Source organism: Castor canadensis, chromosome 4, assembly GCF_047511655.1.
Source record: "Castor canadensis chromosome 4, mCasCan1.hap1v2, whole genome shotgun sequence".
NCBI classification, from domain to species: Eukaryota; Metazoa; Chordata; class Mammalia; order Rodentia; family Castoridae; genus Castor; species Castor canadensis.
The window spans coordinates 151,049,751-151,192,999 of record NC_133389.1 but is presented as its reverse complement, the minus strand read 5'-3'; the positions used below and the strand labels follow the sequence as shown (position 1 = coordinate 151,192,999).

The window sequence follows — 143,249 nt, the reverse complement described above, 5'->3', positions numbered from 1 at the left end:
AGAAAGGACTGGCAGAGTGGCTCAAGTGGTAGAGCACCTGCCTAGCAAGAATGAAGCCCTGAGTTCAAACCCCAATATCTGCCCTCCAAAATAATAAATAAATCAAATAAGCCAGAGAATGTAGGTTATATAATGTAGTATTGTAGATATATGTATATACATATATATATATATATATATATATATATATATGCCATATAGTATATAAGAGACTTGAGCAGCCATGGATGTTGATACCTGCAGGGGGCTCTGGAACCAATCCCCATGGAACAAGGGAAAAAACTGAAGATATAAATTGAAAATTCACTTACTATCGCTAATCTATTGAACATCATTGTATGCAACACAGCACTACAGAGTACCAGCTGTTTACTCTGTTAGCCTCATTGCTACTGCTCAGCATCCCGCAGAATATCATACTACCAGTTACTAGGCCAGGCAAAGGAAAAATTCAAAACTCAGTACAATTTCTACCGAATATGCATCATTTCCACGCTGTCATAAAGTGGAAAAGTCAGAAGCCAAACCACAGTAGGTCTGAAGTACTAACAAGCCTAGCAGTGTAGAAGAAAGACAAATGCTGAAAGTTGTTCCGTGTATTATTTTAAATGCCCAGCTTCCAACAAAACAACAAAATAGTTTCTTTACTACGCATGTAAAGAAACAGGAGAGTATTATCCCTACACAGGGTGAGGGGTGTACAAATAAACAGGCAACAGAAACTACCTGTGAGGCCGGGCGCCGACAGTGGTTCACACCTATAATCCTAGCCATTCGGAAGGCAGAGAGCGGGATTACAGTTTGAAGCCAGCCTGGCAAATACTTTGGGAAGACCCTACCTCAAAAAACCCCATCACAAAAAAATGGAGTGGTGAAGTGGCTCAAGATGTAGGCCCTGAGTTCAAACCCTATGAGAATGACCAGATGTTGCATCTATTCTTTAAAAAAAGAATTAAACATAGCCACCATAAATATGTTCATAGAACTAAAAAAAAAAAGTATGATTATATAACAAGGACTTAAAAGCTGCTTTTGTTAAAAAACTGACTTCAGTTGCTTCTTCTTATGGTAGCTAAAAGCAGGACACAGCTTGGCATCTCTGACTTCATTTTGTATCTGCCCCCTTTACTCTGGGTCAGATTCCTGCTCAGCTCTGCACTTAGGCATGTTAATCACTTAAAGTGAGTCTGTCTAAAAACATGATACAAGACTGAGTAGCCCTAAATTTACTCAACCTATTTCATCCCCTCTCAAGATTAAATGCACAAAGTAATAGTAACTAAGGTATTTTATTTCCATCTTTTATTATGTTCTGTTCCAGACCCCCAAAAAGGCACCTGAAAGTCTCTAGTCAATGTCCTAAGCCTACAGTCAACTTGGATTCCAAAAACAGTGGAGTCTTGCACATAGATCACCTCATGATGACATCACTCTCCCAAAGTGGTAGCAATTACTCATGATGGAAACTGAGGTTTTCCCCCACCCCCCAAGCAGGAGTAATCATCTCATGGGAGTCAGATTGTCCCCACAAGTAGTAAGGACTTTCCAGAGCTACCTTGCAGAACCAGAACTGAGTTGATCAGTTTGACCACCATTTGACCAAGACTGCTTAATTATGCATACCTCTCACCTCTGTCCCAGTTATTCCTTTAGTTAACCTAAAGCTCATAGCAGTACCCCCAGAAGACAGGCTGAGATATTCAGTCACCTTCATCTTCCCAACATGGCCATGTTGACTGAATTCCTTTCCTGCCTTTCCACCATTACTTCTCTGTTTCATTTACTGGAATGAGTGGCCCAGACCTAATGTGTTGGGCCTCTGGCCTAGAACTCTGGTAACAATTAAAGAAGTAAAGGAAGGTATAGTGACATCCATTTGCTGTCATACCAAATAGAGACTATCAATAAAGAGATAAATAATATAAAATATGAGCCAGTCTGAAAGCACGACTCAGGTGGTAGAGTACCTACCTAGAAAGCTCGGAGACCTGAGTTCCAAACCCCAGTATACCCCAAAAGTGAAAAATGGACCAAATAGATATTTTGTAGAGTATAATCCTGGAAATTCTGAAAATACCAAAAAGTACACTAACTTAATGACTTCATTAAGGGCTCACCAGATCTGAACTGGCAGAAGAAAAAAATAAACTAATTCAGAGATACCTGTGTTGAGATTATATAAGCCAAAGAACCTAGTGAAGAAAGAACAAATAAAAATGAAGATAGCCTCAAAGTGGGACACCAAAGAACACACCAACATGTGCCTAATGGAAATATTAGGAAGAGAAGAGACTGACAGAGGAACAGAACAAATATGGAAAGATATAATGACTCAACATTTCCCAAATTTTTTGATAAACAATAACCTATGCATCTAAGAAACTTACTGAAAAAAAAAAAAGAAACTCGCTGACGTCTGAATAAGATAAATGCAAAGAGAGCCACAGACAAACATGTCATAGTGAAAATGATAAAAGTCAAAAACAAAGAAAAATCCCTTTTCTTTCCTTTTTGCCCCCCATAGTGAAACAAAGGTCTCAGGTCTCACTATGTTGCCTAGGCTGATTTTAAACTCCTGGAATCAAGTGATCATCCTACATCAGCCTCACATGTGCTGAGATTATAGGCACCACACCACCTTACCTGACTTAAAAGTCTTCAAAGAAGTAAGAAGACAATTCATTTTAACAAACAAACATCAGTAAGATTAACAGCTGGCTTCCCAGCAAAAACAATAGAGATCAAAAGGCTTTGAGATAACATAGTCAAAGACTCAAAAAAAAAAAAAACAAAAAAAACTTTCAACAAGAAAATGCTAAATCCAGCAAAGCAATCTCTTGAAAATAAAGGTGAAATAAGGACTTTGCCAAGTAAACAATAAATAGAAAATCTGTGCTACCAAACCTTCTTTATAAGAAATATTTTAAAAAGTTCTATAGACTAAAAACAAATGACTTCAGAGAGTAATTCTTATCTACAAAACAAAACAAAGAGCACCAGAACAGAAATATATAGAATTATAAAAGGCAATAAAGATAAATAATGTTTGACCTGCTCTTAATCAATTAAAAAATCAATTGTATAAGATAATTTGGTCCTGTAATGTATAGAATTGTAATATGTGAAATTGCCAATAGCAGCAGAGACTGTTACACTGGATTTAAAAAAAACTTATGGTCCAACTAGCTCTGTCTATAGAAGGCACACTTCACACTCAAAGATACAAATAGAGCTGGTGGAGTGACACAAGTGGTAGAGTGCCTGCTTAGCAAGCATGAGGCCCTGAGTTCAAACCTGAGTACCACCAAAAAAAAAAAAAAAAGAGATACAAATAAAATGACAGTAAAAGGATGGAAAAAGATATCTTGCAAACTGCTACCATGAAAGCTGGAGTAGCAGCTTCACTGATACCAGACAAAATAAACCTTACAATAAAACATAGCTGGATGTGGTGGCACACACCTGGAACTCCAGCATTCAGAAGGCTGAGGCAACAGGATCATATGTTCAAGGCAAGTCTTGAATGTATAGTGAGATCCTGTCTCAAAAAAAAAAGAAAAGTGCTACTAGAAATAAAAAAGGATATCTTACAAAAATAAAAGTGCTGATACATTAGACTGATACAATCATTATAAACATGTGTGAAACTAGTGAGAACACCAAAATATATGGAACAAAAAGGAGAGAATAGACAATTTGACCATTTAAAAGGCTGATATTAATTGAAATTGGAGATTTTAGTACTCCATGTTCAATAACAGAACAACTAGACAGATGGTCAACAGAGGAAGAAAAGACATGAACAACACTCTAAGCCAACTAGACCTAACTGACATCTATAGAACACTCCAACCAACAACAGAATATATATTCTTCTCCAATGCACATGGAACCTTTTCCAGGATACACTGTCTGCAAGGTCATAAAACAAACCTCAGTAAATTTAAAGGGATAGAAATAATACAAAGTATGTTTTGCAACCACAACAGAATGAAATTAGATAATAATGGAAAACATTTAGGAAACTCACCAAGACATGGAAATTAAACAACACATTGAGTAACCAGTGGGTCAAAGAAGGAATTAAAAAAGAAATCAGAGGCGGGTGCCAGTGGCTCCCATCTGTAATCCCAGCTACTTAGGGTGTAGAGACCAGGAGCCTCAAATCATGATGCCTCCCCAAAGCTGGCCACAGAAACTAGAATTTCTCTTCCCCAAAGCAGGTCATAATCTTTCCCTTATTTTCTATCTTGGAGATGGCCATAAAGAGGGTCTTCCAGCTTCACCTCTGACATGCACTGTGTTGTTACAGTGGCCACTAGTTGCAAAGCCCAAAGGAAATGACATTTTTAACAGAGCACTGCAGAAAGCCACCGTGTGTTATGTTTCAGTCATAAAAGTGCAACACCAAAGATGAAAGACCACATCATCTACCCGGCCACTAGGTCAGCCACTAAAGCAAATGGGAATCCCACATTCTGTGGACATACCAAATGTCCACAGGTGCATTCATTCATCTTGACTTTACTACTCACTTTCCCAAAGTCTCTGATTGATTCAGTGATTTTTTTTTAAAATTGAGATATAATTCATTTAACAATCTATTCCTTTAAAACATTAAAAAAAAAAGAGGCAGAGCATGGCTTCAGCTTTTCTCTGATGACATTCAGCTGTCTGGTAAATTTGTCTTGGTCAAATACGCTTTGGCTGCTGTAGCTGGAAGAGCCCCTTCAGTGGGAATTAAAGATGAAAAAGGTGTGGTAATTGAGAAGAAATAGAAATCCATTCCATCTTCTGTTTAAAATAACTTTTTCAGATTTTAAGGAATTGCATTGAAAGTATAATAAATTTGGGAAAATTTTACATTTTATGTTTCTGAGTTTTCCTGTTCACAAACATGGCATATCTTTCATTTGAGTCTTTTATTTAGTGACTCAATGCTCTTTGTCAGATTCTCTTCAAAGTATTAGACTTTTTTTTTTCCAGTGGAGGTCAAACCCAAGGCCTCATGCATGCTAGGCAGGTGCTCCACCACTGAGTCACTTCCCCAGCCCTGTGCATTTTAAAATATGTACTCTTAGAGACTTAATGTTTTCTTATTGCTGTAATAAACAGTATATTCTTTTTTTTTTTTTTGTGGGGGGTACCAGGGCTTGAACTCAATGCCTACACTCGAGCCACTTCACCAGCCCTTTCTTGTGATGGGTTTTTTCTAAATAGAGTCTCACAAACTGTTTGCCTGAGCTGGCTTTGAACCACAAAACCCTCCTGATCTCTGCCTCCTGAGTAGCTAGGATTACAGGCGTGAGCCACCAGTGCCTGGCATAAATAGTATATTCTTAAAATTATGTTTAATAAGTAGTTATGGTACATTTGATTTCTGTATGTTGATTTTTCAACCATCTAGTTGAACTCTTTTTAATAATTCCAATCATTTCCCGAGTTTTCTATGCCAGTCAGCCCCGAATTTGCAAATAAAGACAATTTTGAGTTCTCCCATTCTCTGCTCTCACTCCCATCCCCAGAAGCCTTTTTTTATCTTGCCAGAATTCTTATGTTGGCTGAGACCACTAATATATTATTGAATAAAAGTAGTGACAGCAAGTAGCCTTTTTTATTCCTAGCCTTAAAGGGAGTATTTCATTGTACCATTAAGTGCAATATGTGTAGGTTTTTGTAGCTTTCTTTTATTAGATTAAGGAAGTCCCTCTCAACTCCAGTTTTTAACAAGGTGCTTTGTTTGGTGGGGGGACTTTCATGATCTTGACACTTGTGAAGATCACACACCATGATTTTGAAGAATACCCCTAAATTTGGACTTATCTGATGCCTTCTCATGATTAGATTGAGGTTACATATCTTTCAAAGAAGTAATTCTTCTTTCTTCTCCTTTCATTCTACCTGGTGGCACATGACTAATGATGTTCATTTTATTGGTCACTTTTTATGGTAAGATTTGATGGGGTTTTCCACAGTGAGGTTACTTTTGTGCCCTTTGTAATTAATAAATATTTTGTGACTAGGTCCTCTGAAATAATATTAAATATCTTGTTCATCAAGTTTTTAATTAATTCATTCACTCATATATGTGACTATTTTTATGTAGTAAGTTTTATTAGCATTTGTATAGTGTGTACAAATAAATACTTGGATAACTCAAATCTAATATGCTATTATATGTATTTTTTCCATAGGAAAGCACAAGGAGCAAACAAAAATATTGTCTCTCAAGAATATTGAGAGATATTCTTGAGAGAACTGTTGAATGAAGTAAAGTTTGGCATGAGAATCTAACTACATGCAACTCCCAAATTCATTTTATAACTCTCATTAAGATTTTAACAGTCCAGATACAGACAGGTCAAGATTTCCATTTGGTATACACTTCCACTCTTTGTGTGAACACTTAGTTCTACAGAACTTTGGCCAAAAAAAGAAAAAAGCAAGAAATCAGCTAAAATTTTAGGGGCTGGTGGAGTGTCTCAAGTCATTTTTCAAGATAAATGTCATAAACTGTGGACAGTCACCAAATGTGATGTTGAAACTGCCTACTAATGAGTAATCCCCTCAAGAATGCTTAAAGGAAAAGTACGCACTGGGAATTATCTCACACTTGATCAGGAATAGTACATAAGTTGATGAGCATAACAAGTTTCTCAATCCCATCGCAAAATAAGATTTTTCCAGAATAGCGTAAATTGGAAAATCAATTTCTAAAATCTCTTTCAAATTTGAAACAGACTGTTTTCTAGATCTTGCAACATGTGTTGATACTCATCTTAATTCTCAAGGGTTTTACCATGTGTTCAGTCAGCTCCAAGAAAGCAGCACTCAGGAAGCACCAGAGGATGCCTTGCGTCTCCCTCTGTATTTATGGAGGCATCATTCCCTAATGCAATTCTGCATGCTGTTGCACTCTGGATAGGGTTTTCCTGCTCAGATATTCGGGTCTCATTGATTTTTTCCATAACATCCCAGGATGCCTTTAGTGATTCAAATGTTGCCAAAAACTGACTATGAAATTAAGATGCTCTGTGGTGTCCAGAAAACAGATCACAGAACAGGGAAATCCACAAAACAATTTGGTATTCTGCAGGGTATTTGGCTTTCAACTGGGAGTGATTAGCTACTCACTACCGGAAGCATCTTCTGTTTTTAACTTGATGGTACTGAAGCAAGTATCTACTTATCCAAGTTTATCCCCACCCACATTTCCTATCTCTTCAATAACAACGGGGGCAGGGTGGGGAGGAAGTAGTGCATATGGCTCTTGCCTGTTCTTTTAGGCAATTTCTCAAACCAGCTTTAACTCTATCATAAGGCTCACTAGACCAGAGGGTGCTGCATTCTCTGTAGACTATTTGATGGTTTCAATTAAATATTGTTCTCAGGGGTCAACTACATAGTAATCTTACATTCTACCATTGTAATTCTTCAGGGAACAGTATTCTAAAATGGAAATCTCCTTCCTGTCCCAAAATGAATCCTTTGGGGGCTATTTTCACTGTCCCTAGAGTCACAGGAAGGCTCTCAGCAGATGGGAGCTAGCATATGTGTACTCTGGCATGTGCCTGTACCCATGTATATTACTGTTGATTTATGAGTTCCCACTTAACAATGAGTTAAAATCTGTGTCAGTCAATATTTGCTTATCCCGCATTTGGCCAAGAAAAGCTTCCTCAACCTGGCTTCTGTATCTTTTTGACATGTCCTTTGGTTTTTTGAGCATTTCCTTGCTTTGTGTCACATGCAAATGTTCTATGTACAGCTTGTCCTTTCCCTTCCCTGGTGCTGGAATCAGCCATTCTTCAAAGAGTGTTGATTCCTTTTAGTATTTAGATAAGAGCTTTGCCACTGAGCTATAGTGTTAGAAGTCAAGCTCTCACTGTCATTGTCAGGTAGCTGCTCCGAAGCTCTTTCAATATGCAGAGCTATGGAATAATCACAACACACATACACATATTTATTTCTATTCATGTCTGTATTTCTAGAAATCCACAGGTCCTCTCAAGCAATTCACATTCAAATATAAATATACAGGGTTTACTAGGCATAACCCATGACTGTAATCCTAGCTAATTGGGAGGTTGAGAGTGGGAGAATCAAGGTTTGAGGCTAGCCTGGGCAAAAAGCCCACAAGACCTCATCTCAAACAACAAAAAACTGGGAATGGTGACACACTCCTGTTATCCCAACTATGTGGGAAGCATAAATAGGAAGATCATAGTCCAGGTTGGCTCAGGCATAAATGCAAGACCCTACTGGAAAAAACTCCCTAAAGCAAAAAGGGCTGGGTGTGGCTCAGGTGGTGTAGCACCTGCTTAGCAAGCACAAGGCCCTGAGTTCAAACCCTAGTTCTGCAAAAATTACTTAATTAAAGGGTTTATTCTGGTTTTATCCCTTTTCACTTTTACAGCTCCCTTCTCTGGTGAGCTATCTACTTATTTGATTAACCCCCCTCATATGTAACCAATTTCCTAATGTTATTCCTGGCCCTCCCCTGCATGGACACCCTCATCAACCTACTCAGGACCTGATACCCTATGCCAGACAACTACTCTGCTTGAATGTCTAGTTGAATGGTTTTAGAGGTGGAGTATTAGGAAGGGAAAAAGGAAAGGGAGGAGGAGGGGAGATAAAAAGTCATGAATAAGGGCTGGAGGTATAGCCCAGTGGTAGAGCACTTGCCTAGCATGAGTAACACTATGGGCTCCATCCCTGGCACTGAAAAAATAAAAAATAATAAGCAAACAAATAAATAAATATCATGAGTGGGAGGGTGAGAGGGATAAGTGGTTGGTTTGGGGGTAGAAAAATACAGTTAAATAAGAAAAAGTTCTGCGGTTCTATAACACAATAAGGTGACTACAGTTAACAATAATTTATTGTCTACTTCAAAATCGAAGAAAGGATTTTTTATGTTTCTTACACAAAGAAATGATTAATGTTTGAGGTGATAGACACCCTAATTTCCCTGGCTTGAGTATTACTTATTACACATTGCATATACTTATGTATTAGATGTATTTATGAGATATGTGTTTTCATAAGTATATACAATTATTATGTATCAATTAAAGTTATTTTAAAAATAATGAATATTGAATTTTTAAAATGCTTTTACTGGATCTGATTATTCCTTCCCCAGAGGCAATCTTTTGCTTCTTTTAGATGATTATTTTAATTATGTTTCTAAATAACCTGATTATACTGCTAATTCTTGATATTTTTTCAGGTTTGGGCTCTCTTCCCATTGACTTCATACTATCCAAGAGAAGATTATAGCTGTTTCTCTACTACTTCAACTCTGTTCACCCCAACCTTTTTATTTGTCCATCTTCTTAAAATGGTAGTATTCTGATTTTGACTAGATTAAACTTCAATGCTATCACTACAGGTTAAATATCCCTTATCCAAAACACTTAGGACCAGAAGTGTTTTAGATTTCATATTGGAGGAGGGGGCTAGAATATTTGCATATACATAGTAAGCTATCTTGGGTTGAGGCCTAATTCTAAGCACAAAATTCATTTGTGTTTCATAGATACCTTATACTCATAGCCTGATAGTAATTTTACACAGTATATTTAGTGTGCATTCATTTTGACTCTCTCTCATCAGAAACCAGGTATGTGGAATTTCCTTCCTTCCTTCCTTCCCTCCCTTTTTCCCTCCTTCTCTCCTTCCTTCCTTTCCTCCAGTGTTGAATTTTGGAGAGCATTTCAGGTTTTTGGTTTAGGATGCTCAACCTGCATTATAATTATGCAAACAATAGTCACAGCCAGTCACATATCAAAGTGTGATTCCTTTTCTTTTCTGCATAGCATTTACTTTCCAACACAGAAACTCCTTGTGAGTTATCTAAATCTCATCTCAATTTATTGACACAAAGGTATATTATTATTTTCAGATTCCCAAAGAAATCACTTCAAGAACCATTGAACGATTCAGACAGAACGGATTTACCTCTTCACAGAATACTCAGCCATCGTCCTATTTCCCTTAACTATTGTCAGTCTGACAATTCATTTCATCTCCTTTTTGCATGGATATTCTGCATCATGGACCCTATGTCTTTCATCCAACAGTAATTTCCTGAGAATAGTTGAGAACTTGCAGTGTACAAATGCCTTTATTTGCTGTTGTTTTGTTTGAGATAGGATCTCTTCATGTTGTCCAGGTTGGCCGTGAATCCCTCAAGGGATTTCCTGGCCTCAGCCTCACTAGAGCTGGGAGTATAGGCATGTAGTACAGCACCCGGTTTGGAAATACTTTAATTACCCTTCGTGTGGGCATACACATTCTAGGTTGGAATTAGTTTTCTTCAGAATGTGGGAAGGAATTTCCACCACTGTCTTAAAAGACAGTGTGATGCTGTCAAATCATCCAAATCACTTTCATTCCTTTTTTTTTTTTCCCTAGGGAAGAAGCATTTCATTTACTTGTGACGCTGGGGATCAAACCCAGGGCCTTACGCAAGCTAGGCAAGCATTCTATCGCTTAGCTACATCCCCAGACCTTGATTCATTTTTATCTTATTTGCATGTGTGTATGTGTGTGTGAGCTTTGCCCGACTCTCCTCTAGGGAAGCATGAAGCACCTTCTCTGACCTTGGTATTCTGAAACTGCAGCATGTCCCTTGCACCCACAATTTACATTCACTGTGCTGAGCTCTCAGGGCCATTAATCTGGAAGCACAACTTTTTTAGTTCTCTTACATGTTCAGTTGGTGATTTGTCCCTTCCATTTTTTCTGTTTTGTGTCTTTTTTTTTTTTGAATATTGTACCTTCTGAACTTGCTCTGTATTTTTCTCCTATTTTCCATTGTTTTGTCTTTTTAATTTAACTTTCTGGGACACTTCCTCTATTTTCCATCTTTTCTACTGAGGCTTATTTTTTTTTTCAGTCTCATCTCTTTATTGAAAAATATTTGCCAGCTACACATCAGACAAAGGACTGATAACCAGAATATACAGGGAACTTAAAAAACTAAATTCTCCCAAAACTAATGAACCAATAAAGAAATGGGCATGTGAACTAAACAGAACTTTCTCAAAAGAAGAAATTCAAATGGCCAGAAAACACATGAAAAAATGCTCACCATCTCTAGCAATAAAGGAAATGCAAATTAAAACCACACTAAGATTCCACCTCACCCCTGTTAGAATAGCCATCATCAGCAACACCACCAACAACAGGTGTTGGCGAGGATGCGGGGAAAAAGGAACCCTTTTACACTGTTGGTGGGAATGTAGACTAGTACAACCACTCTGGAAAAAAATTTGGAGGCTACTTAAAAAGCTGGACATCGATCTACCATTTGATCCAGCAATACCACTCTTGGGGATATACCCAAAAGACTGTTACTCCAGAGGCACCTGCACATCCATGTTTATTGCGGCACTATTCACAATAGCCAAGTTATGGAAACAGCCAAGATGTCCCAGCACTGACGAATGGATTAAGAAAATGTGGTATCTATACACAATGGAATTTTATGCAGCCATGAAGAAGAACGAAATGTTATCATTCGCTGGTAAATGGATGGAATTGGAGAACATCATTCTGAGTGAGGTTAGCCTGGCTCAAAAGACCAAAAATCGTATGTTCTCCCTCATATGTGGACATTAGATCAAGGGCAAACACAACAAGGGGATTGGATTATGAGCACATGATAAAAGCGAGAGCACACAAGGGAGGGGTGAGGATAGGTAAGACACCTAAAAAACTAGCTAGCATTTGTTGCCCTTAACGCAGAGAAACTAAAGCAGATACCTTAAAGCAACTGAGGCCAATAGGAAAAGGGGACCAGGAACTAGAGAAAAGGTTAGATCAAAAAGAATTAACCTAGAAGGTAACACCCACGCACAGGAAATCAATGTGAGTCAATGCCCTGTATAGCTATCCTTATCTCAACCAGCAAAACCCCTTGTTCCTTCCTATTATTGCTTATACTCTCTCTACAACAAAATTAGAGATAAGGGCAAAATAGTTTCTGCTGGGTATTGAGGGGGGGAGTGGGAGGGGGTGGAGTGGGTGGTAAGGGAGGGGGTGGGGGCAGGGGGGAGAAATGAACCAAGCCTTGTATGCACATATGAATAATAAAAGAAAAATGAAAAAAAAAAAAAAAGTTCAACATTTAAAAAAAACTTGTGAAATGTAAGTTACATTCGGAATGATGCATAAGATGTAAATACACACTTTAGCAAAGAATTATAAAGCACAGGGCAGTGGTGCATGTCTGTAAGACTCAATTACTCAGGATCACTTCAACCCAGAGGTTCCAGGCCAGCCTGGGCAACATAGTAAGATCCTGTTTAAATCAAACATCCACGTATCATCACCCAAGACTAGAAATAGAAGCATCTCAAGAGGCCCTAGGTGCCCCTCCCTAGCATAACTACTTCCTCCACCAGGGCCAACCACTACCTAATTTTTGCATAATTATTTTCTTGACTTGATAAATTTTACCACTTATGTATGTGTCTCTAGATGGTATGGCTTATTTTGACTGTTTTTTTTAAGTTTATGTGAATGAAAACCAAGCTATATTCCTTAGTATCTTCCTTTCTATGCTTAGCATTATAATCAGGAGACGCATTGTGTTATGTGTAGGGATCGTTAACTGATTTCATTCTTAGAAAACCTAGGAGAAAATCTTTGCAATCCTAGCGTAGGCAAAGATTACATAGAACACACAAAAAATGCACTGATCAGCCAGGTACCAGTGGCTCATGTATGTATCCACACAAAGACTCATACACAAATGTTTCTGGCAGCTTTAGTCATGTTAACAGCAATCTGGGAATAATTTAATTACCCAAAAATATGCAAATGGTTTATCCCATACAATGGAATACTATTCAGAAGTAACAGGAAGAAAAGCACTGATTTATGCAACAATATGAAGAATTGTGTCTGATATGCATGATGAAATATTTAGTGAGTAGCTAAAATACATCCAAAATAAGATGGATAAAAGCAAGAGTGGCAGAATCTCCTAGTAGATTCTGTTGGTGAGTATATGGGTGCTCACTGTAAAACACTCTCTGCTTTATGACTGAATATTTTTCTACTAAAATGTTTGGAAAGAAAACATTGTGTTCAGTGAAAGAATCCAGACCCAGGAATGTTCATAGTACATAGTTCATTTATACAAAATTGTAGAGCAGACAAAACAAATCCATAGTGACATAAAGTACATCCGTGCCTGTTCATAAGGGAGAAGTGTTGATTTATAGGAGCAGGAGGAAACTTTTGGGGGTGATGGAAATATTCTGTACTTTCATTGGGTGGTAGAAATGCATTTGTCAAAAAATCACTGCACTATATGCTTAAAAAGAGTTTATCTATTTATATAAATTATACATAGAGAAAGCTGATTTTAAAAGAGGCAAATGAAAACAGAATTGATGCTCTGTGCTGCTAAGTGGATCTAATCCATTCTGAGCACTTCAGTGGCTGATCTGGCTAAGCTATCCTTGGAGAACTTCCAATGTCAGTATTTTCAGCTTTCCTTTTAAGTTGGTAAGACTTAGCAGCCATAACTCTTCCAATTCCTGCCTGCAGGGGGAAGGTCTGGTTGCCAGGGCTTCCAATGTGGAGCACGTAAAGCTTGATGAGGCCTCCAAACTCAGCAGGCATTACTTATCTTGGATGGACACTCTTGACCTCTCCTGCTCTACTGAAATCTGTTCTTCCATTGCTTCTATGACCCACTCTCTGCAGATTTATCTCTCACCTCTCTTTCATTCCTGCTCAGTCTCTATTTTGTTTGCCTTTCAGATGTTGGTTTTGCCCTTGACAGTTTTCTTTTCCTTAACCGGAATTTAATTATCCATAACCATTCATCCATTGACTTTATTTCTCTAGTTTCTGCATCCATCCAAGCTCCTCTGCCATGCTCTGTTATGTTCTGTCTGGTGCTTTTCTTTTCTTTCTTTCTTTTTTGGTGGTGGTACTAGAGTTTGAACTCAGGGCCTCACGCTTGTTGCTTTTCTTTATGAAACACAAAACGAATATATTAAGAATAGAATCTGACAGAGAGATAGTGACGGTCAGAGGAGAGAAAAATCATCAGAGTCGAAGACCACCAGCTGGTCCATCAATGTCACAGACTTGGAGGGAGATGCTGACACAGATGGAGGCGAAGCTTAGACCCAGTTGTGGCATCTTTGAGTCATACTGCTGCTCTGTACTTGTGATGACCTACTTCCATTCCGCTGTTCCACAGCAGGATAGCTCTTTCTCAACTCAAAGTCAATGCTCAGGCACTCTGGGTTTCCTTCTTTTATTTTTGAACATTTTTAATAATAAAATGGGAAGAAAATATTGGACTACATGAAAGAAGCTAGACACAAAGGAGTATGTGTTGCTTCAGTACCTAACACTGAAGCTAAAAGTAGTGCTATTTTTAAAAAAAAGAAAGAAAAGGAAAACATAATGCTATTCTCCACAGTTTCAGGTACAGGCTCCACAGGAGAGTCTGTTATGCACACATCCTCTCCTAGGGCTTAAAAGGCTAAGCTCCCCTTTTTAGGGGAGCTTCCAAATGGTAGCATACAGTAAGTGGTAGTTAGGGCATATTAATATGTACCTAATACACAATTATCTCATGTCCTTTCGCAGGGAACATTCTCACCTTGCTAATGGAAAAACTGAAGCTCAAGGAGCTAAATAATCCAGTAACCAGAGTTTAAAGTCATACAGGTAGTAACGGGCAGAGCTGGAGTTCAAAACTCTGGGCAATAGAAGCCTGTTGTATGCTGTTAATCAGAAGGTGACCATGTTGGGAATACAGTTACCTCACCAATGCTTCCTAGAAGAACACCAAGCATTGGCCATACCTGGATAACCAGGCCAACCAGTCCCTGAATTGCTGTGGATCTTAAGGCAGGTCTTTCTAGACTACTGGGGACTACTGGGGTTTGTGGCTGCCAAACTTTGTTTGGGCAAAGTAAGGATTTTAAAAACAAATGTATCTCCAAAATGAATATATTATCTACTATCCCAATCATTTGTAACAGAAAAAATTAAATATATGTACAACAGGAACCAAGTTAAGAACAATCCTTTAAATTAATATCTTGTGTTATATGTAAGATTCACTATATTGTACATACATTTCTCATTTTTTTTCACACACTAAAGAAAAATTTCTTACAGATCAGTACCCATCCTTAATTTGAAAGAACTCCAGATTAGAACCTCCATCACCTTCTCCACCCACCTAGAGTGGAAGTCCTTTATGGTGGTCAGTGGATTTACCTAGGCCTGCCTTGCATAACCCCTGCTTCCTACCACTTCAACACACACAGTTTGACTTCTAGTACAAGTACTTCTTTGCCTGAGGGGTTTTTTTCTGGCTCACATTGGGATCTCATATTGCCTTTCCATTTGACAGACCAGTAAGGCCAGCCATTTAACTCCCTCCCTCTGTGCCATTCCCATCCCTGTCTCCAGCAGCCCCCACACAATGTTTAGGTACATGTCTGGGGACACTCTAGTCTGCAAGTTCACTCTCCATCCACATCCCCCTAGAAACAGCCACTCTTATGCTTAGGTTCAGATTGCAGCACAGTTTGCCCTAGAGTTATGGACTTGGGCAAGAGGCAATAAAGGCTAGGTAGGAGGCTAGGAGATTTCTGATCATAGAACTTCAAGTCTTGGGTACACAGTTCTAGATGGAGAGTCTCTGTGTGGGCATGTCCTCTTGGTCTCACAGACTTCTCCCACCTCTGATTATTGTCTCCACCTGCCATGTAGATCAGGGACCTTCAAAATTGACGCCACAGCTGGGTCCCCACTTCCCTGGGCCCAGGAGCACACTGCTCAAGACTTTCTTTCTCCACACTTAACAAAGAACCAACAAATATTCATGTTTTCATCAAATTTAGTCACTATTAATCTTGACTGCACATTAAAATCTTCCCAAGGAACTTGCAAAACCTCAAAGTTCAGGTACCATCCCAGGCTAATTAAATCAGAATCTCTGCCAGTGAGTCTCAGGGATTAGTAGTTTTTAAAACTTACTGTATGATTTCAATGTACAGCCAAGATTCAGAACAACTGATCTAATCCAAATATTTTTCTCTTTTCCTCCTTTCCCAGCCACAACCTAATTTTCAAATGAAAAGTAAGAGGCTTAAAACTAGTAAACAGATTAAGAAACTCACATCTACCTATTGGCAGAACTGGGACAAGATCTCAAGGCTCCCAATAATTATCCAGTGCATTTCCTTACATCATAGTGACTTGGGAAGTGGAGAATTAATAACCACAAGAAAGACTCCATGTCTTCTCTTTCTAATATGCTAGATTTCCATAAGAGAAGTCAACTGTAAATTTGTACCATCAGACATCACAAGCAAAGCTAGGTGCAGAAATTTGTAATTAAATCATTTCCAAAAATACAACTGGCACTATTGCATAAGGGTTAAGAGTATTGACTCTGAAACCAGTTTGGGGTTTGAATTCTAGCTCTGCCTTTCACTAGCTATGTGATCTGGGGCAAGTTTCCTCTTGATTTCTCAATTTTTCTTCTATAAAAATGTAACAAAAGTAATAGTCCTGACCTCATAGAAATACTGCAAAATCTCAATCTTTAGAATATGCCTGGCATATGGTAGGTGCTAAATAAATTAACTGAACACTATATACTGGCATTGATCTTATCTCTTGAAATATAGTAAGATGAAAGGCAAAAGTCTTAGAACTTAGAATTTGATGAATAATCTTCATTTCATCTCTCCCCAAACTTGTTCCCCCATGGTTAAATGCAAAGAAGTGTCTGGGTGTGGGTGGTACACGCCTATAACACTAGCACTAGGAAGGTTGAGGCAGGAGGATTGAGAGTTCAAGGCCAGTCTTGGCAACCTAGAGACTCTGTCTCAAAATACAATAATAATAATACTAATAAATGCAAAGGGACAAATAAATTTTTAATTTCTATCACTTTAGGAGGCTATACTATAACATCCATTAATTCATCATTCATCGAATGAACATTTTTGAGCTTTTACTATGTTCCAGATTCTGTGTAAAGAAATAGAGTCCCTGGGCTGATAGAGTGGCTCAAGTGGTACAGTGCCTGCCTAGCAAGCATGAGGCCCTGAGTTCAAACTCCAGTGCCGCCAAAAAAAAAAAAAAAAGAAATACAGTCATTGTCTTCAAAGAATTCCTAAGAAGTCACGCGCTGGTGGCTCACACCTGTAATCATAGCTATTCAGGAGACAGAGATCAGGAGGATTATGATTCCAAGCCAGCCCAGGCAAATCGTTTATGAGACCCTATCTTGAAAAAAACCATCACAAAAAAAGGGCTGGTGGAGTGGCTCAAGGTGTAGGCCCTGAATTAAAATTCCAGTACAGCAAAAAAAAAAAAAAAAAAAGAATTTCTAAGGAGAACATGTAGATATAAAACTCTTATTGGATAATGCATTATGCATGCATTTGTGTGTAATTATACATATAATTTTTTGATAATGCATATGATATATATATAAACACCTTATTCATCAGGAAATAATTTTAGTCAACAAACCAGTCAAGAAATAAAAAGTAAGGAAAAAGTGGCATTTGAATGTGCAAAAAAGGTACCATTAAATTAATTCGGTTTATTTATAAGATCCTTGGGGTCTTGTTATTTTTATCACAAATGCTAACAAGTTCCTTGGCTGGTTTCCTAGATTATTAGAAGCTGAGAATTAGAAAAAGGGCTTCCAGAGCTGGATCAGGAGCAAGAAGTGGCAGCTGGCTGTGAATGATGCAAAAGAATGTATGATGGAAATGACAGAAAAAGCATCTGGAGTCATCGAGTGTCTGGGCATCTCTGTGCTGTGGACCAGTGCATTAGCAGATGTTTTCCTCAGAGCCTGAGTCAGACAAAGGATAAAGGATGTTCTGTGCATACTGTTTCAAGAGGAAGAAAAATACTTGGTGCATTTTAGAAAGCTCGTTGTACAAAATGACTCAAATACCAAAAAAAGGCTTAATTTTTTTTCTTTTATTATTCATATGTGCATACAAGGCTTGGTTCATTTCTCCCCCCTGCCCCCACCCCCTAAAAGGCTTAATTTTTATAGAGTTGAGTTATCTGGAGGATTCACTTAAATGATGACATCAAATAACTGGGAAAACATTGTCTTTGATTGTTACTAACAAATAATAACACTAAATCCTACAGTAAGAACAAGTATAATATATAATAAAAATGTTATTTATAGGTTAAAGATGAGAACAAAGGAAGGCTTCAAGCTGGAGGCATTGGGGAGGAGGACTAGAGTCTAATGCTAGGTCTGACAGCTACTTGAGAAAAAGCATGGTTGCAAGATTAAGAGGAGATGGTCTCAATAAGATAACTATTATTGTTGGAGCTGTTAAAAATGCAGCAGAAGAAATCCTAGTTGAATCAACTCCCTACTGTGAAAGTTTACAGCCTTTGCTGGGTTAGAAAATCAGTATGGAAAAAATGCCTTGTGAATTTATGTTGAGACTATGTGTACTGAGTCTAATCCATGAATCTACCCAACAGACATTCATTGAGCACCAAGACTGTGTCTGGCACTATTCTAGGCACTGAGGGTATCTCCAAGAACAAGACTGGCTCTGCTCTCAAAGAGGCTCTAGAGTATGGACTACTGAAAAATAACAGAGAATACACTAACGATTGTGTATTTTTAATCACTGTGTAAGTAATAAGTGCACTTCTCATTTAAAGAAAACAAAAACCTTACTACTCCATTATTCAAAATCATATAGACTTGATACAGTAGATAGTGTATTTTAGCAGAAAGAACAGGGGCTTTGAAGTCACAGATCTGAATTCAAATTTTGATTCTGAATCTTAATGAATATCTGTCTGACCTTAGCTAAGTTGAATCTCTCTGAACCTCCTTTTCCTTATATGAAAATCGAAATGATGAATATTGTCTTGTGTAGGGAGTAAATGTGATGCTATATGTAGTGATAGTGGATCAAGGCGATGGAGAATTGGGCATTCTTTGCTTTAGTGAGGGCACCGATTTAGTTTTGGGAAGGGTCCATAACTATTGATGGTAACAGGAAGCAGAATTCAGAAATAAAATAGGCCAGGTATAGTGGCTCACATCTATAATCCCAGATACTAGGGAGGTAGAGATTGGGAGAATCACAATTGAAGGCCAACCAGAGCCAAAAAGTTAGCAAGACTCCATCTCAATCAATAAGCCAGGCATGGTGACTTTAGACTGCAATACCAAACTACTTGGGAGGCTGTAGGTATAAGGATCACCATACAATGCTGGCCCCAGGCAAAACTGTGAGACCCTATTCAAAAAAATGACTGACATAAAGAAAAAAGGGGGGCTTAGGGTGTGGTTGAAATTGTAGAGCATTTGCCTAGCAACCAGAAGGACCTGAGTTCAAAAACAGTGTTGCCAAAAATGGAAGGAAGGAAGGAAGGAAGGAAAAGGAAGAAAGAGAGAGAGAAAGAGAGAAAAGTTACAGACAAATGGGAATTCTAGTATAGACTGTATATTAAATAACACAGTGTATCCATATTAAATTTAATAAAATAAATCTATGTTGTCTTAACATCTAGGCTGACATAACAGAATACCATAGATTGGTATAAATAACAGAAATTTATTCCTTGGAGTTCTGGAGCTGGGAAGATCAAGGTACTAGCAAAGTTGGGTCTAGTGGGGGCCTGCTTTCTGTTTCATACGTGATCATCTTTTTTCCTGTGGCCTCACATGGCAGATAGGGAGAGGAAATTCTCTGAGGCTCCTTTATGAGGGCACTAATCCCATTCACAAGGACGCCAAACTCATGACCTAATCAGCTCTCTAAAGTCCCCCTCAAATACAATTACACTGGAAATTAGGTTTCAACATAGGAATTGTAGGAGAGCAAAAGCATTCAGTCTGTCACAGGTGTGATAGTGGTATTGTAATCATGTAGGAGATACAGATTGAGGAAATTTGGGGTAAAGTGTTATGATACCAAGTGTGAGAGAGAGAGAGAGAGAGAGAGAGAGAGAGAGAGAGTGTGTGTGTGTGTGTGTGTGTGCGTGCATGGCAGAGAGAGGAACAAATGTGGCTAAATATTAACGCTTGGTGTCCTTAGATTAAGGGCAAATGTATATTCTTTAAACATTTCTGATTTTCAATATTGAAATGTTTTAAAATAAAAAAGTTGGAAAAATACTATGTTTATCAGGTTTCTGCCACTGCCACAAAATACCTGAGAAAATCCACTTACCAGGAAGAAAGGTCTAATTTGGTTCACAGTTTCAGAAGTTTCCATCCATGGTGGTTTGGCCCCATGGTGTTGTGTCTATGGTGGGGTAGAACATCATGGTGGAGAGCTTTGGTGGAGCAAAGCTGCTCACATCCTGACAGCCTGGAAGTAAAAAAGAGTGGAGAAAAGGACCAAATATAGCCTACAAAAGCACACCCCTAAGGAACTAACTTTTCCAGTGAGGCCCCACCTCCTAAAATTTCCATTGTCTTCCCAAAGCACCATCAGGTGAGGACCAAGCCTTCAACATAGGAGCTTTGGAAGGACATTTAAGATTCGAACTATAGCAAATACCATATGTGGTTCTATGTTCTACAGATTATATTTGGAAAGCAAGACATCTGAAGCACATCACCTTGCCCTGAGGCATTTTTGTTTGTGGTGGGGTTTTTCTGTTTATTTGTTTTGTTTTTTAATACTAGAGTTTGAACTCAGGGCTCCCTCCACACTTTCTGGGCTGACTCTCTACCACTTGATCCATACCCCCAGACTTTTTTACTTTGGTTATTTTTCAGATAGGATCTCACTTTCTGCCCCAGCTGGCCCGGACCGTGATCCTCCCACTTACACTTGCCAGGTAGCTGGGATGACAGGTACATGCCACCGCACATAGTTTTCATTGGTTGGATGGGATCTTGAGAACTTCTTGGCCAAGTTGGCTTCCAACGGCCATCCTGCAGCTCTCAGCCTCCCAAATAGCTAGGATTACAGGCTTAAGCCACCAAGTTTGGCTACCTTGAGGTGTTTTTTTTGGGGGGAGGGGGAAGGGAGGGTGTTGATTTGGGGCTTTTTTTTGACAGAAAATAAACATTTACTGTGAAAAATACCCTATTAAGAGAAAAGCATATTTTCTGAAGTTTGATATTAAAACTAAGATATAGGCTACTGGGAAGAAATTAACCAGAGAGGTGCTATGCAAGGTGTGACTGTGTACCTCTTTCTTTTTATCCTTCTTAACTAACCTTTTTTTAAGGGGGTGGGACTGGGGTTTTAACTCAGGGCCTCACACTTGCAAAGCAGGCATTCTACTACTTGAGCCACACCTCCAGTTCACTTTGCTCTAGTAATTTTGGAGATGGGGTCTTGCAGAACTATTTGCTGGGGCTGGCCCCAAATTGTGAAGTTCTCAATCTCAGCCTCCCAAATAGTTAGGATTCCAGAAGTGAGCCACTGACACCTGGCCTTGACTATTCTTTAAGACTCCAAAGGACAGGGACCATGGCACTTATTTCTTATTGTATATCCAGCATCCAGCACAGTGCCTGACATAAGAGCTTCCCTGTATTTGCTGGGTACTTTTGCTGCTTTAACAGAGTAACCCCCAAATTGCAGTAGCATAATGCCATAGAGTTCATTTGTCTTACCTGGCTATTCAATGCAGGTGTTCCTATGAGTTTGGGGACTGAGACTTCATACTTTGACTTCACCATTTCCAGGGTACTTGTTATCCTCAGCACTCAGTCATCAGAAGGGGAAAGAGTGTGAAAAAGGTATAACTTCTCCTCCTCCCCTTCCTCCTCTTCTTCCTCCTTCTCCTCCTCCTTTTTGGCACTACTTGGGGTTGAACTCAGGGCTTCCTGCTTTCTAAGCAGGCACTAAACCACTTGAGCCATGCCCTAGCCCTTTTGCTTCAGTTATTTTTCGAATAGGGTCATGCCTTTTGCCAGGACCTGCCTGGACCCTGATCCTTCTACCTCCTATGTTGCTGAGATTACAGAAGCATACAACATGCCTAGCTTGTCTGTGGACATGGAGTCTTGTTAACTTTGTGCTGAGGTTGATCTCAAACTGTGATCCTCCAGTCTCTGCCTCCTGAGAAACTGGAATTATACGTGTGGGCCACCACACTTGGTTATACTTGTTTCTTGCAAGCCTTGAAATAACACACCTCACTTCCATTCACATTTTATGGGTGAAAATTAGCTATCTGGTCACACTGTGATGCAAGATATAGTGGGGTCTAGAAAAACAGTCTCTGGTTTGGCAATCACTCTCTAAGAACAACTCTGTAATATAGGAAGGCGGCAGATTTTAGTGGACAGCAAGCCATCTCTGCCACAGAGCTTAACTACTTACTGAATGAATGGGATGAACAGGTTTCTGGAACTGCCTTATTCTTTGTAAATGTAATGCTGTGCAAATCTCAGGAGGTGGAGCTTGCTGCAGTCCACACAGGACAGGTGGTTCTATGGACATTATAACTTCTGCTCTGGCAAGACGGAGTAACAGGGACTGGCTACTCTCCTGCTGGAAATAACTAAAAGATCAGATCCACAAAATGTGTGAAATAATAGCTGTCAGATGTTAGATATCAGGCAGTGAAGGACCATGATCCTGGAGAGAGATGGACCCATGATTACCCTAGCTTGGTGTCTGGAAAGTTTCCAAGTCCTGACAAAGGACAAAGAGCTCAGGCAGAGCCTGGCATTATGATCCTTGTTACCCTTAGTAAGGATAACGTAGGGACCTTAAAGGCTTGGAAGGGGGAAAAGAATGATGTAATATATATGAGGCTAGTATGCTAAAAAAACCCAAACCTTCTAGGTAAGTAAAAAGGAGAGGGGACCAATGCACAAATTGGGTGAGATTATCTAGTTTGACCAAGATGGAGATTTCTAAGCCGGACACAGTGGTTCACGTCTGTAATTTCAGACTGGGAGTTTGAAGTTACAGTTTGGGTTACTTAGGAGATCAAACTTTTTTGATTCAAAGTACAATTTCAGATCCTGTATCAAAAACAAAAAACAAAACAACAAAAAAAGATGGATTTCTGACTTGAAAGTGAAGGTTTGTTGTCATGGAATGGAGAAAGACATTACACAAACTGCTGTTGTGCTTTCATGTTCTTAGTCATTCTTTTCTTTCTTTTGCAAAGGATCGACTTTGGATGATCAAGCAAAGGAGGCATTTACAGCCCCTGCAAAAATTTATTTAAAAATCAAAAAAGCAAAATTAAACATTTTCAGTTCAATTCACAATATTTATGAAGGGTTTTGTCTTAACAAAGAACTGTGAAAAATTAGTGCAACTATGTACTAATATTTAAATGGGAATTTATACTCATAAGAATTACGATAATTTATAAGCTGGTAAAGGAGAAAAAGACAAGTATAAAAATATCTGAGCTACAAGACAAGCAAGATATGTTTTTCAGGAAGGCACAAAGTTCTGTGCAATTTATAAGAAGGAATCATTATCAAGAATTAAACCTTGTTGGGCATGGTGACATATACCTGTAATCCTAGCACTTGGGAGGATGAGGCAGGAGTACCAGGAGTTTGAGGCCAGCTGAGGTTACACAGTAAGCTTGAGGCAAGCCTGGTCTATATAGCAAGACTTTGCTTCAAAAAACAAAAACAAAACAGAATCAAACTTCAAAGCCAGGAGTGATGGTTTATGACTATAATCCTAGCACTTGGGAGGCTGAGGCAGTAGGATGGAGAGTTCCAGACCAGCCTGATCCACATAGCAAGACCCTGTCTGGAGGAAGAGAAGGAGGAAAAGAAGAGGATCACACTTCTCTGATTCAAACTTCAATTTCAGATTTGTGTTCCTGGAGAAAAAATTTGTCTGTAAAATACATTATGTGTGAACAAAATGACTCTGGTGCCTGCCAGGTAGTAAGAATCCCCATAATTAGTTGGCATAAGGAAAAGAATAATAATCCTGCACTGGAATATAAGTACCAAGAGAAGAAGAAATTTGTTTTGTTCACTATAATACAGGAGGTGCAAAATAAATATGTGTTAAATGAATGAATGCTAAGGAAAAGTTGCTGAAAGGTCTGCCTCTGTTCTCGTTCAATTTTCAGTGAGCTTCCTTGACTTTAACATTGGAGGAAGGTTAGACAATCATGCCCCATTATTTGCAAGAGGGATTCTTTTTTTTATAATTTTGACAAAACAAAGCAAATCAACAAAAATGACCAATGTGTTCAGGAGAAATATTTATTGCATGCAGTAGCCATGAAGTCATTGGTTGCACTTAGCATGAATTGGTCTTGACCTTTGGCGATTAGTATTTTTATCACTAACTCATTAATGAGTAGGGGAAAGTGTTAGCATGTGTTAGAATGTTTAGGCCTAGCTCAGTTTCAAAGCAAGTCACCAGAACAGGCCCTTTGTGATCTCATTTATAGGTCACTTATTAAGGAATTAACATCTTTTGTGAAATCCCATGGTGTTAGACATGTGAGTTGTGATATGTTTGCCTGGCAAAAGTTATTTAGTATCTACAGATATCAGTTTGGTTTTAATTATGTTTCACTGGAAAGTCTTGTCTGAGTATAACATCTAATTTTAAACCTTTATGTCTGTATTAAACCCTCACTCTGTCCTATTATGTTACTATCACATGGGAGCCTCAGAGCCAGGTGATACCACTGCTTGTAAACCCAATTCTTCCTCAGTAAGACGATTCTATCTGTGATGACAAAGGCACTCTTTATTTTTAGGACAGTTATTGCTATGGTTACTGTGAACCACAGAGTTGGCCTTCAGTACGATGTTCCTGAACAGTTAGTATTTCCCATGGAAATTTTGAAGCAAAATAATAAATGAAATATTTATGCAGCACAAGAAGAACTATAATCACAAAACATTCTTCTAGGTGTATGATTTAAATGTACAATGCAAAGGTTTTTAAAAAATCTGTTTGTTATTTTTATAAGGTAAAATGTCTAACCAGTGTATTTAAATATGAAAGGAAATTTAGAAAGATGTTTGATTAATTTATCAAATAATCAGGAAATATATATTAAATGCTATTATAATTTCCAAATTCAATGGGAACTGAGCAATTAAAACTGAAGTAGGTGGGACTGGAGGTGTGGCTCAAGCAGTAGAGCACCTGCTTTGAAGTGGGAAGCCTTGAGTTCAAACACCAGTTCCACCAAAAAATAAACAAACAACTACAACAAAACCCCCCATAAACCTGAAGTAGGTGAACATTTTCAGGGAGTAACTGATTTTTTTATAATCTGATTTAATTAATAGTTTTGAAGTAGTATAACTGGTAAAAACTTAAAGCAAAATATTTCTTTTTAGCCATAATTTGCTTTGAAGAGAGCTATTGAGTCCATTATCAAGATTATCCTTGAGTTTTCACATATTTTCAAATGGCACAAACCTCTCTCTGATTTAATCTTAACTGTACATAATGTTCTTATTTTGTAATCTGCATTCCCAGAAATGTAACTCTTTGGCAACAACCAAATTATTTCTAGCTATTTTGTAATTTGTGGGATATTTCAAAAGAGTTACTTAATTTTGTTGCATGTGCGATTAAACAGAAAAAGACATAAGATTTGAGACATGGGGATTTTATCTTTTTAAACTGGTAAAGTCACGTTTTATATCTTTATATGTATCAAAGGTAATTTAGTTTAATACAGTATGTAGCCTTAATAATTTAATCTTTGAGTTAGCATTTTAAGTTTATTATACATGTATATAACAATGTAACACTATATAAAATATGTAATGTATGTATATTTTTTTGTGGGACTGGAGTTTGAGCCACTCTGCTAGCCCGTTTTTGTGTTGGGTATTTTAGAGATAGGGTTTCTTGAACTATTTGTCCAGGCTGGCTTTGAACTGCAATCCTCCTGATCTCTGCATCCTGGGTAGTTATGATTACAGGTGTGAGCCAGCACCGCCTGGCTGTAATACATATTTTAGACAATACGTAAGATTAAAATAAAATTCTCTTTGAAGTAGTTCCTTGATGAAGGGCAAGTGAATGTAATTTCTAGTCTCTGAGTTCCTGAGGCTCATTTTCTGGCCCAAAACAAAATGAACAAAAACAAAAACAATGAAGTCCCCCCTTTCTCACCCAAATCCTTATTGAGGTAAACCAGGATTCACCTGAGGAATTCCAGCCTCAGAAACTTGAGTGCTTTGCAACCCTAGAGATTCTGAGGGCTAATGGGGATTATATCAAATTTTGAAGATCTTGTTGCCAGTTGAGTCAGAGGCCAAGATAAAACATTTAATTATTGTTGCTAAACTACTCGTAAGATGTACACTTAGAAAACACTTTCAAATCCAATGAGCTCACTGAATATTGTGAGTAAAAATTATGCTGTCTTAACCTGTGATTTAACATTTTATATATATTATCAAATATGTGCATTAAAATACACAAATGCAGAAACTAAAGGTAAGACCCAGATTAAATGTATTTAAAAATGCCTTGCTAATCATGATGACTCCATGCTATCATTAGTTAACACATCAGATCAATGAAACTCTTAGTGCAAGTTACATCATACTGATAGTGGATCCAAGTCCAGTATTTCAGTCTTGATTTTTTTTTGGGGGGGGGAGCGGTTGGACTTCCCATGACTTCATTATGTCAGCAATGTTGCTGATGGAGTTTGTAACTCTATTTTTGTCTTGTTCACTTGTTCCTGCATTATTAGTATTAGCTTCAGTCAACAATTTCTTTGTAAAAATATTTTAAAACCATTTATTTGTTTCATAATGGTTTAGCTAAAACTGGTAGATTATAAATTCCACAAACAGTACGTACAAAGTAGAGTCTGTAGCAATTTACTGAAAGTCCTTTTTTGTTCTTTCCCTTGGAGGGTAGAATTCTCATTTCCCCATAAGCGTATCTGGCTTCCCTAAATTGTGTGTACCCACTATGCCAGAGAAAACCCCACTGTGGATTTGTACACTAAACATTAACAAAATTTCATTTTCATTAAACCTGAAAATAACTATAAATAGAAGTTTAAATACTTTCTCCTCTCACCCCAATGGATGTTCTTACACATTTATCATGTATGACAGGTAATACAACAGTGGTTTCTATGGTTTCTATGATCTATAAGAGTCAGACCTGGACTCAAAATCTAACTCTGGAAACTTATTAGCTGTGTCATCTGAGCTTTTGTTGCTTTCATTCTGTGGACTTGTCTTACACACAAAATGGGGCTAATAAAACTTTTACCTATTATCATGTACAGTACTTATTTATGAGGCTAGACACATATAATCAGTATTATTTACCATTGTACTTTGGTCATGTTTTAAAAACAAGTATCACATTGAATTGATACTAATCCAAGTAATGGCAAGGGCTAAGATGCAAGGAGTTTGAATGCTTTGTAGTTACTGGGAAATTCAGGTAATGATTCCCAAATTTATGAAACAGAAGGAAAACTTTGCTCTTTGCTTTCAGCAAAAATTCTGACATTAAAAAAAAAATTCTAGGGGCTAGTGAAATGGTTCAAGTATTTGAGTGCCCGCCCAGCAAGCTTGAGGCCCTGAGTTCAAAGCCCAGTGGGTCAAAAATAAATAAATAATAAATTCTTTAATATGGGAGAGCAAAGCTACTGCTATTCTTTACTTTCAAGATACCAAGCACTGCATTTCCCCTCATTTTTCTCTGCCTAACACAGCAAGTGAATTTACAATTAACCATACACTTAAAAACTCAAGATCAACTCCTCGAGCAGGCCTTGACAGTTTTTTCTTTTTCTGGTGGTGCTGGGGATGAAACCTTGGGTCTTGCACTAAGGGAATACTGAGCCACAGCCTCAGCCTGGCAGTTTGTCTTAAGGATACTGTCAACATTTATTGACTTGGAGTTGTCTGTAAAATGCCTTTGTTGTTGTTTTAATATACCCATGATGTATAATGTCTCCTTTCTCACTTCTAATATCACTAGTTTGTGTCTTTTTTCCTTCTCTTTTTGGCAGTACTGGGAATTGAACTCAGGGCTTCACACTTGGTAAGCAGGTAAGTGCTCTACCACTTGAGGCACCTCACCAGCTCGTTTTTTCCTTTTAAAGGCCAATATTAGTTGCAGCTCTCAACTTCTGCTATGTTTTTTACAGCTAAGGTATTTTCTACTTTCCCTAGACTATTTAGGGCAAATGGTATTCACAAATGTGCTATCCAATCTCCAAGTATTTGTAGATTTTTCAAATGTTACTATCCTAATCCCTTCATGGTTTGAGGTTATTATTTTGTGTGATTTCTTTCTGATGCTGGGTGTGTGACTTCAATCACTTTACATCTATTGAGCCTTGTTTTATGGCCAATATATAGTTGGTTATGGTAAATGGTTCACAGGCACTTGAAAAGAATGTGTGCTCTGCTTTTGTTCTGTAGTGTTCTATAAATATTACATCAAGCTGGTTGACAGTGTTGCATCAAACCTGTAGTCTTACTCTCTACATGTTCTATCAATTACTGAGAAAGGCATGCTACAACCTCCAACTATAACTGTGTGTCTAGTTCTCCTTTTTAGTTGTTTTTGCTTCACGTATTTTGAAGCTCTGTGTGCATATATTTAAGATTTATGTCCTCTTTGTTTTTAGAGTTATCAATCTTTAATAACTTACAGGCAAATGCTAAAAAACAGTTAATAATAATATTACAGAGGACACACACCACTTATAAAAAGGGCTGTGGATCTACAAATGTAGGGAAGGGTTCCTGGCACTTTCACACACACACACACACACACACACACACACACACACACACACAGATTATTGTGACTGGTGTCCCTAGAAAAGTAGCTGGGGAGACCCCTCCCCCAGTTGGGGAGTGAGAGGAGAGGACGTTCTCATTCATACCAAATTCATTCTCTAAGCAACTTTGGACCCCACCTCAAAAAACGTCTGAATAAAAAGCTAGAAGGAAAAAAAAGAACCAGGATTGAGGTAGAGTCAGCATTTCCATTTAAGTCTCCAGTCTTGCAGCCCCTACTTCTCTAGGGGTAAGCATGGAGAGATGTGAAGACATCCCCTCTGCCATCCCCTCCCCCAGTGTGTCACCAAAACAGAAATCCATGCTCCTCAGTCCTTCATTGAGGTGGACAAGTCCTGCACCCAGGGCTGAGGTCACAGGCTCTGCCTGACTATCAAAGTGTACAGACCCCCAGTAGATAGGGAGGGGGCAGCCTTGGGTCACCGTCTCTTCTTGCTTGCCCAGGTGGCCTTCTTCCTCGTAAGGATCATCTCATACAGGTGCTCCAGGCCGGGGTGCAAGCCCACCCATCCACAGCATTGCAGCCCTGCACATGGGTGAGCGTGGCAGCTGCCAGGTCATGGACTGCCAGCCTCTTCTCTACCTCAGCTGTACTCAGTGCCCCAGCCTGGTCCTGCTTGTTGGCCAGCACCAGCACTGGCACCCCCTAATTGTCTGAGGCCCGGTTGATTCGGTGTAGCTTCACTTTGGCCTCCTCTAGCAGCTCAGTCTCTGCAGCGCCCACCATGAACACCAACCCATCTGTCCTGTGGGTGTAGGAGGGCCACAGTGGTCGCAGCTTCTCCTGACCTCCAAAATCCCACACTTGGAAGGTGATTCCACGGGAACCCCCCAAGGGCACCACAATCTTCTCAGTGTTGAAGCCTTTGGTGGGAGCACCCTGGACAAACTCCTTGAACTTGAGGTGACAAAGGAGGGAGGTCTTTCCAGCTAAGTCTCGGCTGATGACCACCACATGCAAGGCCTGAAAATGGGGCAAGAAGGAAGCAGTGGGCGTCATCTCAGTCAAGTGGTTCCCCATTGTGAGCTAAGGTGCTGGTCAGAACTAAGGAGCAGGTCTCAGGGTCTCCAGTAGAGGCAAAAGAGAGGTCTTGAAATTGCAGGCTACAAGGGAGCACAAATGGACTATCTTGCGTCAGCAGCACTCTCCCGGTGCCTTCCCAGGCCAGCCACCCTGGCAGCCCGGGGCTTCTGAATCGCACTCAGCACTCAGCCATGTCCTCTTAATGAACTTATCATGCTATTATGAAATGTTCCTCTATCACAGATAACTCTTTATTGTGAAATTTACTTTAATAGTTTGAATGTTCTTTTCATTAGTGTTTGCATAGTACATCCTTTTTCAGTGTTTTACGTTTACCTTTAAGGCAACCTTTTTTTTTTGAGATAGGATCTCCCTATGTTGTCAAGACTGGCATCCAACTTGCTACCCTCTAGACTCAGGTTCTTAAGCAGTTAGAACTATAGGCCTGCACCACTCTGTCTAGCACAACCTGTCTTTTAATCGGAATGTTTTAAAATTTAGACCATTTATATTTATTATAAAGTAGGTTTAAATTTATTATCTTATTATTTCTATTGATTCCCATGCTTTTTGATTCTTTTAAAACTCTACCTTTGCACTGAGTTTTTTTTTTTTAATGATTCCATTTTACCACATTCCACATACAACTACTAGTTTATTAAGAATTCTTCTATCTCATTTATTTAGGATTGTTCAAGTTCGTATTTGTAAATAAAAAAATCACAAAGAAAAAAATCATCCCAAGTTTTAACTAACCTCATTATTCAAGCAAAAATATCCATCCTCAACAAGCCAAAAGTTAAATTTTATCTCTAATTAGATTTAATTAAAATTTAAGTTTTAAAAGTATAAAAGTTAATGATATTGTTAGAAATACACAAGAAAAAATGTCAAGCTTTTTATAACATGAGAATGAGGTCTAAAATGAGAGTAGAAAATAGCATCATTAAAAAAAATGAACATGATGTATGGATATGTTAACCAGAACTGGGCACCAAGTATTTTATAGTATAACCTAGGTCCCTCTAAAGCAGCAAGGCCAACTCCAATTTAAAAATTCTGTTACAATATATCCATTTGTTCAGTCAAATATATGATGGCTACCTGCTTCATGCCGAATGCACTGCATCTGGTACTCAACTCTCTCTCCCCTCCATACACCCTTTGTATTCCAAACAAAATCTTACATAGGTTGAGACACTTTTTACTTTTCCCCCGAGACAAGGTATTTTCTATATATCCCAAACTGACCTCAAATCCATGATCCTCCTGCCTCAGATTGAGTGCTGATTACAGTTGTGCACCACCATACCTGGCACTTGTCCTTTTTTTTTTTTAAGAATTACAAAAACAGACTTGCATATGTTTTTCTTACACTTATATATGCTGTTCTCACTTTATTAAACTGTATTAATATTCTTTAAGGGACAACACACACAGAAGGCAATAATGAAAAAATTTTGCTTTATGGCAGGGTTAAGAAAACCTTTTCAATGAAAACAATAAATCACTTGAAGAGAGAAATTGAAGAAGACATCAGAAGATGGAAAGATCTCCCATGCTTATGGATTGGCAAAAATCAACATCACGAAAATGGCTATACTACTAAAAGCAATCTACATGTTCAATGCAATTCCTATCAAATCCCAATGACATTCTTCACAGAGATAGAAAAATCAATCTTAAAATTCATATGGAAACACAAAAGACCTTGACTAGCCAAAGCAATTCTGAACAAAAAGTTCAATGCTGGAGGTATCACCATTTCTGACTTCAAACTATATTACAGAACCATAACAATAAAAACAGCATAGGACTGGCACAAAAGCAGACATGAAGGCCAATGGATTTAGAATAGAAGACCCAGACAAACCCACGCAGCTACAGCCAACTGACCTTCCACAAAGGAGCCCAAAACACATGATGGAGAAAAGACAGCCTCTTCAACACATGTTGCTGGAAAAAACTGGATATTCACATGTAGAAGACTGAAACTAGATCCTTGTCTCTCACCCTGCACTAATATCAATTCAAAGTGGATCAATGACCTTAATATAAGGTCTAAAACTTTGAAATAACTACAGGAAGTAGTAGGGAATACAATGGAACATAAAAGCATAGGGAACAACTTCCTAAATAGAAATCAAATGGCTCATCATCTAAGAGAAAGAATGAACATATGAGACTGCATCAAACTAAAAAGCTTCCACACAGCAAGAGAAAGTCACTAGACTTAAGAAACTGCCCACAGAAAATCTTGGCCAGCGATTCATCCAATAAGGGACTGATATCCAGAATCTACAAGGAGCTAAGAAATTTAACCCCCAATGGATCAACATCCCAATGAAGAAATGGGCACATGAATAAAATACAGAATTCTCAAAGAAAGAGGTATAAATGGCCAATTAATGCCATTACATCAACTTCCTTGGCTGTAAAAAAGATGCAAATCAAAACTACACTAAGATTTCATCTCACCTAAGTTAGAATGGCCATATTTAAGGGCAAAAACAACAAATGCTGGTGAGGATGGTTGATGGACTTCATATACCTATATGAACTACAACAAAACCTCTTAAAATTGAAGTAAGGTGGGAAGGGGCTGGAGGGGGAGAGAGGGTGGGGACAATCTAACCAATGTACAATGTAAGTCTATTTGGAATAGTCACAATGAATCCTGTACAATGAATATATCTTAATAGAAAAATTTTTTTAAAATTACAAAAACAGAATTGGATATGCTTTTCTTTCTTTATTAAACCATATTAGTAGTCTTTAAGGGACAAACACACATAGTAGGCAAAAATGAAGAAATCTTGTTTTATGACAGAGTTAAGAAGTTATAACATATTTTCAGGCACTATCTTCAGTGGTGCTTCTTATCTTTTTGTTGAGACTCCAAGTAATATTCAGCCCCTGCAGCTACCACAAATGCAGCAAATCCCCATTTGAATCCTTTTAGTAATAAACCAATAAAGGAAAAATTGTTTGTAAAGCCACCCATGTATCTCCAAGCTTCATTGCTAGAAGAAAAAAAAGGAGAAAAATTATAATTACATACAATTCATGTGCATTCACTGAGTAAACTAAATTTAATTTTTATCTTTCTTAAAGACTTAAATGCAACATTATACAAGATACTCTAAGTGGATCACAGTAGGAATCTTCCTGTGGCATAGGATAGTTAATGAATATTTGACCAAAGTTCCTGTATAAAATATTAAGCAAACACTTGATGATTTCACATTTCATACTCCTTCTACTCAGGATTTTACAGAATTCTCAAGTGCCTGGCTCCTTTTGGCCTATCCATTACAGGCAAGGCAAGTCAGGTGGCTCTGCTCATACTAGACATTCCAATACTATGGAAAGATGAACTTAGAGAATTGGCCATAATTTTTGCTTTGCTGCTTACGCTAAATTCATAATCTTTTAGGCTGGGCTGGGCAAGATAAAAACCTTTCTGTCAGGGTCTGCTTCCTCTTCTATTCAATAATTGTCTACCTTATAGTGTCACAAAGATTAAACACACTAATATATATTTTGGCACATGAGGGTGTAACACAACATTATTACCACTATTCAAGAGGATCACAGCCTTTCCCTGTCATAGCAGACTGAACTTCAGAAGAATGATTTCCTACTCTGGCAATCATTCTTCTGAGCATACCGAACACAGAAGTAAACAGAAGTCAGAGAACTTTACGGAATAAAAATGTCTCTCCCACAGATAGTGGTAAGTCAGTGAAAAAAAATCATGTTGTAAAGGGAAAATATAATTTAGCATTAAAAATCTACCTTACTAGAAAATATGAAAGCTAATCAAATTGAATTTAGATGCCAAAACCACATAAAGATGTTAAAAGAAGGTCAGGTGCCAGTGGTTCACACCTGTAAACCTTGCTATTCAGGAGGTAGGGAACAGGAGAATTGCAATGTGAAGCCAGCCTAGGTAAATAGTTCACAAGGCCCTATTTCAACAAAACCCAACACAAAAAAGGGCTGGTGGAGTAGCTCAAGGTGAAGGCCCTGAGTTCAAACCTCAGTACCACACACACACACACACACACACACACACACACACACACACACAAAAGATGTTAAAAGAAAACTACATAATATCCTTCATGAACATAAATGCAAATATTCTGAACAAAATTTCAGAACACTGAATGCAGTAATATATGAAACAGGATAATACATCACGGGAGGTAGGGTTCACACCAGAAGAGCAAGATTGACTTAATATTTGAAAATCAGTAAAAATAATTCACCATATTAACAGAATAAAAAAGAAAAAAACTATGTCAGCATCTTAATAGATATAGAAAAAGCATTCGACAAAATTTAACGATCATTATTAATAACAAGAAACAAGAGCCAAGCATACTGGTGAGTCTCTCTAGTTCCTCTTGGTGGGAGAATGGCTGTCCGAGGCTGGCCCTGGCTAAAAACATGAGATGGTACCTGAAAAATAACTAAAGCAAAGGGCTGGCAGAGTGGCTCAAGTGATACAGCTCTTGCATAGCAAGTGCAAGGCCCTAAGTTCAAACCAGTACCACCAAAATAAGTAAATAAATATCATTATGACTTTTTTTGGGGGTGGTGTTGGCACTGGGGTACCAGCCCAAAATATCATTTATAATAACACAAAACTATAGAATAATTTAGGGTAAATTCAACAAAACACAAGCAAGACCTATATGTAAAGCAAAAAAGTTCTGCTGAAAAACATTGAAAAGGACCTAAATTACCCATGGACTGAAAGACTCAATATTATAAAGACAGAAGACTCAATGTTATAAAAAAATCAATTACACCCAAATTTATGTGATTTCGACTCAATGTAAATGTGAAAAAGATTTATATTGTGAATTTTTGTGAAACAGATTCAATGTGATCCCAATTAAAATCCAAGCAGTTTGCAGAAACTGACAAACACATTCTAAAATTTATAGGTAAACGAAAAAGAAGTAAAATAGCTAACCTGATTAAAAAAAATTGGAAGCAGTGTGTGGTGGTACACACCTGAAATCCAGAACTTGGGAGGTGAAGGCAGAAGGACCACGAGTCTGAGGCCAGCCGTGGCTACATAGCAAGTTCCAAGGTAGTCTAGGCTACCTAGTGAGACCCTGTCTACAAAACAAATACAAAAAAGAAATTTTTAAAATTGTAGATCTTATATGATCTGATTTGACCTAAGTGTGTACATATTTATCACAGTAACAAAACAGAATGCAGAAATAGACAGCATAGATATCAAGGGATTTTTTTTTAACATATCAAGGTAATTTAACTGGAGAAAAATAAGTCTTTTAATAACTAGATGTCCATATGCAAAAAATATTAACCTCCCTCCTTACTTCAAATAACACAAAAATAACTGAAAATGGATCATATACCTCAGTTTAAGAAAACTGTATGCCAGGTGTGGTGGTGCAAGCAAGAAGCAGGAGGATCATGACTTTGATGGCACCCTGGGCTACCAATTGAGACTCTTGTACATAACAACAACAACAACAAAACACCAAAAATAAAACTATAAAAGCTTCCAGAAGAAAGCATAGGAGAAAATCTCAGAATGGATACAAAAGGCATAAACCATAAAAGAAATACAAAGATTGTAGATAAGCGAAAGAGGTCACAATAAAAGATTTATACTCTATGGTTCCAATTGTATAAAATTTTAGCAAAGGCAAAAACTAAAGACAAGCAGATCAATATTCTTCAAGAGCCAGAGACAGGGTAACACTGATTGCAAAGGGAATAATCTTTCAAGGAAGAAAGAAATATTCAGCGTCATGGTTTTGGAGGTAATTCCGTAATTGCGTATTTGTGAAAATTAGCAAAATTGTTATGAATTAATTATAAAATGAGTGAATGTTGCTGCATACAAATGATACTTCAATAAAGCTAATTTTAAAACTTCAATGTAAAAAGCCATTTTTTTGGGGCAATTCTTTCAGGAAAATATACTGAAAAGGAACAAATATACTGAAAAGGAACATACATACTGTTTTTCTAGGATCAATTCCTAGAAAAAACTACTCAATTCATCTTACCGGCCCCATGGATCCTTTAGCCCTCGTAAAGCCAGCTTCTTCTGGACATTTTCTAATGGAGTCCCTTCTATTTTCCACTGTTTATAATCTGGAAGTTCCAATTTACTATGACCATGCTCATGTCCATGTCCATGGGCCATGCCTACAGGAAAAGAATAACATAAGGGAGAACTATTACATAACTAGTAAATTAGGAAATACACATACACAACATATAAAAAGGAAAATAACTGGTAATCCTATCACTCAGAGAAAACCATTTACCATCTCATTCTTTTTCTCATAATAGTAAACATTTACTGAGCCCTGATATGCCAGGCACACTATGCTTTATTACTCTAAAACAACTCTTAGATTTAAATGAAAAATATCCCCATTTTACAGATGATGATAAAGAGACTCCAAGATGTAATTTCCTGAAGGTAACAAAAATAGTAAATGGTACAACTGAGATTTAAACTCTGCAGTTTGGTTTTCACAGCCCCTACTCCTAACTTCTAAGTGATAGTTACTGTTTCCCTCTCTTTAGTCAAAAAAAGTATAATATGCTGTTTTGTTACTCTTCTTTAGCTGATTCTCTTAATACAGTATTGATGCTTTTCTTTTTTTTTTTTTTTTTGAGATCACAAACTTGCTGGAATTATGTTTTTTTGTGTTTGGCAGTACAGGGGTTTCAACTCAGGGCCTACACCTGGAGCCCTTTTTAGTGATGGGACTTTTCAAGACAGGGTCTCACAAGCTATTTGCCAGGGCTGGCTTTGGACTGTAATCCTCCTGATCTCTGCTTCCTGAATAGCTAGGATTACAGGTGTCACTGGTGCCCAGCGTTAATGTTTTTAAATACAAAAGATCATATGAATTTTTGCATATGAACTTTTTTTGTAAAAAGACAGACAAATATTTTAGGCTTTGTGGGCAGAAGAGGCAAACTCAAGGATAAGATGCAGGATAGTAAGACAGGACAAAAAAACAAATTTCCACAAATAGTTCATTGATAAAATCCCAAATATAACAAATAGTAATTGAGTATAATTAGTTTTGTAATACAAGCCTATTAACTGAAAAAAAAAAAGACACCTGATATTCCCTTTTTCAGGGATAGCATTTTGCTTAATTGGAATTCCAAGTTAAACATTTCAGAGTGATTGTGAATGTTCATCTATAAAAACCCATGGGTGCTTAGCTCATGGGCAGTGGGCTGGATTTAGCCCACAGGCAACAGTTTACTAAGCCATGAATTGACCAAGAGTCCTTAGGACTCTTTTTTCATCTAAGTTTGCTTCCTTAAATAAAATGTGTCCTTGATGTTTAAGATTTCAGTTTTACTAGTGTTATTTTTAAAAGATAATATAAAAACAAACTTCATCTTAGTTCCCACTTAAATTGTTATGAATTCCAAGTCCAGTAGCATGAATAAAGAATGCTATAGTTTGATTAAGGTTAATGGTAGCAATTTTATAATCACTGTTCTTCAGATATAAAACCAAACCAAATAATTATTACCATTTTGTCTGCATTTTATAACCATGAATAGGCCCAACTATAAGACAAGATTTCTTATACAGGATTTTAGAAGACAGAAGTAATTATCAAATAGTATATACGAAAGCCATATTATGTGAAATGTTTATTTCCCTAAACAATGATTCTAAGATAGAAAAAATTGAACATAGTAATTCCCACCAATTAATTATACTTAATAATATGTTAAGAAACCACCAAACATTATGATTTTCACACTTCAAAGAGAATGAAAAGCAGTATCTATCAAGTTAAAACTATAACACTCACAACTTTGAATGAATTATTTAATCCACTACTTCACTATTAATCGGTTTAAGTCAATAATATGAAGAAGGGAAGAGTGAGGCACATGCTTGTGTTCCAGCTACTTGGAAGGCTGAGAGAGGAAGACCACTTGAGCCAGGAGCTCACGGCTAACCTGGGCAATCTAGTAAGATCCTGTTTCAAAACAGCAAAATTAAAAAATAATAATAATAAAGCGACTGGTGGTAGAGTGCCTGCCTAGTAAATGCAAGGCTCTGAGTTCAAGACCCAGGACCACCAAAACAAACAAACAAGAAAACAATATGAAGAAAAACTTATGGTTTCAGATGTCAGAATGACTTTTGAGATTCAATACACAATTACAAAAAAAAAGGCTGTTAGCATGTATTTAGAATGGTACTATCTTGGTTTCTTAAAAAATCATTTTAAAAATAATATTTCACTTAAAAAATGTTTATAGGGATTATAAGACAAACCAAGTACAAGACAAAGGGTCAAAATATTGACAAAATTATTTTTGAAAATAAAAGTTGAAACATTTCCATAGTATGTAGGCTACTTTGAAGCTGTAATATTACTATCCCAAAATATTAATTTGGAATATAAATCTTTGAAAGAAAACATGAAATTACACATACCCTTATTTCTCCTATATAAATTTCTTTTAATAAAGTCAGTATCTTTTCTCATCCACCTAACTGCAATATTTTAGAAAGGGTCCTTCTATAGGAATTCCCTAAATATAAAGAATAAAAAGTCGAACAACACTATTTCTAGGGAAACTTTCATTTTCTATTAAAAATTATTTCTATTTCAGCTGGGCACAGTGGCACCTGCCTATAGTCCTAGCTACTTCTGAGGCTGAGGCAGGAGGCCTGCCTGACCCTAATAATTCAAGACAGTCTGGGTAACACAGTGAGACTTGTTTCAAAAACAAAGCATAATAAAATCATTTCTATTTCAGAATAGGCATAAATCAAATAATAACATCCTGATCACTTGAAGGAAGAGTTTGGGATTTTTTTTTTTTTTTGCACCACTAATAGCTATAAAATTCCAGGAAAATCAGTTAATCTCTCTGAACTTTAATTTCTTAATATAATGAGGACAAAATCTGCTTTGCAAGATTGTGAAAACTGGGAAAAACACATTGCGATGTACCTTCCATTTTCACATGCAGGTGTTGAGAATGTGACTCTGAGCACAACTACTCTGAAAAACTGGTATGACCTAGAAAAGCTGAACATTCAAATACCTTTTGCCAGCAACTCCACTAATAGATGCATATACTCTAGATTTCCACTGTCTCATTTGGTGGCTACTAACATTTGAAATATGACGACACAACTGAGGAAAATGAATTTTTTTTTTTTTGGTGGGACTGGGTTTGAACTCAGGGCTTCGTGCTTGCAACGCATGCGCTCTACTGCTTCAGCCACACCTCCAGCTCATTTTGGTCTTGTCATTTTGGAGATGGGGAGTCTTACCAACTATTTGCCTGGGCTGGCCTTGAACCTCAATCATCCGGATCTCAGTTTCCTAATTACCTAGAGTCACTGGAGCTCAGCAGAAAAGGAAAATTTAATTCATTTAAATTTCAAAGTGAATTCTTAAATCACTTATTAGAAAATATTATAGTGTGTTTGGAACTAGTTGGGTATACAAATATACTTTCCCCCTCTTTTTTTGTGGTACTGGGGTTTTGAACTCAGGACCTTATGGTTGATAGGCATGCACTCTTACTACTTGAGCCATGCTCCCAGTCCCTTTTGCTTTTTTGGTTATTTTTCAGATACAGTTTTGTATTTTTTGCTGAGCCAGACTGAAAAGGGATCCTCCCACTAATGCTTCCACATATCTGGGATTATTGGCATGTTGAGTGGAGTCTTGTTAACTTTTAACGGGCTGACCTCAAACTATGATTCTTCTGATCTCTGCCTCCTGAGTAGCTTGGATTATAGGTGTGAGCCACCAAGCACTGGGAGTTTTGTTTTTCTGAGACACAGTCTCACTATACAGCCCAGTCTGACCTCAAACTAAATATCATCTTGCCTTAGCCTCCCAGATACTGGGATCACATGTGTGCGCCACCACACCCAGCTTTGAATCTATTTTTTCAAGTGTAAACCTTATGAAATATAAGTATATATCAAGTGGTAGTATTTGTGAAAACAACATAGACACTCTGTAAATGTAAAGTACATTAATTATGAACACAGTACAGAAATGTAAAATATTTCATTATCAATATTGATTACATCCTGAAATAACATTTTGAGTATGTTGGGTTAGATGAAATATATTATTAAAGTTTACTTTGTTTTCTTACTTTAATAAGAGTACTAGAAAATTTAAGGCTATTATGTGGTTTGTATCATATTTCCACTGGATTGCACTACTCTACAGAGAAACTTTTGCGTAAATTTAACAATAGATACGTTTTATCAGATTATTTTTTTGAGGACCATGTGTGCTTTACCACTGAGCTACACTCCCAGCCACTATTTTATAAGAATCTTTATAGCCATATATTGTTTTTGCTAGGTCTAAACTGTAAGCAATCTAATCCAACAATAGAAAAGTTTGTGGTATAGTCACAGTACAGAATATTATACAAAAGACTACCCCCAGCCTGGTACTGGTGGCTCATACCTTTAATCCTAGCTACTCAGGAGGCAGAGAACAGGAAGATGGCTGCCTGAGGCCAGTCTGGGCAAATAGTTCTTATGACCCTATCTCTAAAATATCAACACAAGAAAGGGCTGTTGGAGTGGCTCAAGTGGTAGAGCATCTGCCTAGCAAGTGTGAGGCCCTGAGTTCAAACCTCAGAAACTGCAAAAAAAAAAAAAAAAAAACTATACCCCAAACCATGAACAATCTCATAAGTAATCAGCAAGGGTGAGTCAGAAAAAAATACATGCACACAGATCCCATTTATGTAAATTAAAAAGTCTAATAATTCACTTTTTGTAATGTACCCTAGATGGAAAAATTAAAGTAAAAAAAGTAAATGCTTGTCACAAATCAGGGCATTGGTTACCTCCTGGTGGAGATCAAAACCACAGAAGCTAACAGAGCTCCTTGAATAGTGTTTGCAGCCAGTTTTAAATTACTGCCCTTCTAAGTTGCCTTTTTAGCCTTTCTTAATCACGTTCCTTCACCTTAGTGAAATTTTGACACCACAGATATACTGTATATCTGTTTCTGTCCTGTATTTGGAGGGACACAAACCACATAACTCCCCTCTTTCCCAACCAATTTCACTCCCTTGAACAGCAGATCACTTCTATTGAGAATGTATGTTCTAAATTAATAGCAATGCTTTATTTCCTAACCTGAGAGATGGTTACGTATTTGCTTAATTATAATTCTTCAAAATGTCCTTTTTACACACTCCTGTTATAAACTCCTATTTATTGTATTCTTGACAATAAAAAGTAAAATTAGAAGTGAGTTATACTGTGCTGAGGACTCAACAGATGACTGTTTCACTTTGAGAGTTGCTCAAATAAGAATAGCAAGGAAAGCACTGCACGCTTCCACAAGACTACATGTAATTTTATAGTGTAGCGGACTTTGAAGTGCATATCTCAAACTCCCCTCATTAAAAGACTTTGATAATTATAAAAATATGAAAAAAATACAAGTCAACTGCTATCACTTTTAGTGTCCGGTCCCCGATTCTAGGTATATGCAATGGATACGATTTTGTATCCTGCTTTTTTTTTTTTCACTTCAATATTGTATCATAAACATTTATACCAGACAACTCTTATTTTAAAATGCACAACTGGTGTGAGGCATACATTGCAATTATTGCTCTTTTATATATTTAAGGTTTGGGGGCTATTCTTCCGCCTTTGACTCAAATATAAACCAAAAGCTCAAGAGGCGAGGAGGCGGTTGCCTGTAGCAGAGGCGGGAAAAAGCACCAGAACTTAACAACCACAGTAATTCATTCTCACAGCATCCTTCTCCAACTACCTCGCCCTACCCTAGGTTCTACACTACAGATCTCTCGCGGTAGTTCCTCGACCTCCCTCCCGCTTGAATTGTCCCTCTTTCGTGATGCTTTCCCATTAAATCTTTCCTGCACTCCCCCAAAGAGTTTAGTTTTTATCCCTAATACAGAGGCCTCCCGCCAACTCCCTAATTTACCTGACACCAACCTGACCTCTCAGGACACTCAAATATTCAACCTTCCAGCTGGAGGCAACCGGAAACGGAAGTAGCACCTCAAGTTCTTTCCGGCATGAAAGCGGAGGAGACGTTTAACGTTCCGGTCCTGGGTCACAGATTCCTGAAACAGGTCGAGATATGGAAGTCGATATTTTTATCACAGATGTGCCTACGAAGACGACTAAGGTAAGAGATTGTAGAGGAGAGGAGAGGAGAGAAGGGGAGAGATGTTTTTCTTGCTCGAAGACGGAATCCTCAGGCAGTGCACAGAGGGGCGGGCCAAGGACGCCTGCAGCCAATAAGAGAGGCTGTTATTTAGAGCATGGACTCACCCAATGGGAAGGCTGGTTGTTGCGCTGCAGTTGGCAGGCTGCTGCGGGAGGCGGTGGCGGTAGGAAGCCGGAGGCAGCGGGGTGACAGGTAGGCGGCGGCGTTGTCTTTGGGGAGCGCAAAGTGCTGGGTGAGGAGGGTTTCTCTTCATCTTCGGCTGCGGGAGCTATAGAGGGGATCTGGCGAGGGTGATCTGGGATGGAGGTAGCTGAACCGTTGGTGGTTCCGGAACCTCGCCAACTAGGTAGCAGCTTGAGAGGGTCGTGAGGAGAAGGCGGCAGATGAGGCGGCGTGGGGGCTGAGTCTTGTGGGGAGACTTAAGGGCCTACGTAGGGCGTGGGGGCTACGGTGTCGCGGGCAGAGGGAGGAGAGTGACCCGAGCAAGTCTCCGGTAATGACAGCTTAAAGGAATTCCTTGTACGAAGCCCCAGGCGACAAAAGGACGCGCGGCATTGCAGACACCTGAGTGGAATCCTAGGAATTGCTTCTTAGGACCATTCCCTGGGGTCGGGAGGGGGTGCGGAGAAGAGAGGTGCTCGCTGATGGCCAGATCCTGGAAACCGCTTATAGCTGCACATTATGTAATCCTTGGCTGTTGAAAGAAGTCTTGCAACCTATTGATATGGCTGGACACTTGTTTTTTCGTTGGCTTGAGTGCTTTCTATTCAGACAGGCTCTGTAGGCGAAGGGTGATAGCGTGAAGGATACACTAAGTCACGAAGTGCTTAGCCCCAATATGGACTTGGGTTGAGAGGTACGGTGTTAGTTGGAGATGAATGTGCTCAGATTCACATTTCGTAGTTCACGAATTTATTTATTTTGAGGGTCAGGGCTGATAACATACGTTTTTATAATCTTCAAAAAAGTGGAGAGCCTTAAAAATCTGTGATAGAAGGTAAGTGCACATTGGAAAATGACTAGAAAATTCGTTGGTAGATCCCCCCCACCCCACGCCACCAGATGTTAGGCACTGTGTGAAAAGGGTGGAGGTCTAACTTGGGGGCGGGGGAAACATTTAAGTAGGTTGTCTGTAAGTCTGAGAAGCAGAGTTATTTATTTCTTAGGCTTAAAAAGTGTGCTCTTTAAGTCTCTCAGACCTAGGAAAATTTGTTTGCAGTTAAAACTAAATAAAGACATAAATTGTCTTTAAAAAGTAATCTTTATAGTTCACTGTTTGCCCAATGAAATGTAGAATTAAAACAAATTCCAGCCAGCATTTGTTGTAGAGGATACTTGATTTTATAGCTCATTGGAAAACGATCTAAAAACACCGGAAAACAATGTTAAAATAAGTATTATAAATTGCTAAAATGTAAGCTGTTTGAAATGTTGCCTTTAGCCTAGAAGATAAGGACAAATGTAGTACTAGCAAATGTATCATTTTACTGAATTTTAGTACTGCATGTCAAAAAATCTTGGAAGGTGTGAATTTTCTGTTAATGATTATGAGTTCATATAAACCCAAATCAAAATTTCATTTTTCCCTCAAAATATTATTTGGGAAGAAGTGGGTCATTAGAATTTTTCCTGAAGTGTTTGTCAATGCTTTTGCTTGAAATTTTAAAATGAAACTTGACCTGTTTCATACTTTGTCTTTTATCTTTTTTACACAAAGAAAAACTTATATTTCTATTTTAGGTGAAATTCTATAGTGTTTTGAGTACCTGTAAACAAATATTTTCCTAAACGTGTGTGTGTGTGTGTGTGTGTGTGTGTGTGTGTGTGTGTATTATGTAACCAGCCCACTAGACCTGTCTTAGAGAACTAATGGGTGATTTTGAATGGCCAGTAGGTGTCATTGTAGAATGTCATAAATTGAACCTTGAGTAGAAAATGGCCAAGTAGTTTAAGAAGCTATAGTCCAAATTAGTATATAATAGTAATTGTGTGATTATTTACAAATCATAGAAATCCTCTTTTTTTGAAACATTTCTGTATTGGAGTTATTATAGGGAACTTGAAACACAATCGCTATTAAGAAGTATAATTGTTTGCTTTATAATGGATTTTGAAAGTTTGTTTTTTAACCCAACTCTTAAGCTATCCTGACATATAGTGTGAATTCAAGTTCATTTTATTGTTTTGGGCTTTTTTTTTTTTTTTTTTTCCTTCTTGGTACTGGAGATTGAATCCAGGGCCTCAAGCTTGTTAGGTAAGCCCTCTACTGCTGGAGTTATGCCACCAGCCATTATGCTTTGTGAAATAGAATATGGTTAACATTTTCTGGGCTGGCCTTCAACTTGGCCTCTCAAGTAGTTGGGACTATAGGCATATACCACCACAAACAGCTCAGTTTTGGCGTCTTAAAGTACTTTATTAAGTTCTGGAATGATTTAAGATTATTCAGATTGACTAAGCTTTATAATAGAAAAACTAGTGCTGTATAATGAAAAACTAAAATGATAAAAAAAAAATGGGCAGAAGTCTCCAAACAGGTTATCACTCACAAAATAGTACTTTGTTATTGCTTTATAAATGTAAAACAGAATTTTTGTCTTCATTTGTCTATGGCTTCTTGATTTGTACTTTGTTTATGGCTAAGAATGTTGAACGTTTCTTAGGTACTTATTAGCCATTTGTATTTCTTCTTCTGAGAACTGTTCAATTTATTTGCCCATTTATTAATTGGATTATTCGTTCTTTTGCTGGTTTTTTTTGAGCTCTTTGTATATTCTGAATATTAATTCTTTATCTGTTGACTAGCTGGTGAAGATTTTCTCTCATTCTGTGGGTTGTCTGTCTGTGGCTTCTTAAGTTTCTTCTCCCCTCTATTTGTTTCCTTTTAGATTTTTGTCTGGTTAGTGGATTATGTCTTTTTCTCAGGATAGAACTGATCATTTGTCAATGCCTAAAATGTAATGTAGTGGATTCTCGGGGCAGGTGGAGTAGAAATCTCTGAGGGTGTCTTAGACAATTGCTATTAATACAGCTGTTTACATCTGTAGCCTGCTGATGAGCTTTTGTCATTTTGTAACTCTGTTTCTTGGGCTTGCTATTGATACAATGTTTCAAAGAGGGGAGGGGGGAACCTAAAATAAGAGAATTCTCCATGAAGGTAGAGAAAGGAAGGAAAGGAGGGTGGGGAGAGAGAGAGAGACCCCCAAATAATTAGGAATTTTAAAAAAGGAACATACAATATCAGTATATTGTCTACTCTTCCCTTTAAAGTCTTGGTGATAAAAAGAATATAAAGGAGATAAATATATTTTGGAAAAAAAAAACACTTCATGATTTGGTTCACTTCTGGCTTTTACTTTAGAACCAATGATCTAATTCAAGGCACTGGCACTTGTAAGAACCAGTAACAGTAGTTTTAGCTTGAGAGAAAGGACTGCCAAATGTACCAACATTTTTATAGCTCAATAAGTTGTCACCATTTAATGTCATAGCTAAGACAGCTTTTCTAGCCAGGATCTGAAGTTGCCAGAAATAAAAATTGTGCTGAATGTTTTGGTTTGGATTAGTTTTTACTTGGCACTTAACTGCTTTATGTAAACCAAGCTACTTTCTTTGACAACTCAGACCTGTGCTAATTAATTTGCACAGATATTTACCATTCTGTTAATGTCTTAGAAAGCTTTCTTGTTCTAGAGTTAAATGATAATTGGAAAATATGAATTGTAAGTTTTCTTGATTTACAGTCTTACAATTCAAGAATTGATTTATCATAGATTTCTTGATTTATAAATGACAAATATATCCATTAATATTTGTGTAAACATTCATTTAATAATATGTATTAAAACTTGGAATTGCAAATGTGTTGGCTCTGACATGGGTCCAGTTTAGAAATTCACGGTTCATCTTCATGAATTCTAGACTTTCTGTATGGTAATCTGACTGCCCTGGAGATAAGTATGGAAAAAAAACAATGAGAATACTTTAATTTTGGAAAAAGGAGTAAAACTCAAGTATGTAATACATTAAGTGGTGTGACTGATTATTTATGAAATAAATAACTTATAACTGTCAAACTAGTAGTTGCAAAATGTGATAAATGCCAACAACTTATTGAATGGCAAAGCTTGGGTTACAGAATAGTCATTTTGTTCTAGTGGATCACTAAACTTCAAAAAGTATTAGAATCAGATTTTTCCATCACCTTTTTCATTACAAATAGTTTATTCTTTTTTGATACAGGGTACCAATATATAGCCCACACTGGCTACAAACACATCCTCTGGCCACTGTCTCCTGAGTTCTGCCTATATTTTCCCTTTTATCATCTTTCTAATGTGCTGAAGCTAGCTTTTATTCATATACCTGTTATCTGAGCAATTGTTAGTTCTTAACTCTTCTGTTGGTTATATTTTTAATCAATGCATAGTTGTACATACTTATTACATATATTGAAGCCATGTACTGTTTCAATACATGTATATATATTGTATAAGATTCAAATCAGGGTAAACATTCTGTCCTGAAACATTTACCATTTTTTGTGTTGAGAACATCCAAAATTTTTTGAAATATATATTATCATAATGTATAGTGTAATAGAACATCAGAATTTATATGGCCTATGTAACTGTAACTTATTTGTTAACTAATCTTTTCCCATACCTCCCTCCTACTCTTCTCAGCCTCTGTTAACCACTATTCTACACTACCGCCCTCTGTTTCTATGAGATCAGTTCTTCCTTTTTTTTTTCTTCCTTTGTATGGGATTTGAACACAGGGCCTTGCTAGGCAGGTGCTCTACCACTTGAGCCACACCACCAGCCCTTTTTGCTTTATTTTTGAATGGGGTCTCGCTTTTATGCCTGGGCCTGCCTAGACCACAAACCTCTCATATTTGTAGCAGGGATGATAGACACACATCACCAGCTTTTAATGTGTGAGATGGGATCTCATGAACTTTTTTGCCCTGGCTAGCATTGAACCATTAGTCTCCCGATCCTTGCCTCCTGAGTAGCTAGGATTACACTGAGCCATGGTGCCTGGCCTAGATCAACTTTCTTAGATTTCACATATGAGTGAAATCATATTGTATTTGTCTTTCTGTGACTAGTTTATTTCACTTATACTGTTCTTCAGGTTCTTTAGGTTGTCACCTTGACAGGATTTCATCCTTTTACTATAACTCAGTATTCAATTGTGTGTATGTGCCATATTTTCTTTGTTCATTCCTTAGTTGATATAGATGCTTCAGTTGATTTTATTTCTTGACTACTGTGACTGATGCTGCAATAAACGTGGAATTCAGATGTCTTTTTGCATTGGTTTAATTGCTGTGTTCCCATTATCCCAACCAATCTTTTATTAAAGATAATAAAACTTTGTAGTCTATAGCATTACACTCTGTAATTTTTAATACAAGGCTGTTGTTTAAGCTACAGAGAAATCAGCTTATTTTCTACTTTCTTTAAGATTGAAAAGCAGTCCAGGGAGTAGGGATATAGTTCAGTGGTAGAGCACTTGCCTAGCATGTACAAGGCTCTGAACTCCATTTCTAACAACATGAAGAAAGAAAAACTGTCCAAAAAATGATAAAATCATTATAAGAATTTGTGAAAAGTTTTGATGAGACTTACCAAATGCAAATTTTAAGGGCTGGCAGAGTGACTCAAGTAGTAGAGTGCCTGCCTAACAAACTTGAGGCCCGGTACCACCCCCACTTTTTTTAAATATGCAATTTTAAAATACAAAAGACATTTTTGTATAATTTTGTCTTTCCAGTCACCATTTTCAAGCCATATTACTTTTCTAGAACATAATTCCCAAACATTGGCAAGAAATTGCAGTATTGTATTATAAAATTTGTCACTGTACTAAACTACTTTATGCCTATTCAGCTAAACTGTATTAGTGGTGTGCCCTCAAGGAGTAGAGGCTTTTCATTCGGTCTTGCTTCCTACTCTTTCCATTTCCTTAGAAATACCTTACACTTTATCTACATTAAATTGAGGCACAGCTGAGATGCTATAGGTGACTCAGACTACAGGTTTGTTGCTGTTACCATTTTCTTGCTTTGTTAGTTAGGAATTGTGTTTGGCTGTTAAAAACATAAGAAATAGCTATTGCTTTAAAAAGATAGTAAATCATTTTTTGCCTTCTAAAAAAATTTAGAGGTATGTGGACTAGGGTCAATATGGCAATTCCATATAGTTGTAAAAAATTCAGGCTCCTTTTGTCTGTTTCCTTTATCATTGTTAGCTTGTCCTTTCACTCTCAAGATCACCTAATGGTAACTGGATCTCAAGCAAGTCACATCCCTATTACTAGACAGAAGAAAGGGGCAAGAAAAGCACATACAAAAGGGGCACACTGTTATTTTTTAAGAAACCTCTTTAGAATTCTCTATGTAGTATTTTTCTGAATGAACAAAATTTATTAGTGATGTAGCTACACTTAGTTGTAATTAAAGTTCAGAAATGTATTTTAGCTGAGTGTAAGACTAGATCAATGAAGGTAGGTGAAGATCTATGTTGAATGGGAACTAGTAATCTTTGCCATACTTGCTCCTTGTCTTCTCTGGTGTATTTTCTGCTGACAGCCCAGCTGTTACTGTTAAGCCCTTCATTCAATAGACATGAGTTAAATGCTGGTCATAAACTAGGTCCTGTTAAGAACTGGAAATGCAAACACAATTGAAATATACTCCCTGGTCTAGAAAAGTTGTGGTTTAGTAATAGGACTAATAGGCCTATATACAGGTTTCTGAGAACAGAGGTAGTAAGTACCAAGGGCTGTTGGGAATCACTATCACTATGACTCTGTACCACATCAGTTTATAAGAGACTTTAGAGGGAGAGGTGGAGATGACCCCCTTTTTTTGGAGGAAAGGGTATTAATGAAAAGAAATCAACTATCCTCTGCTTCCCAAGGTGGAAAAGGAAGGGGTTGTCTCTTCCCTTAACCCAAGAGAAAGAGGTCCTAAAAGAGCCAATCCTGGTGTTTTATATGCCAATAAGAAGAGAGGCTAACATTTGTTCTCTGATTGGGTGTCTGCTTATGCATCAGTCGCACTTATAACCCTGTTCTATTGAAGAACCCACGGCAATAGAATGCCTGGGAGTTCTGTGGTGACCAAATCACAGAAAACTATGGTTTTCTTTGGCTTGTTGTTTTATCTACATCATAATATAGTGAAATTATAAATTTTAATTAGAGACTACTGAAAGAATGGTGTGATTTTGTTTTCATCTAAATTTATGAATTCTATTCACAAATCCTGGGAATCTGTGAATCCTAGTTGGAGAAGTAGTTATGGGAGGGCACTTTGAATTGATATAGATAGGGTTACATCATATGGAAAGACTTTATAGAGGAGATGACTGTTGATCTGAGTGTTGAAAGAAAAGTAGATCAGCAGATAGTTGAAAGGCATTCTAAAGAGGAGAGTAGTTTCAGAAAGTGCCTGTAGATTTACATAGCCTAGTATATATCATGGAATTATCAAATCAACGTTGGTGAGGGGCCATTACAGTGGTGGCCTATAATCCCTCTGGAGGCTGAGGCAGGAGGATTATGATTATTATGGCCTGGACTAAACAGCAAGATCCTGTCTCAAAAAAAAAAAAACAAATAAACAACAGCAAAAACAAAATAAGAAAAAAATATAAATAAATAATATTGGTGGGGAATCTGTGTTGAGTCAGGGTATGATATCTTTTCTTTCGGTGTGTGTGTTTGTGTGTGTGTGTGTGTATGTGTGTGTGTGTGTGTATGTATGTGTATGGTACTGGGGGGTTGAACTTGGGGCCTCACATTTGCTATACAGGCTGTTTATCACTTGAGCTATGCCTCCAGCCTTGAGTCAGGGTATAATTTCTATTCCTGTGAAAAGGAGCATTTTGTTCATGAGCCTATTGAGCAAGTACTGGTTGCAAAGGCCATTTTGCCAGACTACTAATCTGTACTTCTAGTCATCTCTCTTCTTAGATAAAGTGAACAACCAGCTACACTGCTTAAAGTTCTGCCTACTGGGAGTGTTTCCTTTTGTTCCTGTCCTGGAGGACCACTTCTGTGTAGGGGTAATGCCAGCATATTATATGGATAAACCAGGCCTAAGATTTTTTTCTTCTTTCATTTTATCATAGGAAATTCTACAAGGCCACAGGTAAAGGGAGAGTTGACATTTGGTAGAATAAGTCTACTGGGTATCTGATTTTACTTGTTCCTTTGTGGCCTGCAATAATCTCATTATATATTAAACTATTATAATCAGAGTTAGCTGGGTATGTGGTGGTAATAACCAATTTTCAAATAAATTGGCTTAAATTTTTTTTTCAAAAAAGTGCTTTTATTCTCTTGTAAAATCTGCTGCAGTTCTGGGTGATGTCAGGCAGCTCTTCTTCATATGACAGGTCAGTGTTGCAACCCTATATTTATCTCTGCTTCTATTATCATACCAGCAAGGGAAAAGTGGGCTGGGAAATTGCACACTGGAAATTAAATGCTTCTACTGAAATCATTTCTGCTATTTGGTCAAAGGAAGTCATGAAGTCACATCTGACTTAAAGATGATAGAGAAACATAGGTCCTCCCTTGTGCCCTGAAAGGGAGAAAAACTATGTCTGACAGTCATTATCACTTCCACTTAATGACAGAATATTGCCAGATTGGTGTGTCAGAACACTTGTTCCTTTTGTGATCTATGATCAGTTTCTCCCAGGGCTCAAAAGCCAGGCAAGGAGCTGCTGTTTCTCAAAAGGAAAACAATCATCTGCAGAAAGGGGCATAGTCTCCTCCACCCCCCGTTAAATAGAGAATTTATCTAGACTGATCAGAGTTACAACTCAGGAGACATCAATTTCAGGTAGGCTGAAAAATGACATAGTTCTCTTCTAAAACAGTGTTTCTCAACCAGGGGCAGTTTTGCTCTCCAGGGGACACTCGACAATGTTTGCAGATATTTTGTTTGTTTAAGGGAAGTGCTATGACATCTATGGGGAGAGGCCAGAGACACTGTCAAATATCCTGTCATGCACTGGACAGCCTCTCACAATTTTAGAAGTGACCAAAATGGCAGTAGTGCCAAGGTTGAGACATGCTGCTTGATGTGGAGGTGGTTTTTTTTTTTTTTTTTTTTTGCCTAGTAGTCCATGTTGTGATTCTTCTAACAGGACCTACTGGTAGTTTTAAGTTTTATGTAGCTACTTTATCAGCTACCACAGATACTTTGAACACCACTGAGTTTGCTGGATCTTCAGGCCCAAATGGTAGCGTGTCTTGCATGTCTTCTCTTGTACTAGGCCCCATTTCGGCAGTTTTTCGGGTTATTCAGGAAATAGGGCAGAGCAGCACTCAGATATGGTTATTTCCAGACTTTAAAGAGGCCCACTGAGTACCATGCTTCTTTCTAAGTGGTGGTGGCTGACTAAGCTATGGCATATTATCCTTCATTTTGAAGAAGTATTTTGGCATAGTCTAAAACACTGGGCCCTTAAAAACATCACCAAGACTTCTAGGTATGTAACTTTGTCGTGTATGTAACTTTTACTGTAGTATCTTGTTGACAGGTGAAGTAAGCAGGATGTTCTCAGTATAATGAACAAGTGTGGTATCCTATGAGTTAGTGAGATAATCAAAGCTCTCCCAGGGCATGGTGGTGCATAATAGTAATCTTAGCATTCAGGAGCCAGTTTGAGGCCAGCCTATGCTGCAGTGAGACCTTTTTTTTAAAAAAAGAAAGTTCTTGCTGGGTACTGGTGGCTCATGCCTATAATCCTAGCTACTAAGGAGGCAGAGATCAGGAGGATCGTGGTTTGAAGCCAGCCCAGGCAAATAGTTCACAAGACCCTATCAAAAAAAACCCTTCACAAAAATAGGGCTGGTGGAGTGGCTCAAGGTGAAGTCCCTGAGTTCAAGCCCCAGTACTGAAAAAAAAAAAAAAAAAGGTAGCTTGATCCATACTTAGCTTCACCACTTACTAGTTATGTTACCTTGAGCAAATGATTTAATGTCTCAGTGCCTGTTTCTCCATCTATAAGATGGGAATAATAACAGTACCTATTAGATAGAATTTCTATAAATAGGTGAGTTATATAAAATACTTAAAATAGTGCCAATGTATAGTAAATGTTATAAGTGTTCGCTAATAAAAATAAGACCTTTAAGTCAAGTATATTTATAACTTTGGATATGGAAGGAGTTTATTAAAAAAACCATAATACTGTAAAAAATTGACAGATTTGGTTAGCTATTTCATGAATTTGTAAATCTAAATTTTAAAGATAAACTTCCTTATATATATTTAATTGTATTTAAAATTAAAAAGTACTTTAAATTTTTCTAACATTGTTTAAGAAGTCATAATGATGTTGATAAGAAAGGAAAAACTATGTTAGCACTTAGATGCTCCTACTTTCCTGCTTTCTCTCTTTACTGATTATAGTTTTGAATTATAGTTAAAAATTATATCATCCATATATACCTATAAGAATTGAGAGCAGAATCTTGAAGAAATATCTGTATATCTATGTTCATAGCAACATCATCCATGATACCTAAAATAATGGAAGCAACTCAAGTATCTATCCACAGATGAATTGATAAGCAAAATGTAATATATGCTATAATACATCATTATTTATACATTATTATCTACCCTTAAAAAGAAAGGACATGCTTGGCAGTGGTGACTCACACCTGTAACCCTAGCTACTCAGGAAGCAGAGATCAAGAGGATCGTGGTTTGAAGCCAGCCTGGTATAATAGTTTGTGAGCCTATCTTGGAAAAACTTATCACAAAAAAGGGCTGGCATAGTGTCTAAAGTGGTAAGAGCACCTGCCTAGCAAGTGTGAGGCCCTGAGTTCAAACCCCAGTGCTGTTTAAAAAAAAAAAGAGAGAGAAAGAGAAGATATTAATAAAAAAGGGAAGGACATTCTGCAATATTCTGTAACAAGAATGAACCTTGAAGGCATTATGCCGAGTGACATGAGACAGTCGCAAGAAGACAGATACAAAATGCTTCTATCCTGGCCTCAAAGCCAATTCTCAAATAATAAGAGCAGAGTTTTGAGGAAAAGGAAATAAGGTTTATTGAAAAGGAAATATGGCTTATTATTTCTCAAATGAAAAGGAGGACAGGGAGAGTCAACCTCTCAAAGCTCTTCTGTCCTACTTCCTGAGAGAAAATTTTCACATTTTAAATGGGAGTTTAGGGGGTCAGTTTGAGTACTTGGTGAAATGCATGTGCTAGAATGGGTGCTGGCCTTGGTTCTCCATGTCCCTGGCACATCTCTGAAGCTGTATGTCTTGGCTGACAGATTTACTTCTCTGGTGGTCAGAGAGAGATAAAGGGTGGAAGACTGCTTGGTTTATTGAACAGTAAAGATTGTTAACTTTGGTCTCTCTGCCGTGTAGACAAAGAGGTAAAAAATGTCAGTTTGATTAACAGATAGAGTTAATTGGCCAGCATGCAAACTGACTACACCAAAAGTTTTTCCTTTTTTGTAGTCCTTGTTAAAAGCACACCTTGTTCACGGATTTATTACACACAGTTTTGACTAAGTGCAGCCAATAAATAAGTAAATTAAGTCAAGAGAAATAAGTGATAAAGTGAAAAGTTTAGATTTGTAGAAAGGTGGCATATCTTTAGTGGAGATTAGGCAGCATTGTGGGAAAAAACTGAATCAAGTACTGCAGTACAGTACTGAGCATCATGAGCATTGGCTGGTTTTCCTCATTAGCAGTCCTCTTGGAGCTATATATACTGGCTTGGACTGGGGTATGACACAAGTAGTAGAGTGCCACACCCAAGGCCTAAGTTCAGTACCTCTGGAAAACCAAAAAAGACAAATACTATATGAGTCCATTTGTGTGAGGTACTTAGAGTAGTCAGAATCATGGAGACAGATAGTAGAATGGTGGTTACCAAATGAAGGAAAATAGGGAATTATTGTTTAATGGGTATAGAGTTTCAGTTTTTTACAAGATGAAGCGTTATGGAGATGGCACACATAGCATTATGAATGCATTTAATATCACTGATCTGTAAACTTAAAAATGGTTAAGATGATAAATGTTGGTAAATGTATTTTACTACTTGTGGAAAACACGAAAGAGAAAATACCCATTAGCTTAAGAAAAACCTTGTTTTAAACTAGGTAAGGAAGGGAATTCTTTGTGGTTAAAAATGCCACCAAACCCATACACTTCCTTCCTTGATTTATTTCTTTGACTACCAATTGCTTTAACATTTATTTAGTATTTGAAAGGTTCATTCTAAAATTTAACATGTTTTCTTAAAATTTATTTTTACACTTTTGATTAATTCTGTGCCCACATTACCTGAACATGCTATATATACCCAGCATATTCATACAGGTTCTTTTGAGTTGGACTTGTGTGGAAATATTTTTATTTTTTTTACTTGGAATATAAAGATTTGAAATGGATTCCCCTATCACTAAGTTAGAATAAATTGTGTTTAAGACACATCAGTTCTTCAGATTTCAGAATGTGTCTGGAATCTAAATATTATTTCCCATTGAAAGGAACCAGTGTTCCTTGGAGAAATTCTAAGTTTAGGGCAGGAATTGTACATGATGAGCCTAAAACTTTTTTTCCTAGCTAGAAGTTAGAAGGCTATCTTAATTTACTAGGATTATGGCAAAAAGGCTTAAGATCTGTGCTCTGGGTTCCAAAACTGCTCCTGGTTTTCTTATTTTCCAGAATGTATACTCACAGTGATATTTTATTACAGTGAAATGATAAACAAGCAAAATCAGCAACACAAAGCACATGGGGACTGGAGGTGTGACTGAAGGGGTAACTTCCCCCCCACACACACAAATATGGGACAAAGTTTAGAGGAAACTGGCTACAAGTTTGCCTGACTCCTCTCCACAAGGAGTTGGATAAAATGAAGTAATCCCTCCAGTTGTATGCAGAATCTCAAAGATAGCTCTAAGTGAGATTTTAAGGCCTTCTCAGATATTTAGCTCTGGGCATGTGTGCATGCATCTGATTCTAGATTCCTGGAGCTCGCCTGGTAATTTGTGAGAGCTTTCTCTAGCTTTTCTTTTTAATCTTTTGGTTGGCCCATTGTTTACCGCATTTGTTTCCTATTGCTTCAGGTAGCCCTTATGTTAAAACAGTTTGTCTTTTCATCAAATGCCTCCCAGGGAAAGCCTGACTGCCAAGTCAGTATCAAATAAAGATAGTCTTGCTAGCGGGGTCTTCTAGGGTTGGATGATTATATTCTCTGGTAAGGAGGCTTTGAAGGCATTTTAATCCCCTTCTGTCTTCTTCATTGGCTGCCACCTGTGACTTTCACTGTGATTCTGGGTTTTTTGTTTCCAAAGCTATTGTGGATACAGTTCATTGGTAGAGTGCTCTGCCTAGTATGCTCAAGGCCCTGGGTTTGAAAAAGTGCAAAATTACTGTGGAGCTGGAGATATAGAGTGGGAATAGGGCAAAATAAAGCTCTAAAAAGCTCTCAGTTCTTGCCAGGATTCAACTACTTTTCTTGAATAGTCACTTCCCAGTTTGCTTTAAGTCTTTATAATTTCCAAAGTTCTGAAAAACTTCATTCTGACAGTGTTTACCAGTGCCTCATTGGTTTTATGGAGATGTTTTTCTGAGGTCATTACTTTGCCATTTTCACAGATGTCATCCCTGGTACTGAAACAGGTTTTGAGTTTGTCAGGTTCTTGTCCAGGGTCAGTCGAAGAGTGACAAGCCCGAACAACAAGTGACTGGCAAGAGAGAAAGAAGTTTATTGATGTAAAGAAAGACAGAGTGCCTGCTTGGGTGGGACTCAGAAAAATTGTTTCCTGAGAGTTTTGATTTAGTTTTTGGCACATTTTGGGGCATGCTCTGCAAGGCCCTAGAAACTGCTTTCTGATAGGTGGACCTTTGGGTGGATGGGCCCTTTTCCCCTCCTTATTCTGAGCCCACATTCGAATTCTTAGGACTGTTTGTGCTGTATCTGTTTCTTGTTGACTTTAACCGTTCCTTTGTGGCCCCTGTCCCTAATTGCCTAAGATCAAGCTAGCTCCTAGCACTACCATTTTTTTTTTTTTTGTATTTATTTATTTTTTTTTTCATTTTTCTTTTATTATTCATATGTGCATACAAGGCTTGGTTTATTTCTCCCCCCTGCCCCCACCCCCTCCCTTACCACCCACTCCACCCCCTCCCGCTCCCCCCCTCAATACCCAGCAGAAACTATTTTGCCCTTATCTCTAATTTTGTTGTAGAGAGAGTATAAGCAATAATAGGAAGGAACAAGGGGTTTTGCTGGTTGAGATAAGGATAGCTATACAGGGCATTGACTCACATTGATTTCCTGTGCGTGGGTGTTACCTTCTAGGTTAATTCTTTTTAATCTAACCTTTTCTCTAGTTCCTGGTCCCCTTTTCCTATTGGCCTCAGTTGCTTTAAGGTATCTGCTTTAGTTTCTCTGCATTAAGGGCAACAAATGCTAGCTAGTTTTTTAGGTGTCTTACCTATCCTCACCCTTCCCTTGTGTGCTCTCGCTTTTATCATGTAGCACTACCATTTAAGTGAGTAAGAATGCTTCCTTCCTTCCCCATACATCTCATGACTGTACTTTGTGCAGTTACTGAAAGATGGACTGTAGGTATAGTGGTGGATAAGAAGACATCCTCTGTTTGGAGCTCATGTATACTTGTGGGGGGAAACAGGCAGTAAACAAGTTTGTTTTTTGCAGTACTGGGGATTGAGCCCAGGGTTTTGCACATATTAGGCAAGCACTTTACCATTGAGCACATTCCTAGCCTGGTAGGCAGTAAACAAGTAATAATAATGTCATTAAGAACAGTAAACATGATTATGAGAGAGAAAATCGTTGAAATAGTTAATATTCTTTAGACTGAGCCTTTCTTCTCTACTCAGGAACCCAGACCAGAATGAAGTAAGAAGGCAGTGTGAGCAGCTGTGCAGAACTAATGGCAACACAAAGCCTCTGGCAAGAATGAGACTGGCACTGGTGGAATGGCTCAAATGGTAGAATGCCAGCCTAGCAAGTGTGAGGCCCTGAGTTCAAACCCCAATACTGCAAAAAAAAAAGAAAAAAAAGACTGAGACTGGCATGTTCAAGAGAGAGCAAGGAAGTTGTTAATGTGGCTAAAGCAGGTAGATATCTAAAAAGGGAAAAACAATTGGCATCACTAAAATTATACAATTTAAAAGCACTGACATTCAGATCCTGTGGTTGAATAACCATGATTTTTAGTAATAGTTGTTTCTATTACTTTATTCTTTAATAGGTTGACTGCCTGACTCCTCCCCTCCCCCTGTTGTTCCTGTTGTTTGATTGTTGTCTAAAATTTTCTCATACATTTTGATGCACAGAAGACATGCAGGAATTTTCAGGTTTTCAGTGTTCTTGGGTCCACTCTGAGAAAGAAAGCACAGGTGGACTCCCGCAGCAGCGGTCAGAAAGATTTTATTTGTAGAGAAGAGAAAGGCTGCATGTGGGCATGCAGTGGGACCTAGAAACCAGTGGTCCTGTGGGTCAGGTTGAAAATTGGGTTTTTATAGCCTTTTTTGTATTGCCTGAGGGCAGAGATATCTCTCAGGTGCAAACAGAAGTTTCCTGGGAAGAAGTGTCTCCTTGGCCAATTATCACCTTTTAGGACCTCCTGCAGTCTGTCCTTCAATTCTCCCCTCTCAATGATTGCCCTAACTGCTGTTAGGCATAGGGATGAGGAAGAAGACTATTTCTTGCCTCCAGCATGAGCTTGTCCTAGAAACCTTAACTGGGGGCGATGGGAGATGCCAGAAAAGACAACAGACAGAAGACAAAACATGCATAAAGCTGGGACCAGGTAGGCTGAGTGCTCGGATGGAGACACAACCAGCACCCTCCACCTTCAGTGCATTTATTATATACAGGGGCAACACCAGGTACAGAGGAAGATCTTGGGGACGGGGTGTGACATTGTACTGATCAGGAACAGGAGGAACCTGTGACAGCTTCTCTGCACTTAAACATTAAAGGAAAAAACAGCTGTACTGCATCTTGCCCACTTCTGCAGCTGAGGTTGTGCCAATTCAAGCATGCAAATTACTGGGCATAACTATACTTGCTCCTTTCTGCAGTTTGGGGCTGTGCCAAACTCAAACACAGTTTATTTAATACACTTGTTGGCTCCCCACATCTATTCAGTGACTTCTTCCTGCTGATAAGGTGATGAAAGGGCCCACAGCATCGGGGCTGACTGTTAAAGAGGAGTTACAGGGGACCACGTTTTCATCTCCATCAGGGGATTCTAGGCTGGAGGAAACAAACTTAACAAGTAAGTTTAAAATGCAAGGCCCAAACACAAGGAAGAGAATAATGGCAAATATAGGCCCCAAAAGGGTAGGAACCATGTCCTGGAGGGGAGCCAAGATTTTATTTGGTCTCATAACTGTGTAGAAACCTGAGTTTCAAGAGACTGTTCCTGGAGCCACTTAGCCTGTTGGAGAATGTAGTCTGCAAGTTCCTGTACAACACCTGAAGGGTTTATATCTGTGTAATGGGAAGTACATACTCCTGTGTTGTGATGGCACATACTCCTCCTGGTGTAGCCAAAAGAAAATCTAGGGCCAGGCAGTGGTCCATGACCATACAGGCAAGGGGTAACAAAGACCTTTACATGTCTTTAATGGCATGGCTTGCCTAGTCTGAGGTGCCCTCTACTACTTTGGTTAGGTTTTTTGCATGATTGGCAATTACCCCCTAGCTGATTCTAGCTAGGGCTGCAGTCAATGCTGTTATCCCTAAAATTATTAGAGTAATCTTCCTTTTATCTATATGGGAAGTTATTCCTGTTGTAGTTAGCATTCCCCTTTCCTTCCAGATGGCTGCATGAGCATGCAGGATCAGGAAGGTATACTTAGAATCTGTGTAGATGTTGACTCTGTTCTTTTGACAGTTTTAGGGCTTCTGTTACAGCGACTAATTCTGCCAATTAAGCACTTGTATTAGGAGGAAGAGGACCTGATTTGAGGATGCCAAATTCTGTCACAACTGCAAACCCTGCATGTCTGACACTATTCTTGACAAAGGAACTGCCATCAGTGTATAATTCTAGATCTGGGCTCTTTAAGGGCCAATTAGTTAAGTCAGGTTGGGCAGCATAATTCTTCATAAGTACCTCTTCACATGAGTGTTCTAGATTTCCCTCTGCCTCTGTTAGAAAGGGTGCAGGGTTTAGGCTCTGACAGGTCCTTAAAGTTATTTCTGTCCCTCCCAGAAGCTGGGCCTGGCATTTAAGTAGACAGCTGTTAAGATAGCCAAAGTTCTCCCTTTGAGTTTAAAACTCCCCCTAGGTCATGTGGGATGTAAAGTGTCAGGGTCCGGTTTAGGATAAGTATTTGAGCTTCAGGCACTAGAAGGCTAACTGCAGCAACTGCTAAAAGACATTCTGGACATCCTTTGGCTACCTGATCTAACTCTTTACTTAAGTAGCCTACTGGCTGGGGAGTGGTGCCCTGGAGCTGAGTCACCACTCCCAAGGCCAGTCCTCCCTTTTCACAGACATATAATTGAAACTTGTCCTGTACCGGGAGACCCAGGGCTGGAGCTGTCATAAGGGCCTCTTTTAACTGGTGGAATTTATTTTCTGACTTGTCATCCCATTCAATAAAGGGCTGGGGATCCTTCTGTGCTTCCGTAAGGATTTGGTATAAGGGTCTGGCTAGGTCTACAAATGTGAGGATCCAAATTGTACAGTATCCTGTCATCTCCTAAAAGGCCCTCAATTGTTTTAGAATCTTAGGTAGAGGAAACATCAGGATCAGATTCTATCTTCTCCTAGAGCTCTCATTTCCTTCTCTAGGATAAGACCTATATATGTAACCCTAGACTGACACAGTTAGGCTTTTTCTTTAGAGATTTTATGTCCTCTAACTACTAGAAAGTTTAATAAGGATTCAGTGGCTTGTGAAATGACAGACTCAGTTGGTCCACAGAGGAGGAGGTCATCTCCTCTTGTAGCAGAGCAGCTTGTGGATATTGCCACTCTGCCTAGTCTTGGGTTAGAGTTAACCTGAAGAGATAGGGGCTGTCTCTGAGTCCCTGGGGGAGGACAGTCCAGGTAACCAGTCCAGACTTTCATGTGGGGTCCTCAAAGGCAAAGATAGGTTGAGTTTTAGGATGTAAGGGAATGCAAAAGAAGGCATCCTTTAAGTCCAGGACAGAGTAGTAAGCAGTACCTGGAGGTATTTGTGCTAAAACCATACAGGGATTTGGAACTACAGGGTAGAGGCACTACTGCGTCATTGGTCAGGCAGAGATCTTGGACTAGCCTCCATTTGTTCGGTCCCTTTCGGTCCCTTTCTGACATTGAGAATAGGAGTATTATATGGGATAGAGCAGTCTATTAATAGTCCCTGTCTTTTTAAGTCTTTGATTATGGGAATTAGTCCCTCTTTAACTTCTGGTCTTAAAGGATATTGTTTTTGATGGGGAACCAAGAGGGGTCCTTGAGATGAATTAGGACTGGGACCACTGTTCATGCCTATCCCACGGTATGTCTGTCCATACACATTGTGGGGTCTACTTGTTCCTCTGTCAGGGGCAAGCAAAAGTACTCTTCTGGGGGTAAAAAGAGCTGTACCCCAATTTAGATAGAAGGTCTTGCCCAGCAGAGTACGGTTTCTGGGACAATTAAAAAGAAGTGAAAGAAGTGGAAATATCACCAGGAGCAGGCTAGAGGCTGAGTGAAATAATGCTCCAGGGGCTGGTTTGATATGCCCCAAACAGTAATTTTCTTGGAGGACCTGGGTCCGGGAGTGAAAGAAATAGCTGAAATGCTGGCTCCAGTATCGATAAGGAGGCTGAGCTTGTGCTTTTCAATAGTAAGTATTGCCCGGGGCTCCTCTGCTTTTATGGTGGTTACAGGAGCCTGGATGGGAAGGCTCCAGGACCCATCATTGGGTGGGAGGCTCTGGCCTCAGTTCCCAGGAGACAGTGTGCCTTTCAATGATTTCCCCGACAAATGGGGCGGGGTCCCGGAGGTAGCTTCCTCTGGGAGCACTCCCTCCTAAAGTGGCCTGCCTGTCCACATTGAAATCTTATCCTTGGGTTTGGACTCTGCCCTAGGGGAGCCTCTCTGAGTGCTGCAGTCAGAGCCTCCTGCCATTTATCTGTTCACTTTTCCCTTTCCAGGTCCTTCTTTTCTTTTTTTAAGTACCTATTATAGTATATGGATGTGGTTGTATGGACCAATTGGTCTAAATCTCTGCTCCCTTCAGCCACAAGTTTTTGAAGCTTCCTACAGATATTTGGGGCTGACTGTGTTAGAAGTTTATTTTTTAGGACAGTCTCCTCCTCCTGTGACTCTGGTACAATGTTGGTATGTTTTTGTAAAGCAGCATTAAGTCTCTGTAGGAGAGCTACTAGAGTTTCTAAGGGTCCTCGCTGTACAGCTGTGACTTGGGAGTAATTAAGGGGTTTTTATCTTGGCTCTTCTTAGACCTGCAAGAACGCAGTGAATGCAATGGTTACAGGTCCATTCATCCTTGTCATTTTCAGGGTCCCACTTAGGATCACATCTAGGCACTGCCTGATCTGCTGTTAGAATTGTGAATTGGGGTTCCCTTTTAGGTATCCAGCATCTTTGTCTTTCTTCTCCTCCCCATCCTCCTGCTGTGAGGGCCCAGTCTAAGATAAGCCTGGAGGGCCACATTTATCTAACTGATAATCATCCCCAGCTGCAGCTTCTTCACAGAAGTTAGGGTCTGAGATAACAATAGCATTATATCTTTCCAGCTCAGTTCAAAGTTTTGGCTGACTTCTCTGAATGCCTGGATGTGCTGACCTGGGTTTTCTGTGTAATTTCTTAAATCCTTTTCTATTTCTTTAAGTTCATTTAATGTAAAAGGAACGTGAGCCCTATCCACTCCAGGAATTAACTGGAGGGGGTAGAATCCTGTGGGATGATGTTGGGGGTGCAAGTTAGCTGGGTAAGAAGGTAGAGGGGGAGCTGATGGGGCATCAGATGGTTTTTTGGTTCTGGTTCCTCAAGGGAGTTTGAGGGCTTTTTGTAAAGGGTCACCATGGTCTGGGTATCTACCCTACATTTGCTCAGCCATTTTGGGTGGTCTCTTAGGAAAAAGAAAAGTTGAATATATGGGACTTCAGTCCACTCTCCCTCCTTTTTACACAACATACCTAATTGAAGAATGGTATTATAATTAATGCTCCCTCCTTCTGGCCATTTTTCCCATCTCCCAGAGGATACTGTGGCCAGGCCTGGGTGCAGTAAAACTTGAGTTGCTTTCATTAAAATTAACATTTTGGTAAGGAGGCAAGGGCGGATCCTTCCAGGATCCTTGAAGCTTGATTCCCCATCTAAAAAGGGAAGCATGGGAAAATTGATCACCTTAATAGAGGTTTTCTCCTTTTACCTAGGCATTCCCAGATGAGGAGAAACTCTACATGGGAGAGGGTGCCCTTTCTCCCATGCTCTCCTGCCCCTGTCACCTGTGGCTAAGGTCGTGGGGAAGACATTTAGGTATGTCCTGCTGCAGCCACTCTGCCAGAGTAACCATGATCAATTTTTTTTTGTCTGTTTTGCTTTGCTTGTTTGCCTTGAAACCCAGATACCTGGTTCTTCTCTACCAGGTGCTTGTAATTTAAAAACAACTTTATCAAAGTAACCAAGAGAGTTACTTTGGACAGAGGGAGGACTCCTGCAGAGGCATGGATGGGGACTCTTGAAGAGGTAAGCTTTTGTTCCCCTATATAGCTTATGAGAAATATATTTTTTCTATAAAAAGAGAGGGAGCGTCTGAAGGCATTTTTTTTTGTTGTTGTTGTGGTGGTGGTGGTGGTAAGGGAAAAAAAAAATGGAGAAGACCATTGAGGTCTTCCATTTAACTGTTTTTTTCCCTGAGAGTAGACTACAGAACCTGCTGAACCAGAAGACCTTTGAGGTCTCTGTCCCTTTAACTCTTTTTTTTTTTCACTTGAGGGCAGACTGTGGAACCTTCTTAACCAAATCAACCAGATGCTTGACAAAGACAGTTAAGCCTGAGTTAGAGAGTAGCACTTTCTGGTGTCTGTCACAGGGGGTTCAGGGATCTCTCCCAGACTTGGCTAAAGAAGAAAGACCACTGTTGTTTAAAACAAATGGGGGAGGGAATCATTCATCCTGATCTAAAAGGAAAGAGGAAGGAGAATCTGAGGATTGTGGGAAAAGAGAATTTCCAGGTTCAGTGCACAAGGGGTTATTGGTCATCACTGCTATCCAGGTCAATCCTGCCAGAGGCAGTACTGGAGCACTGGAAGCAAGGGGTGACCTCCACTCTTGGGCCATGGCAACTATGAAGGAAGTGTAGAGATCTGATTGTCTTTTGCCATGGACATGGCTGGAGGGGTCCGAGACTTAGCCACCTTTGGAGCCTCAGGGCAGGTCAGGACGTTGCATCTCCATCCTTCAGGTGTCACTAGGGAATTGCCCTGGCCAGAGCATCCTTATAGCTTGAAGAGAAACTTTCCTTTCCACCAGCTGTTTTCAGATCTCCTAAGCGGGTCAGATCTTAAAAGGGAGAGAGAGTTTAAGGAGGGAGGAAGCTGAAGGTTGAGAGGAAAAAAAACTCTCAGTGCACTGGAGTTCAGCTCTGCCCACATAGCATTGGCAGTCTGGTATAAGCCCCTGACTGGCCCCCGATTTTCCGGGTTGCCTGCCTTACAGGTATAATGGGCTCAGAGTTTTTCCTCGGGTTCCCAAGGGAGACACCCTCCTTAACAAGAGAGAGATGGAGAGAAAGTTGGCCCAAGAGGTCCACAGTAGCTAAGCCATGGTAGGAGGGGGCTCTCCTGGAAGACAGACTCCATCAGGGTGCTGGACAATCACAGTCACTTCCTAGGCAGTCTCCTCCAGTTTGGCACAACCTGTACCAACCTCATGTGAAGAATTGCCCCTTCGTACATTGCCAAATATGCACAGAAGACACGCAGGAATTTTCAGGTGTTCAGGGTTCTTGGGTCCACTCTGAGAATGAAAGCACAGGCAGACTCCAGCAGCAGAGGTTGGAAAGATTTTATTTGTAGAAAAGAGAAGAGAAAGGCAGAATGGGGAATTCTGGGGGACCTGGAAACCGATGGTCCCATGGTTCAGGTTGGAAATTGGGTTTTTATAGCCCTTTTGTATTACCTGAGGGTGGAGATGTCTCTCAGGTGCAAACAAAAGTTTCCCGGGAAGGAGAAGTGTCTCCTTGGCCAATTATCACCTTCTAGGACCTCCTGCAGTCTGTCCTTCAATTTGTTGGCAGCTGCTACATTTTGAAAGCAATGAGAAAAAGGGCAAGGTCCAATATGTTGGCACCTTTGATACCTTTACATTACATTTGCTAATGTTTCATTGGTCCAAACAAGTCACACAGCCAACCACAGAGCCATTGTGGGAGGAGACTCAAAGGACATGGATACTTGAAGGCATGATTCATTGGTTCTTACTGTAATAATCTAGAAAGGAAGAAACATTTCTATTTTAGAATAGAAAGAAAATATTTTGTATTTAACTTTTTAGTATTAGAATTTCTGTTCATAAGTACATGGTGCTGACTAGCATTGTTTGAAGAATGGCCTTTATTAACAAAAGCCTATGAAAAGAATGGATGAGTACAAACAAAACAAAAGATGAAAGGTTTTCTGTTAGACATGAAAATTACATAGCATGATATTGTGACTTGATTTCAAAATATTTATCATGACTTGTCTGAAGTAAAGCAAAACCAGAATCAAACCTTCAACACCCTTAACCCTAGCCCATGGAAGGCTTCCCCACAACATGTTATGCTGAGAAAACTTCAGGGCTGCCGCAACTGCTGCAGCTGCCACTGCTGGCTCCAAACCTGCTTGCGAGACATACTACAGACCAAACAGGATTCAGAGGGACATGAAGAAAACGGATACCCAGTTCCGGACTCCAACAAAACAAAGATAAATGACACCAAGGAACCCAACGATGTCCACAGAAACATCCTCAAAGAAGAAATCCTGCAAGTAATACTGAGAATTTCATGGAGATGATACTAGACATAGTTAACCAAGATGTACAAGATGCATTCAAGAAATTTCAAGACAACAAAAATAAAGAATAGGAGAAGACACAGAAACAAAGGAACTCATAGGAGCACTAAATAAATACCAAAGTGAAACAGAGAACACCATAAATAGATAAATGAATTAAAGATGAAAATAGATAATATTAAAGATGAAGTGACCCATGACATGGAAAACCTCAGAAAAAATAATGAAACAGAAACACAAAGCACAGTGGAAGGCCACTCCAGTGGTCTAGAACAAGAGGAAGACAGAATCTCAGAACTTGAAGATAAAATAGAAATTAAAGTTTGACTATTAGTCAAACTCAAGACCTATGAAAGGAATATGCAAGAACTCAACGACTCTATCAAAAGACCAAACCTGATAATCATGGGCATTGAAGAAGGAGAAGAGGTGCAAGCAAAAGAATTCGTAATATATTCAACAAAATAATAACAGAAAATTTCCCAAATCTAGAGAAAACTATGCCCATTCAGGTACAGGAAGCCTGCAGGACACCAAACAGACTTGACCAAAATAGAACTTTACCACAACATATAATCATTAAAACAACAAGCATAGAGAACAGAGAAAGAATATTGAAGGCAGTAATAAAGAAAAAACAAATAACATACAAAGGTAAACCCATCAAAATCACAGCAGATTTCTCAACAGAAACCTTAAAAGCAAGAAGGGCATGGAGTGAGATATTCCAGGGACTGATTGAAAATAACTTCAACCCTAGTATACTCTACCTAGCAAAATTATCATTCAAAATAGATGGAGCAGGGAGATAACAACAAACACCACGGAAATCCAGGAAATCATCAGAGACTACCTCGAGAGCCTAACAAATTTGAAAATCTTGAAGAAATGGACAGATTTCTAGAAACTTATAACCACCCAAAACTAAACCAAGAAGATATTAGCCACCTGAATAGATCTATAACACAAAAAGAAATTGAAGCAGCAATCAAGAGTCTTCCCCAAAAAGAAAAGTCCAGGACCTGATGGATTCTCTGCTGAATTCTATCAGACCTTTAAAGAAGAACTAATACCAGAGCCTTAAGCTATTACATGAAATAGAAAAGGAAGGAACACTGCCTAACTCATTTTATGAAGCCAATATAACTCTCATCCCAAAACCAGACAAAGACACCTCCAAAAAGGAGAACTACAGGCCAATTTCCTTAATGAATATTGATGCAAAAATCTTTAATAAAATAATGGCAAACCGAGTCCAACAACACATCAGAAAGATCATACACTACGACCAAGTCGGCTTCTTCCCAGGGATGCAGAGGTGATTCAACATATGCAAATCTATAAATGTAATACAGCACATCAATAGACGCAAAGACAAAAACCACTTGATCATCTCAATAGATGCAGAAAAAGCCTTTGATAAGATTTAACACCACTTCATCATAAAAGTGCTAAGAAAACTAGGAATAGAAGAAATGTACCTCAGCATTATAAAGGCTACAGACGACAAGCCTATAGGCAACATCATACTTAGTGGAGAAAAACTGAAACCATATACTCTAAAATCAGGAAGGAAACAAGGGTGCCCACTATCCCCATTCCTATTCAACATAGTACTGGAATTCCTAGCCCGAGCAATTAGGTAAGAAGAAGAAATAAAAGGAATACAAATAGGTAAAGAAACTGTTTGCAGATGACATGATTCTATACCTCAGAAATCCAAAAAACTACCCAAAAACTCCTAGACACCATAAACAGCTTCAGCAATGTGGCAGGATACAAAATCAACTTACAGAATCATTAGCTTTTCTATACACCAATAATGAACAAACTGAGAAAGAATATATGAAAACAATTCCATTTACAATAGCCTCAAAAAAAATCAAATACCTAGGAGTAAACTTAACAAATGATGTGAATGACCTCTACAAGGAGAACTACAAATCTCTGAAGAAAGAGACAGAGGAAAACTACAGAAGGAGGAAAGATCTTCCATGTTAATGGATTGGTAGAATCAACATAGTAAAAATGGCTATACTACCAAAAGCCATGTACATGTTTAATGCAATTCCCATCAAAATCCCAATAACATTCATCATAGAGATTGAAAAATCTACCCTAAAGTTCATTTGGAAACACAAGAGACTGCGAATAGCCAAGGCAATAAAAACAATGCTGGAGGTATCACAATACCCAACTTCAAACTATATTACAAAGCAATTGCAATAAAGACAGCATGGTACTGGCACAAAAACAGACATGAAGACCAGTGGAACAGAATAGAGGACCTAGATATGAATCCACACAACTATACCCACCTCATTTTTGACAAAGGTGCCAAAAACATGCGATGGAGAAAAGACAGCCTCTTCAACAAATGTTGCTGGGAAAAGTGGTTAACCGTCTGCAAGAAACTGAAACTAGATCCACGTTTATCACCCTGTACTAGTATCAACTCAAAATGGATCAAAGACCTTAATATCAGACCCGAAATTCTGAAGCTAGTAGAGAAGAGAGCAGGGAATACTCTGGAAGCAATAGGTATAGGCAAGGACTTCCTCAATAGAACCCCTGCAGCTCAGCAAAGAGTAAGGATGGACAAATGGGACTACATGAAATTAAAAAACTTTTGCACAACAAAAGAAATGGTCTCTAAACTGAAGAGACCACCCACAGAGTGGGAGAAAACATTTGCCAGCTGTATATCAGACAAAGGACTGATAAGCAGAATATATAGGGAGCTCAAAAAGCTACTCCCTCCCCCAAAAATCAATGAACCAATAAAGAAATGTGCAATAGAACTTTTTCAAAGGAAGAAATCCAAATGGCAAAAAAATACATGAAAAAATGCACACCATCTCTGGCCATAAAGGAAATGCAAATCAAAACCACACTAAGATTCCACCTCCCCCCTATTAGAATAGCCATCATCAAAAACACCACCAACAACATGTGTTGGCAAGGATGTGGGGAAAAAGGAACCCTAATCCACTGCTGGTGGGAATGCAAGCTGGTGCAACTACTCTGGAAAAAAATTTGGAGACTTCTTAAAAATCTATACATAGACCTGCCATATGATCCAGCAATCCCACTCCTGGGGATATACCCAAAGGAATGTGACTCAGGATACTCTGTAGGCACCTGCACATCCATGTTTATTGAAGCACTATTCACAATAGCCAAATTATGGAAAGAGCCAAGATGCTCCACTACTGACGAATGGATTAAGAAAATGTGGTATTTATACACAATGGAATGTACTCAGCTATGAAGAAGAATGAAATCTTGTCATTCACAGGTAAATGAATGGGACTGGAGAACATCATCTTAAGCAAAGTTAGCCAGGCTCTGAAGGCCAAAAATCTTAAGTTCTCCCTCATATGTGGACTTTAGACCTAAAAAAGTGCAGTAATATTATTGGACATGGATCACATACTGAGGGGAGAACACATACATGAAGAATAGGGAAAGGTAGGAAAAAAAAGTTTTCAAAAACTTGAAAGTGTTTGATGTGCCCACTATAGAGGAGTTAATATAGTATCCTTAAAACGACAGAGGTCAATATGGGAGGGTGACTGGGAAGTAGTGAAGAGGTCAGGTAGAGATTGATCAAGTCGGGTTGTAATACACATATGCGTGGAAGCAATTCTGGGAATCTCTCTGTATAGCTACCCTTAGTCAGACTTGCAAAAATGGCATATCTTTCTTATTATTGCTTATTTCTTCTCTTCAATAAAATTGGAGATGAGGGCAGAACAGGTTCTGTCTGGAAGCAAAGGGGGGTGGGGGGAAGAGGGAGCAGGTGAGGGGTAGTGGGGAGAAATGGCCCAAACAATGTATGCACATAAGAATAATTAAAAAAAGGTTTATCATAACTCTTTTATAGTGTTGCTCCATTAAGAAACTTGTGCCGATATTCTAAATTCAGTAAAACAGCAGAAAGCACTCTTGAATGATCTACATTATGGGAAGGTAGAAAAGATGCCTAATTCAAAACAAAAAGAAATCAAAGTGATTAAAAGTTTTCTCACTTCAGTGATAATATTGTCACTTACTTCATTTGCTGACTGCTTTTATGTCCATGATGTAAATTGAAGTCAATCATATTGCTGTCAAGGTTTGAATTCTTCAAATAAGTAGTTAATTAAGGGCATTTTTCTACTAGTTTAATTTTATGTGTACCATATATTTTAGGGCATACTTTTTTTGTGTGTGTGAAATACTTGTGACTTCTAGACGTAGAGGATTAAGACTAGTAGTGAAATATAACCTCTCAGAAGCATTCATATTTCTATGGCCTATATGTGGTTATGATCAAATTGCACATTTAAACTGCAAGTAATTATTTTAATACTTTTTTGTATCCACAACATCTTTTTTTGTAGTTGAACATATCTTCTTAAAAATTGGTTGGAAAAAATAAAATGATGGCCACAGCAGAGGTAGTGTACCAGGCACCTTTACTTGATCCTTAAAGTAACCCAGAGATTCTGATATAACCATGACAATGACAGCCCCTTTGTAGCTGTTGGCAGAATTACTCTTTACTTCCTTTCCTTTTGCCTGGCATTCTGAATTATAAACAAAAGCCATACCTAAGTGATTAAAATATTAACTGGTAAATAATCTTTCTTTAGAATTGCACAACCCAGAATATATGGTGATCTTCAGATATATCAGAATGGTTAATGCTTCTCCTCATTCTTGGTGAACTTTTTTAATTTTTCTTTTTTTGCTGTACTGGGTATTGAATCTAGGGTGTCAGGAATGCTAGGAAAGCATTCTATCACTGAGCTACATCCTCACCCTGCTTCTCCTTATTCTTTAGATTTGTGCATCAGCTAATACAGAGCAAGCAAATTGTTGTGAGGTTTAACTTGCAGAGAAGTAATATGTTTGTCTACAGAATTATAGGACTTGGCTGACTTCACTTACCATAATGATCTCCAGTTCCATCCGTTTACCTGTAAACAACATAACTTCTTTCTTTATGGCTGATAATACTCTATTGTATATATATATATACCACATTTTCTTAATCCATTCATCAGTTGTAGGACATCTGGGCTGTTTCCAAAGCTTGGCTATTGTGAATAGTGGTGTAATAAACATGAATATATAAATGTCTCCCCTTTGAATATTCCTTTGAATTTGTGCAGGAGTGGTATTACTGGATCATATGGTAGTTCTATTTTTATTTTTTCTAGGAGCCTCCATACTGCTGTCCATACGGCACTAATTTACATTCCTAACAACAGTGTATAAGGGTTCCTCCCCGATCCTCTCCAACATTTGTTTGTATGTGGTTTGTTTTTGTTTTTTGGGTTTTGTTGTTGTTGTTTGTTGTTGTTTTGCAATAATGGGGTTTGAACTCAGGGCCTCATTTTTGCTAGGCATATGCTCTACCACTTGAGCCACTCCATCATCCTGATTGTGTTCTTGATGATAGCTATTCTGATTGGAATAAGGTGAAATTTCAGCGTCTTTTTTTTTTTTTTTTTTTTTGGGACTGGGGTTTGGACTCAGGGCTTTGTGCTTGTGAAGCAGCTGTCCTTGAGCCATATCCCCAGTCTGTTTTGGTCTGCTTATTTTGGAAATGTTTTATGAGCTTTTTGCCCAAGCTGACCTTGAACTGCAGTTCCGATCAGCCTCCCAAGTAGATAGAATTATAGGTGTGAGCCATAGGCACCTGACCTCAGTGTCATTTTGATTTGCATTTCTTTTATGAACAGATATGTTGAGCATTTCTTCATGTATTTATTGGCGATTTGTAATTTTTTTTTTGAAAATTGGTTCACATTTGCCCACTTCTCATTAGGTGTTGATTCTTTGGGAGTTCATGATTTCTCTCATATGTGGAAGATAAACCCAAAAGATAAATGTATACAAAAATGCAAAAATGATAATATATATACATATATATAGAACATGTTTGTGATAGTGAGACTGTTTGAGGGGACTAAAGGGAGAATGGAGAGGAAAAGAGAATGATAGTGAATACTGAAACACATTCCATCTATGTAGGAAGATGACTTAACGAAATGTACTGAAAGCTGTTGAATAATGGGGGTAGAGAAGAAAGAATAATAGAGTAATAGAGGCATTAAAGTATAATATATTCATGGGTAAAATCCCACAGTGAAACCCTTTTGAACAATGAATATCCATTTAAAAAAATGAAAGACAGGAATATAAAGCAGGTCCTGTTCAGGGGTGAATGAATGGAGAGGGCGAAGGAGGATCGATATGATGGATGTACTTTATACTTGTTTAAAAATAGGACAAATAAACCTGTTGAAATTGTTTTAAGCAGGAGGGTAAGGGGATGGGGAAAATGATGTTGGGGGTGCATCTAGCCAAGGTACAATTGTAACCATATATGGAAGAGTAATAATGAAACCTCCCTGTACTACTAATATGTGCTAATAAAAATATTTTTACAAAAAAATTATAGGAACTAACCTTCTGAGGTAAAGGTCAATTGAGATGTTCTGGCCAGACAAAAGAGAACAAGACACGTGTCCTGGATGATGAAGACGCTGCCTAATACATGGTCTTAATGCCCTTGCCCCCTGCACTTCCTTTTCCTCTCCATAAAGGCCCTTTCACATACCTTGAGTTCCTTAAGAATGGTCTTTGTTTTTTGTTTTGTTTTGTTTTGCTTTGGGAAGTTAATTAATTAATTAATGAATTAATTTTGACTGAACATCTTTTTTCTTTTATTGTTTTTACATTTATTTACATGTGTATACATTGTTTGGGCCACCTCCCCCCATCCTCCTGCCTTCCAGGCAGAAGGTCTTTGTTTTTGGTTTTGTTTGTTTTTTAGCCGGCACTAGGGTTTGAACTCAGGGCCTTACACTTGCTAGGTAAGAGCTCTACCACTTGAGCCACACGGCCAACAAAGGTCTTTGTTTTTGTATAAGTACCTCACGCTAACTGATTGCGCCACTGGAGCCACAGGTCTTTGTTTTTGATACTAGTTCTCCCCCATCTTCCCAGGGTACTGGCCCATGAATAAACCTGATTTCTATCCACCAACTTGTCTCTCAAGTATTGGCTTTTGAACAGTGAGCCTATGGATTTAGTTCTGGTAACACTGACCTGTCTTGCTAAACTTTTGATACTCTCTTCTCTAGCTTAATGTCGCAAGCAGGCAATGGTGTAAAGTTAACTGTCAGTCAGGCACTAAATAAATTAATTAGGCAGGAACTAAGTTGCTCATACACACACACTTTATTTCAGGGAGTTACAATCTAACACGCGATAGCGCCTCAGCTTTCCTCCCCAAGCTGTGCTCACCTTGATCTTAGTCCATCCATGGCTCCAAAACGGTCCTGGCTACTTCTCAGTCTCCATAGGTCTCCAGGATGCCCAGGGAATTCCATAGGCCTTGTGGAGTGTCTGGGTCCACCTTTTCCGGGTCTGCTTTTGATGGACATGTTGTTGATCAGAAGGAAGTGGAGATGGTCTGATGGTGAGTGGAATTTAAGTATTCATAGAGGAGTGGGTTTATCAGAGCCAGTTTAGGGTTGCTTCATTTGCATATCAACACCAACTTAGGGTTGGCTGATTTGCATATCGGGCACCATATGGTATGTGTTTACATCACAGGGCTTTCAAGTGCACACACGATTATTTTCATATAGGTTTTACAGTGTATTATATTTTTATGTAATGTTCAATATGCATAATGCACATCAAACATAATACTCATAACACTTAATCAGTTTTGTGCTTTTAGTTGATTAGCTAAGAAAAGGTAGTGTCTTACACCGTTATTTCCTTATCTATTAGAAGACTTTCAGATAACTTAAACTATGCAGTGCTTCCTTAATTGTAGTCTACGACAGAAGGAATTAGAAACACTGTACTAGATATTATAAAACATAACAGTTTATAGCAATAAAATATTTTTGAAGATTAGCTAGTGCTTTGTGTTACTGTCTGTTTATATAGTGTTAAGGTTGACTGTAGGTAGAAGAAAAATTCTATGCATATGGGTGGGGCCTAGAACCATATTCCCTTAGTTTTCTCTGAGTATTGTGGAAAATTTCAGGATTAAAATTAGTATATCAAAATATAGTCCACCTTATCCTAACTTTGTACATAGATGTAACCTATTGATTCTTTTATGTTTGAGGACAGATCTTGCCATAAATCCCATCCATCCACTGCCTCAGGTAGTTTTATTGGAGAAAGCCAGGATTACCAAGGATTTAATAATTTGTATTGGAGCCCTTCTTCTTGCCAAAGGTCGGCATGACATTTACGAAGTCCAGATTATTTGGATTCTCTGTGTTTTATTTTGGTTAATTTCTGTTGCTTTGTCTTCAAGTTCACTAATCTTTTTTTCTGGAATATCTAATGTTATTCCCATCCAGTATTTATTTTTCATCTCATATATTATGGTTTTCATATTATGCTTTGGTGTAGGTCATCTTTTAAAAAATTAGCACTTCCATGACTCAGCATTTTATTTTATTTTATGTGGTACTGGGGTTTGAACTTGGCCTACACCTTGAGCCACTTCACCAGCCCTTTTTTGTGATGGGTGTTTTCCAGGTAAGGTCTTGCTAACTGGCTGGCTTCAAACCGTGATCCTCCTGATCTCTGCCTCCTAAGTAGCTAGGAATATAGGCGTGAGCCACTGGCACCCGGCTTAGGTTTTGATTTTAAGATTTATCAAGCAGTACTGGATCTGTGCACAAGCAGTACTGGATCTGTGCTCAGTGTAGACTAAGCATTTCCCTTTACTTAGGAAGGACTCTTCTATGTACTTTATCCAGTCTTTAATCTGATTGGTGGGAAAAGGCCCTGTTTCTGGCCCTGTGTGAATTCAGGACACTGCTTTTTTGGTAGTTTCTTCACATACGCAATGTATTGATCACTTTTCTTCTGTTAGAGGGGATCCTGTGAAGAACTCCAGAGTTCTTTCTCTGTGTTGCTTTCTCCATTACTCTGTCCTCTGCACTTGATCTACTTGCTATCAGGAGTTTCGGTTGATGTCCTCAGTATGTTCCCAGAAGAGAAAATTTCAAGCAAGATATGAAACCTAGCAAAAGTAACAGCAAAGCTTATTAAGGAAAGTAAGGATACACTCTTACAGAGGAGAGTAGGTCATCTCAGAGAGAAGATGAAAGATGTACTTCTTTGTGTCCCAGCTTTATTAGGGCTTAAGAGGAAGCTTTTAGAGATCTTTTATAAGTTTATCAAGACAGCATTAGCTCTTTTATCAGTTACATTTCATCATAATTCTTACAGTGTTCTTTTACGACATACTTTTTACCTTCTTGTTTTTGACTCCATCTGTCTATTTTCATTTTGGAATAATCCTTTAAGACAAAACCTTATTTTACCATGTAAAAACCTTTTTATCTACAGAATGTCCTCTTAAAATTATCTTAAGTCTTCTCATGCCCTAACATATTCCATTAATTGTATCTCAGCATAAATCCTAACACAATCCTTTTGAAACACGCTTGTAGCCTTCTGTTTCTGTCCTGTTTTCAATTTGGAACATTATTGTGCTTTTAAGACAAAATGTATTTATATACAAAGTCCTTTTTTTAATCCAAAAATGTTCTACTTTCTCCTCCTTTATATCTTTAACTCCTACCTACTCTAGTTCCTTTTTGCCTTTTTTTTTTTTTTTTTTTTGGTGATACTGGGAGTTGAACTCACAGTTTTGTGTGGTGCTGTACCACTAGAGGCATGCCTCTTTATTGTTTATTTTTGAGATAGGGTCTTGCTTTTTGCCCAGACTGGCACAGACCATGATCATGATCATCCTATTTTACACATACTGCTACAGCTGAGATGCTGCCATGCCCAGCTTTTTTCTGTTGAGATGGGGTCTCTCAAACTTTTTTCCCAGGCTGGCCCTAAACTGTGATTCTCATGATCTCAGCTGCCTGCATAGTTGGGGATGACAGGTACATGCCACTCTGCCAAGCTACTAGAGATGGGGTCTTGTGAACTTTTTGTCATGGCTGACCTCAAAGTCAGCCTCCCACCTAGGTGAGATTACATGTTTGAGCCATTAGCACCTGGCTTGCCTTTTTTTTTTCTTTTTAGCCCAAACTGTATGACAGCAGGAAACAAAGACCACATGTCCACATATAACTGCAGATAACTATGCAAATTTTGCTGCTGCTTGAATTTTTTTAAAAAGATGCCTTTCCACATTTCTCCCCTTTTGTCTTACATGAATCTAAGAGTTACAGAATGTTTCATTCCTGCTAGGGCTGGCTAAGAATAACAAAATTTCTAAAGGATCTTGAAGAGCAAAACCATCTTAGTAGAAGTTGAAAGGAGTGAAAACACAGAGCCCAAAATCTTTACATGTAGTTGTGGTTTAGGAATTGATTTTCCCAGACACTGGAGAGAGGAAGAGTAAACCTCCACTGTTTGCAAGTTTTACAAGGTAATAGTCTAGAAGGAGAGAGTAAAACTGAAAAGGCGCCCTCCTCCCCTATCTGTAAGGAATCAGAATAAAGTCACCTGAACCTGAGTAGAGGGTCTCCTTGAGACCCTCTACTGTTTTGGCTTTCTAAAATATGTCACCGGATTCCAGTCACCAAGTACAGGGATCAGAAAGTTCTGGGTCTTATCAGGGAAAGAATTTAAGGATGGACACAGAGGAGACTTAAGCAGAAGCAGGTTTATTAATGCAAATGGAAGCAAAAGCAAGCAAAAATGCCCTCTCCAGCTGAGTGGGCAGGCTCAAGATGCAGTGCTGAACTCAAGCTTTTGATGGGGTCTGTGACATGGTGGTGTTAGTATTGGAAAACTGGGTTATGTGTCATTAACTTTCAGAGACTGGGCTATGTGTCATCATCTCCTCCCATATGTCAGACAGGGAACATTTTTGTTTGGCCTTAGATGGTCAGACTAGGGTTGTCATTTTATTTTTTTGTGGGCCCCAGGGGCTGTGGGTGAGCACAATCCTGCCATTCTATTAATGCCAGCAGTCTAGGATGTGATTCCTTATCAACATCCTAGCCATGGTTCTTAGCCATCAGGTTTCCTCACTCCCTGCCTAGCCCCTGTATCACTTGGATTCTCAGGTCTACCTTCTTAACTCAGGGAGTATGCCAGATTTAGCCTGCATTTTCTACTGTAGCCTGAACACTTTTAAGGGAGGAAGTTGGGGCAACTTGATTGTTCTTTATTGACTGTGTCCAGAGTCTTGAAAACCTTTTCCATGTATTTTTGTCATTTTTAAATTATTTCAAGCAAGAAGATAAATTCTTTCCTGTCAAGGTTGAGTTCCTTTCACTGTCTTGTCCAGAAGTGGAAGGCCCTTCTCTTGTCACACTTTTCCTCCATACTCAGTACTAGGCTCATGATTAAGGGTAAGTGGTCCTGGTTTAGCTGGTAGTGTTTTCTCCCTGGATGTCATAGTTTTCCTTGCCCCACCACAAGCAATCACAGATCTCTCCTCTGTTGATATCAGGCATACCATTGTTGATACCTTCCTCTAGGCCTTTGCTTGTCTTTTCATTCTCTTAATCTGTTTTTTGATGGCAGACTTAATATGGTCCAGTTTTGAAAATGTTTGCCAAAGCTGGGCATGGTGCATGTCTGTAATCTCATATGTGGGAGGCTGAGGTTCAAGCCTAGGTACATAATGAGACCATAAGTCAAGGAAGGGAGGAAAGGGCCTTACTTACAAAGATTGTAAGGTTTTTTTTCTTTTCACATTTAGATTTATATTCCATTTGGAATTTACTTTTGTGATCAATATTTTCCATAGGGATATCCAGTTGACCCAGCATCTTTATTTAAATGACTACTTTCCCCCATTGCATTGCAATGTTACCTTTGTTACATTCAGGCAATCCTATCTGTGTATGCCTGTTTATACACTTTCCACTGGTAAGTGTTAGTTACTATACTTGTACAGATTTAATTACTATAGCTGTATAACAGGTCTTAATAAGAGTATTCTCCAATTTTTATTTTTTCAAGATTCTGTTGACTATTCTTGTCTCTGCATTTACATAGGGATTTTAGAATCCTCTTTTCAGTTTCTCCTTAAAAGGGAAGAGGGGAGTGGGATTTGCTTAAGATTGCTCTGAAACTAGAAATTATTTGGGAGAGAATTGATGTCTTTACTATGAGTCTTCTCAATCTATGAACATAGCATATCTTTCCATTTATGGTTATGTACTGCCTAAGGAGATTGTAGTTAACCATGGATTGCATATATGATGGAGTTGAAAATTTCCTGTTGCCTAATGGACTGTAGCTGTTATAACTGCCTAATGCAATACATTATTCATGTGTTTTGTGCTGATGCTGGTGTAAACAAACCTTCAACGCTGCTTATAGAAGTATAGCATATACAGTTATGTACAGTACATAATACTTGATAATGATAATAAACACCTGTGTTACTGATTTGTATATTTTCTATGCCATACTTTTTAATATCACTTTTTAGAGTATACTTCTACTTGCAACAAAATGTTTACCCTGCTGCTATGCCTGCAGCAACTTCATACATCTCATGTTTACTGCGTTGTCTTGATATCATCAGAGACCAGGTTTGTATAAGTACATTTTGTGATGTTTACACACTACAAAATCACCTACCAACACATTTCTTAGATCATAATCCCTGTCATTAAGTGACACTAAACTATATTTAGATACTTGTAAGTTTCTTTCAAAAATGTTTCCAGTGTTGTTAGAGAAGTCTTGCACATCTTTTGTTAAGTAATTCTGGTTTTTAATGCTGTTATACTTTTGTTTTAAATCCATGACTAGTTTATAGAAGCATGATTGTTTTTTTGTTATATTCAGAAATATAAATTCACTTGTTAATTCTAATAATTAGTAGAATCTTTTGGGTTTTCTAGGTATATATCCTATCTTGTGTGAATAATGATATTTCTTCCTTTCTAGTCTTTATTATTATTAATTTTTTTTGTTTCTCTAGCTTTACTATACTAGGAAAAAGCCCTGTAGTATAGTGTTGAATAGAAATGGTGGTAATGGTCATTTTTGTCTTTTTTTTCTCTGCTTGAGATGCTAAGTTTTCAGTGTTACCATTGATTATGATACTGTGGGCTTTGTATGGATTTGTGTGTGTGTGTGTGTGAACTTTGAATAGAGTTTATCATGAATGAGTTTTGAATTTTGTCATGTGTTTTCTATACCTAATGGATGATCAGGTGATATTTTCAAAGCTACTGCTGTGTGTCTACAGTAAATTCTTTTTTATATAATACCTGTATCAATTTTTGCCATCATGGTTGCACTGGTTCTTAAAAACGAGGACATTTTCTATTATTTTCTGTTCTATAGAAGACTTTGTAACAAGCTTGATGTTTCTTCCTTGTTTAGAAGAATTTTCTGGTGAAACACTCTGCATCTGAGTAGTAGTAGTAGAACTTGTCCTCCTCCTCCTTTCTTCCTTCTTCCTCCTGTTCCTTTTTTTTTGAGACAGGGTCTCCTGGAATTCGAGATCCTCCTGCCTCAGCCTACTAGTGTTGGGATTATAGGTATATGCTACCACATCCACATATGCCTGGCTCTCTTCTTTTTTTTTGAAGGTCAACTCTTCCCAAATTGTTGCTTTTGTATTATTTTTCCTTCTCTTCTCTTCATTCTTTCCTTTTGTAGTTTGATTATGATATTCTAGATATGGTTTCTTTTACTGTATCCTGCTGGAAGTTGGCAGAGCATCTTGAATTTCTGGGTTGATTTCTTTAATTGGGTTTGGAAAACTCTCAGCTATTCTTTCTTTGAATATTGCATTTATCTATTTCTCCTGTTGTCTGGCACTTCTGTTGTGTGTGTGTGTATGTGGTTTAGACCTTTTACATACTTCTCTAAACCTCTCCTCCTTCCCCCTGCCTTTCCTTTCTCATCTCTTCTTCTCGTTTTTCTCTTTATGCTCTGGTTTGGGTATTTTTATTGATTGTTTTCTAGTTTACTAATCCTCTACTCTGCTGTGTCCAGCATGCTATGGAACCAATATATTGAGTTCTTAATTTCATACATTGTATTTTTCAGGTCTAGAGTGCCTGTTTAATATTTCTTTGGCTGTATAGAATTTGGTCTCTAGCTTGCTAGATAGGTGCTCTACTACTTGAGCCATAACTTTAGCCCTTTTTGCATTAGTTATTTTTGAGGTAGAATCTTGCTTTATATCGTGGCTGGCCTGGACCACGATCCTCTTATTTGTGCTTCCCCACCTAGCTGGGGTAACAGTTGTATACCACCATACCCAGCCATTGGTTGAGATGGGGTCTTGTGAAACTTTTGTCCAGACTGACCCCAAACTGTGATCCTCCCAATCTCTACTTCCTTTGTAGCTAGGATTATAGGCGTGAGCCACTGTTCCCAGCTGTTTAATTATTTTTATAGATCCTAATTAATTGGTAAATGCCTCTTTCACCAATTTTGTTCATTTCTCCTTTATTTTCTTTAATATGCTAGAATTATTTTAAATAATTGTCATTTTGTGTTAACTCTGCTATTGGAACTGATTTTTCATGTCCGTTTTCTATTCAGTGTTATTCATATTTTCTTGTCATTTTGTATACTTAGTAATTTTTTATTGTGTGCCAGATTTTTTTATCTGAAGAACCATAGAGACTCTGGACAGTATTATCTCATTCTTACCCTGTTTCCTTGGCATCAAGTGCGCCTGCTCAAAGTGTTACCAGCATCTCATGTATATTTTTTATATTTTGGCAGTACTGGGGATTGAACTCAGAGATTCACACTTGCTTGTCAGTTACACTACTACTTGCCACACCCCCCAGCCCTGTTGCTTTTAGTTTGTTCTTTTCAAATAGGGTCTCACACTAACTTACACTGACTTTCCCCAGGCTGGTTTCAAACCACCATTCTCCTACTTCCACCTCCAAAGTAGCTGAGACCCTACTTGTGGCCACCACACCTGGCTTGTTTTTGGTCTAGATAACTTTTGCTCAAGCTGGCCTCAAACCATGAAACTCCTCTCTGCCTCTCAGGTAGCTGGAATTACAGGCATAGGCCACACATCAGGTCTTCTTGTATGTATTCTTTCCAGAGATATTCCATTAGTCCTTCTGAAGTCCCTCACTATATGAATCTACTCATAAAATAAAAGTTTCATGTGAAAGCTCAATATATAAGAGAAAAAGTCATTGCCGTGGTGAAAGAAGGGGTTCTAACCCTTTGATTCTAAAGAATATTGGAGACTTTACAATGATAATTGTAAGAGAATTTTGTTGTGTATTCTTATTATTTAAAAGGTGCATATTGTTAATGAACTAGAAATTTGAACTCAGGGTCTATACCTTGAGTCACTCCACTAGCCTTTTTTTGTGATGGTTTTTTTGAGATAGTATGTCAGGAACTATTTACCTGGGCTGGCTTCAAACTGTGATCAACTGATCTCCTGAGTAGTTAGGATTACAGGCGTGGGCCACCGGCACCTGGCTAATGAACACATTAAGGTGTTAATTTCTTTTACTGTTTTGGATTTATAAGCTGTGATGGATGATATAGTCAGCAAATACATGAAAATAGTCATTCCTTTCCTGGATTTTTTTTTTTTTTTGTAGTGGGACTGGGGTTTAAACTCAAGGCTTCAAGCTTGCAAAGCAGACACTCTACCACCTGAGTCATATCTCCAGTCCAGTTACTACTTTCTAATAAGACTTTATGTTTAGCTATTTGAAAATGATTCTGTCTGCCCAAGGAACTTAGTATTATTTTTATGCCAAAAAATTAGAGTTAGCAGCATTTTCCATGTTCTTTTTTTTTTAATGATAAAATTTGCAGTTACTTATTTTTTCAGTACTGGGGCTTGAACTCAGGGCCTACATATTGAGCCATTCCTCCAGCCCTTTTTTGTGATGGGTGTTTTCAAGACAGGGTCTTGCAAACTATTTGCCTGTGCTGGTTTTCTAACCACAATCCTCCTGATGTCTGTCTCCGATCTCTGCCTTCTGAGTAGCTAGGATTATAGGCGTGAGCCACTGGTACCCAGCAACATTGCAGTTACATGACATGCAATCAAAATGATTTTGTAGCCTTTGATAGTGTGTGTGTGGGGGGAGTGACACTGGGGTTTGAACTTAGCCACTCCACTGGCGTGTGTGTGTGTGTGTGTGTGTGTGTGTGTGTGTGTGTGTGTGTGTGTGTAATGGGTTTTTTCCAAGCTAGGGTCTCATGAATTTACCTAGGTCTGGCTTCAAACCACAATCCTCCTGATCTCTGCTCCTGAGGAGCTAAGATTGCAGGCATGAGCCATTGGTTCCTCATAAATATATATATATTTAGTAAAAACAATACTACAGTTTATTAGGAAAGAAATTTAGTATAGCAGGATAAAACTGGGGAGAAATGGGAAAAAAGAAACATTTCTTGCCCCTCCCATGCAGGAAATAGTCTTTTGATACTATTTAAGCTTAATTTTATACTTCATTTTTTTTTTAAATTTCACCTCCTACCGGGGGATCAAAGGTAAGGTCTTTGAACATGCTAAACATGTACTCCACCACTGAGCTATATCCCCAGCCCTACATATTGAAATTTTCTTTTTCTTTCTTTTTTTTTTTCATGGCACTGGGAATTAAAATATTGAAATTTTCCTTTTTTTTTGGCGGCACTGGGGTTTGAACTCAGGGCCTCACACTTGCTAGGCAGGTGCTCTTACCACTTGAGCCACTCCACCAGCCCTAAAATATTGAAATTTTAATGAGGATTTATTTAAGTGTGATGTGTGTGAAAGGGAGAGAGATATCGCTGTACTGTATTTCAAAGCTTAGAATAATAGCTGGTGGGGGAAGGAGAGGATGAGGGGCATGAATATTTTAGAAGTACATATATATGTACATGTACATATATAGATAGATAAAGGTATACATGCATGCTTTCTAGAAACCATAATTTTAGAAAAATGAGTTGAGCTGTAATCATAAATGTACTATCAAAGCTGGGCACTGGTGGCTCACACCTGTAATTCTGTCTACTTTGGAGGCTAAGATTGGGAGTATTGCAATTCAAGCCCAGCCCCAATAAATAGTTCTCGAGACTCCAGCTCCAAAATACTCAGAGCAAAATGCACTGGAGGTGTGGCTCAAACAGAAGAGTGCCTGCTTTGCAAGCACGAAGCTCTGAGCTCAAATCCCAGTACTACCAAAAAAAAAAAAAAAAGTATCAAAACTCTTCTGTCTTCTTTGTATTATATTTCTTTTTCTTTTTCTTTGGTGTGGGACTGGGACAGGGACAGGGCTTCACACTCGCAAACCAGGTGCTCTACCTCTTGAGCCACTCCTCTAGTCCATTTTGTTCTGGTTAGTTTGGACATGGGAGTCTCACAAACTGTTTGCCTGGGCTACCCTGGAATTGCAGACCTCTGGATCTGTCTCCCAGGTAGTTAGGATTACAGGCATGAGCCACTGTTGCCCAGCTTGGATTATATTCTTGAGAATCTTATCTTAACATTTCATAGTTTTTCTTTTTTTTTTTTTTTTTGTTATAGAGCTGGGAGATATTTAACTTTCAACAAATGAATTCCACACTCGAACTCTGCGGCATTCCTGTGCCACCACCTCCTTTAGAAAACTGATCTTAAAACAGGTAAAATTATGATGTTAATTTTTTAAAGGATAAAGAATGAATTTCCTATGTGGTTAGACATGTTAGTTTTTGATACTCTTGGATGAATAATTTCTGTTTATTAGGTAATTTTACCTGAAAACATCACATCTTAATAACTGCCTATTAAAAATTGCTTTTTTTAAAATACAGAATTACCTAAATTCTACATTGATTCAATTATTGGATTTATTCAGCATAATTGCATTGTCTAGCTACATCTAAATCAGTGCTATTCAATATAACTTTTGTGATCATGGCAATGTTCTATGTGTATGCTGTTTGATATTGTAAACTCTAGTCATGCACTTGACTAGTTGGGTAGTTCAACTAAGGAATTGAGTTTTTAATTTTACTTATTTAAAAAATAAGCTACTGCTCTTTCTGCTGTTTTAGTGTACAAAATGTACTAAACCAAAAGAAAAAGAAAATTCTCATCCCCGAATCCATTGTGGCTCTAACCCTAGATCCTGCATAAAACCCATCCAGTCCACTGTTTCCACAGAAACTAACTCATGCCAAAACAGGTAAAGGAGAACACTAGGAAGGGGCAAAATTATCTAGTTGGAATTCCCCAAAGGAATGCACCTAGTAGGAATTCATAAGTAGCTACAATGACAAGGTTGCTGAAAGCTTCACACTGACAAGGTTCCAAATGGGGGCAAAGAGCAAAATGTCCAGGGCAGCCAGAGCATAAAAAAAGTAAGATCCTATTTGAAAAATAACTACAATGAAAAGGGCTGTTGGTGTAACTCAGATTGTAGCTTGCCTGTCTAGCAAGTATAACACTCTGAGTTCAAACCCCATTGTTTGGGCCCCCAAAACATGTTTTTAGGATTTTAGAGTTAGAAAATAACCTACTATAGAAAATTGAAGCTTTAAGGGTTTAAGCAATTTCCTGTAAAGGGTTTAAACAGTGTGGTTTATTTATTCAACAAATACAAGTAATTAGCTACCTGTCTTATATCCAAATACCATGGTATGTTTGCTAGCTCTGAATGAATAGCAGTGAGCAAGAAATGTGTTCTCGTGGAATTTACTCTATCTGGTCAAGGAGATAGACAGTAGATAATATGTCTAATAACCAAGTAAAAAAATACAAAGCTCTAAGAAGCAAATGAGTCTTGTTTTGGGATAGAAAATACCAAGGAATGGGAAAGGTTATTTAGATAAAGTGGTTGGAACACTTGAAGGATGGGAAGGAGTCTTCTATTTAAATAGCAGGATTAGGACAGCATTCCTGGCTGGACAGCCTGCAGGATGCCCTGTGGTGAAAGTGTGCATGAACTATAGAGATTGAGTATGGCCAGAGCATAGAAAGCAGTGGGGAGAGTAATATGAGCCATAAAACAGGGGCCAGATTACATAGTGCCTTTTTCAACCATAGGGTTGTTTTTTTCCACCATCTTGACAAGTTATAGGGTTTGAACTCATGGTCTTGTACTAACTAGACAAGCATTCTGCCACTTAAGCCATACCCCTACCCTCAACCACTGGTTTCAAAGTAGGTATTACATTCCATATCTATCTATCTATCTATCTATCTATCTATCTATCTATCTGTCTATCTATCTATCTATCCATCTATCTGCCTGCACTGCTGGGGCGTTGAACCCAGGGCCTGGTGCATGCTAGGCAAATGCTGTACTACTGAGCTACATCCCCAGCCAATAGGTGTTAAATTGAGTTCTACCACCCAAACTGTTGTATAGGTCACTCACCCTTTTTACACTTTAATTTTCTTATCTGTTAGATACAAATAACAGAAGCCACTTCAAAGTACAAAGAATCGTGAAGATTAATTATATAATACCCTGACAAATATATTCACCTTTTGGTTAGAGTCTACTCTAAGTATACACTAGCTATAAGTAGACACCTTTATTCTCAGTTTTGAAACAACAGAGTCATAGAATTTTTTAGTGTAGCTAGTAAGAGGGTTTAAATATAGCTAGGCAGTATGTAACCTTAACTTTAGAGACTGGTTTCAGAATCCAAAATCAGCATGTGGTCTGGAGATCCTTTAATGAAACTTGTGAGGTCAAAACATTTTTCATATAAATAAACTTTGCTTCTTTAAATGTCATCCTCTCAAAAACACTGAAAACTGTTTTTTAGCGGCAGATTGAATATAGACACAACTATGAGATTTATACACACACAAGCATAATTAGTGCTGTTCACACTAATTTGTTTTTGGGGGTGGGGAACTATACTAGGGTTTGAATCCAAGGTTTCATGCTTGCCATGCCTCATCCCTTTTGTCTTTAGTTACTTTTCAGGTAGGGCCTCACATTTTTGGGCTGGCTGTCATAGACTGTGATCCTCTCTTTTACACCCTTCCCCTTGTAGCTCAGATTTCAGGTTCATGCTACCACACCCAGATTTTTGTTGAAATGAGGTCTCGTTAACTTTTTGCCCAGGCTAGCCTGAAACCATGTCTTCCAGTCTCTACCCTCTGAGTAGCTGATGTTTATAGGCGTGAGCTACCATTTCCGGCACTGAATTTTTTTTTTTGTTTCGGAAGAATATCATTTTCTTTTAAAACTGTTATTTATGTTAACATGTAATGAGCTTATTTTTAAGATTAATTAATAATTTTTTGCAATACTAGGAATTGAACCTAGGGCTCAACACTTGCCTAACAAGTGCTCTACCATTTTGCTATGCCCCTAGCAATAAATAACTTTTTAGTGAAAGGGGTTCTGAGGCCCCTTCCCCCAGAGTTGCAAACTGCTGCTTTAAAACCACTAGATTCTGTTGCCTATAGAAAGCATCTATTATCCAACATCTTGATAGGCTCAACAGTTATAGCCTTACTTTTAAGACATGTGTTTTTTTCTCCCCTCATACTTCGACATTTTTGAAGTCAAAGTGTTTCTTGTCAAAAGAAGCTTTTCAGTGACCAATTAAATTGTGAAATAGCTGTAGTACTCATACTTGACATTTCTAGAATTTAGCTTTTTATTCAGCTTTCATTTCTTTTGAGATTATTAACACAACACTGGAGTTAAAATTTTAATTGAATTTGTATTCCTAAATGTTGTTTAAAGTGTATACAATGTATCATTATATAGCACAGCTTTGAAATAAACAATTGTTTCAGTAGAAGATCTCCTGACATACACCAGTTAATTCAAAGACAGCAAAATTGCCAAATCTCTCAGTCTCTAATTTCAGAGCAGAGCAATGCTGATATTGGTTCATGGATCAGAGAGAGTATCTACCTGTCAAAAACTTTTGGGTGATTTATGAAGAAGCTATTTAAATTCTGTCTGTATTTATTTTTCCAAATAAAATTAGTAGCTTAACTAAATAGAAAATAAAGACAAAAAAATCCCAGATTTCATTACGACAACAACAAAAAAAAGCTGTGGGAGCTAAAGGTGCTAAATTGTTTTTAATTTATTTTATCATATTGTTGTACTGGGGATACATTGTGACATTTACAAAAGTGCTTACAATATATCTTAGTTTAATTTACTCCATCTTTCTCCTTTATCTCCCCCTCCTCTCATTCTTAGAATAGTTTTAACAGGTCTCATTTTTCTGTTTTCGTAACATGAGTACATTCACAATATTCACCCTCCTACACTGTTTCCTTTTATCTATGTAGTGACTAAATTATGTTCATACACAGTAGTAAAATCAACAGATGTTTGAGTGCCTGCTATGTGCCTGTTACTTGAGATACAGTGCCTATCCCTGTGAAGATAGATTCCAATGGGAAAGGCAGACCATAAGTAAACAAGTAAGACAATTACATATTTTGCTAAGTACTGTGCTAAAGTGGACAGAGTGATCAAGGTTGGAGACAGGAAGAAGAGGGAGCCCTTTTTAGTAGACAAGGAAGGCTTCCTGGAGAAGATAATAACATTTTAACTTAGTCTAATCAGGCCATAGACAAAGAGCTAGAAGAGCTTGCCAAGCCATAAGTACAAAGACCAAAAGTGGCCAGAAACATAAAGGGTAATTTTTAAAAAGTATATGTGATTATGGGGGTTAGTTTATCCTCTAGTCCTTTGGCCAACATTTTTTTTTAAATAAAGGAGTGTTTCGTTTTTGTACTTAGTTGGTAGATATTGTCTTAAAATTAGTAGTAGTATAGTGTTGAGAAAATATTGACAGTGTTATGATTAGAAGTGGTTGTTTATTGACATCAGTATGTTTCTCTATTTAGGGGTATTTAACTTATTTTAAAAATGATATTGGTAGAAATTGGAGAGATTTTAGTCAAATTTCTGATTACAGGACAAATCAAATAGGAATTTTAAAATTTATGACCTGGGTGAGATTGCACAAGTTTATAGTCCTAGCTATTCTTGAGGTGGAGACAGAAGTGATTAATCACTTGAAGCCAGGAGTTTGAGGACAACCTGGGAAGCATAGCAAGATGCCATCACAAAAAAAAAAAAAAAAAAAAAGTTAAAAAATAAAATGAGAATTTTAGCCTTAATGGGATTTTAAAAACAAAAATAGACCAGAGGATAGTAATCAGGCTTACTTGGAAAGTGTTTTCAAAATGTGTTTTTCAAAATATTTTGGGCCCTATTTATGGGTAGGAATTCTGTATAATATGCATCTGATTAAAACGATGTGTTTATTATGGTTGGGTTTCTTTTGACTGCTGCTTTTTTTGTTGTTTTTTGCAGTACTAGGGTTTGAACTCAGGACCTACATCTTGAGCCACTGCACCAGCCATTTTTTGAGATGGGTTTTTTTTTGGTTGAGATAGGGTCTTGAACTATTTTGCCCAGATTGGCTTCAAACCATGATCCTCCTGATCTCTGCCTCCTAAGTAGGTGGGATTATAGGCGTGAGCCTCTAGCCCTTGGCTCTTTTTGCGCTTAAAAAGTTTGTGTTCTTTGTAGAAAATTTGAAAAAATTACTGATTAATTATAGCTATTTTTTTCTTGCCCTTTTCTATAAAGTAGTAGCATACATTAAAAAAACTTTTAATTCCTTGCAGTTAACTAAAAGATGACTTACTAGTTTATACATGTTTCCTAAAACAGAGAAATCTTGACTTAAACCATGTCCGTGTTTTAAATAATTATCTAAAAATGTGTTCGTTTTGATGTCAAAATGTTTTATTTATATTTGTGTGTATAACAACGTGTAGTTAGAAAACATAATAGAAAATAGTCTGATCACAATTAAAACAAAAAAATACAAACCTCCTAAGAATTAATTGGAAATGTGTTAACTTATGTGAAAAAAAAAACATAAAAGTTTATAGTAAGAGTATATCCCATAATCCTGTGTGGGATAATGCAGTATTGTGCACATATTGTTTATAGTTAATTTATAAATTTAATCCCACTGAGGTTGGATATGGGGAAGAAACCCAACAAAAGTGTATTTATCTAAAAGAATGAAGCTGGCAGTAATGATGAAACATTTTTAGAAAAAAAAAAAGGATAGGAGTTTGTACTGTTATATATTAAAATATATTATAAAGCCATAGTAATTAAAAGATTGTAATCTTGGTGCAAATTTAGTCTGAAAGTAGCTCAGAAATAGTTCCAAATATAGGTAAGACTTTAGGATGTGATAAAAATAAGTTGAAAAAATCATCATAAAAAAATGGACTTGCAAAATGTGTTAAAACAATTGAGAGAAAAAAATGTTAAATCTTAATCTCTTATGTGTCTAAAATAACGTCCAGAAAGTAAACTGTGGGCTGGGGACATTGCTCAAAGGTTAGGGCTCCTGCCTGTCAAGTGCAGGGGCCTGAGTTCAAACTCCAGTATCATACGCTGCCCCCCATATATGAGTAAACAATGAATGTAGATTTTAATCTTAGAAGATTCAAACCTTTACTAAGCAAATAACATGATTTTTAAAACAGTAAAAATACTATGATATCTTTATGTTGTGTCCCTTTAAAATACATGGCAACATCCTCTCTATTGATATTTTAGTGATAGGTATTCACTAGAAGAATGTTCTGATTCTGATTTTTATTGTCTAGTTTTTGTTTTTTTTTTTCTGATGGCATTGGAGTTTGAACTCAGGGCTTCATGCTTGCTAGATAGGCACTGTACCGTTTGAGCCACTCTGCCAGCCCTGTTTTTTGTTGGGTATTTTTGAGATAGGGTTCTTTCAAACTATTTGCCTGGATTGGCTTTGAATCTTGATTCTCCTGATCTCTGCCTCCTGAGTAGCCAGGATTACAGGGGTGAGCTACCACCGCTCAGCTTATTGTAGTAGTTTTGTGAGTTATACAGGTACTTTGTTAATAAGAAAACATTTTGATAATTAGTAGCTATTCAAGAAATTAAAATTTTGAGTTGTGGCACGTGGCTCAAGCCTGTAATCCTTGAAAGGCAGAGATGGGAAGGATAGCAATTCAAAGCCACCTAGGCAAGAAGTTTGCAAGACCCCATCTCAGCCAGTAGCTGGATATGGTGGTACATACCTGTTGTTCCAGCTATGTGGACCAGCCCAAATAGGAGGACTTAGGTCTATTCTAGCCAAAGCATAAAGGAAGGCCTGATGTCAAAAATAACCAATGCAAAAAGACTTGGTGGAGTGACTCAAGTGGTAGAGTGCTGCCCACAAGCATGAGGCCCTGAGTTCACTCCTCAGTGCCTCCAAGAAGGAAAAAAATTTTTTTCAAGAGAACCTGGATTTTTTGGGGGGGAAGGGGAAAGGTGGGAATCAAATTCAGCCCCAAACCTGTTTTTATTTTTTTTTTAATTTTTTGTACTGTGGAAGAATTTGTTAGCTAGCTGTGAAAGGGATACCATTTCTTTTTTCTTTTTTAAATAACACCCTCTCTCCTACCATTTCTTTCCTACATATAGCCAGGTTATCTTTTTAAACATTAAATTTTATTATCCATGTGCTAAAAATCTTTTTTGATAGTACTGGTGCTTGAATATTGGGCCTCACACTTGCTAGGCAGGCACTCTACCACTTGAGCCACTCTACCAGCACTTTTTTGTGTTGGGTATTTTTGAGATAGGGTCTCTTGATCTAGTTACCTGGGCTGGCTTTTGAACCACTATCCTCCTGATCTCTGCCTTCCGAATAGGCAGGATCATAGGCGTGAGCCACTGGAGTCCAGCAGGTCCTTTATTTTGTAAAGTTATTTTTATGAGTGTCTTTTCTTCAGTAGAAAATTCAGGAGTTCCTGTCTTATTAATGGGCTTTAGTGAACGTGTAAACTCCCTGAAATGGTTCGAAGAATTGTGCATTGGTAGGCATTATATTTATTTACCTTTTTTTGAAGTGTAGGGATTCATAGTTTTGTTTAGCTCCCAAAGGAGTCTATGAATCTTTGCTTTGCTTCTCCTGCAGTACACCCCCAAAAGAATTAAAAAAAAAAAAGGTTCAAGAACCTTCTTTTATATATCTGATGTCAGAATGTATATGTATGTTCATCAATTCTTTTATCTTTATTTTTTTATGGTTCACTTTGGGACATTTCAAACTTACAACAACACAGAGAATAATGTGAAATTTGTGTACTAATTACTAAGCATTAGTGGTTATCAATTTATAGTTAATCATATTTCAACTATAGCTAACACACTCTCCTTTCACACACACCTGTTTTTTTTTTCCTTAATATGTCATATTTAAGTGTCATCATCAGAACAAGGTTTGAGGGAGGTGTATTTCACACAATGCCTTGAAAAATCAACCAATATTTATGAAACACAAAAGGATTTCCCCCCATTATTTTAAAGCAAATCCCAGACATCATTTTACCAGTAAATTTTTCAGTATCTATCTCTAAAAGATAAAGACTATTTTTTAAAAATCTAGCTACAGGGCTGGTGGGGTAGCTGAAATGTAGAGTGCCTATATAGTAAGTACAAGGCCCTGGGTTCAAACCCAGTACCACCAAGAAAACCTGACTATAATGCCATTATCACATATAAAAATAAACTATGATAATTTCTTAATTTAATATCATCAAATAACCATAACCAGTCACTTTTTTTTTTTGAGACAAAGTCTCACTATGCAGCCCAGACTGACCTTGAACTCACTATGTATCCCAGACTGGCCTCAAACTTGTGATCTTTCTGTCAGCTTCCCAAGTGCTGAGCTTCCCAAGCGCTGAGGTTACTGGTGTGAGCCACCTTACCAGTCCTCGATAGGTGTGTGTGTGTGTGTGTGTGTGTGTGTGTGTGTGTATTTATATATCTCTTTTAACTTGTGGGTTCCCTCATTATCTTTTTTATCTTAAAAATTTTTTGAAGAGATCTATCAATGTATCAAGAGCATTTGCTATTTGAAAATAAGTGGTATGCTTAACTCCTTTTTGTATTCTTTGCTTAAATAGTACTTGATGTAGTGCCTTACATATAAATTAAATTTTAAAGTCCTTTTGCAGTTGAAGCAAAAAAAAATAGAAAATTTGATTTCTTTTTCTTTATTTAGAAATCTAATGTGGAATTTGACAAACTTTTAGGAAATCCTGACTTTTAGTTGTTTCACAGATAGATCTTCCCCCTCCCTAAGTTATTTTTTTCTTATTCTTAGCTTTTAAATTATAAAGTAGGAAAATAAAACACTTTCCTTGTCTTTTTCACTTTAAATACATATTATTTTTATTCAAAATTACATATTTAGAATGTCCTCAAAAACCAACACTTGATGGTTTAGTATATATTTGCTTCCAGGCAAATTAAGTATAATTTTTAATTGGAATTACAGTGTATATACTGCTATATAGTTTTTTCTTAACATAGATACTTTTTCAACTTAGAAAATTTATGGACCTATTTTCTTCAAAGGCTTTATTTTGTATAGTACTTAGTGTTTTTATCAGCTTGCTGAATATATGGCCATACTTACTATCTTATCTAGGTTTGTCATGTGATTTGTTTGATGATCTATAACTTATTCTCCTCGCATTGACGGGGCATTTATCTTGGATAATGTATAGTTTAATTTTACTCAGGGCACTTTTTTTGCCATTTGAACTAGGGAAAATAGGAAAACATAGAATAGTAGAATATGTCATTAAAAGCAGAACTTACTTCTGAAAAACTTTAATTGTGCTCCAAACTAAAAACAAGCCCCTTGTCTAGAATATGGACTAGATTAGTTTCTTCTTAGTGAAAGACACATATCATATACCTTTGGTAGTGATGTAATGCTATTTTCAGGTTTAATGCTTTTTGTTATTATTTTAGAGTTAAAAGAAGGTAAAAGAAGATGCTGGGATCTGAACGTGGTGTTGTGGAAGAATGGTTATCAGAATTCAAGGTAAACTGGATTGGGGATAAGAATGTATTATATGATTCTTTATGACAGTAATTTAGCAATTGTTCTATGAAGAAATACATGCTATGAAGTGGAAATGGCAAAATATGAAATAATGTTTTTCTAATCATAATTCTTTGAAACATACTGATGTGACTGAGGACCAGAGCAATTAGTTAAAAATGAAAATAATTATCCAAATTAATGAAATATTTAAAATTTAAAATATATTCAGTAAAAGAGATGTGTCTCAAAGCTTTAATAAGGCACAAAAATAACCCAAACATGGTATGCACATATGAATAATAAAAGAAAAAAAATGCACAAAAATAGAATTTTTGCCTTGTTTTATTTCCTGTGTTTAAATCAGATACTTTTGGTTGAAAATTATATGGTTTATGAATATTATGGAAATGAATATTTTGTAAAATTGTACATGCAAGGATTGAAATACAGCCTATATTTTTTTAAGGTTAGATTAAGGTGGACCATTTCATGAAATCCAGGTATAATATGTGATTTCTGATTATTTTTCATGGTTCAGTAGTTAGAAGAATTGTATAGTAAAACATCCCAAATTAATAGATTTTAGTAGCTCTGTGGTTATTTCTTGTTTTTTTGGCAGCACTGGGGTTTGAACTCAGGGCCACCACACTTGCAAGTCAGGCACTCTTACCACTTGAGCCACTCCTCCAGCCTTATTATGGTTATTTTTTATATTAATTATTTTTACTTTTCTTCTTTGACTCTTATAAAGCTTTTGAAGAGTCACTACTATAAAATAAAGTTCCTGACTTCCCAAGTATTAAGTTTACTTTTTTTGTTCTTTGATGGATTCTTTTAGGCATTACCTGACACTCAGATCACCAATTATGCAGCAACTTTACACCGGAAAAAAACACTTGTACCAGCCCTCTATAAAGTTATTCAAGATTCGAATAATGAGGTAGGAAAATGCATTAAATGATTTCTATATAGTAATGTGAAATATGTGTATTAAAACACATAGATGTAAGTTTTGTAGTTTTCTATCCTTGTGGATCTGGAAAATTTCTTTCTGCTATTTTTTTTTTCATTCTGATTTCTTTGGCTTTCCCCATTACCTCTCTTTCCATTTTAAAAAGCATTTTGGTCAAATTTTTTCCTGTTGAGCAATATGTTTTTGATTCTTGATTTGAGTGACCATCATCTCAATGGATTATTTATTTAACTTGAAACTTTTCCTTGTCTCCTTTTACGGTATGTTTCTTGCTCTGAAAGCCAAATTTTAACTGTATACTGATTCTGCTTTATTTTTTTCATATTGTTTACTATTTTATTATTTTATATTATTTTATTGTTTCATAAAATTCTCTATAATCAGTGAAATCAAATTCATGACAATAGCATGCTGTTATTTATTAAATTTACCCTGGAAATGATCAAAGGAAGCATTTTTTAGTCAAAATAGTCAAGATTAATAAACTTAGAATAACAGTTTTTCTTCATTCAATTTTGTGATAGAAGAAAAAAAATACAGCTGTTGAATCTGTATGTTAACTTATGCTAAATACACACATTATCTTTCCACTAACACAGTAGTATGACATATAGTTTTAGCCCATTGGATTCATGTATGTTTTAAAGCAAAAATGAAAGGAGCACACAGGAAAGTAGCTTCTTATCTTCCCAGATACACCCTCCAAGAGTGCCTCTGCTGTGTACTGGAGTGAGTTTGAAGAAATCCAGGTAATCATCTCCTAACAGCAGCTTAACTTCAAGTGCATCTTCAGTTTTGTCCTATCACTAAAGCTTGCTTATTGACCCCCTTTCCTGTCTTTTAAATTTGGATTGGCTCTCAGACTTGCATCTGTTGCTATTTGTAGCAGCAATTGCAGGATTCATTTGCTTCTTTTTCTCTTGCAGTGTATTTCTGAATGTTTTTAAAACTTTAGTTATGAGTAATGTATATATTCATATTCTTCTTGGTCAGGAGTACTTGAATTCCATTTTTGAATAATGAGTGTGTGTTCCCTACCCCTTGTTTTGTGCTGTCTTAACATTTAAGCTTTGCTTATTAAAATTTGTTTTATGCTTTTCTCTTTAGATTGTAAGTTCTTCATGGGCAGTGGTCATACTATATTGTTATTTCTTTGGAATGTAGTATTTTATCATGTACATACTGAACATGTAATAAGTATTGATTCGGCTGGGCTATAGGTCAGTGGATTAGTACTGACCTAGCATGTGAAAGGCCCTGGTTTCAGTCTCCAGCATCACGTAAATAAATGAATCAATAAATACTGATTAGCAGTCAAATACAAAAAGACTTTAAAATATTTTTCATTTTCATTAAGACTCAGAAGTTATAAAAAAGTATCTTTTTCCTTTTACAAAATTAAATCTATGAAAATTTTTAATCTATTTTTATTTATATTGTCACATTTATAATATGACCTTGGAGGGGTGGCTAGAAATTGAAAAGTTACATCTTGAGAGATCTAAGCTCAAGATTCAGCATTCATTATAATTAACAAGTTGTTACAGCAGGTCTGGGTTTCCATTTTTTGTTCTGTCAAGTCAGAAGGTTCTGACCATGCCTTCAGACTTCAGAAAAACAGGATAGTAACTTCTGTAGAATCTCAAAATATTTCTGGACTTTAATCACTGAAGGAGGGTCCTTTTAAGTCCTGATTTTGTTATAACCAAATGCATTATTAGTTAACAAAAGTTGTTTCAGTAAATGGTCATGTCATATTTAATATGAATTTGAAATGAATGACAGTCTCACAATTTTGCTTTAAAACCATAAAAATACTTAAGAATACATATTTGCTAGAAATTTAATATTATACATCATAGCCAACCTATGTTACAACTTTAATTTTAATCTCTAGACCAATAATATTGCTTTGTTTTTCTCTTTTTCTCCTACCAGACCCCTTAATCACTCTACCAGTTCTTTCACTTTAAGGAGTCCTCCAATACGTTTACTCTGTCATTGTTTTGTGATTTGAATGCCTTTCTGACTTCCCTCAGTGTAGATAGATTTTCATGGTTCATTATTATAAATATTCCCTTGCAAACATTCTTAGCTCCTTTGCTTCTTATTCTCTTAGTTTATATTCTTTGGGAAAAAAATGGATAAAACCCAGCAATCAATCCATGCTCCTTGTTCCTGTACGTGAGCAGCTGAATATGCCCAAAGAAAACAGTTTTGTTGACTTTTGCTTCTTTAAATTAGGACTGCAAATCTCAAATGAGCACATAATATGTACCCTTGAAGTCCTACTTTATTTCTTTGGTTCACTGTCCCACTGTTGATTTTATACTTTCTTTTTCTTCATGCCTTTATCCTCCTTCTTTTTCATTTTTAGCTTGCTTTTCTAGATCATTAAAGTAGAAGAAAATAATTGGGCACTCTCTTCTTTTCCCATTCACATTTACCACTCAAACAGTAAGCATCTCTGGTAATACTCTCATCCTTTTTCCTTTTCATTAGGTAAATTGATGAACAGTCATATTCTTGTTTTTGAAAAAACTTCTTTGACTTTGCCTCCTTTCATCTACCCCATTTTCTCTGTCCCTATTCATAAATGAACTTCATAAGTTGTTGCTTATTTATAGTCTCTGTCTTCTCCATTTCTTCACCTCACAATGTTTAATCCACTCAGGTTATACTTCCGTCTTGATTATTATTTTTTTTTGGTGGGACTGAGGTTTGAACTCAGGGCTTTTTGTCTTGCAAAGCAGGTGCTCTGCCACTTGAGCCACACTTCCAGTCCATTTTGCTGTCATTATTTTGGAGATGGGGTCTTGCGAACTATTTGCCTGGGTTGACCTCGAACCTCAATTCTCCTGAACTCAGCCTCCCAAAAGCTAGAATTACAGGCATTAGCCACTGGTGCCTGGCTAGGTCTCCATTATCCCACCCAAAACACACTCAGTGTGTTTATTAGATAGCATATCTTAGTAATTATGTCAGACTATGTTTACTTAACTTGAAAAAGGTGTCGATTATTCTTCAGTTTGTTTTCATTTTGTTTTTAGCCCACGGATAATGATTTTCAACATTTTTGGTGTGAATGATAGTACCATTTATGGGAGGTCTAAGACATTTATTATATTGAGAATTTGAGAACATGGTGACATGACACAAATGCTTAGAATTAAGCTTTAACAGATTGGCGAGTTTTTAACAATCTTATTTTGTAGTGGTATCTAAGTAGAAGTTACTGGATTTCCAGCATTTAAAAATAACAGAGTAATAATTTTGGAAACTATATTTCTTTGCTTTACTTAATTAAAATACAGTCTTTTTGTGTCAGTATACCTTTTGCTACTGAAAAAGGATGATTAATGTCTTCATAACAGAAATTCATTGTAATTGTGCCATGGCCCATAAAATTTGGAGAAGACAGTCTTTGTAGAGGAAAATCAGTTTGAATCATAAGTATATATTTTTAACAAATAAATTTATGATGAACCAAGCCTTGTATGCACATATGAATAATAAAAGAAAAAGGAAAAAAAAAAGAGCTCAAGGCCAGCCTGAGCTATACAGTGAGACTCTCTCTAAAAATAAAATAAATAAATAAATAAATAAATAAATTTATGAGGGCTTCTGCAATCTTTAATTCCTCAGAAGCTCTGAATAGTGCTATTAGCATTCATGAAAGATGCCAGTGATTCACTCTTTTCAAAAGCTTATTAGTTACTCTTTATTGGTACTACATGGAATATACTATTTGTAATTACAACCTTTACTTCCATTTTTAGTGATAGAGTGGATACATCAACTTGATTTTAGAAAATATGAGTTTAGTTTTAGTATCTACCCCTACCATTAATTTCTATGACCTTTGACAGATTATCTGATTGACCTAGACTTCAATGTAAGGGAATAGTTGGAATATTGGTATTTTAAAGACTTTTAAACTATGTTGTTATAGTGATTTAACATAAAGAGCTTAGTATCACTAGACTAGGATGTATGTGTGTATATAAATTTTTTAAACTTTTTAAACTTTAGAATTCTTCAAGAACTATGTTTAACCTATCTAATATTAACTGTATAATTGGCATAGATTTGTTGACTTAATTTTACAATTGTAAAAGTGGAGTGATTTTATTCTAGAACATTGAATTTTTACGGACATATGTAAGTACATTTAAGCAGATTTCTAAATGTAAATGTGTTGTTTTAGTCATTTAGAGTAGAAGTAAGCACATGAAATTACTGTACCCATTTATTTTTTTAAAGAGTTAGCATTATAGTTTAACTTAAAGTTACTTTGTAGTTTCTTGTCAGTTTTCGATATGCCAGTTTTAGCCAGTTTTGTAGGTCTGCATTACTCTAGTACAATCATTTTTAAGTTGAAAGTATGTGCACCTGTTCATTTTCTTCAGTTTTTAAGGTCATGAAGTTCCTTACATGGTAATATATGAACAGTTAGCCAAATGAATGTTGGAAAAGCTATTTCTGTATACTTTTACCCTTTCAGAATCTTTCAAGTGAATAAAATTACTGAAATTTTAAAACTGTTTTAAAACATAAAGATAATCAGTTTTGCTTAGTTGTACATATTTAAAATATTAGGTAGAGTTGTGGATGTGTAAATAGTATGTATTGCAAAATCTGTTCTAATGAGTGGTATATAATTTGTTTGTATCATAGTCTCACTTGAGATTTCAAAGCTTATTTCTAATGAGACCATTTGAAATTATTTTATTCCAATAGAAACTTTTAAAAATGGAGAATAGTAAGAGTTGGTAAAGACAGAGTAGGAAATTCCCCAAATATATATGTAGTACATTATCTAAATAACTAATTATCTAATACATTTAGTAGTATACTACATTAAAAGGCATGGTAATATTATATGGCACAAAGCACTTCTTATAGTTGGTGGATTGGTCACTTTAATCTATGGTCTTTTCATATAAAGGCTTTGGTTGAATTAACTCAAAATATGATGAAACTAATTTTGAGAATTTATTTTTAAATATCCTAAAGGCATTTGTGCCTTTTAAAAATACAGTTATAGCCAAAAGAATAGAAATAGCTAATGTACTTATTTACCTTTTAGCTCCTGGAGCCTGTCTGCCACCAGCTGTTTGAGCTCTATCGTAGCTCTGAAGTTCGACTTAAGAGGTTCACACTGCAATTCTTGCCAGAATTGATGTGGGTTTATTTACGACTTACAGTTAGCAGAGACAGACAGAGTAATGGCTGCATTGAAGCACTTCTGTTAGGAATTTACAACTTGGTAAGTTCAAGATAATAGTTTGGGAAATTTAAAATATTTTTTGAAATCCTCTAAAATAATATTCAAGTAATATGTAAAGAAAAATAAGTTAAAATATTCAAATTTATTTGAACTGAGTACAATGATAAGTAATGATAAGCATTTTATCAGTGCAACTATAATTGGTAGCATTTTTAATATCTTATGACTTATTTCTTTAAAGTATTTTATTTGAGCAGTGTTTATGAATTCTTTCTGCATAACACATCCAGTTGGATACTGAAAATACAAAAGACTTAGATGTGATACATGCTTTTAGGACAACTTCTGCTCTACTAGAGAAGACATGCTTGGAGATGACTAATAATGCAAAGATTCCATGGAAAGTGAATATCAGAGAGAAACTCATATTAACTAAAGTTATGACAGCCTTTACTGAGGAAATGGCATCTAAATGGACCTCAAGAAGAGGTATAGTTTTGACAGGTTGAGATTAGGAGTAGGTGAGATTTCAGGAAGAGTTAATCAAATGAGCATAAGCAAAGAGTCAGGAAAGTCAGGTTCTATCCTTGTAAAAGGAAGGAATTTTCTTTGAAGCACAAGATATTTGTAAGCTAGGAAAGATGGTTTCATTCCAGTTTTAGATTCTTTTAAAAAAAAACAAAGAGTTAGGTTTTTGTTTTTCTTTCTTAGTATACATTGAGAAACCAATTGGAGAGCTTTGAGCAGAAGAATTTCATTATATATTAGGAAGATGAATCTAATATTGGTATGCAGTGAAACTTTGGAATCATAAGTTGAGTATAATCACCACTCTGTATTTTGAAGGCTATATATGTAATTGAAAGAATAGGGGACATGGACGTGGGATTTCTGTTTCTTTAAGGGTTTAATGTTAGTTAAGGTGGAAAAGTCCAATATACTACTTATAGAATATTATGATTTTTATTAGTCTGAATAAGAACGTAATGGAAACTGGAAAGAGAAAAGATATCACTAACATATTGGAGATGCTAGGGCCTTGTATGGAACTTGAAGACTGAGACTTGGTTACTTGTTATAGATGGAAAGGGTATTTTGAAAAGGAAGAACTTAAAAGGTTGCAAGAACTGTAGGAAACAATATGAAAAAGTGGGAAAGAGTAGTGGGAACATCTACATAAGAACCTTCTGAAGATTTGGGCACTAAAACTCCTTTTTCTATGCAATGCAAGGTAACAAAATTGTTAAAACACATTATGTTTTCTGTCCTTATATACCTCTGTACAATTGGATAGTTACCTGGACTCACTGAATTGTGAATTTTATGAGTATGACTTAGTCATTGAGAGAGGAATGATTAAGAACCTACTGGTATAGAACCCTTATGTTTCTATTTAGTTTTAGATATGGAGTTTGCTTATGTAAAATTTCTTTTTGGTGGTTCTGTAGTTTGAACTCAGGGCCCCATGCTTGCAAGGCAGGCGCTTTATTACTTGAGCCACTCCGTTAGCCCACTTACATAAATTTTCAATTCAGAATATAGCTTTTTCTTCAAAGTGTAGTTTGATTATAAAAACAGCAATTGGTATCCAGGTGCCAGTGACTCACACCTATAATCCTAGCTACTTGAGAGACTGAGATTGGGAGAATTGAGGTTCAAGGCCATTTTAGGCAAATAGTTCCTGAGACCCCCCCCCCCAAATCTCCAAAAAATACTGACAAATGGACTGGAGGTGTGACTCAAGTGGTAGAGTACCTGTTATGCAAGCATGAAGCCCTGAGTTCAAACCCCAGTACAACCCCCCAACAGAAAGATTGCAATTTATAAATTTATTAATAATTAGTACATTATGTGTTTGATACTACATTAGTTTATGAAACTTTCCTTCTAAGGCATTCTTAAGTACCTTAAACATTAGTACTCTGTTTTTTTAGGGCACTTGTACTGAAATTCCTGCCATTGAAGTCTTATATTGTGTATATTCAATACACTTGTAAACACTATCCATGATAAGTTTGGTTTTATAGTTGGGAGGTAATAAAGTACTAGAAATTGAGTCTCAGAATAAAAAAAAATTCTTCTGTACCAGTGCTCACTCCTCTTAATTTTTATCACTTAAAACCATTAGAAAACGTTTCCATCACACTGGCCACTGATGGCTCATGCCTATAATCCTAGCTACTTGGGAGGCTGAGATCAGGAGGATCTCAGTTTGAAACCGGTTCTTGGAAATAGTTTGTGAGACCCACCCCCCCCATCTCCAAAATAACCAGAATAAAATGGTCTGGAGGTGTGATTTTAGAATCACTTGTGTTGGATAGAAAACCATGTTCTATTTATTGGCTATTTTAAGTTTGAGAAAGTTATTTAATAGCTTGATTTCATTTGCCTCATCTGTGAAGCACAAATAGGACATTGTTAGTAAAATTAAAAACAATTTGAGGAGTCCAGCATGTTGACTAATTTCTTTAATAAGTGTTTATCATTTTTATTATCATAATTAAAATTTTTTAAATTAAAAACTAGTGCAGGAAATTTGTTTTATATATCACTATTCCTAAAGTGCTTATCAACAGATACTTAGTAAATTTTTGCTGATTTAATAATTCAATTTGGTGTTTAGGTTATTTAACATTAGCTGTCATTTTTATTAATTTGTTTTGTTACAAAGTTCAGTAGTGAGATGAATGAAACAAATATTTTGCAAAGCAGATTGGCAAGTTGTTAATAGTTCTTGGTGCTGTGGTTTAATTATCTTTGGATACCACAAAATAACATGCTATAAAAAAATGCCTGTTATATGTCAGAAATGTAACTTCAGGCTTCTGACTTCTTTTAATTCCTTCAACAGTGCTCTCCTTTCTTAATAGTTCTCAGATTTTCTTATCACATTAGGTTTTTTCTATATACTCATTTCACTTTTTTCTTTTCTTCCCCAGCATTTCCTTTCTGTCTTAAAAGCTCCAGGAGTTTTATGTTGCCCTTAACAAGTATCAGCATACTTCACAATTATATCTAAAAGTATTTGGCTTGATTTGAAATTTAGAAGTAAAAATAAAATTTTTTTACCTAACTTAAATCAGACCCATTTTTGATAGCATATTCTTTTTTTTTTGATCATAGCATATTCTTTGAAATGCAGTGGCCCAGATATAATGGTAACTAGTTTGATTATTACAAAGAAGCTGCATGAGCTGTCTAGGGACTTTATCCTGCCAAAATTAGAGGCATAGTTATGTTCACATATAATTGGCACTCTCCTATGATATAATAAACTCAGAAATGAGCTATGTGGGAAAGTTTTTGAGGTTTGTGGTTTGGTGATGTTAGTTGTTGTTCTTATTGTATTTTTCTTTTATGCTATGTAGCTACTCAATCTCTGACTACCTACCATTCAGGCCCACTAAGAGCAGTTTTCTCTCTTTACTGACATAAATTAGAAAAGAAACAAACAAAAGTAAGGCAGTAGAGAAATATGGCAGTATTTCACTCCTAACTGCTGTGGTATGTAGGCAGGTATTTATTAATATCTGGGGAAGATTGGAGGTGCCAGAGTCTGAAGAAATGCAGGACACCATTGACCTTTTTATGAAAAGAAAAAGTGCTTTAAAAAAAATTCAGAGAGGCCGGGCACCTGTGGTTTACGCCTGTAATCCTAGCTACTCAGGAGGCAGAGATTAGAAGGATCACGATTTGAAGCCAGCCTGGGAAAATAGTTCGTGAGACCCTATCTCGAAAAATCTCTTCAAAGAAAGGGCTGGTGGTGTGACTCAAGGGGTAGGCCTTGAGTTCAAACCCCAGTACCACACAAAAAAAAAAAAGTTACAAGGAGCCCGATTTTATGGCACACACCTGTAATACAAGCACTCAGAAGGCTGCAATATGGGGATTGTGAGGTTGAGGCCAGCCTGCTTTGTCTACATAATGAGTTTCAGGCTAGCCCTGGTTACATAGTAAGACTGTCTTGAAACACAAGGAAAAAAAATTTGTAATCATAAGAATTTTCTTGCAGCTCAGTAGAAATTAACTAGTTATAAATTTATTTATTGATTGGTTGTTTGTTTATTGATTGATTGATTGCAAAGTAGGTGCTCTACCACTTGAGCCACACTTTAGTTCATTTTGCTCTGGTCATTTTGGAGATGGGTTCTCGCAAACTATTTGTCCAGGCTGGCCTTGAACCTTGATTCTTCTGATTTCAGCCTCCCAAGTAGCTAGGATTGTAGGTATGAGTCACTGGCGCCCAGCTATAAATTTATTTTTAATTACTTGAATTAATATTAATTATGCTTACATGTAGTTCATTTTAGGTCAATATATTATTGTTAAGAGTTTTTTATTCAAGATTCATTTTTAAATGTTTTCATTGTAAAAAAGGGTGATTGAGGCACTGTGTTATTTAGCTTGATTGTGATAATTATTTCACAATGTAAACATACCAAAACACCATGTTGTGTACCATAAATATATGTAGTTTTGTATTTGTCACTTATGCCTCAGTAAAGTTGGAAAAAATTCATTTTGTGTTAGAACAATGTGTTGTGTTTTTCTTATTTTAGTAAGTGTGGTTCTCTTGGCTAAGATCTTTAATTATAATGTTTTCCTCAGTGATGCATCTATTGAACAATCTAATCACTTTTAATCTCCCTGTTCTGTATGCAAATTTAACAAAAATGTTGATTTTCATGCCTGCTACTTGTCTTCGATGTCATATTGTACTTGATTTGCTATAGTATTATATTTACTATCTCTATAAGTTACAACTCTACTACCAAAGTACACAAATTTGCTATTAAGTTAGAAAAGATATAAGGAGGGGGACAAATTTAAGTACCAATGATATATTCTAGGCCTAAGATTACTTCATTGTCTTTGTATATTTTTTGACTATAGGAAATTGCTGACAAAGATGGAAACAATAAAGTACTATCTTTCACCATCCCTTCCTTATCCAAGCCTTCAATATACCATGAAGTAAGTAACATAAAAAGGTAGTATGGTTTAAAATTATATCAACTAAGAGATAAAAAGGCAGTTTTTACCCGAGGTAAATATTCCTTGCACATCTTTAATGACTCGTTTCTGAACAGCAGATGTTTGCTATTAGTGATGTAATACTCAGCTGCGTCGAGAGGCAAAAAATAATTAATGGAAAATTTTCCTTTGGTTCTTATTTCTTTTTTTTTATTTGTCAACCTATATCATTTTTGGCCTTTAAGTTAGTTTTTAATGAATTTTCAAAAATATTCTTTGCTTTTTAAAGCTTTCCATATTGTTTAGAAATTATCTTTGTAATATTGACTCATTTTTATTATTCTTTAGAAAAATGACTACCTAGAAGAATGAAAACACTTGTATTTCAGTATAAACAAGTATTGACACATTCTAGCTGTTCAATAACATACTTTTTTGCTTATATTTATTTAGTTGAAGAATGTGAAAACATTGATGATTATATAGGTAAATGATGCCTGTTACCTTGAAGCCTTTCTTCCTACTTTCTTTAAGTAAAACACAGTGAGGAAATGTGTTGTGAATCAAACTTGTGGTCTGTACTGGCATTTGATGTATAAAGTTGTGAAGAAAGCATTTAAACAAACGTACTCTAAAAATTGTATTCTATTTTCCTTTCAACATACAGTATCCTGCTTGTCTTAGCTCTGTGCGGCTATAAAATTTTTTAATTTGTTCCCCTGGTACTTTGTTTTAGTTAGAAATAGAATGTCTCTGATTTAGCCAGGACTCATTTTAACATAGAATATTTCTAAGCAATAGATTTTCTTTAATTTGTAAGTATTTTTTAATCATCAAACTTAAAATTACTATAGCTTTATAAATGCCATAGCTTTATAAAATATTTTCAGTTGATCTTCAGTTTTTAACTTTATTTTTTTTTCTTTTATTATTCATATGTGCATACAAGGCTTGGGTCATTTCTCCCCCCTGCCCCCACCCCCTCCCTTACCACCCACTCCACCCCCTCCCTTACTACCCACTCCAACCCCTCCCTCTCCCCCCCACCCCCTCAGTACCCAGCAGATACTATTTCACCCTTATTTCTAATTTTGTTGTAGAGAGAGTATAAGCAATAATAGGAAGAAACAAGGGTTATTGCTGGTTGAGATAAGGATAGCTATACAGGGCATTGACTCACATTGATTTCCTGTGCGTGGGTGTTACCTTCTAGGTTAATTCTTTTTGATCTAACCTTTTCTCTAGTTCCTGTTCCCCTTTTCCTATTGGCCTCAGTTGCTTTTAAGGTATCTGCTTTAGTTTCTCTGCGTTAAGGGCAACAAATGCTAGCTAATTTTTTAGGTGTCTTACCTATCCTCACCCCTCCCTTGTGTGCTCTCGCTTCTATCATGTGCTCATAGTCCGATCCCCTTGTTGTGTTTGCCCTTGATCTAATGTCCACATATGAGGGAGAACATACGATTTTTGGTGTTTTGGGCCAGGCTAACCTCACTCAGAATGATGTTCTCCAATTCCATCCATTTACCAGCGAATGATAACATTTCGTTCTTCTTCATGGCTGCATAAAATTCCATTGTGTATAGATACCACATTTTCTTTTTTTTTTTATTATTCATATGTGCATACAAGGCTTGGTTCATTTCTCCCCCCTGCCCCCACCCCCTCCCTTACCACCCACTCCATCCCCTCCCGCTCCCCCCCTCAATACCCAGCAGAAACTATTTTGCCCTTATTTCTAATTTTGTTGTAGAGAGAGTATAAGCAATAATAGGAAGGAACAAGGGGTTTTGCTGGTTGAGATAAGGATAGCTATACAGGGCATTGACTCACATTGATTTCCTGTGCGTGGGTGTTACCTTCTAGGTTAATTCTTTTTCATCTAACCTTTTCTCTAGTACCTGTTCCCCTTTTCCTATTGGCCTCAGTTGCTTTAAGGTATCTGCTTTAGTTTCTCTGCATTAAGGGCAACAAATGCTAGCTAGTTTTTTAGGTGTCTTACCTATCCTCACCCCTCCCTTGTGTGCTCTCGCTTTTATCATGTGCTCATAGTCCAATCCCCTTGTTGTGTTTGCCCTTGATCTAATGTCCACATACGAGGGAGAACATACGATTTTTGGTTTTTTGAGCCAGGCTAACCTCACTCAGAATGATGTTCTCCAATTCTATCCATTTACCAGCGAATGATAACATTTCGTTCTTCTTCATGGCTGCATAAAATTCCATTGTGTATAGATACCACATTTTCTTAATCCATTCGTCAGTGCTGGGGCATCTTGGCTGTTTCCATAACTTGGCTATTGTGAATAGTGCCGCAATAAACATGGATGTGCAGGTGCCTCTGGAGTAACAGTCTTTTGGGTATATCCCCAAGAGTGGTAGATACCACATTTTCTTAATCCATTCGTCAGTGCTGGGGCATCTTGGCTGTTTCCATAACTTAGCTATTGTGAATAGTACCGCAATAAACATGGGTGTGCAGGTGCCTCTGGAGTAACCTGTGTCACAGTCTTTTGGGTATATCCCCAAGAGTGGTATTAAGCAATAGATTTTAATTAAGTTCTTTGTATGATTTTATGAAATGAAATGGAGGATAGTGAAGCACTAATGAATGGATGGTTCTTCTGGCTTGAGAAATGTGACATCAGTTATGTCTGTACTAAAGAGACTTTTGACCATAGTCTTCAATATTGTTTACATTATATAATTAAAAACAATTGTATTCTGGGTTCTGGAATACAAACTAATTACATTTTTTTCATTTATTCATATGAATAATTAAATAAATAAATTTAATTTATTTTTAAATATCTGAATATTTTATTTTTTATGACAATTTCAAAAATTTAAATTAAACATAGAGAAGAATTTACATTAAACAAGAGCACATTGTCTTCATAAAACCTTGGAATACATGATTTACATGAAAAGACTTTTTATGTTAAGACATTAATTTAATACAGGACAAAACACACAATTATCTAATACAGCTTTTCTGAAGGTTCAACATGCTTAATAAAGACCTATTTAAATAACTGACTTCTTAGAAATAAAGACCACAGGTATTAAAACTAATTTATTTTTAACCCTTAGTTTTTTCAGCAACTTTTCTTACTCTTTCCTAAATATCCATAGACTTTAAAAAATAAAGCAGTATATTTTTAGTTTTACATATTTTATTCCCATAATTTCCAAAAGAATCTGTGGAATATGTAGTTGAAAAACAAAAGATTTTGAAAGAAAAGAATGAATTATTTGAAACAGCCCTTCATTGAAACTAAATTCAATTACCTGATATGAATTTTACTTAGTTTTAAAAACACCATTTCAAACTATACCTTCTTTTTGTAGCCCTCGACAATCGGATCCATGGCTTTGACAGAAGGGGCATTGTGTCAGCATGATCTCATCAGAGTTGTTTATAGTGATCTTCATCCTCAAAGGGAAACATTCACTGCACAAAACCGGTAATGGTCAAAATTATAGACAGTAACAGTTGTGGATTATGCTTAATTGTTAACTATAATTGCTTTAGTTCAGGTTTGATATGAGAAGAGTCCAAAAGTTAAATATATCTTACTTAGTGAAATACAATACAGGTTGAACTTCCCAAATCTGAAACTTTGAGCTCCAACATGACACCTTAAGTGAAAATTACACACCTGACCCTCATGTGATTGGGACATAATCAAACTGCAGGTGCACTAAAATATTGTATTGAAATTACCTTCAGGCTAGGTGTATGTGCTATATATGAGACATAAATGAGTCTTATGTGAATAAGAAACAGAAAATAATCTTCTTTCTCTAGCAGTGCATTAATATTCCCTCATTCTTTGATGCTTGATTGATTGATTGATTGATTGAGGGTGGGAAGTACAAGATCAAAGCACCAGCAGAAGCTGGGTGCCGGTGGCTCGTGCCTGCAATCCAAGCTACTTATAAGGCTGAGATTGGGAGGATCATGATTTAAGGCCAGCCTAGGCAAAAAATTCAAAAAAACATCTCAGCAGAAAACACTGAGCATGGTAGTGTGCACTTGTCATCTCAGCTCCTGCAGGCATAAATAGGAGGTTTGTAGTTAAGACTGGCCAGGGCAAAAAGTGGGACCTTATTTCAAAAATAGCCAGAGCAAAAAGGGCAGGAGGCATGGCCAAAGTGGTAGAGTGTCTGCCTAGCAGGTGTGAAGCCCTGAGTTCAAACCCCAGTACACCAAAAACACCAGCAGATTCTATGTCTGGTGAGGAGATATGGCCTCTTTTTCAAAGATGGTTCCTTCTACCTGTGACTTCATATTCTGTGGAAGGAATGAGCAAACTCCCTCAGGCTTTTTATAAGGCTACTGTTACACGAATCTCTAATAGAGATACCACAGACATGGGACACCAAGGCTTTTCAAGAAGCAATATTTATTAGCGGGCCAGTAGTGGTTCACCAGATTCACACTCAGTGGCTGAGCCCCGAGAACAAAGGAGTCTCATCATACTCTTGCAAGCAGTTTACAGAAGCAAAAAGCAAGGGTTAACCCATATATGGTTGCATGCAACTGTAGTGGCTACTTCACCCCCAGTGCTATGTGACCTTCTTCACATTTAGATATTTTAAGTTTTATCTCCCATCTATGCTGTCCCCTTCCTCCCTGTTAAATTATCAGAAGCTGGCTCTGGTCAAAAGCACAAAACCCTGTCTGAAAAATAACTCAAGCATAAAGGACATTGCTTGTTTCATTTTTTGGCCCTCCTCCCTGCTACATTATTCCCCCTTTGATATTCGGAACCACCTAGGGTGAAAGAGCATCATCTTGATTTAGGGGTTTGTATTTTCATAGCATCATTACATGGGTGGCTGTTTTTCTCTCCGTAGTGGTCCTGATGGACTGCAATACCAAGGAAACCAGGCAGGGTAACATCAAACATGCTCCCAAGACAAGACCCATCACCCCACATTCCATGACAAATGTAGCCCATATTATTTTCTTTACTGTGGGACTTTTAGTATAGCTTACCGGCAACCTGGCAAACCTGGGGAGTATATGAGCCGATGTAACACCTGACCTGTTTGTGGGTGCGTGATACAAAGTATGGCTGTTTGGAGGTCCCAACAATGGCTCTCTTATGACATTCAGTACATGGGGGAAACCTTGCAAGGGTCAATCCAAAAGGTAAGCGTCCAAGAGTGTAGAGGAGAGCAGTGGTGCATCCCATGTTCGAGCTTCTGCTGTGCATAGACTGGTCAGCTGCCAGAGTGGCTACAGCAAGACGGTTGTTCCATTGTTCATGGTCCCCTGTTATCTCCTGGAAGGTGAGGTTCTGCTGAGGAAGGGTACAGGAGTTCTGGAAGGTAATCTTGCATGGTAAGGCTGGGTCAAGGATGCACTCCCATTTGGGAGAGGCTGACTTTACTTGGCTATGGTGGATCCAGGGAGTAATTTTTGCTACTTTAACTGCAGTGGAGATAGACAAGATAACAACAAAGGGCCCCTCCAATGGGATGTTAATGGTTGGCCATTTTATTCTTTTACCTGGACAGTATCTTCTGTTGTTGTTTTTTTTAACCGAGTAGAATTACCATGGCAACAATATATTATTAGTATATATGTCCTCTAAAAAAGCACATTATTTTAAAAAAGTTAAAAATACCATCTTTAAGTATCAAAAGACATATCTAGAGCCAGTAAAAATAGTCATTTTGTCTCTATTTAAGTTGACCCTGTCTAAAAAAATACAAGTTTATGTCTAGAAGGGCTTTAATGTCAGATAGTCACACATGTGTAAGAACCATTTCCTCAATCCTCTCGCTCTTGGTTATTTTTGAGAAAAATCTGGCACCAGTGACTCCTTTGGAACTTTGATGGCATTCCCCCCTTGTGTCCGAACTGCTTGTCTCTGAGCAGTCTTCTCTGAAATCTTTTTCCCATCCAAGTACTAATCAGGCTCAAACCTGCTTAGCTTTCGAGACCAGATGAGATTGGGTATATTCAGGGTGGTATGGCTGTAGACTGAAGATCTTTTTTGATTTTTTTTCTCATCATGAGGATTTGCTCTTTTCTGGATTTTTGTTTGTTTGTTTGTTTTTGGTCCCACGTTGCGGGACAGAGAGGAAATAATGAGCAGATCAGGTGGGAGTCCTAGACCCTTTTAGCCAAATTTAAGCAACAAAGAGGCTTAGAAGGAGTTTTAGGCACTGGGCTTTTAGACAAGGACAATACAAAACAAAGTCCAACAAAAGCAGAGGTCTAAAAAGTTAACATGGTTGACACATAAGTACTTAGTAGAGTCTTTTTTTTATGGACTTGATTATAAATGCCCCAGAATGATCAAAATTATAATGACAAAAACTTAAAAAAGAGCCATGGTTAGAATTCTGATGGACAATTTAGCAACTAATGGAACAATATATCAGTACCATTAACTTTTTGTTACCATGTTTATCTAAATTTTGTATTTTAGAAGGCTTGATATACTTGAAAAACATAAATATATTTGGTATACAGGAATCAGCAACAGTATTACAGCTCTACAGAGGTTATATATACATACTAGTTTAATTGTTGCTCTTGAAGTAAAACTTAGATTTTCTCTTCATTTGGGGAGGGGGGATGAACAATGTCAGTGACCCCAAATATCCCACTCAGAGACACATAGAGGTTACCGACTGCATTCGACTCATCCAAGACAACAGTTGTTTAACCACGAGGTCATTTAGAAAATTTTACATAAACCAACTCTTAAATGAACTTTTATTTAGTTATGACTCAGTTACTTTAAAAGTCAAAACCCTGACAAAAATCACCAGAGAACACAGGTAAATATTTATGGGGAATAAGTGTGGAGCTAGGAAACCTAATGGCTAAGAATCATGGCTCAGATGTTGATAAGGGATCATATCCCAGATTGTTGGCATTAACAAAAGGCTCAGGACATACAGCAGGATCCCACCAACCTATAGTCAGTGGAGCCCCCCTAAAAATAAAAGGCCCAATCTGGCCATCCCAGGCCAAAAATTCCCTCCACCTGCCATGAGGAAGGAGTAGGACTAACATCTTCACTCTGTTGACGCCAATAAAAACTGGAGGTTTGACCTCCAGTGTAATGCTCCTTTTTGAGGTTTTTTTTTTTTTTTAATCCTATCTGGAGGGTGCATTTTTTTTTTTAACTTTGCTTTACAAAGCAAAAGTCTGTCTCAACCCTCATGTCAGTGCACCAGCACTCCTTGTGCTCAGTTGCCGCTTGCCTCTCTGTGTTTTAATAAACTCTTGTTGTCTTGATAAATTTGTAGATTAACCTGTAGCACCAAAAATTCCTGACAGTTACCTTAACAAAACAAAAACCATTTTAGGACAGTTTTGTTTTGTTTTGTTTTGTTTGTAAATGTTATCAAGAACAATATAATATTTTAAGGTAGAATTAAGTTTTCGTTTAACATCAGTACATTAAATTTTGACCTTACAAAACCTTTAAGGTGACTGGATTTTAGTCAACTCAGTCGCTTATATAAGTATTTATAGGCTTCATCTTTTTATGACAACTTACTCTATACCATTATGACAACTTATTCTGTATCCCCTTGGGGTGGGGAGGCTTGTCTTTATCCTTTTTTTTTTAATTAAAAAGTATTTTTTAACCTATTATTTTTTGAAAACCATATCCTTAATACCTTATATATATTTTTTTGTTACGTGTTGAAAATAACCCGTAAAACCTTTTTAACTTAGAGCCTTATATTTGCATGAAAAAAACAAAAAGAAAGTAACCTTAAATTTATTTTTTTTATAAAAACAACTTATAGAAAGTTATAGAAAGCCAATTTGTTAATAGACCCATGTATTATGAGAATTAAATTCTAAATTTTATTTATGACAATGAAACAGGCTCAGGTCATTTTTTTAACTACCAAAATTTCAAGATGTCTGCTGTAGGATGCTCTCCACCACCCCCACCCCCATATTCTTTCTTTTTAAAATTTTATTCATTTATTTATTTATTTTTCTTCCTCTGGTCTGAGCCAGAGTGTTAACCCCTGAATACCTGCTTCCTAGTAAGACCTGATTGAAATAAGTTTGAAAACTGGTTTTCTTTTCTCTCTCTTTTTTTTTCATTAGAAAGCCTAAAGGAATCCTTTATTTTTTTTTAATTTTTATTGTTTTATTATTCATATGTGCATACAATGGTTGGGTCATTTCTCCCCCCTGCCCCCACACCCTCCCTTACCACCCACTCCGCCCTCTCCTTCCCCCCCCACCCCCTGGATACACGGCAGAAATTATTTTGCCCTTATCTCTAATTTTGTTGAAGAGAGAGTATAAGCAATAATAGGAAGGGACAAGGGTTTTTGCTAGTTGAGCTAAGATAGCTATACAGGGAGTTGACTCACATTAATTTCCTGTGCATGTGTGTTACTTCTAGGTTAATTCTTCTTGATCTAACCTTTTCTCTAGTTTCTGGTCCCCTTCTCCTATTGGCCTCAGTTGCTTTTAAGGTATCTGCTTTAGTTTCTCTGCTTTAAGGGCAACAAATGCTAGTTAATTTTTTAGGTGTCTTCCTATCCTCATATCTCCCTTGTGTACTCTTGCTTTTATCATGTGCTCAAAGTCCAATCCCCTTGTTGTGTTTGCCCTTGATCTAATGTCCGCATATGAGGGAGAACATACAATTTTTGGTGTTTTGGGCCAGGCTAACCTCACTCAGAATGATGTTCTCCAATTCCATCCATTTACCAGCGAATGATAACATTTTGTTCTTCTTGATGGCTGCATAAAATTCCATTGTGTATAGATACCACATTTTCTTGATCCATGCATCAGTAGTGGGGCATCTTGGCTGTTTCCATAACTTGGCTATTGTGAATAGTGCCACAATAAACATGGGTGTGCAGATGCCTCTGGAGTAACCTGTATCACAGTCTTTTGGGTATATCCCCAAGAGTGGTATTGCTGGATCAAACGGTAGATCAATGTCTAGCTTTTTAAGTAGCCTCCAAATTTTTTTCCAGAGTGGTTGTACTAGTTTACATTCCCACCAGCAGTGTAAGAGGGTTCCTTTTTCCCCACATCCATGCCAACATCTGTTCTTGGTGATGTTGCTAATGATGGCTATTCTAACAGGGGTGAGGTGGAATCTTAGTGTGGTTTTAATTTGCATTTCCTTTATTGCTAGAGATGGTGAGCATTTTTTCATGTGTTTTTTGGCCATTTGAATTTCTTCTTTTGAGAAAGTTCTGTTTAGTTCACTTGCCCATTTCTTTATTGGTTCATTAATTTTGGGAGAATTTAGTTTTTTAAGTTCCCTATATATTCTGGTTATCAGTCCTTTGTCTGATGTGTAGCTGGCAAATATTTTCTCCCACTCTGTGGGTGTTCTCTTCAGTTTAGAGACCATTTCTTTTGATGAACAGAAGCTTTTTAGTTTTATGAAGTCCTGTTTATCTATGCTATCTCTTAGTTGCTGTGCTGCTGGGGTTTCGTTGAGAAAGTTCTTACCTATACCTACTAACTCCAGAGTATTTCCTACTCTTTCCTGTATCAACTTTAGAGTTTGTGGTCTGATATTAAGATCCTTGATCCATTTTGAGTTAAGATTGGTATAGGGTGATATACATGGATCTACTTTCAGTTTTTTGCAGACTGCTAACCAGTTTTCCCAACAGTTTTTACTGAAGAGGCTGTCTTTTCTCCATTGTATATTTTTAGCACCTTTGTCAAAGACAAGTTGTTTATAGTTGTGTGGTTTCATATCTGGGTACTCTATTCTGTTCCACTGGTCTTCATGTCTGTTTTTGTCCAGTACCATGCTGTATTTATTGTTATTGCTTTGTAATATAGTTTAAAGTCAGGTATTGTGATACCTCCAGCATTGTTCTTTTGACTGAGTATTGCCTTGGCTATTCGTGGCCTCTTGTTTTTCCATATAAATTTCACGGTAGATTTTTCAAACTCTTTGATGAATATCATTGGAATTTTGATGGGAATTGCATTAAACATGTAGATTACTTTTGGGTGTATAGACATTTTTACTATGTTGTTTCTACCGATCCATGAGCATGGGATATCTGTCTGCTTTCTATAGTCTTCCTCAATCTCTTTCTTCAGAAGTTTATAGTTTTCCTTGTAGAGGTCATTCACATCCTTTGTTAGGTTTACACCTAAGTATTTGATTTTTTTTGAGGCTATTGTAAATGGAATTGTTTTCATACATTCTTTTTCAGTTTGTTCATTATTAGTGTATAGAAATGCTAATGATTTTTCTGTTTTGATTTTATATCCTGCTACCTTGCTATAGCTATTGATGATGTCTAGAAGCTTCTGAGTAGAGTTTTTTGGGTTTTTAAGGTATAGGATCATGTCGTCTGCAAATAGGGATATTTTGACAGTTTCTTTACCTATTTGTGTTCCTTTTATTCCTTCTTTTTGCCTAATTGCTCTGGCTAGGAATTCCAGTACTATGTTGAATAGAACTGCAGATAAGGGGCGTCCTTGTCTGGTTCCTGATTTTGGAGGGAATGGTTTCAGCTTTTCTCCATTAAGTATAATGCTGCCTGTAGGTTTGTCATATATAGCTTTTATAATGTTGAGGTACTTTCCTTCTATTCATAGTTTTCTTAGAGCTTTTATCATGAAATGGTGTTGGATGTTATCAAAGGCTTTTTCTGCATCTATTGAGATGATCAAGTGGTTTTTGTCTTTGCTTCTGTTAATGTGGTTTATTACATTTACTGATTTTCGTAAGTTTAACCACCCCTGCATTCCTGGGATGAAGCCTACTTGGTCATGGTGAATAATCTTTTTGATGTGTTGTTGAATTCGGTTTGCCATTATTTTGTTGAGGATTTTTGCGTCAATGTTCATTAAGGAGATTGGTCTGTAGTTCTCCTTTTTGAAGATGTCTTTGCCTGGTTTTGGGATAAGTGTAATATTAGCTTCATAAAATGTGTTTGGCAGTTTTTCTTCCCTTTCTATTTTGTGGAACAGTTTAAGGAGGGTTGGTATCAGTTCTTCTTTAAAGGTCTTATAGAATTCAGCAGGGAATCCATCAGGTCCTGAACTTTTCTTTTTGGGGAGACTCTTGATTGCTGCTTCAATTTCATTTTGTGTTATAGATCTATTCAGATGATTAATTTCCTCTTGGTTCAGTTTTGGATGATCATATGTATCTAGAAATCTGTCCATTTCTTTAAGATTTTCAAATTTATTTGAATATAGGTTCTCGAAGTAGTCTCTGATGATTTCCTGGACTTACATGGTGTTTTTTTTATCTCCCCTTTTGCATTCCTGATTCTACTAATTTGGGTTTTTTTCTCTCATTTTAGTGAGGTTTGCCAGGGGTCTATTAATATTGTTTATTTTTTCAAAGAACCAACTTTTTGTTTCATTAATTCTTTGTATGGTTTTTTTTGGTTTCTATTTCATTGATTTCAGCTCTTATTTTTATTATTTCTCTCCTTCTATTTGTTTTGGGATTTTCTTATTCTTGTTTTTCTAAGAGTTTGAGATGTATCATTGGGTCATTGATTTGGGATCTTTCAGTCTTTTTAATATATGCACTCATGGCTATAAACTTTCCTCTCAGGACTGCCTTTGCTGTGTCCCATAGGTTCCAGTAGGTTGTGTTTTCATTTTCATTGACATCTAGGAACTTTTTAATTTCCTCTTTTATTTCATCAGTGACCCATTGTTCATTAAGTAATGAGTTATTTAGTTTCCAGCTGTTTGCATGTTTTTTGTCTTTACTTTTGTTGTTGAGTTGTAGTTTTACTGCATTGTAATCAGATAGTATGCAGGGTATAATTTCTGTTTTCTTATATTTGCTGAGGTTTGCTTTGTACCCTAGGATATGATCTATTTTGGAGAAGGTTCCATGGGCTGCTGAGAAGAATGTATATTGTGTAGAAGTTGAATGAAATGTTCTGTAGACATCAAGTAGGTCCATTTGATCTATTGTATATTTTAGATCTTGGATTTATTTATTGATTTTTTTGTTTGGATGTCCTATCTATTAATGATACTGGGTTGTTAAAGTCTCCCACAACCACTGTGTTGGAGTTAATATATGCTTTTAGGTCTTTCAGGGTATGTTTGATGAATTTGGGTGCATTGACATTGGGTGCATATAGGTTGATGATTATTTCCTTTTGGTCTGTTTCCCCTTTTATTAGGATGGAATGTCCTTCTTTATCTCATTTGATCAATGTATGTTTGAAGTCTACCTTGTCAGAGATAAATATTGCTACTCCTGCCTGTTTTCGGGGGCCATTGGCTTGGTAAATCTTCTTCCAACCTTTCATCCTAATCCAATGCTTATTTCTGTCGGTGAGATGGGTCTCCTGTAAGCAACAAATTGTTGGATCTTCCTTTTTAATCCATTTCGTCAAGCAGTGCCTTTTGATGGGTGAATTAAGTCCATTAACATTAAGTGTTAGTACTGATAGGTATGTGGTGATTCCTGCCATTTAGTTGTCTTAGTTGTTTGAAGGTTTGATTGTGTGTGCCTAAGTTGAGGTTACTCTCTACTTTCTTGCTTTTTCCTTTCCTGTAGTTTGGTGCTGCCTGTCCTTTCATGGTTATGTTGGGTTTCACTTTCTGTGTGCAGAATCCCTTAGAGAATCTTTTGTAGTGGTGGCTTTGTGGTCACATATTGTTTTAGTTTCTGGTTATCATGGATGACTTTTATTGCTCCATCTATGTTGAATGATAGTTTTTCTGGTGAGTATCCTGGGGTTTGAAGTTATTTTCATTCAGTGCCCGGAAGATCTCACCCCACGCTCTTCTTGTTTTTAATGTTTCTGTTGAGAAGTCTGATGTGATTTTGATGATGTGATTTTACCTTTGTATGTTACTTGTTTTTTCTTTCTTACAGCCTTCAGTATTCTTTCCTTAGTTTCTGAACTTGTTGTTTTAATGATGGTATGTCGTGGGGTTGTTCTATTTTGATCTGGTCTGTTTGTAGTCCTGGAGGCCTCTTGCATCTGTGTGGGAATATCTTTCTCTAGATTTGGGAAATTTTCCGTTATTATTTTGTTGAATATAGTACGCATTCCCTTCGCTTGCACCTCTTCTCCTTCTTCGATCCCCACGATTCTCAAGTTTGGTCTTTTGATGGAGTCGGTGAGTTGTTGCATTTTCTTTTCACAGGTCTTGAGTTGTTTAATTAATAGTGTTTTGGTTTTTCCTTTAATTACCATTTCATCTTCAAGTTCTGAGATTCTGTCTTCTGTTTGTTCTATTCTGCTAGATTGTCCTCCCGTTTTGTTTTGTAATTCTGTTTTGTTCTTTTTTTGAGGTTTTACATATCCTGTGTCGTTTCCTCTTTAATGCTGTCTATTTTTGTCCTGAGTTCATTTATCTCTTTATTAATCATGTTCTCTGTTTCACTTTGGTGTTTATACCGTGCTTCTATGGTTTCTTTTATTTATTCTTTTGCTTTTTCAAATTCTCTATTTTTGCTGTCTTGGAATTTCTTGAGTGTCTCCTGTACATTTTGATTGACCCTATCCAGTATCCTCTGTATAAAATTCTCATTGAGTTCCTGTAGTATGTCTTCTTTTAAATTATTCTTGTGGGCTTCATTGGGTTCTTTGGCATAGTTTATCTTCATTTTGTTGGAGTCTGGATCTGAGTATCTGTTGTCTTCATTTCCCTCTGGTTCCTGTACTAATTTTTTGCTGTGGGGAAACTGGTTTCCCTTTTTTTTCTTTCTTCCTGTCATTGTCCTTGGTGTTGTTATTGTCCCTGTACTGTGTGCAATTAAGCATTTTCTGGCTTATAATAATAGCACTAGTGATGTTTAGAATGGAAGGGTGAGAGGAGTTGGAAAGCAAAGAAGTTAATGGAAAAGGGAAAAACCAAATAATCAAGTAGAAAACAAAACAAAACAAAGGAACAAACAAAAAAAGTTTCAAAGAGATAAACATGGAGAGACAGTGTACTAATCAACCGTAAGCTGAAAAGGCAGTAGAGAGACACAGAGAGGATTGAAAATAAAAAATAAAAATAAAGATAAGAATAAAAATTAAAAATAAGTAAATGAAAGAAAAAATACATATATTATATATAAATAATTAAAATAAAACAAAATAAAAAATAGTAAATCAAAAAAACCCTCCAAGTTCAAATGCAATGAAGTTTCAGTCTTAATAATTTTGGTGTCCGTCCCTCAGCCTCCAGTCCGTGAGATGGTGCCTCAGATGTTGTTCTGTAGTTGTCTCATCAAAGGGGAAGCATAAAGTAGAAGAAAACTGCACACACACAAAAAAAAAACCCACAAAATGTCCCAAGTTCAAATGCAATACAGTTTCAGTAAGTTTTGCAGCATGCAGGTGTAGTTTGGTTGTTTTCTCATCAAAGGTAGGGAGAGAGGAAAAAAAAAGAATCTGGAGACAGTTTTGTGAAAGACCATCTGCGGCTGTGGCTTGCCTACCCGCTGCTGTCAGCCTGCTGTTGCTGGAGGCGTTATTTATGCAGATCTCAGGAGTGAGCTTAGCACTGACTGGCCCCACAGGCTTTGTTTACTCAGAGTTCTTATGTGTGTGATGCCACTGCTACAAGCTTTCCCCTTTCCAAGCACACTGGAGGAGGTGGCACTGCACTCACTTTCTTAGCACTGGGTGTTTGTTTACAGTTCATGTGGGAAGTGGTTCTTCTCCCCTCTCCTGTGGAGTTTTCCTCCCTCCACCACTCTCACAAGCTTTCCTGCTCCTGATTGCTGGGTGCGCACCCTGCTCGGGCTGCAGTCTTTCCGGCCAGGCCCGGCTTGTTCATTTACAGTTCCAGAAGGGATTCTGCTCCCCCTCCTTTGTTGCTCAGGGTGCCCCACCCTCTTTGCAATGTGTCTTTATTCTTATTGCTTATTACTCAGTTTCTCTTTTTTTCCCCATGTGGGCGTTGGTCTGTCCAGGGGGCTATGCCGATCTGGCCCAGGGTTGTCTGTGGAAGTACCACGTACCGCTTAGCTCACCTTGTCCGTGTCTTCCCAAGCCGTCTGGGCGTGGGCGTCTCAGGAATTCTGATCCAAGTCCCTCTGAGCCAAAGGCACCATGGTATAACGCTGCTGGAGCTGGGACCCAAGCAAGTCCAGCACCACAGGTGTCCCTTGGACCAGCTGCGGTGCGCTGGGGACAATCAGGGGGACCCTGATTTGATTGCAAGTTCTTCCAGTCAGGAGAACCACACAACGTCAAAATTAGACAGTAGGAGCGCCTCAAGATGAGTTAGGAAGTCCCCCAAAACTGGTTTTGTTAAAAGTAGCAGGAGAACAGAATGTAAAAAACAGTTTTTTTACATTGACTCTATAGTAAGAACCATCTTCATGATGTTTACATATTCACATGTAAAAAGCTTAAACAGCTTGTAACAGAGATCTTTAAAACTAACACCCTGGTTTTTTATTACCTTGAATGTCACATTAACCTTATAAGAGCAGTTTAAGAACTTACACTTATACACACATAAGTCTTATAAAATAAGCATGCCAGAAAAAAATGGCAACAAAAGCATGCATAAGATGACCTGGAATTCCAGGAGCAAATTAAATTTTGCCCAATGCTTTCAACGTATTTACACACACACACACACACACACACACACACACACACACACACAAATTAGAGTGCACTCTCAAAAAAAAAAAAAGTTTTAAATTTTACCCAGAGGACTGTCGGGTGGATTGGTAGGTGATGCATCTGTTCTCTTGTGAGTCTCCGTCTTTGAAACTGAATTTTTGTTACCCATCCCTTAACCTCGGTTGTGGCTATTTCCAAAGAAAAGGTCAAACCTCACCCCTTCCAGTGCTGGAGGTTTTTTGCATTTTACCCAAAGTGCTTTCTTTTTACTTTTGTTGTTCCATCCTGGTCTACCTTGCTGGTGAGAAAACCTAGTAGGTGCTCAATCTCCCTAATTCCCCAACGCATCTCTCATACTTTCACCCTGCTCCCTAGAGAGACCTGGTTTCACCCCAGACAGAGTTACTAGGGTGACTCGGAGGCAATCAGGCTCCCCTTCTGCATTCTAAAAGCAGGCCTATTATTCAAACCCGAGTTCTTACCAGTCTGACAAGTGGCACTTCCAATTGGTTCCTGAGTCTTCTCTGGGTTCCTTTGTGCAATCTTTGCTCTCTGGCAAGCTGGGAGAGGTGAGTCTCTCCACATGGATCAACAAGTCCACTGGCACCTGGTGGGAGACTCTCCCAACTAGCTGGGGATGCTGAGTCCTGGTGACAAGGATGTGAAAACACCATCTCTGAGTCCCAGACAAGCCCCCAGAAATGTTATGGGAACCTTGAACAGAGACATTGTACTCCAAGGCTTTTCAGAAAGCACTATTTATTAGCATTCCAGCAGCAGCTCGGCAGATTCACATCCGAAGGCTTAGCCCCAAGAACAAACGGGTCTTACCTTATATATCCTTGCAAGCAGGTTACAGAAGCAAAAAGCAAGGTTTAATCCATATATGCTTGCATGCAACTCTGTTGGGTAATTCACACCTAGTGCTATGTGACCTTCTTCACATTTAGATTTTTAAAGTTTTGTCTCCCTGCTATGCCATCCCCTCCTCCTGCTACATTATCAGAACATAGACTTGCTTGTTTCTTTTTTTGGCCCTCCTCCCTGCTACAGTACTAATCCCACTTATGAGAAATGAATCCTCATGACCCAATCATGTCTTAAATGCCTCACAGCTCTTACTACTACTACATTTGGGATCAGTATACAACATAAGAATATGAGGGGAGCACAAACATTCATACCTTAATAACTGCAATGAATATTGTTTACAAATCTTTGTGTGAACATATATGTTCAGTTCTTTTCTGCATACGTCTAGGAATAGAATTGTTTGATCCTATGATAATTCAACATTGAACTCTTTGGGGAACTGTCATACTGTTTTCAGAGTGGTGTATCATTTCCATCCATTCCCACTAGCAATGTATGAGTGTACCAGTTTCTCTCTGTCCTTACCAATACTTATTTTCCACATTTTAATGGTAGCCATCTTAGTGCTTATGAAGGGTGATAGTCTCATTATGCTGTTGTTTTGTTTTTGCAGTATATTTTTTATACTCAGATATACCAGGAATACACACAGTTACATTTTCCAAAATTAATCATTCATTAGTTCTACACAGTTTATTCATGCAAATTGCAGTCTCCAATTCCCCTCCCTTCCATTTCAACCAAGGGATTCTCCCCTGACACATTTAGCCCCATTTAGCAATCAGTATCTGAAGACTCGTTTGATTGTTAAACTGAGGGAGTGCTGCTGTAGACATCTTGTACATAGAGGTCAGGGATACAGCTCATCATCTTACAAATGTACAAAATAGCCCAAAAGAACAAACAGTTATCTGGCCCAGAACATTAATAGTTCCTAGGTTGAGAAACCCTGATTTTACCATTTCTTTTGTTACTTACCTCCACATCTTTGAGTAACTTGCTGCATCATGCATTTTCAGTTTTTTTGTTTTTGTTTTTATTTTTTGTGGTACTGGGGTTTGAATTCAGGGCCTGGTGCTTGCTAGGCAGGCACTCTACCCCTTGAGCCACTCCACCAGCCCTTTTTGGTTGGGTATTTTTCCAGATAATGTCTCACAAACTGTTTGCCTGAGCTGGCTTCAAACCGTGACCCTCCTGATCTCTGCTTCCTGAATAGCTAGTGAGCCACCAGTGCCCAGCTAGGAGTATATGTTTTTAAAAGGTCCTTAGATACCTAATGCATATCTAGGCTTAGGAGGCCACTTTCTTAGAGGTTGTATAAAGATTAGGAAAGCATTCATTCATTCAATAAATATTTATTAAGCAATTACATCATGCTAGACATTGCTGGACACTAACAATAGAAATGAAAAAATCAGGTGCTTTGTCCTAGAGTTACTTATTACTAAATGGTTGAAACAGGAGATAGAGGGCAGAGAATTACAATTTAGTTGAATAAGTGCTCTTTTAGATTAACACCAATAAGACATGAGTTTCCTTTAGCTGGGATGACTAAGAATGACTTTATGGCTAATTTAAAACTAAGTTAAAAATTTGAGCCTGGGGGTACAGCTCAGTGGCAGAGCACTTGTCTTACATGCTCAAGGACCTAGTTTGATTTCCAGCACCACTGGCCTTAAAAAAATAAAATAAACAGGAGTTTTTCAAAAGAAAAAGTATATCCTAGTAGGAGGGAGCAGTATGTATAAAAGCAAGGAGTTATGAAGGTCTATAGCATATTCATGGAATGTTGAGTAGAATGATGTAGTATGGTACTTGTGGTAGACAGTGGAGAGAACTAAAGCTGGAGAGGTAGGTTGAGGGTGGATTTTGAAAGACCTCATAATAAGGAGTTTATTATTTTAAAGGACCTTGTGATAAATTTGATTTTTATATTGCAGTCTGTAGGAAGATAGCAGACTTCTCCTGATAGAGGAGTTGTCTGTTCAAGCATGATAATTTGTTTGAAGATGAAAATAGAGATGTCAGCAAGGACTGTGGCTTGTAATAAAGAGAATGGAAACTGAGAAACCTTTGAGGAGGATTCTATTGTAGTCTAATTGAGAAATAATGAAGATCAAATTTAAGACAGTTTTATAACCATCCAGTGAATACATCATTTACTATATTTTCTAGTAGAAATAATTGTTTATAATCATTTTCTATTGATTTTTCTAGGTTTGAAGTTCTGAGTTTTCTCATGCTATGCTATAATTCTGCCATTGTATATATGCCTGCCTCATCTTACCAGTCTCTTTGTCGGATGGGCTCCAGGTGAGAGGAATAATTATTTTTAACTTTCATGTTCATTCAATTATTTGACAAATATTTATTGAACATATTCTCTATGCCAGGGCACTGTTTAACATCTCATGATACAATAAACAAAACTCATGCAACTTACATTCCTATAGGAATCCTTGTCATCTCATGACTTCTTGAAAATTATTTTAGCATTAAAGGAGTATTTTGTAGCTAAGAAGGAGTTAGGTCAAGATATCTAAGTATAGGATTGTTTAGTGATATATATACCTAATCACACCATGAGTGCCACTTTTTATAAATCATGTTTAGAGTTTTGAATACATAGACCTATGGGTGGGAACTACTGGAGTTTGAACTCAGAGCCTTGTGCTTGCTAGGCCAGAGCTCTACCACTTGAGCCATACTGCCAGTCCTTTTTGCTTTATTTTTTGAGTAAGTTCTCATTGGCCTGGACCACAATTCTATTTGTCCTCCCCATGTAACAGAGATGACAGGTGTGACTATACCCCCTTTTTTTTTTTTAATTGATTGAAAGGTCTCACTACCTGTTTACCTGGGCTGGCGTTGAATTAAGATTCTCCTAATCTCCATCTCCCAAGTAGCCAGAATTACAGGCATGAGTCACTCAGCCTGGCTTGAACCTTTTCCTTTGTACACTTCACAAATAACCATCTCTGTGCTGGAAAAGACTAACATCCGTACCAATTATCTCTGTGTATGTGTGTGTTGATGGGGGAGGAGGGGTTCTTTGTGTCTCACAGATTATAATCTGTATTAAATCAAAATTTCTAATGATTTAGACAGGCCTGGATGAAATTTAAAATTCCACTACAGAACAATATTAGGTAATATAAATTAGTTTAGAATCACAGAATTTTAATTCTGGGTTTATTCTAACTGATTTTTTTACTTCAGGAAATCAAACCCCTTCTCAAAAGTTGTATTAGCTTTCTGTTGTTGCATAACAAATTACCATAAATTTAGCAGCTTAAAATACCACACACTGTTTTAGGGGTGGGGACTAATGAGAGTGGGGTTTGAACTCCAGGCTTCATGTTTGCAAAGCAGGCACTCTACTGCTTGAGCCACATCTGCAGTCCTCACACATTTATTATTTCATTTTCTGTGAGCTAGGAATCTAGGCATGGCTTAGCTGGGTCCTCTGTGTAGGGCCTTACAGGGCTACAGTTACAATGAGGCTTTAGCCTCATCTGAGGTTAAACACTTTTGTTGGCAGAACTCTGTTCCTATGGTTGTAGGACTGAGGGCTTCAGTTTCATTGTTTTTCCATTCTTTTTTTTTTTATTAGTGTATATTGTATAAAACAGTGAGTTTCATTATGACATTTTCATACATGTATGTAATATACTTTGGTCATATTTACCCTTGTTTTGGTTTCTTGTTAGCTGTCTGCTGGAGTCCATCCTCAGTTCCATATCACAGCGGCCTTCAACATAGGGAACTTATGACATGGCAGCTTGCTTCTTCAAAACCCGAAAAAACTGAGGACTCCAGCAAGAGCTATTACCTTATATAATGTAATCACATAATCATGTACACATAGTTGTGGGATCTATCACCTTTGCTGTATTCTGTTGGTTAGAAGCAAGTCACAGGTCCCACTCTCAAGTGATAGGGGAATGTCATAGTGCATAAATACCAGAAAGGAGGATTGATAGGGATCATCCTGTCCCCCACCCCGTCAAGAGTCTGTCTATGACAAATACTTTGTTTAGGTTCCCATTGTTGTATTACTGGGAAGAGAGTATAATCCTATCTATTATAAAACTAATTTGTTTTGCTAATTGGCAAAAGTCCAATCTAAATTAAGTAGTAACTTCAATTTTACAGATTATGCAGATAAACTTACTAAGTGACTGTTTTTGATTCATCAAAAGAAATCTGCCAGTTCTCTTTTTATGGCCTTCAATAGAGTTTCTTAATAACAAAAGTGATAGCAGAGTTTTTAATAGTTCCCAAACTTGTTTGCATATTCCCTAAAGAATTTTGAAAAACTGTATCTCATATACATTTTAAAGTTGACATTTAAATAGTTCCTATTTTAATTAGTTGCAAATGATAGGATTTCCAGTGTGTAAATATTTATATAACTCTAAAAACTAGATTATTTTATGTGTATACAATATAAATGTCACAATGATTTAATACCTATTATCTGTGGAGGAATAAATTAGGAAGCCTCTTCAATAGTCTAGTGCAATTTCTTTTTCTTCTTGAAATTGAATTTCCATTCCTCACACAATTTTGTGTTTTTGTTTTTGTTTTGAGACAGAGTCTCACTATACTAGCTGAGGCTGGCCTTGAACTCACTGTTTAGTCCAGGCTGGCCTCTTTCCTCCACCTTCTGAGTGCTGGGTTATAGGCATGCACCAATGATTTTATCTTAATATAATGCTGTTTTCAGTTTGTAGTCTTTTATTGATCACTTAACTGTACTTATCTGCTACAAATATGTATATAAGTTTTTTCCTGGCAAGAATTTTAATAAATTTAATGGTGTTATGGACAACATAAAAAATGGGTATAATATATATGACATCATCACTTTATATCAAGGGAAAATGTCTTGCATTGGGAACAGTATATGTCCTGGTGACAGAATTCTAAGTGGCTGATATATTCTGTCCACCCCATGAGGGACCCACTGGAACTTTGGTGAATTTGTTTATATCATAGTACAAAGGCCTCTTTGCCTGAGAGATGCACAGAAGAGGTAAAGGGAACATATCAAAAGGATAGGGGTAAGGTGGAGAACCAGTGCAGGAAGCATTCCCTTGGGTCTCTGCTCCCAGGGCTCAGAACTTCAGGGGAATGACAGGCCAGTACTTGAGCTGCTCCTCAAAGCTCAGCTTATCTTAGCCTGGTGGCACTCACTAGGCCCCTCCATTGGGGGCCTGTTGTAGTGCGGTGAATGTAGTATAGGCTGTGGTCAGCGATTATGTGGTCCTCCAGACACTTGGCATCTAGCTGCTGCCACCCTGTGGCTCTTCTCTGCGCTTCTTTGTCTCCACAAAGTGCTGACAGAGCTCATCGGCGATTTCCACAGTGCTCAGGTTGCATTCTACCTCCTCATCTGACTCTGTCTCCATTTCTTCCTCTTTGGACAAAGCTTGATCTTTGAATGCCTGGGTTCTACTGCAGTCTTGTGGAGGGTTCCCCACAAGCTTAAGTAGGATTTCATAGCCTTCCTATATGCATTCTGATGACTTCACATCTAAGCCATTGCTTGATAATAATGTTGTCAGTATCTTTCATAGGTCAAATGAGGATATCAAGACATGGTAGCTTTCAGTGTTGATGCATTTGCTGCCATCTCTGATTAGGAGAGTCCACGTAGGCACTGAAACTTGTGGCTACTCAGCTTTTGCAGCTCCCCCAGCGGTAGGTGCACAGATGGGGGCAGGGAGGCCTGTTCATAATTTTTTAATTGATTGAGGTCATAAAGCACTAACATTTTTCTTCTCAACTTGCCATCACTGTTATCCTAATTGGCCAGGCACAAGATAGGTGTGATTACAGGCTCACACCTGTAATCCTAACTACTCAGGAGGCAGCAATCAGGAGGATTGAGGTTTGAAGCCAGCCTGGGCAAATAATTCTCAAGAAAATACCCAACACAGAAAAGGGCTGGCAGAGTGGCTCAAGTGGTAGAGCAACTGTCTAGCAAGTGTGAGGTCTTGTGCTCAAATCCCAGTACTGCCAAAAACAAAACAATTATCCTAATAAGTTAATTGATTAAAATAATAAAAGCACATCAAAACTTTTGATAGCTATTAACTGTTTTGGAAGCATCTCAGTGAATTGGGAGTTAGGAGGTTGTTTATGCTGCATTGACTAAAAATGGACTCACAATTCTCTCTTCTTTGGTAACTGCCTACAAAGGTGGCTGCATATCCTATTTGGCATCATGGCAGCCCTCAGACCTCTTGTGGAGCCTACAATCCTCAAAAAGAAAACAAAAATGTTCATGCAGCATCAGACTGATAAATTAAAATTAAGTGTAACTAGCAGAAAACCAGAGGTATTGACAACAGGGGACAGATCTTAGTTTATGGGAGTTGCTCATTGGCTTCTGGAAGGCTCTGGTCCACAGTATCAAGGAGCTGGAAGTGCTGCTATAATGTACAACAAATCTTGCTGTCTGAGATTACTCACAGTGTTCCCAGCATGAAGAGAGCAGCCAATTGGCCATGAAAGTCACCAATCGCAATGTTAGCTACACACCAAAAAAAAAAAAAAAGAACAGATGGTTCATGAGCATGGTTTATTTTGTTTAAATAAAACTATAAAAGCCAGGTGCCTGTGGCTCACACACATAATCCTAGCTACTTGGCGGAGGTGGGGGTTGCTGAGATTGGGAGGATCACAGTTCTAGGCTAGACTGCACAAACAGTTCTGGAGACCCCCATCTTCAAAATAACCAGAGTAAAATGGTTTGGAGGTGTGGCTCAAGCATAGAGTGTTTGCTTTGCAAGAATGAAGCCCTGAGTTCAAACTCTACTACATACAACTATAAAATTGTCAAATAAAACAATTATAAACTCACAACAGTATTTTGAAGTGTTTATTTTTTTTTGATTTTGAAATTTCTGTATTACCTAGTAATTCACCATGATGTAACTTGGGAGAATAAAAGAAATGCATTTGTATGAGTGTGTGTGTGTGTGTGTGTGTGTGTGTGTGTGTGTGTGTGTGTGTGTGTGTATGGAGGGAGAAGGATATTTGTGAAAGAGAAAAGTTGAGAAAGAAAGTTAGCTCTCTGAGAAAAGTTGTTGGTTTTATTGATAAAATCCATTAGAATGTATGCTTTATGAATAAGCACACGGATTTTTAAAAATATCTTTCACTTGTTCATGACTATATTCAAGGCCCAGAACAGGGACTGGCATACAACAGGCATCAATAAACATTTGAGGAATGAATAACTGGATAATTTGTGGAAGCAAAAATTGCTATATTTCACAATCAAGAAATTTTATATGATAACTACTATATTTTCCTAGGGTTTGTGTGAGTGGGTTTCCACGGCAACACGAAAAACACTGGAAGGAGCTCTGTGGTCGAATAGTTTTGGATCCTGAATTTATGGTGCAACTTCTCACTGGGGTTTATTATGCTATGTGAGTAGATGGAATATGAAATTGTGTAACTTCTTCATACTATTGGGAATTTCTCTTTTTATATTTCTCTTTTTGCCTTATAAGACACAACGTGTAATCTTTTGTTCCATGGTAGGCCTGTTACCTTGTTTTCCTAATATGATTTTTTTTCAGTACTTTAAAATAGCCAACATATAACACAACTAGTCATTAAATTGGAGTCATCTTAGAAATTGTCAGGTTTATGGAAAATTATTTATGAATCTATGTATTTCATAACCCAAGTTTTCATGAATGTATTAGATTACTTTGAATATCAACACATGGTAAAAACTAGTTTATAAGAAACATCTGTAAACTACTTTAAACATAGTGTTTGAAATTTTCATTTTACTATAACCAAAACTAGGACAGTTTAGAAATAAAATAACTTAAGAACAATTGACATGAAAATCTTGTTTTATAAGCAAAATAGTAGAACTTGGAACAATAAAAAAAAAAGCTGTGTTGAAGATTAGAGATATTACTAATGACAGTAAATTATCTATTTTTTCACAGGTATAATGGACAGTGGGACCTTGGCCAGGAAGTACTTGATGACATCATTTATAGAGCTCAGCTAGAACTCTTTTCTCAGCCACTCTTGGTAAGTTATTTTACATATTTTTTTTTTCCATAAAACAGAGGTTTGTTTAACTTATACTTGTAGAGGCTTATTTACTCTTTATTAAGCATACCTATGCCTAAAAATGGCATTACTGAGTTAGAGAGAGAATGAATAAAAGTAAAATTAAAATAAATTGAAAAATTAATACTTTAACATTCTTTAGGAAAAAACATTTTTAAATATATTTTCAAACCTCAAGAAAAAAATGGTTTTAGATTTAATTGATTGGACAAATTATTAAAAAGAGATTGATTCCCCCCACATAAACATTAAATTCTAAAACATTTTTGTTTTTAAAAAGCAAAATTAATGCACAGTACAGAAACTAAAAAATAATCTCAATAGACATGATAGAAAAAGTCACTTACAAGTTTATTCCATATCAAAGATTTCATACTCCCCTATAAAATAAGTAAATGTTAAAAAATGTAAACAATTAAAAGACAAATGTGAACATTCAATAAGAGGAGAATGAGGAAAGCATTCTTTATTTTATGGTCACAACTCTGACCATCCCTCTGTAGTAGTTTGATAACATATGTTCAGTTTTTTTTAATTCTCTATCCCATGTTTAGCAGTGTATCCCAGAAAGTAAACACCAAACATCATACACACACACACACACACACACACACACACACACACACACACGCACACACGTATTGTAGTGTCATTTTTAATTGTAAAGGAATAAAAATAATCTAAATGTTCCACAGCAGAAAATAATTGAGATTGTATGATATTTACTTGACGAAATAATGTATTTGAGAGTTTTTATTAAAGAAAAACACAAGCTTGTGGTTAAGTAAAAAAGCAGTTTATTGCGATTTTAAATCAAGGCAGTATAGAGGAAGCATAAAATGCTAACAGTTGTCTAATAGGTGATTTGACTGTGGATGAGTTTTTCTTTGTTTCTTACAGTTTTGATTTTTGAAACAGGGTCTCACTGTGTAGCTCAGACTGACTTCAAACTTGTGATCTTCCTGCTTTGGTCTCCCAAATGCTGGGATTATAGGCATACCTAGCAGAATTTTTATTTCTTTCCAGTTTTCTAAATTTTTCATAGTATTTTTATAATGGTATTTAAAAAATGCTATTTATGCATTTTCTACTTGCCAGTACCTTTTTTTTTTTCTTTTATTCATATGTGCATACAATGTTTGGGTCATTTCTCCCCCCTTCCCCCCACCCCCTCCCCTTCCCCCCATTTTATTCATATTATTTTTTAATATTTTAAGCTTAATATAAATTTATTGAGGTAGCATTTACAATAGGTCTGTGATATTTGAATTCCTTTTTTTTCTCATCTCAATCTCCCTAATTTTATCCTAAGGGTTACATTAAAACAAATAGGTAACAAGATAAAAAATTATATCATAATAGTACTTTGCAATAATACTTTTGACTCTAAATTCTTTGTTTAGCCTTGCTACAGTTTTATAAATTAAGTAGAGGTGGTATTTCTATGGCAGTATAGATGAAGAGATTAGTCAACTTTAATTCCATAATATTCCTTTATTGGTGACCTTAGGAGCCCAGTAAATAGTACCCTTTTCTATATTCAAACTTAGACCACATGATAAGCAACTAGTTAGCAGATGAAGAAAGTGGCATCATCTCTATTACTGATAAAGGCTAAATTCAGAACTGAACACCATACCTGGTTGTCTAGCCTTGGAACAGCTACTGGAGAGGTCTGAGTGGGCAGATCAGGCACATCTGTCCAGGTTGCTACATTCCACATGTTCTTGTCCAAGTTAGCGGTAGAGGACAGAGAAAGATAATCCTGTAACTCAAGATATTTGCTAGATTAATATTACCCAGTTAAGAAACAGACCAGTCAAATGGCAACTAGTCACCAAACAGGTTTCTCAATCTCTTGGGGAGCAGAAAGTAGTAGGACATGATGCCAGAAGTATTTAGGGAAAATTTTGCCTCATGAAAACAGAGGAATGAAAAATGTATGTTTATCAGAGATTAGATTATTTGTCATCTGAAAAATCAGAAACTTATTCTAATTTGTTTTGTATCAGGGTGAAATGTTAAACAATTTTTCTTTGGCAATGCAATTTCTCTTTGAAAATCAGCAACTTCAAGGGATCAGAAGGATACATGACTCATGTTTTAAAAATAATTTCCCATATGGAAAGCCTACTTAAAAGAATACAGAACGTTGAAGATAAACATTTCTGACTTATTTGTTATATGTTTTAAATATATATCAAAAAATTATAGAAAGCTGGGTGCCAGGGTTCACGCCGGTAATCTAGCTACTCAGGAGGCAGAGATCAGGAGGATCACAGTTTGAAGCCAGCCCGGCAAATAGTTCCACAAGACCCTATCTCAAAAAACCCTTCACTAAAATAGGGCTGGTGGAGTGGCTCCAGGTGAAAGCCCTGAGTTTGAGGCCCCCCCCCCAAAAAATAGAAATGATGTATAGAATAAGCAAAAACTGTATGTTGGTTATAAATCTATATAAACACTTTATCATTTTAGGTTGCCAATGCCATGAAAAACTCATTACCATTTGATGCTCCTGATTCTTCACAAGATGGCCAGAAAGTACTTAAAGTGGAAGTCACTCCAACAGTACCAAGGATTTCTCGGACTGCAATTACAACTGCTTCCATCCGTCGTCATAGATGGAGAAGAGAAGGTAGTACAAAATTCCCATAGTCTGCACATGGATTCAAGCACACTTACCACTATTTGTACAAACTATATTAACATAAGATTCATAGTATTCTATATAATGAAGATATTTTAGTTTTTAAAATGACACTAAAATGTGATTGTATGCCTAGTTTAATGTAATTATACATGTATTTTTATGAAGTAGGAAGATATCAGACTGCTTTATGAATGTTTTAATGGAAAATAAGACCAAGTTAATCTTTGTCACTTTAAACCTTATGTTAATTACAAAGAACAACAAAAAAGGTGCATGTATGAGCATTGTGGGAGAAAACTGTATAACTGGCCAATCTAACACTATAATACAAGATATCCATAAAAGAATTGATTCTTGTTTTTGTATTTTTATCTTTGTTTTTCCTTTTTAAAAAAAAAAATATGTGCTGAACCCAGCAGTATTTCCTAGACATGTGGTACTGGAATAGTCAAGCTGTCTTGCCTAAGAGATTTTAATTGTCATTTTAATGATCCTATTTTTCTTATTCATTTGCAAACCTTACATTGTTCATCTGCCACCTTATGTGTGTGCAAGTTGTGCACACACATGTAAATATATAAATAGTGTTTGTGTTAATATCATATCCATATATACATTCTCTTATCTGCCTGGGTCAAAATGCTCAGAAAAGAATAGAGCAGCACAAAAGCACTAAAATTTTATATGTTGAATCCCAGATGGCTTTGACTTCTCAAACGAGGCTGACTCGAGTATTCCTGGCTCCCCGATCCAACACGGCTCCACTGACCTAGGGATCAAACGTGTGCAAGAGGGGGAGGTGCTGGTGCGCAGGACCCCTGAGCATGGCTCGCCGGAGCCCAACTCAGCAGCAGCCACAACAGAGGGTAGGACAGAGATGAGGAGGCAGAAGTCAGTGAGGCAGTTGCTGGAGAAGAATCCTGGCTCTCTATCCCCAAGCAGAACATCTTTCCATTCTAGTGTGTGTTTCCACTACCCAAGGGTGTATTAGCTCTACCTTACAAAGCACCCCTCCTCCCAATATGCCTAGTATCAGGTTAGGTACAATCTTTAGTTATCATTTGTGCTGGCCTGGAATCTGCATCCCTGTGTAATCAAAGAACAGCTTGGCATGGCTACTAACAAAGCAGGGGCCTGTATCGAAAGGTCTGCAAATGCTTGGAATATTTTCATTACTGAGCATGTTTATTCTAACATTGGGAAAGAAGAAAATGCACCCAGTGGACATTTTGGGTCAATATTAGTCAGTATTAATGCATTTATACAATAATTTATTCTTTAAAGATCTATGAAGGCAGTTTTAAAACAGTATATTTCAGAAATTGAAGTGGAGCTGGCCATTTATTTGTAAGCCTAAGGTGTTCAATTAATGAGAATTTCCTATCTCTTTGACAGAGTATGCTGGTATTGATTAGCTTTTTATAATCTGTGGCTTAATTGCCTAGGTTCAATGAGTAAAATGCTGACATCTTTCCTGGATAAATGTGCTATCCTGGTGCATACTACATATTATAATTTATTGTAAATATTGTTTTGTATTATATAGCTCCCAAATGGAATTGAAATGTCTTATTTAGAGGTCAGATATCTTAGTAGATCCTTGTTTCTATAATGTAGATATCACAAAATGAGAATCCTCATCCCCGACCCTCATCACTATCTGCATAAAAACACTTTTGTCTGACAGGAAAGTATTTACTTGCTGTTTTGCATGTAATGCCATAGGAATTAGTTTAATGAAAGAGGGAACTATAACCAAAAACTTTTGTCATTGCCTAATGTGTTTCCACTATGGAACTTGCCACTGTGGAACCTTTATACTAATTTATGAAATAAGCAATTTTAAAAGTGATTGCACATTTTTATTTATTTTAAAGACCAAACATACTTAAAGCATTAAACTTTCACATAAAGGAAGTCTGTTGCTCTTCGGTGCATTAGAAATTTGAGCATGCTCAGTAAAAATCTAAGTCTACACTCTTCTTTGTCCCATTTGTCCAAATTGACCTTATTTTATTTATAATGTTGCATGTGCATGACCTAGAAACTCAGAGAAGATGCTCATGTTTTAAAGACCCTATATATGGCTATGGAAGATGCAGTCTTCTCAGCCTCCCCTTTTGTGTCTTTTTATATCTCTTTATTTTGTCCTTTTATAGCTCTATGTTATTCCAAACAATTAGATTTATCTTGTATAAATGCATAAATGAGAATATGAGTACATGTGGAACTCAGAGTTGATCTAAATTGAACAACAGTCTATTTCTCAACATTTTTTGATGACTAAATTAGCTATTTGATGTTTATCTACTTCCATTGTTAGGATGTTGGGAGTATTTGTACAAAATATAGCACCATAATAATTAACAGTTGGTGAAATTCTAGAAAGTTGTGGGTTTAGTCTGAAGCATTGATTCCAGTTCATCAGAAGTCATATACTTTGAAAAAGGAACCAAAATAGTAACTTATTTTTAATATCCTAGTATATATTAAAATACCCTGTTTTCATATTTCCTGTTACTGATAAAATTTTAGTTTGGTGGAGAGAGGAGGTGTGTAGCCATAAAGCAAGATGAATAATATTCTAGAGTGAGTTTGAACTTTCCAAAAGACTATTTCACCTTTTGATCTAGATTATTTAATTATAGTTTAAAATTAACATTAGTAGGAACTGAGTTTATAGAAAAGACAGCTATAAATAGGAAAAGTTCATTAAAAATCCTTTTCAGGGAGAAAATTACAAAGGAAAAATGTTTTGAGATATGAATTGCCTTTTTTATTCCTTGAGGTTTTTCTAAACAGAAGGAAGGAGATTACAAAAACCTATGAGTGGTTTTGATAATTCTGTAGTACATTGGAGCTATTGAATTAGCATAGATAATTTACTACTTTAAACATGTTTTGTAGTATGATGGTTTTAAATAGTTTTATAATTAAAATTGAAAGGAGAATATAATCCCATTGCCTACTACTAAACTGAAGGCAAAGCCTGTGATCGATGTATAGTCAGTGTGGCATTAGATCGAACAGCATTTCCTAATATACAAAATACCAATGCATTCTCTTGCATGGTGGCTTTTATGTTATCATCATCCCTTTTATGGCCATACTGCTTGGGCATCTGATCTGCATGTAGCAAGACTCAGAGCTAGCACTAAGTCTCTCAGTCTCCTTTCCTAATTAAATAGATAAACCCAATGATACATTTCTGCCCGTTCCCATTTTTATAGTAATAATAGTATTTCTGAACCATTAACTATCTATTCTTGGGCCTTCTGGAGTTCTTTAACTAATTGAAAGTAAATTACTAAAATGATAATTGGATATAATTTAAAGTTTTTATTTTAAGGTATATTATGTATAATTCTTTTAAAGGGTTGAGAGAAGTGGTGTCAGCTGCTACTACTTTTAGTAAATGTATTTTCACATGGCTTTGCATGATGAGTAAACATTAAACTGCTGGATATATATGTATGTGTATATATATATATATATGTATATATATATATATATATACACACACACACACACATATATACATATACATAACAGGGTGCCTTTTGCTTTAAGTATAGCCTATTTCATTCTTTTTTTTTCCCTGTGAGAAAATAGAGTTAAGAAAATATTTTATTTTTTCAGATATATGTTAAAAGATTGTGTTTAAATATTTTGTATGCATTTTGCTTAGGTAACCTGTATCTCAAAGTAGTTATATTTTAGATTGTTTCCTAACATCTTTCCCTAACTATAATGTTGATGTCTCTTTTATAGATTCATACTTTCTTGCAATCTGGGAAAAATAATAATGTAGCAAACCAATATCAGTTTTTGAAAGAAGAAAATATATTACTTTCTAAGGGAGTGTTTGATCATATTTTCAGTAAGAGAATGGGCTATTTGGAAACCACAAGTTCATTGTATTTGTATATGCCTCTCCTACAAAAACTCAGCATAAAGATTTTTTTTTTTTTTTGCTAACTGCAATTTCTGCATGAAACATAATGGGGACATTATAGTATTTTGCCAATATGACAATAATACATGTCAATACTAAGAATCTAAAATGTAACAGAAATACAAAATGTAAACACTAAAAGTCCTTAAGTATCCTGCTAGGTCCCTGTCCTTGCTTCCTGATACCAATATTTTCTTCACATTGATCAAGAAAATACGGAAACTAGTGTATAGATTTGTCCATAAGACAAAGTATGATTGTGAGATTACTGGAAGCAATGTAGATTTTTAGTGTTGAGTTAGAAAATTCACTGGTTCCATGTTGAAGGTTTTAAAGCCATGCAGAAATAGTTAGCTATTGAAAATTTTATAAAATTTTATTGTAGGAAATAAAAGGGTTTGGCATGTAAGCATAAATAAATTTTTGGTTTAATTGTGAGTAACAGAAATCAGAACAGTGTCATTTGCACATTCTACTTTATGGTGTATTACAGAAGATAGGAAAAGGTTTTATTTGTTCATTTTTAAATAGGTCGATACTATCACCTCAAATGAGTGACAGTGTACTTATGAAGATTTATGATAACAAAATGTATTTACCTAGTTTATGTGCCTAAATATTGATAGTATACTAGGTAATGTTTGGATAGTTTTACAAAAGCTGGACTAATTAAAGCTAAATAAACGTAATGAATAGCATATTAGAATCTATGTAGAGATCTATTCTCCTAAATTACTTAGAGGTAGTAAGGCCATTACAAACCTATAGCAAGCATTATTCAAGAGATTAAGTCAGTTGTTATTCACAGCTGCATTTTACTTAATTGAACTATTGTTGAGTCTGTCTGATTTGTTTGTTTTTTAGGTGCTGAGGATATAAATGGAGGAGAGGAGTCTGTAAACCTGAATGATGCAGATGAAGGATTTTCGTCAGGGGCTTCCCTCAGCAGCCAGCCAGTTGGGACCAAACCATCCTTCTCTTCTCAGAGAGGAAGCTTAAGGAAAGTAGCAACTGGGCGCTCCACCAAAGATAAAGAAACAGCATCTGCCATGAAATCCAGTGAAAGTCCTCGAGAGTCAGTAGTTCGAAAGCAGTATGTACAGCAACCAACTGATCTTAGTGTAGATTCAATTGAGCTGACACCGATGAAGAAACACCTGAGCCTGCCTGCTGGCCAGGTGGTGCCAAAAACCAATAATTTAAGTCTAGTCCGGACAGCCAGTGCTTCCTCAAGCAAATCATTTGACTATGTAAATGGCAGTCAAGCAAGTACCAGCATTGGGGTTGGCACTGAGGGAGTTACTAATCTAGCAGCTAACAACAATGCTAATCGATACTCAACTATCAGTCTACAGGAAGACCGGCTAGGTCAAGCTGGTGAAGGTAAAGAGCTCCTCAGCCCAGGAGCCCCCTTAACCAAGCAGTCTCGATCCCCAAGTTTCAATATGCAGCTAATATCCCAGGTGTAGTTTTGATGTCCTCTCTCCTCTTTCTGCTTACCTTTTAACTGAACATTTCATTGTGCAAGAAGACACTTCATCCCACATTGTGAAAATATTGGTCGTCGTAATCAAATTTGATTTAGTTTAGGTATCTTCATACTGTATTTTGTATGGAACCAGCAATAAGGTTTTCTTTTCCCTCCTTCTTATATCCTCTTTTCACCTATTTTTTGTAAATGTGTTTGTGAAGCAGTATAAAACTTTTGCCTTTTCCATGCCTTCCTTTCTCCTTGGGTGATGTGCAATCCATTGTAGGCTGATCGGTCCCATTTCAACACTGTGAGACTGAGGATATGCTAGAGGAAATGGTGTATATGATCCCTGTGAAATGATTCTTTGGCTTTTGTTTAAAAACAAAACGGGTTTGTTCACATAATCTTTAGAACTATGAAGATGACTGGATCATATTTTTTTCTCTCTTAACCAGGAGTGCCTCAGAGATTCTGCTATGACTTTGGACTTCTCTGAGTCTGTGCAATCATATTCTTGAGAAGCATGGGGAAAGGTGGTAGACTGCTGCACTTTTTCATTAAAATGAGGGTAGCTCTTTTTTTCCCCCATTTCTTTATCCTGAGGACATAAATGTTCAACTACTTAGGCATTGAAATCAATTTGTGACCACCTTCATTGGCGGGTGGGGCTCTAAATTGATTGCATAAGTGTTAATGCACTTTCTCAATGGCTCTCTAGTCATTATTAACATGTCTTCCCTCTTCCCACAAGGACTTAAGGTCATTTCTGTCCTTGAAGCTTGAAGAACTAGCAAATCAAGAGAATCCAAGGGACGTGTTCTCTATTTCCCAGGAATGATTGACACTTTGGTGCTGGGGTTTTGTGAGGGGAGGGGTGGTTTTTGTTTAGCTTCTGTGAGATTGTGTGGGGGGGCAGGTTTTGATTGTTTTGTCTTTTCCTTTGTGAGATGATGATGACTGAAGTAGAACTGTACGTCTTCAGGTAAAGAAAGGGATTTCTCAATCCACTTTCTGTGATGTCAGACTATTGGAGAAACCCTTTCAGCTGCTTTCTAGATGTACTTAAACTCAGTCAGATAATTTGGATTAAGAAACCTAAAGTCCTGATAAGATCGTATACTCCAAGGAAATACATCAGGGACAGATAATTGGCTGAAAACACTGACGCTTCAATGTGACACATTTTTATAGAACATTTCTACCAGAGGGTACTGACTTAATTTCTTCTACAAGGACCACACTGCCTTTGTGTTTAATGTAATGCAATTTGTGTATCTTCTAATCATATATCTGCAAAGTTTCTCATTTTTATAAAACTTTGAAATCATGCCAGTAAGCTAGATGTTGAATGTATGTAAGTAGCATTTGGTAACTGCTAAGAGGCTACAAGAGTACATTAGTAGCTTAAAGTTTTTGTTCTGATTTGGTTAGATAAGACTTTATTATGACGTTACTCTTCTGGTTCTCAGGCTCTAATGTTTGAAAAAGAAGGGAATATATTGGGTTTTTGAAAAATCAGTATTGTGACTTGAACTTCTGTAAATTATCCTTTCACAAAATACATCAATTATCCGTGTCTTTGTACATTTAGACATTTTTACTTTATTGTGAAAGAAAAATATACTGAGTTTATAGAAAGCAAGTATTCTCCTAATTAACAAAGTTTAAAATTTTATCTATATCAATTAAAATTACAATAGATTTTTATAAATAAAATAACCAGAAAATGCCTCTTGCTTTTTTCAAACTTTAAAATTCTCCCCTCCCCCCCCTTTTTTTTTATTGTAAGACTATTTTTTTTATGGTGGTACTGGTGTTTGAACTCAGAGCCTCATGCTTTTTAAGCAGGCCCTTTACCATTTAAACTACTCTGTCAGCCCTAAGAACATTTTTTTTAAAGAAACTTTATGTTAGAATCATCATAAGAACAGTGAGATACTTGACTGAATTTAGTGGTCTGTAACATTTTTCAGCTCAAATGAAAATGGAAAACTAACTTGAACTAGTAAGTATCTACAACATTGCCAAAATCCAGGGTAAAGCTTAAAGTTGGTAGGCAATTTATTGATTTTTGTGTGATATATATGGTATGGTATGTGTATATGTATTTATCACAAAGACATATTTTATATATCCCTTATTTCTTTTCATTTAACTATGGGATGTCAGGTAAATGAAAAGAATTTTAAGGCATCCAGAGTAATATGAACATTTGTAACACTCTAAAGAAAGCAAAGTTTCAGATATGTAAGGAAAGGATCATCGTACTTAACACTGAGTGAAATCCAGGCTGTGGCTGGAGTCACTTTATGACAGAAATACCTTGTCTATATAGGAGTTTAATGGGCTGTTTTACATTCAACAAGTTGTGCATCTACTGGCATCTAAATCATTCTTTTAGGTGGTATGTCTTGGCCCCACTGAAGAAACATTTCATTTAGTTTAAACTTTGCACTCTGGGTCTTAGAGCAGATTTCCTATGCAAGATAGAGTTAAAATGAAATGAGTTAAGTTTAACAAACTGTCAAATTTTAAAAGTTTTTTTATATCCCTTTACATTATTTATTGACATTTACTTTTATTTTAAGTTTACAACACCTATTCCAAATATATACCAGCAATTTTTATACTTTATCCTTTCACAACTTTTTATACTTCCATAAAAATATCCAGTCATTTATGGAAAAGATATTTAGGGAGAAAATACTTGTTTTCTATAATAAAACAATTTGATGCCATCTATTCCAGGGTGCATTAAGGAATACAAAGAAATATTTGAAAGTTTTGGGAACTCTTCTCTGTGACCATTAATTTTAACATGTTACTAGAAAGCAAACTAAAATGTAAAGTGAAAAGTTAACTTAGTAGTAAGGTTTTTAAATATGAAAATATTTTAGGGAGCTAGGGAGGAAAATGGCTATAATTTAAAATCCTGATCCCCTACCACCACTTTTTCCAGTCCACTGTTCTGTACCTATTTATTGTAGAATTAGAATTTTTGTGCTAGAACAGACCCTAGAAATAATCTAGCTAGCCTTTCCCCCAACCCCATCCCCCACCCGGACACATACACTCATCCTCAGGAAACTGAGGCTGAAAGAGGTTATGACCTGACAAGGTCACATAACTAAGAAGCAGAGCCAGAATCAAACCTCATCTCCTGTCAAATGCATATTAACAACCCACTGCCTTTCTTTACCCCATCCTGTGGCAAATGTGGTATGTAACACTTGCCACTGCTGTAGTTTTAAGTATTAAATCCAGAAGAAATGTAGAGTAATAATGGGGAACAGTTAGAAATGTAGGTATCTATACAATGTAAGGATAGGTACATTACTCTTTACTAATTTTCTGCCACATAACAGTTACATGCTGCCATGTTGTTTATATTTGTGGGGATTTATTTAACTGCGAAATAAACTCAATGAAATGACATTGATCAGTGTTTCTAGCTATTTTAAAGTAATTTTTGAATCAGCCAGCTTTCAGTAACCAAGGTGGCCAGTTAATTGTATCACACAATGGAGCATGACTAAGTAAAGATAAAATAAATTTAATTCCATTAATTTTCAACGTAGAGAGAGATGTGACCTTACTGTGCTTAGAGCATCTAAATGCAATATTTCCTTATGTGATTGAAAAAGGTTTATAGTGTAATGCTTATGATTCCATAAGGTAACAGTGACCATAATGTCATTAAAGTGTATATACCATGTAAAATTTCTTAATCACGACAGTCTCAGCTATGTAAGCTCGATATTTCCAAACTGTAGTCTCAAATTCTACTTAGTAGCTTTAAATTTATTATAATTATTTATTAGACACTGGAATACTGAGAATAACTTCTTTCAGATTGTTTTGTTTGCACTACTTTTGTGAATATTTTAATGAAGTGGGGTGTTTTTTCCTACCTCACTTTGTGAGGTCTGTATGGGTCCATTTTTGAGTACTTTAGTTGTTGGCAATCAGTTGTCTCATTTAATTCTCTGCATGTTCATTTGTAAATTAAAATATTAGTATCTGTCTTTATGGGTAGCATACTGTACAAACACTGGCATTGAGGATCTCTCCATTTCTGATCTTGGATTATATTACTAGTAAATTGTGATTTTTTAAAAAAAACTGTTTCATTTATGTATTTTTTAGTTTTAAAAAGTTTGTGACAGTGATCAGAAAATCAGTAAGAATTTTAGGATGACTTTTCTATACCAAGGCTATGTTAAACAGTCTGAACATAAGACTTTTTATCTTTTAGTTGAGTGGTTCCTCGTCATTGTTTCACCACCAAGTTGGTTGAGACACTTATTTGTAATACTTTAATTTTTTAAAAGTGCTTTTTAGGAAAAATGTTGATTGAAAACCAACTAGATATTGGTAGTTTAAAGTCTTAAAAATTAAATTTTTTTCCAGATTATAAGAATAGGGAATGCAATGTAAAATTAATATTCTAATAAAATCACAGAGGGTCACCAGATTAGTGCAGTTTTCCTTGCTAAGGTGGTTATAATTGATAATGTAAGACAAATTTTAGTATTGCTTTCATTGTGTATATCTAATGGGTATATGATACTGGCTCTGAGCATACATAGGAAATACTACTCATACAGGAGTTATCACCTGCTTGCCCATGTAGGCACATTTCTTCTCACCCTGACCAAACAACCACAAAACATTGCTCATTTCTTCAGTATTTTTGTAATCTTAGCCATTAGTCCTATGAGAAATATACACAAGAACAAATAATTCAGGATAAAGTTAGCTAAAAGCTAGGAATGATATGAAATAACTGGCCACATAGTACAGAAATGTAGGTTCTATGTTTCCTCTGAATTTTGAGAAAATGTGTTCATAATGTTTACAAATTAAGGCATAGTCATATGTCTGCTATTAAGATAATATGTTTAATATACATTTTACCAACAAAATAGAATTAGGTGTGGCTTAAGGCATAAATTAGTCCTTTTTAAAAATTATGTATTTGGAGGTAGGTCTAATAAAGAGATCTTTTTATTTTCAAAGAGAAATGAACTTAATTGGACAATCTATCCCCAGCTACAGAATTGGTATCAATCTGGTTTGCTGTATTTGAGTGTAAACAGCTCAGTGTTAATCATATCAGAGGAAGTTTTTTACATCTTCATTGATTAAAAAATTTACCAAAGAAAACATTATCAGCCAAATATCATTTTTAAAGCACCTGATAACAAATGAAGTCCTTTTAACACAATGGATTGTTTTCTAACCCTGAGAGAGGTAAAGATTAATAGGTTCTTTGACCTAAAAAATAGGTATATAGTAGTTACAAAATTCCATTTGAGGATTTCTTTTTACTTCAGTAAAACAATATTCCAGCAAAAGTACCAGATAGAGGGTAAGTCCAAATACTATTCCTTGAAGTACATTTTCATGTCTCCTTCACTAAAATCAAGGTTTTTGCTCATCAGTATTTAATAAGAAAAGGGGGAAATTTCTAGAATTGGCATGTTACACATGATATGAGGTTTTAAAATAAAATTATGAGAGAAATTGTGGAAATGCACCTCTTTCAATTGGCAGTGGCAATTTATTAAGTATGATATTGTTTAAACTGGTACAGTTTGTTTACATAATTTGTGTAATTTATGATGACTCAAATGCTTTGTTTTCTTTGCATAAAAACATGATTGGCTAAAAAACTAAAATAATCATTTTTTAAATGTACAGACCAAAAAAGAACTAAACTATTTAAATTGATTTAACATAATTGTATGTTGACTGATGTTCCTAACAAATTATATGCATTATTTTTTCACATTAAGTGGTAGTTAAAAAGTAATGAATGTCTGGCTGGGAGAGTGGCTCAAGTAGTAGAGCACCTGCCTAGCAAGTATGAGGCCCTGAGTTCAAACCCCAGTACCACCAAAAATAAAAGTAATGAATGTATTAATCAGCTATCTTGGGAAGAGAAGACTGGCTTTCTGATAATGGTTTGGCTTTTTTTTTTTTAAGGTTTTATCATATAAACTGAATTGAGAGTTATGTTCCATGTGGTATTCTAAAATATTTGCAGTAAGTCCATACACTATTTTATATTGTACCTTTTTTAATTCCTATTCTAAAAATTAGATTGGCTTTACATTCAGTTAACTGGTTAAATGAAATGATTTTTACAGTGCAGATTATTTTCCCACTATTGTTCTCAGGATAATTTGGCTCTTTTGTGCTGTCGTTTCTGAAGGATTTTTACTAATTTGGCTTTCTGCAATCTGGTCTCTGTAACAATGGACAGGGAAACAAAAAATATCCTACTTTCATGTGTTTGCTTCAGAAAAGGACATGAAATGTATAGATCAGCTCCTCTTCTTTTTTTTTCTTTTTGCCAGTGTCAACCTATAGCTTGGTATAAACTTCTCAAGTATTCAGAGAATGGTGCTGGTGAAAATTTAAATAGGGTCAGCATGTAGAAATCATGACTTCTACTGAGTGATGTCCTTTCAACCTAGGACTAGTGAAAAAAATCTTCATCTCTTTTTTTTTGAGCTGAACTTAAAAAAAAAACTGCACATTTAAGATCATATTTCTTGGTGCATGTAAGCCATTATCCTGTCTTATGAAATTGATTAATGCTGTTGATTGTTGAAATGTGAAATGTAGTCACTGTTAATCTTGTAAATATCTGCCAGAGATGAAAAAATATTTTAACTTATTGTAAATAAAGATGTATAAAATTCAGTATCAGTCTGCAATGCAGAAACATATCTCAGATGTTAAATATTGTGTTTCTTGAGAGATGTGTAATTTTTTCTCTAGGTGTATCTAGTTGTATTAAGAATGTAAATTTTCTTTTGTACAGTATAAAAATACAGCTATATTTGGCTTTTAACTGGATTTCCCTGAGTTGATTTTATCTTACCTAAATTTCATACTTTATAGTAGTCCTTTCATTTTATTTTTAAAAGCATGCCATTTTATTTATGCATACCTGAACTTTTCATTTATATCATGCCCATTAAAGTAAGGCAATACATAAAATTACATATGACACCACAAAAATAAAGACAAGAGTGAAATTAACACACAAAATACATGCCATACATGTATGCTAATTGTAGGGACACAAATTTAGCAGTTTACTTTAAAGCAGCCAAATGTAAAGAGAGAAGGTAAATTACATGGTTTTCAGACATTCTTATGATTAAACAAATCAGTTTCTCAGGAGAAGCACAACTGGTTACACTGCTGAGATACTAGAAAGTTTTCCTTCCTCAGTCCTTGTAAAGAGGAGCCAACATTATTAACAACAGCATTTACACTCTTTTCTTCTTTCATGGTGCTGGGGATGGAACCCAGGGCCTTGCTCATGCTAGACAAATGCTTTGCCACTGAGCTACACCCTCTCCCCTTACGCTTTCTTTTACAATGTATGAAAGTGACCATTTCCTCACACTCACTAGCACTTCTTTCACAATTACACTTTTTGGGGATTTTCCACATTGTGTTTTCTAAAGATATTTTAGTCTTCTTTTGGAACGT

General features: G+C 36.9%; 2 protein-coding genes, 1 non-coding gene and 2 pseudogenes across 12 annotated transcripts; 1 reads left to right on the top strand and 4 right to left on the bottom strand.

The window, feature by feature from the left end:
* Nucleotides 1-6,462: 6,462 nt before the first annotated feature.
* Nucleotides 6,463-7,977, bottom strand: LOC109688495 (E3 ubiquitin-protein ligase FANCL pseudogene; annotated as a pseudogene).
* A 20,665-nt stretch (nucleotides 7,978-28,642) lies between these two features.
* Nucleotides 28,643-32,394, bottom strand: LOC141422617 (ADP-ribosylation factor-like protein 4D; annotated as a pseudogene).
* A 150-nt stretch (nucleotides 32,395-32,544) lies between these two features.
* Nucleotides 32,545-41,968, bottom strand: Ndufb3 (NADH:ubiquinone oxidoreductase subunit B3). 2 transcript variants are annotated; one of them, XM_020166853.2, is made up of 3 exons: nucleotides 41,816-41,968; nucleotides 35,870-36,011; nucleotides 32,545-32,830 (listed from the first exon to the last, which is right to left on the bottom strand). In XM_020166853.2, exons 2-3 carry the CDS (start codon nucleotides 36,007-36,009, stop codon nucleotides 32,674-32,676), a joined length of 297 nt encoding a protein of 98 aa, XP_020022442.1. In that variant the 5' UTR covers nucleotides 36,010-36,011; nucleotides 41,816-41,968; the 3' UTR covers nucleotides 32,545-32,673. The 2 variants fall into 2 exon arrangements, with proteins under 2 accessions (XP_020022442.1, XP_020022444.1); XM_020166855.2 differs by having other exon boundaries at nucleotides 41,827-41,962.
* Nucleotides 41,933-142,599, top strand: Hycc2 (hyccin PI4KA lipid kinase complex subunit 2). Of its 9 annotated transcripts, XM_074071377.1 has the most exons (15): nucleotides 42,209-42,256; nucleotides 62,485-62,587; nucleotides 62,698-62,797; nucleotides 82,601-82,698; nucleotides 91,872-91,944; nucleotides 92,786-92,887; nucleotides 98,010-98,189; nucleotides 103,044-103,124; nucleotides 106,473-106,588; nucleotides 121,764-121,859; nucleotides 126,875-126,991; nucleotides 127,529-127,616; nucleotides 130,134-130,293; nucleotides 131,007-131,174; nucleotides 135,128-142,599. In XM_074071377.1, the coding sequence occupies exons 5-15, from the start codon at nucleotides 91,894-91,896 to the stop codon at nucleotides 135,730-135,732; spliced, it is 1,764 nt and encodes a 587-aa protein (XP_073927478.1). In that variant the 5' UTR covers nucleotides 42,209-42,256; nucleotides 62,485-62,587; nucleotides 62,698-62,797; nucleotides 82,601-82,698; nucleotides 91,872-91,893; the 3' UTR covers nucleotides 135,733-142,599. The 9 variants fall into 9 exon arrangements, with proteins under 9 accessions (XP_073927483.1, XP_073927476.1, XP_073927484.1 ...); XM_074071379.1 differs by lacking the exon at nucleotides 62,698-62,797; XM_074071382.1 differs by lacking the exons at nucleotides 42,209-42,256; nucleotides 62,485-62,587; nucleotides 62,698-62,797 and adding an exon at nucleotides 41,933-42,022.
* Nucleotides 90,295-90,393, bottom strand: LOC141423004 (small nucleolar RNA U13). Its single transcript, XR_012447683.1, has one exon. It is a non-coding gene; the product is annotated as a small nucleolar RNA U13 (small nucleolar RNA).
* Nucleotides 142,600-143,249: the final 650 nt, after the last annotated feature.

Excerpts from the sequence above, each read along its gene's own strand:
- Hycc2 (XM_074071382.1), top strand. The coding sequence starts at position 91,894 with ATGCTGGGATCTGAACGTGGTGTTGTGGAAGAATGGTTATCAGAATTC. Across the intron at positions 103,125-106,472 it reads AGCCTTCAATATACCATGAA|CCCTCGACAATCGGATCCAT; the intron begins GTAAGTAACATA and ends TTCTTTTTGTAG. Across the intron at positions 126,992-127,528 it reads ACTGGGGTTTATTATGCTAT|GTATAATGGACAGTGGGACC; the intron begins GTGAGTAGATGG and ends ATTTTTTCACAG.
- Ndufb3 (XM_020166853.2), bottom strand. The coding sequence starts at position 36,009 with ATGGCCCATGGACATGGACATGAGCATGGTCATAGTAAATTGGAACTT. Across the intron at positions 32,831-35,869 it reads CTAAAGGATCCATGGGGCCG|CAATGAAGCTTGGAGATACA; the intron begins GTAAGATGAATT and ends TTTTTCTTCTAG.